The following is a 144,179-nucleotide window of genomic DNA, read 5'->3' as shown; positions in this document are numbered from 1 at the left end:
GTCTCCCTGCCTGCTGCCATGCTCCCCAGTGTGGTGGTCATGAACTCTAACTGGAATTTTGAGCCCCAAATCACACACTCTCCTTATAACTTGTCCCAGTCATGGTGTTTATAACAGAAGTAGAAGAGTAACTAAGATAGACTACATGCAGGGGCCACCCTACTTGGTTTTCTACAATGGTACGAGTCCACCACTGGGCTCCATAATACTATGCAAATACTAGGCCTAGAGAAGCCCATTCATATCCCTACAGATTTTCAACTTCTACTCAGGGAATGTTGCACCAATATTACAGGTCTTCAATACAAATCCTAAATCAAATGAGACCTTGTGAGACATTCTGGTGAGGGACTCCTGGAAGGGAGGAAATGAATCAGTGGATTATATCATCACTGTAAAAGGACTAGGTCTGTTCAGCCATAGAATACATAATCTGGAGGAGACCACGGGGCAGCTGGCGAGCCCTCTGCAGCTCACAACTCTATCTGCTGGGAGTGTGGTGAGGTGTTTCTGCCTGGCTCTGCACATGACTCCTCCTCATCCTGTCCCTGCTGGGTGGGAAATTTTGCTGTGTGGCAGCTTCCCTGAACTGCAACTTCTTCCTGTTCTCATCCTGAAAGAGTCCAGCTCCAACCTCAGAGGAACAGCAGCTTCTGTCCCTAGCCTTGTTTTTCCTTCCTTTTGGGCCACACCTGCCACCAAAGCAACACAGCCAAGAGCTCAGGTGCCGGAGAAACCATGGGGAAGTCTTTCTTTCCATCATAGGCAGCATTCCAGAGGGTCTTTGTGTAACGAGCGCCCCCAAAATCCCTTTTCGCCCGCGAATAAGGACAGGGAGGCAGTAATCGGGTGTACTGCAACGAGGACCTTTTATTACTCCACACGATAAAGCGGAAAGACCGAAGAAACCGAAAGAGGCCCGTTTAAATACATCCTAGAGTGAAGTATTCACTTCTGAATGGCTGTTCGCTCACCACCCAATATTACGCCTCAGGATAGGCCAGTGACTTGGCGCTCTTTCTGCCTAGCAGCTGCGCAGAATAATTGTTTACTGCTGGGGAAACATGAGGCCAGCGCCATCTTGGAAAATGCACGTGTGTAGCCACTGAAACAGAGGCTCACTACATCTCTCCCTGTTTAAATTATTAATATAAAACAGCCTTTCGCCCATTAAACGCAGCACCAACTCAGTGAGGGAAAGCAGAGGCCTGATCCCCTGTGCAAAATGAGATATTGTAATAGGTTTAATTCCCATACCCAATCTCGATGCCTTTTGACGGGGAAAGGAAGTCTCTACCCTGGGGCGCCACCAGGGGAGGTTTTTGGCATCAAACCTTTGTGCAATCAGGCATACTTTCGGGAAATCTATCCACACTCGTGGAACATTTCCTGTAGAGTACCCACTCGCAAACACCTCTAACTGCTCAGGTACAGGTTATTCAGGCAAGGGCTGACTGGACTTAGACCTCTCATCTACCCAGTGCAATGGGACGAACCCCTGGAGTGCATAGACTGAGGGTCGCAGTCATTGGCTACTTTCCAGCCTAGATAGTCAAATTTCAGGGAGGGATGCTTGCTCCAAGGCTGCGAGTGCTTAGGCTTTAAGCTACCTTGTCACGTTTTTGTTGGGCTTTGAGCTTACAAACCAACCATCTATGAATACTAATTCACATCATAGGGCTGTATCAAGCAGGCCTATTCCCGCTCTTTAGAAAGAAAGAAAGAAAGAAAAGGCAGAAGAAATTTAAGAAGTAAAATCTCCACGGGCAGCAGGTTCCATTCGCTGGAAATCCGGATCTGCAATTGCTGCTGTACCTGGTCCAACTTCCCATTTCACTTTCCTTTTAAATAAACAGAAAGATTATGGCTTTAAATAAATGTATCATTCACAAATCTCAGAGGTGAAATACCTGGATGTGGGGTCGCTGAGACACAGCTCATTTGAACCACATCCGCGAGCTGTTTTACATGGGCTTGGAGCGAATTAACTCTCTGATTGACCAACACATCCACTTTCTGTGGGAGGGTCAAAGCCTCAGAGGTTTTTTCTGAAATTTGATTAACAACAGTAGCTGCTGTACCTTGATTAACCATGTCTGAGTCAGCTGTCACAGCGGCAATTGTAGGGATGGTAATAGCAGCGATAAGGGCTGCAGTTATATCAAAATAAAATCAAGTTCTCAGACGTCTGAACGGGGATAGGGATCAGAGTGGTAAACTAGCTATTAGGCCTGCTTATAGAAAAGCAGACCAGCACTGGAATATAAAGCGAGTTACATTGGTACAAGTTAGCAGCAGCGACGCCTTTTAAGAAGGCAAGGGCATAGGTTTTTGAGAAGCAGATAGGTTAACCATCTAAATTCACTGTATATACTAGGAACCCGATTTAGGAGAGTCCAAATGGGAGCTGAGAGCATCTGCAGATGAATCCTTCGGGGGTCTTTTTCAGGAACCGCGAGTCACCGCGTCAGTCGCTCTGGCAGCCAAAATGGATTGTCTTCCCCCTGTGGAAACACACAGACCGCTCCCCAGGATCTTATTAAAATAGGATCCGGGCCTTTCCATAGACCAGTCAAAACATCTTTCCATTTTACCATTTCTTTTGGCCTAGTTGGTTCCAGGCAATGGCGATCAGCCGCTGTGTTGCCCTGACTGTCCAAATTCAGAAAGTTGAGGGTAAAAAGTGCCAGAGAAATAGTAGCTCATGGCACCGTGGGCAGAGCTTCCTCAACTTCTCCTTTTTGTTTTATCAAATAAGTTTTAAGGGTGCGGTGAGCACGCTCAATGATGCCCTGTCCCTGGGGGTTATAAGGAAGACCCGTCAGGTGTGTCACTTCCATATGGCGACAAAATTGTTGAAATTTTTGAGAAGTGTAGGCTGGCCCAATTGTCAGTTTTAAGGATTTTAGGCTTTCCCCAAGAACTCCAAGCTTCGAGGCAATGTTGAATAACATGGGCCGCCTTTTCTCCAGTCAAAGGAGAGGCGAATATAACTCCAGAACAGGTATCAATAGAGACATGCAAATATTGTAATTTACCAAAGGATGGGATGTGGGTAACATCCATTTGCCAGATTTGTAAGGGCCTGATTCCCCGAGGGTTAACTCCTGTATGGGGAACAGGTAGGAATTGACAGCAGTTTTGGCATTGAGTCACAATATCTCTGGCCTCCCTTCTAGAGATGTTAAAACGACATCGTAATGTCTCAGCTGTCACATGAAACCTTTTGTGAAAAGCTTTAGCCAAATCTAACTTTGGCGAAAGGGCAATTGCAATTAACCTTGTGGCTCGATCTGCCAGGTCATTACCATGGGACATAGGTCCCGGTAAGCCTGAGTGAGCCCTAATATGAGTTATAAAGACAGGGGATCTACGCTTAGCCAGGGTAAGCTGAATCTTTTGAAAAACTTCTACAAGTCTGCTAGATGTCTTAATTAACCCAGCAACTTCTAATGCTTTTACTGCATTAACCACATAGAAGGAATCTGAAACAATATTTAAGGGACCTGGAAAGATTTCCAGAACCTCTGACACCACTAAGCATTCCACAATTTGAGGTGAGGTTTCATGATATTGTTTGGATGTAACCTTATCATTAACCACATAGGCACCCACTCCTGTTTTTGACCCATTCGTATAAACTACCATTCCATCTGGGAGCAGCTCCTGAGACACAATATGTGGAAATATGATGGCTTGAGTTAAGGCAAATTGTAAGATGGGATGCTTAGGATAATGATTATCTATTTGACCATTGAAGGAAGTAACCAGCACTGCCCACACATTAGAGGTCACCGTTAATATTTGGACTTGATGGGCAGTATAAGGCACTATCAAAACCTTAGGCTCTCTTCCAAAATGAGTAATGGCCGCTTTTAGCCCATGAAGGGCAAGTTGAGCAACTGCATCTGGATACCTTTCAATGATCTTTGCGGGAGACGCATTAGGATGAACCCATAACAAGGGCCCCTCCTGCCATAATACAGCAGTTGGTAAGTGTCTAGTTTTAAAAACACATAAGTCAAAGGTTTTGGTTTCATCTATGCGTTTCAACTGGGCGTCTTGCAAAGCGTTTCCTACTACTTGCAGAGCACGGCTCGCAGCTGGTGTTAAGGCCCTCGGTGAGGAAATATGAGCATCCCCTTCTAAAATATCAAATAAAAGTTTCAGCTCGGCCGAGGGAATTTTTTAAAACGGTCTTAACCAATTTATATCACCTAATAATTTCTGAAAATCATTTAAAGTATGTAAATGGTCTCTACAAATCTCCAATTTCTGAGGAATTATCTTTTCTGGATAGATAACTGTCCCTAAAAAAGAACCAATCTCTGAAAATTGAACTTTCTCAGTAGCAACATGTAGACCCCACTGTTCTAAGGTTTTTAATAAGGGGTATGAGGTCTGTAAAGTACCTAAATTCTTATGACACATAGGCAAATCAAAAATTTTTAAACTCTCGGTTGAACTATCAACTGTAGCCAATGGAATACTGGCAGTTTAACTATGTTTTTAAGCCTCTTTTTTAATGTTAGAGTATAACCATATTTTTGAAAAACAAAACCAATCTTTAACGATGTAAGCAATCTATTTTCTTTAAAATCAACATCAAGTAAATTACCTTTATGCTATAAAGTTTTGCTGCCAGTTCTTATATATAAATGCACGATAGTGCAGCTTTAAATATCTCACCAAAGAGACACTGTTCTTAAATCTTATCTTTACACATTTGGTTTCTGAATGACTCCAACCCTGAGTCACCAATCTTAAGCCAGCCTTTTTTACCAAGGTTGTAAACCTTTTTTATCATATCCAATAACTTTAGGCCAATAATTTATAAAACCAGTTGGAAACAAAAATGAAATGACAACACATCTTATATATTTAAACCAAACAAAATTTCTCGATTTCTCTAGCTGTAATTTTAAGATAAAAGCACCTTGTCACTTTGATTTTTCTAGGACAAACTCTTAACTTCCTTATTTAATCCAAAAAACATGTTGGTCCCTAGAAAAAGCAGCCTTTCCAGCTGAGCTCAACTCTTTAGCCACTGCTCTGCATATTAAAACTGCCTTTGAAAACCAAGTTAGACTAGACCAAGTGTTGAATCAAGCAATTTTAACAATCTTTTAAACATTAAACATAGAACATAAAACATAGACAACCAATCATTCACACAATGAGATACGTGGACAGAAAACACAATGAGACACATGGACATTGGTGCACCAAGGACAAGACAATAAACAAGGAAAGCAGAACTAAGGATTTCTCTTAGTTTCTCTTATACTAAGACGTCTCCTGAATTTTCTCTTGTTCCTCGGAGAGTTTTAAAACCGCCTTTTCACACCCCCCCCCTTTTTTTTTTTCGGGTGTACTGCGACGAGGACATTTATTACTCCACACGGTAAAGCGGAAAGACCGAAGAAACCAGAAGAGGCCCTTTTAAATACACCCTAGAGTGACGTATTCACTTCTGAATGGCTGTTCGCTCACCACCCAATATTACGCCTCGGGATAGGCCAGTGACTTGGCGCTCTTTCTGCCTAGCAGCTGCGCAGAATAATTGTTTACTGCTGGGGAAACGTGAGGCCAGTGCCATCTTGGAAAATGCACGTGTGTAGCCACTAAAACAGCGGCTCACTACATCTTTGAGCAAATTGCATCATGAGTCTGAACAAGTGACATAACAAGTTCCTGTAGCTCTGAAAAATGTCCCAAGCTCCTGGAAGGCAGAGCTGATCCACAGAGCTGACTCACTCTGGTGGCAAAACCCCAGTTAATGATGTGGCTCCACCCCATTGGTTGGTAATTCTGTGGTTTCATTTTCTCAGTTCCAACCCTCAAAGTTCAGTCTTACTTTCATTTCTCTCTTGGCTCACTAGAGACAGCATAGTTGGCTGAATTCTCTGGACTTAGACTGGCCTGTGTTTGTTCATCTCCACAGATTCTGGGTTGCTTGGTTGATATCTGAAGGTGTCAGTCAATTTTCTACTGCAGAGTTTTGAGGAATTTAGAAGGAAACACCATCTTTGCTCTGGTGAGTTGGAGTTGAGAAGGGGTGGTGGTTGGAAGGGAACTGCTGGCCTCCTGCTTTCTGGGGATGAGGAGCGAGAGAGGGTGGCCTTGAGGAAGACAGGTTTCAAGGTCTCAGGTTCAGTTATTTTTCCAAACGGACATTGGTCTTTTTTCTAATCTTGAATTATGAGTTGTAGCATGAGTCTCCCGCTCTAACACAAACACTGCTCTCCCTCCAAAGAAGTAGTACAACCAGAGTAGTGTTTAAAAACAGAAGTACCTGATTTCTCAGAGGGATAGTGTATTTACCCATAATTTTAAGAGCTCATTCCCTTTCCTCTGTCTCTGTGATTGGAAATCTTGATCTCTCTGCAGCCTCCTAGTAATGTACTTATACTATGAAATAGCCTAAAGTCTGTAGGGAATTCTGAATGTCACTTAAAAGTCATTACCATTGTCTGTCCCTTCTCCTGGGCCTTATGTACTATACCTAAATCAAGATCAGCCCAGGCTACTAATTCTGGCTACAAAGAAAGCTGAAACAGGAAGATCCAGAGTTCAAGAACCTAATAATACTAAGTCTAAATAAGAAAAAATACCAGGGGGTGTAGCTAATTGGAGTGCAATTAGTGGGCTAGAGGAACACTTGCAAGTTTAACCAGACCCTAATTCAATCCCAAGGAAAAAGACAGTGGATGGGGTGAAAGGGCGAGAGAAGGAGAGACAGAGAGAGAGAGAGAGAGAGAGAGAGAGAGAGAGAGAGAGAGAGAGAACACACACTGGAAGAGCACTCTCTAGAAGTTACCGTTTTTCTATTCCTCTCTAGCCCATGATACTAACTTCTCAAGAAATTGTCCTGTGTCAGCCTCCCAAGCTGCTGGGATTACAAGTGACATTACAAGCCCAGGAGAAACAAGCACTCCTAATTTAGTTTAATGACATAAAAGACTGAAAGATGTCTGCTGATAGAAAGATCTAGAGATCCTGAGAACCATGAAAGAAAATTAAAGACTTGTGGCAGAAAATCCAGGTGCACCCAAGCTAATGTAGATACCAGAAGACACATGTCAGCCCTTCCAGTGTCCAGGTAGGCTGGAGGATTGCCAAGAGTCCATTCCTCCCCTTTCCCTTTGCACTATTGCTTTCAATTAGTTGTTGACACCTGTTTTCAGAACAGAGGAATTAACTGTCTTTACCACCTTATAGTATGAGATAGTAAAATGCACACTTTAGGGTTGTCCAACTTTTAAATGTGTCAACGTCTAGGAAGTACACATTAAATTGCTTCAGGTAAAGCTACTAAGTAAATGAAGCCTGGGACAATTTATTTGCCCACCATATTTGAAAAAGGACCATTTTTTAATATGACATCAGTACTTTCAACTTTCATCATAACTAAATAAACAGTTTTACATGTTACAGAGTTCAGCTGCACCAGGCAAAGACCACAGACTAAGATTACAATGTAGTGAATTCATTAAATATTGCTAGTAGCCCAGTAGCCTTAAGACCAAATCAAAGGCTTGTTACACAGAAGAGGCTAGACAGAGTGTATTTAATGGTGGACATGACAATCAACTCATTTGTGTGGGATGTGTAGCTGAGAAACTGCTAGAACTCCCCCCAGCTGTGAGGGAACTGTTTCATTTCCTGGTACTCAGCAATAAATGGGTTCACAAATTCAGCATAACAGTTTTACATTTGGGGAGGAGAGCAAGGAGTCAGAGTTGTAAGGAACTTATCTTTCAGGAATTTCAAATGGGTGCTTAGCACAAAATGGAGCTTCCTTAGCCATTACATACTCCAGTAACAACAGAAACAAGTGCTGTGTGATGATTTGAACAAACCTAGTTATTGTTTCTTAGTGTCTCATTTCTAAAAGATCAATATTGCTGGAATTAAAGGGCATTTGAGGAATTATATGGAAAACTAGCACAATGGAAACTTCCTAAAGTATATGGAGGTGATGTTAATGTGGTTTATGAATAATGGAAGAATCTCAACTGGCAATCTTTGGTTACCAACCAAAGCTTCCAATAGTGGGACTGGATTACACTCAATTGAGTTATTGACCAACAGGATTCCATGGAGATCATTAAACAACCCAGGCTGTCTGGTAAGAAAACATGTTGCTTTATGCAAAATGACAGTGGTGCCTGACTGCAGAAGAAAAACCTACATAATTCATTGAACATAGAGATTTGAGCTAGTGACTATGTGGAGCCTTCACCACTAACTTCTAGTCTCTTTGGTGCAGGAAGGTACTCTGCTAGATACCAAAAGAGAAACATAAACACCAATCCAGCCTCAGAAATCTTATCTCCAATCTACTATACCTACAAAATATGCTAGGGCAATAGTGACATAGAACTTGTGGGAGTAGCCAACCAATGTATGATTTGAATAAAGGTCCCGTCACCAAGAGTGAACCCAAACCTAGCAATGTTTGGGTAATCAAGAATCAAAGAATAATAGTGCAAATACCTACAGTAAAACCAACCATTACTTGTCTAACTAACACACATACACACAGAGAGAATTTTGAGTTGTGTATTTGTGTGTCTGCCTTGTACAAACACATTTGTTAGGAAAGAAAGGCTGTCTGTAGAAGTCAGAGGTGCTGAAGTCTCTGAAGCTAAAGTTACAGGCATCTGGGAGCTGTTTCATGTGGGAGCAATCAACTAAACTTGTATCTTCTGCAAGAGCAACTACTTTTAACCACTGAACCCTCTCTCCAGATGCAGGCAATCAGAGTGTGGGCATTTAACTGATTCATTTATTCATTTATGTGTGTCAGTGTCTTACTAGATATGTGTCTGATCACCACTTGAATGCCCTGAGCCTACGAATGCCAGAGGAGAGTTTTAAGGTACCCTGGAATTGGAATTAGAGACCGTGCTGTATTGCCTTGTGGAAACTAAGAACAGAATAAAGGTTCTCTGGGAGACCAACCAGGGCCCTAAACTCATGAACCACTTGTCTAGTTCCTAATACAGACACCTAAACTACATTCAGATCCATGACTGCAGGTATCCTTATATGTAATTGCACCATCTTCCATTTCATTTAATACTTTAATAGTTTTTGTGGGCAGATATTTCATCTTATGTGCGTGGGTTTTTGCATGCATATCTCTGCCCAATGTATGTGTCATGCTGCTAGAGGCCAGAAGAGTGTGTCAGATCCACAGAAACTGAAGTTACATGTGCTGTGAGAGGTGTGTGGGGGCTGGGAACAAAGCCATGGTTCTCTACAAGAGTAGGCAGGACTCTTGACCACTCAGGGTTACCTACAACCCATTCCCTGAGGATCAATTTAAAGTTTAACATTATTTTGTTAGAGTCACTATTGCCTTCCACTTGACAACCTCCCCCCTTAGCCTCCCAAGAAACTGGATTTAGAGATCTGCACTCCCAAATGATGCTGCTACTGCTGCTGCTTCTCCTTCTCCTTCTCCTTCTCCTTCTCCTTCTCCTTCTCCTTCTCCTGCTCCTCGTCCTCCTCATCCTCCTCATCCTCCTCATCTTCCTCCTTCCTCCTTCTCCTCCTCCTCTTTCTCCTCTCCTCCTCCCCCTCCTTCTTCTTCCTGCTACTGCTCCTGCTTCTTATTAATATTTTTATTTTTCATTTTTGCAGACATTTTTATTGTGAATGTGTATCATGGGTTGCAAAGTTACATATATTAACTATTTTTATGACTTTATTGATTAATTTTTACTTATTAGCTTTCATCCTGCTTATTGTCCTCCTCCTGGTCACGTCCTCTCACAAGCCTTTCCCCTTGCCCCTAATCCTTCTCTTCTGAGTACATGGGGTCCCCATGACCATCCACCAACCCTGGCATATCAAGTCTCTGTTGGTCTGAGAGCATTCTCTCCCACTGAGATCAGACATGGCAGCCCATCTAGAAGAACATATCCCACAGACAGGGAACAGCTTTTGAAGTAGCCCCTCCTTCAGTTCTTCAGTACCCACATTGAAGACCAAACTGCACATATGCTACATATATACAGAGAGGCCTAGGTCCAGCCCATGTACACTCTGGTGGTTCAGTCTCTGAGAGCCCAAGGGTCCAAGTTAGTTAATTCTGTTGGTCTTACTGTGGCATTCCTATCCCCTTTGGGCCCCACAAACCTTCCTCCTATTCTTCCATAAGAATCCCCAAACTCCATATATTGTTTGACTGTGGGTGTCTGCCTGTCTGAATCACCTGTGGGTAGAACCTCTGAGAAGACAGCTACCTCTAGACCCCTGTCTGCAAGCATAAGAGTATCATTAATAGTGTCAGGGTTTGGTGCTTGCCCATGAGTTTGGTCTCAAGTTGGGCCAGTTATTTTGTGGGCATTCCCTCAGGCTCTACTCCAATTCCCCATCTCTGAATATATAATGGCGAGTTATTCAAACTGCTTTGGCTCCCTGCAGGTTGAGCACACCCTGAACCCACCCAAGAGCTCTCTGAATTTTTGAATGGAACACACACACACACACACACACACACACACACACACACACACAAACACACACACACATGCTTAATTTTGACATGACATGACTAGCTCAAAGGTTGGGCAGTTCTTATCCTCCCCCAGCTAGCACAAACTCCCCTCCAGTATTCTTGGCTCAACTTCTTTGTTTGGTTGGTTTTTTGGTTTGTCGAGACAGGGTTTCTCTGTGTAGCCCTGGCTGTCCTGGAACTCATTCTGTAGACCAGGCTGGCCTTGAACTCAGAAATCCGCCTGCCTCTGCCTCCCAAGTGCTGAGATTAAAGGCCTGTGCCACCACTGCTTGGCTCAACTTCTTAAGTGAATATTTTATCTCTGCTACCCCAGATCCAACTACAGGAGTAGCCCCTAAGGCCACTTAAACACATTCTTATTGGGCAGGTTGGCCCTCTCTCCTGCAGCTCTTGTTTCCTCACTCTCTCCAAGTTCCTAACCTGAGCAAATCTAAAGCTTCTGCTCAGTCTCGCTCTGCTCAGCTTTTGGCCTCTGGAATCTTTATTTACCAGTCAAAACAAACTGGAGGCAGGGACTTGAAACATCTTACAAGCAAACGTGAAATTTCCCATGTTACATGGGAATTTCTCAATCAAGTCCCCAATGTACATTTCTTGTAGACAGAATACATTTTGAGTCAGACCTTTGGTGGGTGGGTTGGTGTCCCTATTGCTCCACTGGGGTTTCTGCCTGGCTACAAAAAGTACACTCTAAAGGTTCCACATTTCCAGTGGAGTGATTAACAGCTAAGGGCATTTCCAGTGATTATTGGGCACCTCACTTCTCCCCAGTCTCTGTCTCATCTTGGAGATGCCCCTCCTCCACAACCCTATTAGTTGCACATTTCCATTCATTTTCAGTGCCATCTGCCCATCCCTCCTCTCCCTCCCCACACCTGATCTTGAACCCTCTCATTTCCCTCCCCATCTGCTCTCCTACCCAGTTCCCTCCCTCCATCTACCTATTGTGACTATTTTATTCTCCCTTCTAAGTAAGAATCAAGCATCCTCCCTTGTGCCATCCTACCTGTTTAGCTTCTTTGGGACAGTGGAACATGGCATGGGTATCCTGAGTTTTATGGCTAATATCCATTAATAGTGAGTACATACCATGCATGTCCTTTTGGGACTAGGCTACCTCACTCGGAATGATATTTTCAAGTTCCATCTATTTGCCTACAAAATTCTTATGTCTTTGTTCTTCATAGCTGAATAGAATTTCATTGTGTACATGTAAAACATTTTCTTTATCCATTCTTCAGTTGAGGGACATCTAAATTGTTTCCAGTTTATGGCTATTACATATAAAGCAGCTATAAACATACTTGAACAATTGTCTCTGTGGGATGGTGGACCATCTTTTGGGTATATGCCCAGGAGCAGTATCGCTGGGTCTTCAGGTAGAAGAACTATTCCCAGTTTCAAAAGAAATAGTCAAATTGATTTTTGAAGTGGTTGTACAAGTTTGTATTCCTACCAGCAAAGGAGGAGTATTCCTTTTGCTCCACATTCTCACCAACATGTACTATCTCTTGAATTTTTGATCTTAACCATTCTGGTGGGTGTAAGATGAAACCTCATAGTTGTTTTCATTTGCATTTCCCTAACTAAGGACATGTAACATTTCTTAAAGTACATCTTGGGCCACTCGAGATTCCTCTGTAACGAACTCTCTGTTTAGCTCTGTACCCCATTTTTTAATTGATTTTGGGGGGTTGTTAGTGTTTAATGTCTTGAGTACACTATAAATTTTGGATATGAGCCCTCTGACAGATGTCGGGTTGGTGAAGAACCTTTACCAATTTATAGGCTGCCATTTGTCCTATTGACAGTGTCCTTTACCTTACAGAAGCTTTGAAGTTTCATGAGGTCCCATTTATTTATTTTTTATTTTTTTATTGAATATTTTATTTACACTTCAGATGCCATCCCCATTCCCCATCCCCCTCTTAGGAAACCCCTATCCCATGCCCCCTTTTCCTTTTTGCATTTATACACTTTTAAAAAATGTTAATCAAAGGGTTTATAAGTTTGGTAATGATCAATCAGAGGTGTAACCCACCACCTAACCTAGATATATCAACTATCTTTGACTGGTGGAGACACATGAACATCTGCTTCCCTGTCTCCCCCCTCTTTCTCTCTCTCATCACCTAGCTTCTCTTTTTCTTCTCCTCCTCTCCTTACTCCATCTCTTCCTCTCAGTACTTCTCCCACCTTAGTTCCTCCTACATATCACCCTTCCTGTTAAAATAAAACTTTTCTCTCAAAATACAATTAGAGCATAATTATGCCAATTTGTACCAGTGAGGTACATAGTCCTAATACCCAGTCCATCATTTTGTTGACTAACCAGAACCTCTGTCATCTATCCTAACTAAAACATAGTACTGAACCTGGCTTTTTCCTTGGCTTTAGACTGAATGTCAGCTGAAAACCATCCACTCAAATATTTTCTCTCAAGGTAAATAGCCAGGATTGGCTATGAGACTATAAATTTTCAACCCCGTCAGAAATCCAGGATGACTGAGTTAACTATAATTGTGGGAAGCACAAAGCATAGCTTCGAAACCTTAGCCAATTTATAGAGATGAGGTCCCATTTATAAATTATTGATCTTGGAGGCTGAACCATTGGTGTTTTGTTCAGCAAATTGTCTCTGTTCCACTGTGTTCAAGGCTATTTTCCACTTTCTCTTCTAAGAAATTTAGTGTATTGGGATTTATATTTCGGTCCCTGATCCACTTGGACTTGAGTTTTGTGCACGGTGACAAATATGGATCTATTTGTATTCTTCTATGTGTAGACATCCAGTTAGGCCAGAACCATTTGCTGAAGATGCTTTTCTCTTTTTTTCCCATTGTGTAGCTTTGGATTCTTTAACAAAAATATGTAGGGGAGGATGGCCTTGTCAGGCATAGGTGGGAGAGGAAGCCCTTGGTCCCGTGAATGCTGGACACTCCAGTGTGTGGGAATTCCAGGGTGGGGAGGTGCGAGTGGGTGGGTGGGTTAGTGTACACCTTCATAGAAGCAAGAGGTGGAGGGGATGTGATAGGGGGTTTCTGGGTGGGTGGGGGAAATGGGAAAGGGAATAATATCTGAAATGTAAATAAAATATCCAATAAACAAAAAAAATTAAGTGTACATAGGAATATAGGTTTATTTCTTGGTTTTCTACTTGATTCTGTTGATTAATGTGTCTGTTTCCATACAAATATCATGTGGATTTTATCATTACTACTCTGTAGTACAGCTTGAAGTCAGGGATAATGATTGCACCCGAAGTTCTTTTATCATTCAGGATTGTTTTGGCCATTCTGGTTTTTGTTTGTTTGTTTTGTTTTTGTTTTTCCACATGAAGTTGTGAATTGCTCTTTAAAGGTCTCTAATATATTGTGTTGAAATTTTGGTACAGATTGCATCGAATTTGTAAATGGCTCTTGGTTTTCTCTATGTTAATTCTGCCTATCCATGACCATGAGGGATCTTTCTATCTTCTGATATCTTCTTCAGTTCCTTTTTGGGGGGACTTGAGGTTCTTTTCATACACATCTTTCACTGGTTTGATTAGATTTACACCAAGATATTGAAAAGGGTTTTATTTCCATAATTTCTTTCTCACAGGCTGAGCTTCTTAATTTACTTACTATGTTTTCTCACTACTTTGACATTTATATAGGGAATATTACTTATTGATCTTTAATGAGTCCATTGGATTTTTTTCATGTGTAGAGAGACTCTTACTTATATACCTTTTCTTTTTTCAATTTGCATTTATTCCAAGTATTTGCCCAGCTGTGATGACTAGGGATGACAAAAAAAATATGATTGTTTTATACATGATTTTAAAGAAAAGACTTTCCATTGCTCTAAATGTGTTATGAGATTAGCAGTAGGCTTTTCATGTATGACTTCACAGTAGCAAAATTTATGTCTATTTTATAGACATTTTTAGAAATTTTAATACTGAAAATTTGTCTTTTCAAATATTTCTCAGGCAAAGAATGATAGGAATTTTTTTGAGGTTTGGTGGTATGGTCAATGAGACAAAGTATCTCTGTAGGGGTGCATATACTGGAACTCACTCTGTAGACTAGGCAGGTCATGGACTCACAGATCTGTGTGCCTTAAAGGTATTCACCACAACCTGGCAAACAGAAAATTTTTGTCTTCAGTTTCTTAGTGTGGTACAACTTATCCATTGGTTTTTCATGATGAATTAATATTATATGTTATTGGGAGAAAAATCTGTATTTCTAAAAATAATTTTTGATGCAATCTTAATCTCAGTATTATGGGAGCATACATACAGGGGTCACGCACTAATATTTTTGGCAAATTTCTAGACAAAGATAAAATTTTAACATTTAAAGACACAAGATTCCTCAGAGCCTCCAAGTAACTGGGGACATAATTCCACATACCCTTTCTTCTGGCTACCAGTTGTGTCCTAGTAGCCACCTCTTCTTTCTTTGGTGACCTCTATGGGTTAGAGCAGGCACCTGTGAAGAAGACTCCTCGGGATGATTTTCATACCTTTTCAGTGTACGGAAGACAAATGACGCTCTTAAGTGACCATCTCTATACATCTAGCACAGGGATTAACATAACCATGTGAAAAAAAAAAAAACTCATGCGTGGTATTTTCTTTGATGACAATCAGAGAAATCATTGCATATGTGCATCAGGATCTGGGTGTGTTTACACTCCATGTCAGCATCAGCTCTTTCTGGTAACAAACAGGCAATAAGAGGGTTCAGTGTGAGTCTCACTGACAAGTGATATGATTAGAGGAGTGGCCAGAGGTATGAGAGGTTTGATGTGTTAGACTCTGAAGATGGTGCCTGGGAAAGACAGGAAAGGATAGAAGGGAGGCTACACAAGGCTGTTGACAGTAAATGCTTTCTACTCTTCAGTAAAAGAGGGATAACATTTCTGTACTTGAAGTTTGTCATTTGGGATGACAGTACTTGAAGTATGACAAAGTACTACTTCCTTTGTCACCAAACCTCCTTCCATATTTCTTCCTTTGTTCTTTTAACTTGTCATTGTGGTCCTTCCTTGGCATCTGCACAGGGTTCACTCTGATCCTCCATATCTTACTTGCCTCTTATCCTGATCCATATTACACAGGCACCAGTGCAGAAGTGGGAGGAGTCAGGACAGACAGACACAGAATCAGAGCAACTATGGCCTCATCAGTCCTGGAGATGATAAAGGAGGAGGTGACCTGTCCTATCTGTCTGGAGCTCCTGAAGGAACCTGTGAGTGTTGACTGCAACCATAGCTTCTGCCGAGCCTGTATCACACTGAACTATGAGTCCAACAGAAACAGAAAAGGGGAGGTCAAGTGTCCTGTGTGCCGAGTTCCTTACCCATTTGGGAATCTGAAGCCTAATCGGCAGGTGGCCAACATAGTCGAGAGGCTCCAGGGGTTCAAGTCCATCCCAGAGGAGGAGCAGAAGGTGACTGTCTGTGCACACCATGGAGAGAAACTCCAGCTCTTCTGTAAGGAGGACATGATGGCCATCTGCTGGCTTTGTGAGCGATCTCAAGAGCACCGTGGTCACCAGACAGCTCTCATTGAAGAGGTCAACCATGAATACAAGGTAAGGAGCAGAGGCATACAGGAAACAAAGCAGAAAATAGTAAGAGATGGAAAACCTCCACTTTTTCTGACAGGGTACTCACCTGAGCATTGTAGACTTGGAACTGGATATATCATTCTGTACTCTTTACACTTTGACTCCTCAAAAGACATTGTCATTTGATTTATTCCACTTAAGCATAAGAGAATCTGCCTGGGCTACAATTATTAAGATAAAAAAAAATACTTTGGAACTGCTTCTTTAAATTGAGTTGATGTGCAAGAAACCTAAATCATCAGAAGAACATTTTCTGAGTTATTCTGTGTTTATATCCTTTCAATGTTAATGTCAGATTCATTCAAAGGGCCTAACATGCTGTCTAGTGATTTGTTGGAACCGGCTCCACTCTACCTGGCTTGAGACAAAAGACTTAACAAGCCTGAATAGTTACTATGTTACAGCCTGCTCCTCTCTGCCTGGCTTCAAACTGCCACTCTGGTCTTCGGGTCAGGGTCTAAAGAGAGAGAGAGTGAGGATAAGGAGAAAAGACGCAAGGAATGGAGACAAGACAGAGGTTCTGATCAAGTCTCTTTATTTGAAAGGAAATCTAGGGTATTTATACACTTTTGCCACGCCCCTTGTAGGTGAGTGGATATGACATAAGCCTTGGAGACGTGGCTAGCATGTGGATAGCTGCTTTCTAGCCACTTTCTGCTAAAGGCCGGCTCCCAACAGTGATTTGCAACAATGGGGTTAATAAACATATGACACAGAGCAGTGAAGAGAATGTGCATGTGGCAGCTGAAACATCATGGAGGAGAGGAAGCTGCCCATAATGAGGAACACAGCAGCAAGTTCATCTGTGTTTTCTCTTGTTTGTTCCTGAGACAAAAGATAAACTCACAGAGAGTGTGGCTATATGCACTGGGCCTGAAAGAAGCTGTATCAGATGAGATGCTGGAACAGGAAGGAGAAGTAGACATGTGACCCACCCCTAACCTGGAAGCAATCTGTAACTGATAGTTACTTGAAAAGAAAAATTACTTTTCTCCAAGGGAGTCACACTGGAGAAATAAAGCATTCTGAAGAAAAGTCCCATGTTCAGCAATAGACTGACAGCCAGACAAATTTACTGAGCCATTATTCAGATGTTCTTTCTCTGATAATGTTGTCAGGGCTTTCTTTTTTCTTTTTCGGTTTAGAACCTTAGTTCCTTTGCTATTTTATCACGGCTTATGTTTTTATGAGATTCCCATGTGTTCAAAACATATGCGTCTATATCTACTTCTTGTGATTTTTTTTTTTTTTGCTCTTTTTATTTAGTTTGTTTTGTCATATTCCAATGTGTTTGGGTTTTTTCTTATTATATTTTCTTTTATTGTTATTTCTTACATGCCTCTTTGTTTTCTTTTTTAAACTATTCATTGGTTCATGTGAATTGTACATCACGTACTCCAACCCCACTCATCTCCACCTCCTTTCATACCTGCCCTTCACCCTTGCAATCTCCCCACTAACAGTGAATAAAAGTCATTGTGAAAGCTGTAGTGTGTCACACTGTGTCCTGTGGTATACACTTTAGTCCACAATTGTTTGCTTGCAAAGGTTCATTGCCTTGAGTTATTGGTCTGTTCTGAGGCCTCTGGCTTCTGCTACTTTATCAATACTAGAACCTCATTAGGACTCCGCTCAGATACACTTTTGTTACCCTGTGTCTTGGTGATCCTGTAATTTTGAATCTGTTGGACTGGTCCCTTCTTGTGCTCTAGGAGTTTATTGATGGGATTGGGTAGACATTGCAGTGGGAGCAATTCTAAGCCCTGGGTCTTGGACTGAGCAGTATCTGAGCTGATCAGTCTGCAGGTTCTCTCACACCTTTCAGACAAACTCACCAGCAATCCCAATAACCAGGATAAGCTCTATTCTGCTGCTCTCCCAAGTTTTTCAGCTGCTGAGAGACATGGCCAGATCTCCCACTCTGTTAACCCTGGTGCCAGGTCTCCTGACTGCCATAGATTGCAAAGGATAAGAGGAGAGTGTCTCTCCCTTGTCTGTGCCACTGCCCAGCAGTCAAAAGAAAAGGGCCCTCATGCATTCATAGCTTAGGGCCAGCCAACATGAAGCCCCTACATCCAGGGCCTCCTATATTGTGCTGGCCAGTCATGAAGCAGGACCAGGCCTTCTGAGTGCTGCAGCATTTGAGGAGCAGGACTAGCTCTCCTAATCTCATTACCCAAGGCCAGCTCTCTGCTTGATGTAGGTATCCAGGGGTTCAGGGAGGGGGAGTGCATCTCTTCCTTGCCCAAGCTGTCACACAGCAAACTTGCAGGGCCTTCTCTGCCACACTCACACCCTTAAGGCCTGGTCATTTGTCCCCCCCATCATCAGCATCATGTTTACTATGCTGCCTAAGTGAGGTGCAGGGCCTGCTCGCCCAAGTGCTGCAGCTGATGAGGAGGAGAGCCAGTTCTCCTGTTCTAAAGACCTCTGGGCCAACAATTCTGCCTCCTATAGGTAGCAAGGGGGGTGTATGTGGGGAGTTTAGGTGTTTGGGAGTTAGGGCACAGGATCTACTCTCCCAAGTGCTGCAGAGAGCAGGTGCCTCTTTGTTTTCTAACAGAAGACACAAGGGTGTGTGTGGATCTGGATGGAAGGGGAGAAGATCTGGTGAGAACCAGGAGGAGTAATGAGAGGGAAAAACTTAATCAGAATGTATTGTATGGGGCTAGAGAGATGACTCAGCACTTAAGAAAAAGAGCTGTTCTTGTAGAGGTCCTGAGTTCAATTCCCAGCAACCACATGATGTCTCACCACCATCTGTAATAGGATGTCATGCTTTTTTCTGTTATGCAGGCATACAAGCAAAGAAAGTACTCATATACTTGAATAAATAAATCTTTTTTTAAAGATGCCTTGATAAATAAATAAAAGATTTTTTTAATTATAAAGTTGCATTTAAATATATATTGTGTGAAAAGTCTATTTTCAGTGAACATTTTTAACTACAAAAAAATGCAATTGGAAAGAAAAAAAAAGGAAAAGAAAAAATGATGTTCATGTGGCCAATGTTGTTGTACAACATTTGACACAAGTTTTTCAAAAGAGAAGTCTTAGGCTTCCTGTCTTTCCAGAAGAGTTTCTTGGCCTTTGAATAGGAACAGCGGTCCTACTAATCACACAACTTGACTCTGCTACAATTCCTTTCTCACAGAGGGAGCTGCAGGCAGCTCTGCAGACGCTGATGGAAAATGAGAAAAGATGTGATGAATGGCAGGATGACCTTCAACAGCAGAGAGCTGATTGGGAGGCAAGTGGGGATCCTTCCTAAGGGCATCAGCCTGATATCTGGGAGGGACCTGGGCAAAAAGCTCCTGGGGTCTTTACTTTCCAGCAGTTGATGAGGCCAGGAGGCCTTGATTTCTCCTCCCTACTAGTTCCTCTGGAACTGCAGATACAGTCAGTGGATCACAACTGAGCTGGGCTTTGTGAGGAGCTGGCACCATGGAGAGCCTTTGGTCAGAATGGCTGCTGGGTCCTACTCTGTGGTGCCTTCTGAAACTCCAATTGTTGGAAATGTGCTTGGGAACAGGCCACAGTTCTAGTCTCAGGGTTTAGCTTCTCTTAAGGGTTCAGGGGTGGAATGAGGACTATTGCAGGCAGGAACAAATGTCTTAGACAGCTGTTTAAAAACTGAGCCACATCCAGTCATCCCAATTAGGCTCACATGGCCTTGGTAAAGGTGACCTAAGATCCTTGTTTTGAAAGGTACTGAACAGACATTAGAACGAAACACATGATTTCCTAAGAATCCATACCCTTTCCCAAGCTCAATTCCCTATGAAAGCTTTGAGCAATATTTCTCTATCTCCTGGTCAAATTTCACCAGATTAACTTCCTCTCTCTTTTCTTACCCATGAAGAACCAAATACAGAGCAATATAGAAAATGTTCAGATGGAGTTTAAAGGACTGAGAGATCTCCTGGACTCCAAGGAGAATGAGGAGCTGCAGAAGCTGATGACAGAGAAGGAGGATGTTATGAAAAATCTGGAAGAGTCTGAAAATGAGCTGGTGCAGCAGAGGGAGTTGGTGAGAGACCTCATCTTAGTTGTGAAACATCAGTTGGAACTTTCAGCTATGGAAATGCTGCAGGTAAGACTGGGTCCCAGTGTCTGAGAGTCAGGGGACATGGAAGCCACTGCCTTCCCTCTCTGCTGCTGTGTTCTTCCTGGTGATAGCAGGGAGATCTTCTTGTAGTCTTTCCTGAATCATGTTCAGAAGCTGGGAGAATCACTGAATGCATGAATGTCAAAAGGAAATGGTATTTTATTATTTTATCATTTATAGTACCAAAGCTGAAGCTTGGAGAGAAGAGTTCTTAGATCATGGGTAGTTATTGTTGGGGTTCGGGATTCAAACTGCAGACAACACAAACATAGATCTCAGTTAGACAGGGATAGTTTCTTGAGCATTCACCCAAGGACTAATCAATGAGGACCATAAAATAGAAGTTGATTGTGAGCATGAGTCTGAATTCTACAAGGCTTTTATGCCTGGAATAACAAATAACTGTGACAAGTTATTCCACTAATCAGGATCTGGGATTAGGGGACAGCCTTATGAGCATGACTTTGTTGTGTACTTGTTCTTCTCTCATTGGTTGGGGTATTCAGTTATGGCAGGGGACTTGCTTTCCCTAACATTCAGGTCTTAATTTGCCAACCATGATGTCAGGTACCCATATATATTTTTCTCTCTTCCAATTAGGATGTTAATTACCAGGAAGTTAGTGGGAACCTAAAACTTTACTCGACCCTTATTTAAAATGGAAGTCTTATTCCAAATGGCTTTTTGTATTGGTACAGGTATCCATCTTAGGTTGGAGACCATCCAAGGAGCAGCTTATAAAGGCATACCATAGAACTTATACATACACAGGTACAGGAGGTTCTGCTGGGCAGTAGATTCTGGTCCAAACTTATGTGGCTAACTACACAAAGGAGTTCTAACTGATATCTATTGTGATTGCTTTCCAAGAAAAAAAACCAAAACACAGAACACAATTTTCACTCAACTTGGAAATTAAAAATTTCCATGTAATACCACATGGAAAGTTTTCTTGTAATATTAGTAAAAGCATAAAATGGCTGCCTAGATGGGAAGCAGTTACCCAGGCCTTAACAGTTAATACCCTTTTGTATTTCTAAGCATGTGTGAAGTACATTTTCTTTTTTGTTTGTTTGGTGTTTTTTTAATTGGATATTTTATTTATATACAATACAGATGTCATCCCCTTTCCCTATTTCCCATCCCTAGAACCCTCCTATCCTATATCCCCTCTTCCTTTATGCTTTTATACCATTTTGTGAACTGTCAAATTAGCCACTTCATCACAATTTGAAAGTAGTAGACATTATTTCTCCTTCTGAAGATTTGAAACCTTTACCCGCACTGCCTCTGATTCCAGTGGGACTGGAACTTGTGATGGAGATACGATCCAGGAACTCAGAGAGGTTTCCATACATCTGTCTGCCAGTCTTTGATACAAAAAGTGGCTTCATTATCTATAGAGGCATAAATTTATAGTGTATTTGATCTGTATCACATTTTCAAATAATTTATACCAAAGTCATATTCTCATTGTGAATATCATTGTGGGAATTTTTTCCCATTGGAATTGTCAGTCTTGTAGACCTTGGAGGTTCCAGAAATTTTTCATAACTCCTTTGATTTTTTTTGTTTCCATTGTGTCAATTTAATTACAACTTAAAATATTCATATTAGATAGAATTATGCATTTATGTCTAAAGTGAGCTAGTTCATATACATACTAATGTCAACCAATACACTTCACAATCTTGAAACTTTATCTTTTGACTAATGAATCTGCCCATTTTTCTCTACCTCCAGGCCATGAGGACGCCCAATCTGATCCTTACTGTTGTGAGATCAAATATGTGTACATGATACATATTTGAATAGTATCATTTAGTGGTTTTTTCTGTTCCCAGCTGTCTTAGTATAATATAAATTCTCTGAGTTCAGACAAGTTATGACAAAAGACATTATTTCTTGCTTTTAAATGTCTGATGTTTTAATATATTCTGATCATGTAATCTTTATCCATTCATCTGTTGATTAGTCCTCTGAATGACTCTCTATTTTATCTACTATAATAATGATTCAGGAGACATGAGCATATAGAGTTCTTCAAGAGGACAAATTTGAACATCAGAATTCATCTGTAATTAAAATAATTTGTGCTTTCACAGAATCTACTGGTAGGTTATTTGTCTGCCGATGAAATTAGCAAATCCAAGCCAAATTAGAATATATTGAAGGCAAGTTTATTGGGAAGTTGAAGTGCCTATTTAACATCAAAATGGGTCTGGCCACTCAGGTCCGTCTTCATTAAGCCTATAATAAAGAACCGAATTATATTGGAAAGGAGAAAAAATTTATTAAATGTGGCTACCTAGGAAAATGGACAAAGATTCATAAAATTATGCTATCCTCATTCAGATTCCCTAAGTGAGATCAAAGTTTAAACAGAGAAATAAGAATATGCACAAATGAGTAGTCCAGGTCAAGGTGTGGGCCTGTCCATCAATCTCCCATCATGATCTGGGTCACAGTCAAGGTGGTCAGACAAGTCATTACAACTTTTGGAAATCTTTTAAGGAGACCAGCTCTTTCTCTGGCTAGAGCTGGTTATCTTCTCTCAATATGAGATCCTGGAGAAATGCCCCCTTCTTTGGAATAATAGTTTCAACAGTTTGATAGTCAAATTGAGAGTCACACATATCTCTTTCCATCAGATTCTTTTCTGCTAGGCCAATTGTAGAGAGAGAAGAAAAGCAGAAGGGACAGGGAACAGAAGGTGGTGTTAGCAGAGATCTGGTTAGTTGGTTTTAAGTATTAAACATTCTAAGACTCTGGTCCTATTGGATTCCTCAATATTAATACAGCAAATCATGTTTAAATGATTAAAATAATTTGGAATTCAGCTTCTCATACATATGAGTTTCCAGTAAGGTAATGGATACCTAACATGAAGCATGAGAAAAGTCATGTGTTTATTTGTTAAACAGTATGCACATAAAAACCTATGTAAGCTTTCAAACTACTGCTTCTTCGTCTTTGGTCTCCAATGCCTGGCAGTATAAGGCAGAAAGAATCTATTAATTTACATATGAATCAAATAAAGAGCCATGAACTGTATTTATATTATGTCTTGGGCAACTGTGGCTGAATGATTTGATTCTCTTTTGACTTTTATCTCTTTAGCCAACAAGAATGTAACCAAGATTTGCAAAAACATAAAGAACATGTTATTAACTGTGTTTTCTCCCTTCTCCCTAGGGTGTAAATTATGTACTGAAAAGGTATGTCTGGGCAGATAGGGAAGGATAGTCCTATAGTGTAGTCAGAATTATTTCATATTCAACTAGAATGAATATCTCTGGGGTTTTGCAAAATGTACCCATAACGTTATTCTGAAGTTCTAGAAAGAGGAAAGAGGGGAAGGATAATGGCAGGGTCTGGACATGTTGTAACTATTGAGAGCAGATTAGGTTCTCTATTAGGGGACTGGGTTATGAGAACTATTAAGCTAGATTAAGTGAGATGAAGCATATGGACATATAGGTGCTTTTGGACTCCTAGTGGATACATCATACTGTCTACACTGTGTGCTTTTATATAATTCTGAATCTTCAGGTAACAAGTGCAGATAAGTAGTGTATGTCCACTGTGTCTACAATGTTCACAAAGTAGAGTGGGAAAAATTCCTGAGAATTTTGTGTATTTCTCCTGGCTATAGAGGAGATCCAGATTTACTTTATCTTTGAACTTAGATTTTTTTAAAGAGAGACTTGACTCTGAAGGCACAATATTTTGGCAGTGAAACAATGGCTGCAGGTGGACCACATACATCACAAGACTGTGGAAAGCCTCGCCCTTGCCCTCGCCCTTGTATATAAAGTGTCACATCTCAGCTGTCAGCATCAGGCTCCATCCTAGTATATGGAGCTTATGTCAGCCTAAGTGTGGTTTTCCTGTCCCATTTTCCAAATTTTATCATCTTAACAAGAGAACTTAAAGAAGCAGATGCTGGCTGACGGCATGCTCATTGACAAAAGTGTTTGAAGTCTTGGCTTTCTGAAAATGGCTTTATCACACTCTATGACTATTATACATGGATTTTGAAAACCCACCTTCCTTCCTTTTCTTTCTTTCTTTTATTTTTTCCTATGTTTCTATTTACTCATTTCTGGTTTTGTGTTTTTTTTCAGACAGGATTGCTCTGTGTAGATCTGGCTGTCCTGGAACTCACTATATAAAATAGGTTGCTTTTGAAAGCAGAACTCCCCCTGGCTCTGATTTCTAAGTACATTTCACACCAATCCAAACCCACACATTATTTTTTTGTTGTTTGGTTTGATTTTTTAAAAATTCACTGATACATATTTAAAGAGTTTTAGGAGAGGAGGAAGGGACGTGGAAGAAACATGTGTGAGTGTGACATTAAGTCACCATGCTTTGGAGAATAAGGCTTTCCCAGCATCACACAGCAAGTAAGAGGGCAGGGTCATAAGTATGCCCCATATCTCTACAGTTAATAGTCTACCTTCTCTCTTCCTTCTCAGAATTCTCAGGAGAGTCCAAAGACATCTATGGTTAGAATGACAGGGAGTCAGTGCTGGTCAAAAGTCAAAGGTTTGAGATGTGGAAGTCAATTTTTTGTATTCCTAGGAGCCAGACCTTGACACTGAAAGAGCCCCAAACTGTCTCCCACAAAAGAAGAATGTTCCAAGTTTCAGATCTGAAAAGAGTGCTGCAAGCATTTGGAGGTGAGGACGGCTAAATTCTGTGATTCCATGTATGATTCTAGGTGTGGCTGGACTGCATATAGAAGCAAGTAAGGTTCTGAATATGGGAAGAGAGACAGAGAAAAGCAGATAATGTATCCCTGTGACATCATTGTATTTTGGGGGGGGGGTGATTTTTTCAAGACAGGGTTTCTCTGTGTAGCCCTAACTGTCCTGGCACTCACTCTGTAGACCAGGCTGGCCTTGAACTCAGAAATCTGCCTGCCTCTGCCTCCCAAGTACTGGGATTAAAGGCGTGCACCACCACCACCAGGCTCAGTTTGTACTTATCAATCTTCTCTTTTTTGAGCAGGGTCTCTCTCTGTTGTTGTGTAACAGTGTCCTCTGAGACTAAAAGATTCCTTCCTGCAGGAAAGCTCCTTAAGCAGGAAGGTAACAACTCAAAATCATCATTCATCCCATCTTATATCACAATTTCCAAACCTTCTACTCATCTGGAGAAGAGATGAACTTTAATGGTTTGATTCCTCTGCTTATACTTACTGATATAAACTTTCATCATTTCAGGGCTCATGGATGTCCAGCAATACTGGGGTAAGCAGAAAGCACAGCATCATGAGGCCCTCCCCTCTCAATGTCTTCCAGAGTTTATTTCTCTGTTAAGTCTCATGTTTCATGTTACTTCTCCCACTCTGCACAGAATCTGCCCCTTCTTGACTTTAAACAAGCCTTCTCCACATTTCCTTTCTCTTTCTCCTTATGCTTCTGTTGCTTAAGTTACAAATAAGGCTGTACCTTCTATTTCATCTGACTCAAAACATGTATGTCTCATTTTTCTGCAGTTCATATGACTCTACATGCAAAGAACCATGAAGACATTGCCATTGACAAAAAAAGGGGGAAAATACAATATACAAGTTACAATAGGAAGAATCTTCAAGTTTCTGAAACCTATTATTTGGGTGTCCTGGGATATCCAGCTATTTCCTCAGGAAAGCATTACTGGGAAGTGGATGTGTCTAAAAGTGATGCCTGGCTCCTCGGATTAAATGATGGGAAGTGTGCTCCCCCATGTTACTCAATGGGTGAAATGGCCTACAAACTGCAACATATTTCTAATGTTAAACAAAGTGAAATGTATCAGCCTAAATGTGGCTACTGAGTTATAGGGATGAAGAAAAGGTCAGTATACAATGCCTTTGATGAGTGTTCTATCACTCACAATTCCAGTGTCTTGGCCCTCTCTCTCTGCGTGTTCCTCCTACTCGTGTTGGAGTTTTCCTGGACAGAGAAGCTTGCACTCTCTCATTTTATGATATTTCTAACGATGGATCTCTCATCTATAGGTTCTATGACCCCGCCTTCCCTCTTAAAGTCTATCCATATTTTAATCCTATGGAATGTTCAGACCCAATGACAGTATGCGGGCCACCCTCTTAAACCCTCACCCATATCTGTGCAGTGCCCCCATGTCTGGTGCATCTCATGTGCCAGAATTCCCCTGCATCATTTTAACTTTTTTTTGTCTTGGGTCCTTTATTTTAATAACCTTAACTTCTAACTACAAACTGGTGTGGATTCATTTCCTTCATACAGTTGCCTGTCTGCTGACAAGATGATTACTGTCATTTGTCATTTCCCATATTTCCAAAGAAAATGGCTGTTTCCTTACTAATTGGAATAGAGTCCCTGATAACACCATCTCTGTAAGAACACAGTCAAAAGAATGATGCATGGTGAACAACGGCTTAGGAACCTGTGAGAGACACCCCAGAACAAAAGTCAGAGGGCCTTTTACCATAAGTACATTTTGTTCCCTGGATTACTTTGGATGTAATTTTGTGCCTCCTGCAAAAAGAACATATGCATTCAATTTGTTAAATATGTATGTCTTATTGGCTGTCAGAACATAGCCATAGAACCCATTCCTGTGAAAGAATATACTGAGTGCTGGCCTCAATGTGCACTGTTTCTGAATATGAGATTGTGCCTTGATTTTCTGCTTTCCAAGATACAATCCAAGATAAAATAGTTCCAGAAAACTGTGACTGTATGGTCTGCCCTGAGACAGTAATAGGAACAGTTTGCTCTGTTAATATTTAGTATATTATTACTTGTTTTTATTTACATGTTTCTCTGATTTTGCTTTCTTTTGTACATTCATGTATTTAAAAGCACAGTGAAACTAAAGTAACATCTACAGTGTTAGGCTGTTGTCCCTCCATTCTTTAAGGTCTTCTAATGCCACATCTGACAGACAGAACGATGTAGGCCCACAACAGTAGACAGACCTTCCTTTTGTGGTGCCTGAGATAGAAGCCAAGGCTTCGTTTATGCTCATGAGTTGCTCTACCACTGAGTTATTTGCCTCAGCTCTGTCAGGTCACCACAACCCCATTCTTTCTGTCACTGACAAAAGATGAAAGAAAGTGCTTCTCCAGCTTGTCCAGCAGTTTAGAAAATTATATATAGGAGTCTCTCGTTAAGGAACAGGTCCTCAGCAGAAGATCAGTTTAACCACAATGCTTGTGTTTAATTAAAGAGTTAAGAAGTAAAGCTTTCAAATGATATCCATTAAGACCATGTGTTTAGAGTATCCAGGTTCTAATCCTGACTCTCCACATAGCAGTGCAACCCTGAGTAAGATCCTCTCAAGCCTGTATTTGCTTGGTTTTTTCTTTTGTTTCACTTTTCAGTTTTGATATAAATAGTGCATCTATATTGCAGGTCATTGTAGGAAAATAGATTTGAAATCTTTAGAAGGCTCTGAGGGTAAAAGCCCTTTTCTCTATGAGTGATGAACTAAGTTCATTTACTCAGACCCTCTTGGCTGAAGGAGGCAGCCAGTTCCAACAAATGATCCTCTCACTCCACAAATATGCTACTGAACACCTAAGCTGAAACACATACACAAATTAAAAGGGATTATATAATTTTTGGTAAGAAAAGAAGTTCAATACTTATAATGCATCCTCTGCACAGATGTGCTATACTGATGTTCTATGTAACACTGTGTGACTGGGGAAAGTAAGACATAGCTCTTCTCATGTCTTGATGTTAGGTCCTGGGAACTGCCACCAAGACTACTCTAATATATTGTAGGTATCTATGAATTTTTTTGTTTTCACCTATACTTTTCAGAGGATATTTGTTTAGAATATTCATTATAAAGTAAGTTAAATTCTATGATTTTACATTTTACAATGAATGATAACCATGACAATGATACCCATAAGTGTACCTTCTGTTATGTTGTCAAATATAAACAGTAGAATGTTTCTAGGGATTCATATTGCTTCTAGCATGTAAAAGGCATCCAATATGGTGTATGTTAAGTTTTTCCCCCCTTTGATGTGACCATAATAAAGTATCATTGGAATGACAAACAGATGTCGCCATGATGGTTTTGATACACTCCCGCACTCAGGAGACAGAGACAGGAATATTCCAGTGCATCTGAGGCCAGGCTCAGTCACACAGGATGACCTTGCTTTGGTTTGGTTTGGTTTGGCTTGCTTTGGTTTTATGTTGAGGTTTACAATACACAACAATAGACCAAAACTCAACACCTTTAAAGGAGAATGTTCTAGGTTTTAGATAAGCAAGGAAATTAAAGAGAACACTCTAAAGGATTATTGGGAGAATCAAAGTTTACTTAAATATTCATACTGACATAAACAGAGATCAAGAGAACACAGTATGGGTTGTCTCCCAGGGAAGTTGAGGTCACAGCACCACAGAACACTGAATGGAGGGATCTCTGCAGAGAATGCAAGCAGGCAAGACTCTTCTTCTACCTTTTAACATGACAGTGAGCTCTCAAAAGGAGCTTGCAGCCAGGCAAGAGTCACAGCAGTTAGGTAACACAGGACATGTCAACCTCCCATGGAAACTCACTTAGGTTAGTATGGCTCCTGAAAGGCAGAGGACTCTTAGAGCATCTGTCAATGTGAGAGGAGTAGAGGGAGCACATACAGGGAAGCAAGTGCAAACTACAATTCAGATTCTAGCATCACATGCTGGCAGAGCATGCGGCAGCCCATTCAAAACCGCCATCTTGCTTCAGTCATCAGGGAAATACAAATCAAAACAACCCTGAGATTCCACCTCACACCAATCAGAATGGCTAAGGCCCAGGTGACAGCAGATGTTGACAAGAATGTGGAGAAAGAGGAACACTCCTTCACTGCTGATGGGATTGCAAGTTGGTCAAACCACCTTGGAAATCAATCTGGCAGTTTCTCAGAAAACTGAAAATAGTTCTACCTGAGAAGCCAGCTATACCACTCCTGGGCATATACACAAAAGATGCTCCAACATGTAACAAGGACACATGTTCCACTGTGTTTTTAGCAGACTTATTTATAATAGCCAGAAGCTGGAAACAACCCAGATGTCCTTCAACAGAGGAATGGATACAGAAAATGTGGTACATTTACACAATGGAGTTCAACTCAGCTATTAAAAAAACAATGACTTCATGAAATTTGCAGGCAAATGGATGGAACTAGAAAATAACATCCTGATGAGGTAACCCAAAAGAAAAGAACACACATGGTATGTACTCACTGATAAGTGGATATTAGCCCAAAAGCCCAGAGTACCCATGATACAACCCATAAGCCTTATGGAGTTTAAGAAGAAAAGAAGACCAAAATGTAAATGCTTCAATTCTACATAGAAGGGGAAAGAAAATAATCACAGGGGTAGCAGGAGCAAGGGACCTTGGAGAGATAGAGTACAGGAAGGAGAAAGGGGGTGCAGGCGTCAGGTACTGGAAGAGAAAGAATTAGAAAGGGTCAAGAAATTGAATAGACCTACGTAGCAGTGAGGAATGGGGACCTGGTGGTAGCCACTGAAAAGTTCCCTATGCCAGGGAAACGAAATGCTCCCAGGACCCAACAGGGATAGCTTTAGCAGAAATACCCAACAAAGGGGAGACAGAACGCATTCCCTAGGTACAGTCCCTACTGAAGGATGGGGCCAACTATCCATCTGAAAATTTTTAACCCAGAAATGTTCCTGACCAACGAAAAGACAGGGACAAAAAATGGAACAGAGCATGAAGGAAAGGCCATTCAGACACCACCCCACATAGGGATCCATTCCATCTGCAAACACCAAATTCTCACACTATTGCTGATACCAAGAAGTGCTTGCTGACAAAAGCCTGGTATGGCTGTTCCCTGAGAGGTTATACCAGCACTTGGGAAATACAGATATTCACTGCCAACCATTGGACTGACCCCAGGGACCCCAATGGAAGAGCTAAGAGACGGACTGAAGGAGCTGAAGGGAATTGCAGCCCCATAGGAAGTTCAATGTCATCTAACTGGACCACCCAGATCTACCAGAGACTAAACCACCAACCAAAGAGTATACATGAAGTGATCCATGTCTCCAGATATGTAACAGAGGATGGTCTTATCTGACATCCATGGAAGGTGAGGTTCTTGGTCCTGTGGAGGCTTGATTCCCCATCACAGGGACATGCTAGAGCAGTGAGGCAGGAGTAGATGAGTGGGTGGAGGAGTGCCCTCATAGAGGCAAAGGGGATGGGAGAATGGTATGGGAGTTTGTGGAGAGGTAACCAGGAAGGGGGATATCATTTCAAGTGTAAATGAATAAAATAATTGATTTTTAAAAAAGGAAAAGAAAAAAATAATGGGTTTTTCTACTTACCAGACTTTTTCACTGTTTGATTTCAATCATGCCTGAACTGGCCAAATCTACCCCAGGTACTTAAAAGGGCTCCAAGAAGGCTGTCACCAAGGCACAAAAGAAAGACTGCAAGAAGCACAAGTGCAGCCGCAAGGAGAGCTCCTCCATCTAAGTGTACAAGTCGTAAAGCAGGTGCACCCAGACACTGACATTTCGTCCAAGGCCATGGGCATTATGAACTCGTTTGTCAATGACATCTTCCAGCTTATTGTATGCGAGGCTTCTCGCCTGGCACATTAACAAGTGGTCTACAATCATCGGAAATCCAGATGGCAGTGAGCCTCCTACTGCCAGGAGAACTGGCTAAGCACACAGTGTCTGAGGACAACAAGACTGTCACCAAGTACACCAGCACCAAGTAGAAGCTCCCCTGAATGAGGCTCTCGCTGGCTCTTTTGGACTTTAAAGGCTGTTGCAGTCACCCTCTCAAATCAGGAGGGAGCTTTATTTTACATTTTGTTTTGCATTGGTTTCTAGTCCCTATTCCTTTGACTATTGTGTCAATATTTTCTATGGTATCTTCTGCACCTGAGATTCTTTCTTCTATCTCTTGTATTCTGTTGGTGATGCTTGCATCTATGACTCCTGATCTCTTTCCTAGGTGTTCTATCTCCAGGGTAGTCTCCCTTTGTGATTTCTTTATTGTTTCTACTTCCATTTTTATGTCCTGGATGGTTTTGTTCAATTCCTTCACCTGTTTGGTTGTGTTCTCTTGTAATTCTTTAAGGGATTTTTGTGTTTCCTCTTTAAGGGCTTCTACCTGTTTACCTGTGTTCTCCTCAAATTCTTTGAGAGTGTTATTTATGTCCTCCTTAAAGTCCTCTATCATCATCATTAGAAGTGATTTTAAATCTGAATCTTGCTTTCCTAGTGATATGGGGAATTCAGGACTTTCTAGTGTGGGAGAACTAGGTTCTAATGATGCCAAGTACACTGGGTTGCTGATGCTTATGTTCTTGCATTTGCCTTTCGCCAACTGGATCTCCTTAGTGCTACCTGCCCTGTCTCTGACTGGAGCCTGTCTTTCTATTATCTTGATTTTATCAGAACTGTGTGAGGTGGGTGTTACTACTAGGATTAGAGCTGGGGCCCAAAATCTGCTCAGTGCTCAGGTGCAGACAGGAAAAAAACAGACCTCCAGGCCAGGAGTAACTTCCTTGGTCCTAGTGGGTCCCAGTTACTCCCTGTTTGAGGCGGGCATTGCTGTCTGCTTACCTAAGATACTGCCAGGGTTAGAGCTCCTGGGAGGCCTGTTTCCTCTGGGTTCTTAGAGATTGGGGGCAGAGCTGCCGTCCGGGATCTGCTCAGTGCTCAGGCCCAGACCAGAAGGCTCTAGTCCCTATTCCAAAGTTCTTTTAAGGGACTTGGAAAAGGTACACTTCAGACGTTTTAAGCCTTTGTAGTTTTGAGTTTCCCTGCGGGTACCTGGTTTCAGTTAGCTGTGCCCTACTTAGTTTCTTGGATTTCTTTTTAGACAAGGATAATGGAGGTGAGTCTCTGGGCCACCACTTCCTTGTTCTAGACTGTTGTGTCTGTGTGCCTTTAATTTGCATTAACCACTACAGTGCCAGGTTACCACAAGGATACTGCTTTTTTTTTTTTTTTTTTTTTTCTTCTCTCTGATCCCATGAAGCAATCTTTCTAATCCACAAACTCTGGAATTAGCTTTTTTCTGCCTGTCATGTCTCCACGAGGAGTTGTCTGAGTTCTTTTTGCTTTCTTGTTTACTCTGTTGCTGGTCAAGCTGGCCTGATTGTTTCTGTACCTTTAGAGCCCACCAATGTCTTACCCACAGCAGATGCTACTCTTTTAAATTACTTACTGAATTAATTTCTATGTAAATTCTGGGGCAGCCAGGGCCTTGTCGATTTGATTTATATGAAGACAACACTAAGGAACAGAAATGTTTTGGGGATTCTTTTTCCAAATTTGCTTTATTTATACTTTCTGTGGTACCTGTTCTTGGTTGTCAACCCAACAGCTGGGTATACCTGTGAAGGATTTTTTTTTTCTAAATTCTATAATTTGAAGTGAGAAGAACCACTTTTAATCCAGATCTTTTGAGTTGGGAAGATCAACCTTTTATCTGGTCTACATCTGCTGGCAGCTTCTGTTAAGGACATGGAAGAAAGAAGCTTTTTCTTTGCCTGCTTGCTTGAGATGGCAAATCTATTCCTTAACTGGCATTAGAGCCTACTTATTCATGATTCTGGCATACACTGAAGGCCAGCTGAGACTTCCAGCCTTGTAGACTGAACAATTTCTGGATTACTGGAACTTCCTTTTGTTAGACAGCCATTATTGGACTATCTGGAACCCAGCCCAGGGCTCTGCAAGATAGGCTATGGAGCAAAGAGTGAAGTTAATAGGAGCTAAACGGGTTAATCAACTGGCCAACCCATGGGCCAACACCATCCACTTTTGTCTCCCTACCTGAAGACAACAGCCTTGTTTTTCTTTTGTGGAGTGTAGCATACTGAATTTTTCCATTGAAGTCTTGATTTTGTTGGTGAAGATACTTTTTCAATTCTGGTTTATGGTAAGGGTTCCTGGAGCTGACTGCAGGAGCTTTGTGAATCCAAGAAAGAATTTCAGACATAGTCATAGATCAAATAAATCCTGTTTACTGCATGTGCATTTTCAAGTGTGTAGACACTGTTATTATCATTAATATAGTTACCAATTAGTTTTAAAAAAGAATTAGAACATCTAGAGTATAAACTCAGAGATGGTCCATGGAATCCCTCTCCTCCATTAGAACTGAATGTCTATGCTTATTATACACAGTTACCATTACAAACAGTGTGATGTTCAGTGTGGCCAGTGCTGTGCTCACCTGATCACTTTCATTCTTCTCTCTGAGGTCAGAGGATGGTGGCAGACCTGAAGGACAGTGTCTGATCTTTGGAGAGTTGGGGGTGGAATTCTGTCTGCAGAAAATTTTCATGCAGAACTATGTCATAGTCTGAGTATTTTATGGTTTTAATACCCAAGAAGGACTTAGGAAGAAACAGAGAAGGCCTTGAGTAAAATGTGTAAAAGACAAAGACATAGTGGCTATTGTTTCTCATTTCTAAACTCAGGAGTTTGAGGAAACAATATTCCCAGGAGTTGGAGACCATCCTGAACATGTAGTGAGTTCTAGCCTAGGCTTGAATATAGAGACAATCCCTTCCTCAAAAACAAATTGTAAAGGGTTTTACATAACTATTAACACTTCAGAAGGATGGGCACACCATAACAATATTTGTCAGCAATTGTGTCAACAGCAAGAACAACAGTAGAAGCTCATGACTTCATGAAAATGTGTAGTTTAGACTAGGGTGATAGCTAGTGATAGAGCACTAGCCCAGCATCCACATGGCCCAGGTTCGAATCTCTGAAAGTCAAAGACCAAATTAAACAACATCAGCAAAAGCCCATAATCCCAGCACTGGAGAGGCTGAGGGACCTAGATCAGGCTGGTGTACACTTTGAAAGTATGTCTCAAAGGAAGAAGAGGAGAATGAAGAAGAAAGAACATCAAATATGTAAAATAAATTAAAACTACAGTGTCATGTCTGCTGTCACTCATCGTGCCATATTTCAGTAGACCTGAGAATGTAGGGAAATAATGAGAAAGGCAACAGGAGTGGGGATGAGAGGTGATGGTGAGTGCACAGGCTTCTCTATCGTTCCCTCACTCAAGCAGCTTTCTTTCTTTAATTAATTCTTTCTTTCTTTCTCCTTTTGTTGCTCTTTTTCTTTTCTCTTTGGAAGGTTTCATGTGTTTCCCATGCTGTCCTGATGTCAGTCACCACAGCTGAAGATGACCTTTGAGCTCCTGATCCTCACGCAGCCAGCTGCAAAGCAGTGGGATCCTGAGATGATTTGAATAAGAATGGCCCCAGAGGCTAATATCTTTAAATACTTGGTTCCCAGTTAGCAGGACACTGTTCAGGAAAGATTAGGAATATGACATTATTAGAGAAGCTATGGCAGGGGTGCCGGCTTTCATCACTCAGTAGATTCTAAACACCACCTCCATTCTTTCTCTGCCTCAGGTTTGTGTCAACTTTGTGTCTCAAGTTGTGACTTCTCCCTTCCTGCTCCAGCACCATGTCTTCCTGCCTGCTGCCATGCTCCCCAGTGTGGTGGTCATGAATTCTAACCCACTGGAATTGTGAGCCCCAATCACACACTCTCCTTATAACTTGTCCCAGTCATGGTGTTGATCACAACAATAGAAGAGTAAGGAGACAGATGGCGTGTGTGTGTGTGCACACCTGGTTTTGTACAGTGCTGATGGTGCATCTCGGGGCTCTATAATGCTAGAGAACACTAGGCTCATAGAAACCCATTCATAGCCCTACAGATTTCCAACTTATACTTGGGGATAGTTGCGTAAGTATTACAGGCCTTTAATACAAATCCTAAATCAAATGGGACCTCATGTGACATTTTGGTGAGGGACTCCTGGAAATGAATTGATGGATTATATCATCACTGTAAAAGGACTAAGTCTGTTCAGCCATAGAGTACATAATCTGGAGGAGCCCACGGGGCAGCTGGCGAGCCCTCTGCAGCTCACTACTCTATCTGCTGGGAGTGTGGTGAGGTGTTTCTGCCTGGCTCTGCACATGACTCCTCCCCATCCTGTCCCTGCTGGATGGGAAATTTTGCTGTGTGGCAGCTTCCCTGAACTGCAACTTCCTTCCTGTTATCCTGCAAGAATTCAGTTCCATGAGGGGGTTTGTAGCCCCATTGGGGGAGCAACAGTGTCAACTGGCCAGACCCCCGAGAGTACCTGGGGACTGGACCACCAACCAAAGAGTACACATGGAGGGACCCATGGCTCAGACCACCTATGTGGCAAAGGATGCCCTTGTTGGACATACTGGGAGGAGTGGCCCTGGCGCCTAAGGGTGTTCTATGCCCTAGGGTAGGGGAATGCTAGGGCTAGAAGACCTGAGTGGGTAGCTGGGTGGGGAAGCACCCTCATCAATTCAGGCAGAGGGGGAAAGGGATAGGGGATTTCTGAAGCAGAGACCTGGATGTGTGAAAATATTTGAAATGTAAATTAAAAAATATCCTGTCAGAAGCCAGGACCCTTGCCTTTTACCCTCACCCCCTACTTCTCCCCACCTGCACAATGTCTCCTGCAGCTTCATCTCCCTAGTAACCACAAGGTTCTGTTTGATACTTACAAATAGATTTTTAGATGTAAAGCAGTGTACCGTATCTTTTGAAGTAAGCAGTTAGACCGCCATTGTTTCAAGGCACAGGCCGAGAAGATTCTGTACTTTCCCATCACCTGGATCCAACTTTCCCATTACCTGGATCCCTCTTACCCCTCCCTTTGAAAAATGTATTATAAATAAGCACTTGGTGTCCAAATATATGACTCTTGACAAGCATTTGCTTCCTTGAGTCCATTCTCTCTCTTGCCTGTTCTTCCAGGTTGCAATCCTCCTCGTCCCTCACGAATAACCTAGGGCCCGCAGGTCGGGTCAATATCCAATTAAATTCCCTTAAAAAGAAAAAAAAAAAAAAAAAAACAAAGTTCAGCTCCAACCTCAGAGGAACACTGCAGCTTTTTGTCCCTGGTCTTGTTTTTCCTTCCCTTTGGGCCACACCTGCTACTGAGGCAACACCCAGTCAGGAGCTCAGGTGCAGGAGAAGCCCACAGGGAAGTCTTTCTTTCCATCACTTGCAGATTTCCAGAGGTCGGGAACTTTTTGGTTGATTGTATCATGAGTCTGAACAAGTGACATAACAAGTTCCTGCAGCTCTGAAAAAAATGTCCCAAGCTCTTGGAAGGCAGAGCTGACCCAGCTGGACTGACTCCCTCTGGTGGTAAAACCCCAGTTAATGATGTGGCTCCACCCCATTGGTTGGTAGTTCTGTAGTTTCTATTTCCCAGTTCTAACCCTCAAAATCTTAACTTTCATTTCTCTTCTGGCACACCAGAGGACCAGCATAGTCAGCTGAATTCTCAGGACATAAACTCTGGACTGTGTTTGTTCCTCTCCACAGATTCTGCTGAAAGTGTGAGTCAATTTTCAACTGCAGAGTTTGAAGGAATTTAGAAGAAAACACAGTCTTTGCTCTGGTAAGTTCAAGTTGAAGTTGAGAAGGTGGTGGGGGTTGGAGAGGAACTGATGGCTTCCTGCTGAGTATTGGGGGGAGGGGGGGGAGAAGAGGAGCCAAAGAGAGGGTAGACTTGGGGAAGACAGTCTATGAAATATTGTGTTGGAGTTTTGGTAGGGATTGCATTGAATCTGTGTATTGCTTTTGGTAAGATGGCCATTTTTCACTATTTTATTCCTGCCTATCTACAAGTATAAGAGATCTTTCTATCTTCTGATATCTTCTTCAGTTTGGTTCCTTAGGGACTTGACATTCTTTACATACACATGTTTCCCTGGCTTGATTAGACTTACACCAAGATATTTTATATTATCTATGGCTATTGAAAAGGGTGTTATTTCCATAATTTCTTTCTCACAGGCTGAGCTTCTTAATTTCCTTATCATGTTGTCTCATTATTTTGACTATTCCATATGGAATATTACATATCCATTTTTACTGAGCCCATTGATTTTTTCATATGTAAAGAGACTTACTTGCATGCCTTTTTTTATTTTGTTTTGTCAATTTGCTTTTATTCTAAGTACTTGCCCTGCTTTGATGCATAGGGATGACAAACATTAAGTATGCTTACTTTATACATGATTTTACGGAAAAGACTTTCCATTGCTCTAAATTTGTTATGAGATTAGCAGTAAGCTTTTCATATATGACTTTACAGTAGCAAAATTTATCTATTTTATAGTCAAATTTGGAGACTTTATCCCTGAAAAAAATATTTTTTTTCAAATATTTCTCAAGCAAAGAATGATAAGAGTTTCTTTTGGGATTAGTGGTATGGTCAGTGAGATAAAGTATCTCTGTGGGGGTGGGTGTACTGGAACTCACTCTATAGACAAAGCAAGCCTTGGACTCATGAATCTGCTTGCCTTAAAGGTATTCACCACCACCTGGCCAACAGGAGTTTCTTGTCTTCAGTTTGTCAATGTAGTACGGCTTATCCATTGGTTTGTCATCATGGTGGCATACATACTGAGGGTCACGCATTAATGTTTTTGGCAAATTTCTAGACAAAGATAAAGTGTTAATATTTAAAGACAAAAGATTCCTCAGAGCCCCCAAGTAACTGGGGACATAATTCCACATACCCTTTCTTCTGGCTACCAGTTGTGTCCTAGTAGCCACCTCTTCTTTCTTTGGTGACCTCTATGGGTTAGAGCAGGCACCTGTGAAGAAGACTCCTCGGGATGATTTTCATACCTTTTCAGTGTACGGAAGACAAATGACGCTCTTAAGTGACCATCTATACATCTAGCACAGGGATTAACATAACCATGTGAAAAAAAAAAAACTCATGTGTGGTATTTTCTTTGATGACAATCAGAGAAATCATTGCATATGTGCATCAGGATCTGGGTGTGTTTACACTCCATGTCAGCATCAGCTCTTTCTGGTAACAAACTGGCAATAAGAGGGTTCAGTGTGAGTCTCACTGACAAGTGATATGATTAGAGGAGTGGCCAGAGGTATGAGAGGTTTGATGTGTTAGACTCTGAAGATGGTGCCTGGGAAAGACAGGAAAGGATAGAAGGGAGGCTACACAAGGCTGTTGACAGTAAATGCTTTCTACTCTTCAGTAAAAGAGGGATAACATTTCTGTACTTGAAGGTTGTCATTTGGGATGACAGTACTTGAAGTATGGCAAAGTACTACTTCCTTTGTCACCAAACTTCCTTCCATATTTCTTCCTTTGTTCTTTTAACTTGTCATTGTGGTCCTTCCTTGGCATCTGCACAGGGTTCACTCTGATCCTCCATATCTTACTTGCCTCTTATCCTGATCCATATTACACAGGCACCAGTGCAGAAGTGGGAGGAGTCAGGACAGACAGACACAGAATCAGAGCAACTATGGCCTCATCAGTCCTGGAGATGATAAAGGAGGAGGTGACCTGTCCTATCTGTCTGGAGCTCCTGAAGGAACCTGTGAGTGCTGACTGCAACCATAGCTTCTGCCGAGCCTGCATCACACCGAACTATGAGTCCAACAGAAACCCAGAAGGGGAGGGCAACTGTCCTGTGTGCCGAGTTCCTTACCCATTTGGGAATCTGAAGCCTAATCGGCATGTGGCCAACATAGTTGAGAGGCTCCAGGGGTTCAAGTCCATCCCAGAGGAGGAGCAGAAGGTGACTGTCTGTGCACACCATGGAGAGAAACTCCAGCTCTTCTGTAAGAAGGACATGATGGCCATCTGCTGGCTTTGTGAGCGATCTCAAGAGCACCGTGGTCACCAGACAGCTCTCATTGAAGAGGTCAACCATGAATACAAGGTAAGGAGCAGAGGCATACAGGAAACAAAGCAGAAAACAGTAAGAGATGGGAAACCTCCACTTTTTCTGACAGGGTACTTGCCTGAGTATTATAGACTTAGAACTTGATATATCATTCTATACTTTTTTATATTTTGACTCCTAAAAAGACATGGTGATTTATTCCACTTAAGCGTAAGAGAATCTGCCTGGGCTACAATTACTAAGATACCAAAAAGTAGTTTGGAACTGCTTCTTTAAATTGAGTTGATGTGCAAGAAACCTAAATCATCAGAAGAACATTTTCTGAGTTATTCTGTGTTTATATCCTTTCAATGTTAATGTCAGATTCATTCAAAGGGCCTAACATGCTGTCTGGTGACTTGCAACAATGGGGTTAATAAACACATGACACACAGCAGTGAAGAGGATGTACATGTGGCAGCTGAAACATCAGGGAGGAGAGGAAGCTGTCCATAATGAGAAACACAGCAGCAAGTTCATGCTTGATCTTTGTTTTCTGTTGTTTGTTTCTGAGACCAACAGTAAACTCACAGAGAGTGTGGCTGTATGCACAGGGCCTGAAAGGAGCTATACCAGATGAGATGCTGGAACTGGAAGAAGTGGACATATGACCCACCCCTAACCTGGAAGCAATCTGTAACTGATAGTTACTTGAAATGAAAAATTACTTGTCTCCAAGGGAGTCACACTGGGGAAATGAACCATTCTTAAGGAAAGTCCCATGCTCAGCAGTAGACTGACAGCCAGTACAACTGTATTAAGCCCTTTTAGGAGGTTCTTTCTCTAATAATGTTGTCAGGGCTTTTCTTTTCCTTTTTCAGTTTAGAACCTTAGGTACTTTGCTTTTATATCATGGCTAGAGTTTTTATGAGATTCCCATGTGCATAAAACATATGCTCTATGTCTATATGTACTTGTTGTGATTTTTTTTATTTAGCTCTTTTTATTTAGTTTGTTTTGTCATATTCCAATGTGTTTGCTTCCTATTTTTCTTATTATATTTTCTTTATTCTCTTATTTCTTACATGCCTCTTTGTTTTCTTTTTTAAACTATTCATTGGTTCATGTGAATTGTACATCACGTACTGCAACCCCACTCATCTCCACCTCCTTTCATACCTGCCCTTCACCTTTGCAATTGCCCCACTAACAGTGAAAAAAAAGTCATTGTGAAAGCTGTAGTGTGTCACACTGTGTCCTATGGTATACACTTTAGTCCACAATTGTTTGCTTGCAAATGTTCATTGCCTTGAGTCATTGGTCTGTTCTGAGGCCTCTGGCTTCTGCTACTTTATCAATACTAGAACCTCACTAGGACTCCGCTCAGATATCCTGTTATTGCCTTGTGTCCTGGTGATCCTGTAGTTTTGAATCTGTAGGACTGGTCCCTTCTTGTGCTCTAGCAGTTCATTGATGCGGTAGACATTGCACTGGGGCAATTCTAAGCCCTGGGTCTTAGACTGAGCAGTATCTGAGTTCTCACATACCTGTAGGCTCTCTTACACCTTTGAGGTCCACTCACTCACCAGCAATCCCAGTAACCAGGATCAGCTCTACCCTGCTGAAGGGCCTGCTTTCCCAAATTTCTCAGCTGGTAAAAGACATGACCAGTTCTCACCTTTTCATGTCCCTGGTGCCAATTCACCTAACTAACATAGAAGACAAGGAATAAGAGAAGGAGGGAGTCTATCCTTTGTCTGCACCACTGCCCAGCAGACAAGAGGGAGGGCTCACACCCTTAGGTCCAGATAACCTGCAGCTCCCACAACCAGGGCCAGCTTTACTGTGCTGCCCAGTCAAGGTGCAGGACCAGAACTCCTGAGTGCTGCAGCAGTTGAGGGGCAGGACCAGCTCTCCTGCCTTATATAGGTGTCAAGATTTGAGATTGGGGGTGGGCATCTCTCCATTGTCTATGCTGTCACATAGCAGACAAGTTGCAGAACCTTCTCTGCCACACTCACACCCTTAAGGCCTGCTCACTGGCGCCCCATCATCAGGGTCAGGTCTACTATGCTGCCCAAATGAGGTGCAGGGCTTGATCTTCCAAGTACTGCAGCTGATGAGGAATAGGGCCACCTCTCTTGTTCTGAATAACTCTGGGTCAGCTCTCCTGCCTCCCAAAGATAACAGGCGGTGTGAAATGGGTGTGGGAGTGGCAGGATATCTCTCTCTTGCCTGTGTCACCTCACAGCAGTCAATTGGTAGAGCCAGCTCTCCCAGTTAACACCCATGGGACAGCTCACCCAATCCCCTGCCACCAGGATCTCTGCCATACTGGTTAGGAAAGGTCTACTCTGCCAAGTGCTGCAGAGAGCAGGTGCCTCTTTGTTTTCTAACAGGAGACAGAAGTGTGTGGATCTGGATGCTAGGGGATGGGAGGGGAGGTGCTGAGGAACAAGGAGGAGTGATGAGAGGGGAAAACTTAGTCAGAATGTATTATATGGGACTAGAGAAATGACTCAGCACTTAAGAGCAAGAGCTGTTCTTGCAGAGGTCCTGAGTTCAATTCCCAGTAACCACATGATGTCTCACCACCATCTGTAATAAGATCTGATTCTTTCTTCTGTTATGCAGGCAAACATGCAAAGAGAGTACTCATATACTTGAATAAATAAATCTTTTTTTAAAAGATGCCTTGATAAATAAACGATTAAATTTTTAAAAGTTGCCTTTAAATATATATTGTGTGAAAAGTCTATTTTCAGTGAAAGAAAGATTCTTAACTATAAAAAATGCAATTAGAAAGAAAAAAAAGGAAAAGAAAAATGAATGTTCAAGTGGCCAATGTCATTGCATAGGTTTTAGTCCCAGAGCTCAGGCAGCTGATGCTCCTGGATCTCTGAGTTTTGGAATATACTTGTCCACACAGTAACTACAGGCTGGCCAGACCTACACAACATGACTCAGTTACTAAAAAAAAAAAAAAAAAAAAATGTGCAGGTGTCATATATGCCATTGTAGGGCCTGTGATGTATGCTTATACTTATTATCAGAAAGCTAACAAAAGTTTCCTGGTTCTCTGATGCTGGAAGAAAAGTGTAAAAGGTTTCTACTGAGTGGGATGACTAGCTTAGGGAGATTTCTTTCTTTGTCTGTACGGGGGAGGTGGGTATAAAATAAAAAAAAAAATTAAGAACAAGACTCTTAAGATTTAAGTACTTTATATATATAAATACTGACAAAGGTTTTTTTTTTTTTTTTTTTTAAAAAAGAACAGTCTTGAGCTTCCTGTCTTTCCAGAGAGTTTCTTGGCCTTTGAATAGGAACAGATGTCCTACTAATCACACAACTTGACTCTACTACAATTCCTTTCTCACAGGAGAAGCTACAAGCAGCTCTGCAGAAGCTGACGAAAAAGGAGAAAATATGTGATGAATGGCAGGATGACCTTCAACAGCAGAGAGCTGACTGGGAGGCAAGTGGGGACCCTTCCTAAGGGCATGAGCCTGATACCTGTGAGAGACCTGGGAAAGAAGCTCATGGGTTTTTAACTTCCTGGGAGTTGATGAGGCCAAGAGGCCTTGAATTCTCCTCCCTACTAGTTCCCCTGAAACTGGAGGTACAGAGTCAATGGATCACAACTGAGCTGGGCCTTGTGAAGAGCTGGCACCATGGAGGGTGTTTGGTCAGAATGGCTGCTGGGTCCTACTCTGTGGTGCCTTCTGAAACTCCAATTCTTGGAAATGTGCTTGGGAACAGGCCACAGTTCTATTCTCAGGGTTTAGCTTCTCTTATGGGTTCAGAGGTGGAATGAGGACTATTGCAGGCAGGAACAAATGTCTTAGACAGCTGTTTAAAAACTGAGCCACATCCAGTCATCCCAATTAGGCTCACGTGACCTCAGTAAAGGTGACCTAAGATCTTGGTTTTGAAAGGTACTGAACAGACATTAGAATGAAACACATGCTTCTCTAAGTATCCATTCCCTTTTCCAAGCTCAATTCCCCGTGAGATCTCTATCTCCTGGTCCTATTTGCACAGACTGAATTCCTCTCTCTTTTCTTACTTGTGAAGAACCAAATACAGAAGGATATAGAAAACGTTCAGATGGGGTTTAAAGGACTAACAGACCTCCTGGACTTCAAGGAGAATGAGGAGCTTCAGAAGCTGAAGAAAGAGAAGGAGGATGTTATGAAAAAGCTGGAAGAGTCTGAAAATGAGCTGGAGCAGCAGAGGGAGTTGGTGACAGACCTCATCTCAGATGTGGAACATCAGTTGAAGCTCTCAGCCATGGAAATGCTGCAGGTAAGACTGCAGGAGAATCCAGTGTCTGAGAGTCAGGGGACAGGAAGCCATTGCCCTCCCTCTCTGCTGCTGTGTTCTTCCTGGTGATGACAGGGAGCTCTTCCTGTAGTCTTTGCTGAATCAGTTTCAGAGTCTAGAGGAATTGCTGCATGTATGAATTATCAAGAGGGAATGGTATTTTATTATTTTATCAAGTATAATACCAAACCTGCAACTTGGAGAAAAGAGCTATGGGATCATGGGTAGTTATTGTTGGGGTCCAGGAGTTGAACCACAAACAACACAAACATAGATCTCAATCAGACAGTGATAGTTCTTGAACATTCACCCAAGAACTAATCAATGAGGGCCATAAACCACAATCTGGAGCTGATTGAGACCATGAGTTTGAATCCTAAAAGGCTTTTATGTCTGAAATCTACAAATATTTGTGACAAGTTATTCCACTAATCAGGATTTGGGTTTAGGGGACAATCTTAGGAGCATGTCTTTGTTGTACACTTATACCTCTCTCATTGGTTGGGGTATTCAATTGTGCAGGGGACTTGCCTTCCCTAACATTCAGGTCTTAACTTGTCACCCAGTATGTCAGTTACTCATGTACAGCTCTCTCTCTTCCAAGTAAGATGTCAATTACCAGAAATTATTGGGAACCTAAAACTTTACTCAACCCTCATTTAAAATGGAAGTCTTATTCCAAATGGCTTTTTATATTGGTGCAGGTATCCCTCTTAGGTTGGGGTCTATCCCAGGAGCAGCTTATAAAGGCATACCATAAAACTTATACATACACAGGTACAGGAAGTTCTGCTAACCACAGATTCTGGTCCAAGCTTATTGTGGCTAACTACACAAAGCAGATCTAACTGACTTCTATTGTGATTGTTTTCCAAGAAAAAAACCAAAGCACATAACATAAAATGCACTCAACTTGGAAATGAAAAGTTTCTGTGTAATACCACATGGAAAGTTTCCTTGTCATATTAGTAACAGCATAAAATGGCTGCCTAGATAGGAAGCATTTACCCAGGCCTTAACAGTTAATACACTTTTGTATTTCTAAGCATGTGTGAAGCACATTTTCAACTGTCAAATTAGCCACTTCATCAGAATTTGAAAGTAGTAGATATTATTTCTCCTTCTGAAGATTTGAAACTTTTACCCCCACTGCCTCTGATTCCAGTGGGACTGGAACTTGTGATGAGGATACGATCACTCAGAAAGGTTTCCATACCTATGTTTGTCAGACAGAGTGGTTGATTTGAAAAGTGGCTTCATTATCTATAGACGCATAAACTTTTAGTGTATTTGATCTGTATAACATTTTTAAATAATTTATACCAAAGTCATATTCTCATTGTGAATATCACTGTGGTAATTTGGTTTTTTTTAATTGGAATTGTCAGTCTTGTAGACACTGGAGGTTCTAGAAATTTTTCATAACTTCTTTGATTTTTGTTTCCATTGTGTTAATTTAATTACAACTTAAAATATTCATATTAGATAGAATTATGCACTTATGTCTAAAGTGAGCTAGTTCATATACATACTAATGTCAACCAATACACTTCACAATCTTGAAACTTCATCTCTTGGCTAATGAATCTGCCCATTTTTCTATACCTCTAGGCCCTGAAGACAACCATTCTGATTCTTATTTTTGTGAGATTAAATATGTGTACATGATACATATTTGAATAGTATCATTTAGTGTTTTTTTATTCCCAACTGGTTTAGTATAATATAAATTCTCTTGAGTTCAGACAAGTTATGACAAAAGACAATATTTTTTACTTTTAATATCTAATATTTTAATATATGCTGATCATGTCATTTTTATTAGATATTTTATTTATATTTCAGATGTTATCCCCTTACCCCATTTCCCCCCGCCCAGGAACCCTCTATCCCATCACCCCTCCGCCTGCTTCTATGAGAATGTGCCCCGACCCATCCCTCGACTCCCACCTTCCTGCCCTTGAATTCCCCCACTTCAGCGTTCAGCCTTCATGGGACCAAGGATCTCCTCTCCTGCCTATGCCTGACAAGGCCATCCTCCCCTACATATACAGCTGGAGCCATGGGTCCCACCCTATCTGCTACCATGCTGGTGGTTTAGACATTGGGAGCTCTGGTTGGTTGGTATTGTTGCTCTCCTCATGGGGCCACAAGCACTTTCAGCTCCTTCAGTTTTCTCTCTAACTCTTCCATTGGGAACCCCATGATCAGTTCAATGATTAGCTGTGAGCATCCTGCCTCTGAATATGTCAGACTCTGGCAGACCTCTAAGGAGACAGCTATATCAGGCTCCTGTAAGCATGCTGTTTTCCTTCTCTCAGTGTGAGATCCTGGAGAAATTCCTGTTTCTTTGGAATCATACTTTCAACAGTTTGATAGTCAAATTGAGAGACACACATATCACTTTTGATCAACTTCTTTCCTGGTAGGCCAATTACAGAGTCTGAAGAAAAGCAGAGGATCAGGGAAAGGGAGGTGGTGTTAGCAGAGATCTAGTTAGTTGGTTTTAAGAATTAAACATTCTAAGCCTCTGGTCCTTTTGGATTCCTCAATATTAATATATCAAATCATGTTTAAATGGTTAAATTAATTTGGAATTCAGCTTCTCATACATGTGAGTTTCCAGTAAAGTAATGAATACCTAACATATAGCATTTGAAAAATCATGTGTATATTTGTTAAATAATATGCACATAAAAACCTATGTAAGCATTCAAACTATTGTTTCTTTATCTTTGGTCTCCAATGCTTGGTAGTATAAGACAGGAAGAGTCTATAAATTTACATATAAGTCAAATAAAGAGCCTTGCACTGTGTTTATATCATGTCTTGGGGAACTGTGGGTAACTGATTTGATTCTCTTTTGACTTTTGTCTCTTCAGCCATTAAGAGTGTAGCCAGGATTTCAAGAACATGAAGAATATGTCATTAACTGTGTTTTCCCTTTCCCCCTAGGGTGTAAATGATGTCCTAACAAGGTATGTCTGGGCTGATAGGGAAGGATAGCCCTATTGTGTGGTGAGAATTATTTGATATTCAACTAGAATATCTCTGGGGTTTTGCACAATTAACACATAATGCTATTCTGAAGTTCTAGTAAGAGAAAAGAGAGGGAGGAGAAAGGCAGGGTCTGAGCATTTTGTAGCTATTGAGAACAGATTAGGGTCTCTTTTCAAGGACTAGGTTATGGAGATCTATTGAGGTAGGTCCATAGTGAGAAGAAACAATTGGACCTACAGGTGCTATTGGACTCCTAGTGGATACATCATCTGTTCATGCTGTGGGCTTGTATCTAGCTCTGGATCTGCAAGTAATGAGTGCAGATACGTAGTATATGACCACTGTGTCTGCAATGTTCACAACGTTGTGCAGTGCTACTAATTCCAGATTACTAATTTCTAATTCCTAATAATTAGTAATTTCTCCTGGCTATAGAGGAGATCCAGATTTCCTTTTTGGTTGCACTTAGATTTTTAAAAGAGAGACTTGATGCTTTGGAAAGAAGATTTCAACAGTGGTGACAGCATACATCACAAGACTGCAGAAAGCCTTGCCCTTGTATGTAAAGTGTCACATCACAGCTGTCAGCATCAGACTCCATCCTGCCATATGGAGCTTATGTCAGCCTAAGTGTGGATGTCCTGTCCCCTTATCCAAATGTTGTCATCTTAATGAGAGAACTTGAAAAGTAGATTCTGGCTGACAGTATCCTCATTGAGAAGAGTGTTTGAAGTCTTGACTTTCTTCAGATGGCTTTATCACACTCTATGACTATTATATCTGATTCTTGAAAAAATGAAATAACTTCCTTCCTTTCCTCCCTCCTTCCTTCCTTCACTCCTTTCTTCCACTTTCTTTCTTTCTTTCTTTCTTTCTTTCTTTCTTTCTTTCTTTCTTTCTTTCTTTCTTTCGTGTTTCTATTTATTCACTATGTTTTTTGTTTTTTCAAACAGGGTTTCTCTTGGTAGCTCTGGCTTTCCTGGAACTCACTGTGTAGCACAGATTGCTTATTACATCAGAGATCCCCCTGCCTCTGCCTTCTAAGGACATGTAACACCATTCTCAGCCCACACATTATTTTTCTGTTATTTCAGTTTGATTTTTTAAAAATTCACTAATTCACATTCGAAAGAGTTCTAGGAAAGGAGGAAGGAAAATAGAAGAAGCACATTGTGTGAGTGTGAAGTTAAGGCACTATGCTTCTGAGAATGAGAGTTTTCCAGCATCACACAGCAAGTAAGTGGTCCGGATCAAAACTATGCCCCATATCTCTTCAGTTAATTGTCTACATTCCCTCTTTCTTCTCAGAATTCTCAGGAGAGTTCAAGGACATCTATGGTTAGAATGACAGGAAGTCAGTGCTGGTCAAAAGGTAAGTGTTTGAGATGTGGAATTTTTATCCCTAGGATTCAGAACTTGAAACTAAAACAGCCCCAAACTTTCCCTCCAAAAATGAGAAGAAGGTTTCAAGCTCCAGATCTGAAAGGCATGCTGCAAGTGTATCAAGGTGAGGGCAGCTACATTCTGTGATTTTTTTTGTATGATTCTAGGTGTGTCTGGACTGTATATAGAAGAGAGTTGGGATGCTGAATATGGGTAGAAGGACAGAGAAGAGCAGATAGTGTTTCCCTGTGATGTCATTGTATATAATGGGAATTAATCATTCATCAGGTCCTATGTCTACAATTCCCAAAAATTCTCTTCATCTGGAGAAGACATGGACTTTGATGGTTTGATTCACTCACTTGTACTTACTGCTGTAAACTTTCATCATTTCAGGGCTCATGGATGTCCAGCAATACTGGGGTAAGCAGAAAGCACAGCATCATGAAGCCCTCTCCTCTCAATGTCTTCCAGAGTTTATTTCTCTGTTAAGTCTCATGTTTCATGTTACTTCTCCCACTCTGCACAGAATCTGCCCCTCCTTGACTTTAAACAAGCCTTCTTCATGTTTCTTTTCTCTTTCTCCTTATGCTTCTGTTGCTTAAGTTACAAATAAGGCTGTACCTTCTATTTCATCTGATTCAAAACATGTATGTCTCATTTTTCTGCAGTTCATATGACTTTACATGCAAAGAACCATGAAGTCATTGCCATTAACCAAAAAAAGAGACAAATACATTATATAAGTTATAAGAGGAAGAATCTTCAAGTTTCTGAGACCTATCATTTGGGTGTCCTGGGATATCCAGCTATTTCCTCAGGGAAGCATTACTGGGAAGTAGATGTGTCTAAAAGTGATGCCTGGCTCCTCGGATTAAATGATGGGAAGTGTGCTCAACCCCAACTGCACTCAATGGGTGAAATGGCCTACAAAATGCAACATATTTCTAATGTTAAACTAAGTGAAATGTATCAGCCTAAATGTGGCTACTGGATTATAGGGATGAAGAAAAGGTCGGTATACAATGCCTTTGATGAGTGTTCTATCACTCACAATTCCAGTGTCTTGGCTCTCTCTCTGCGTGTTCCTCCTACTCGTGTTGGAGTTTTCCTAGACCGGAAAGCTTGCACTCTTTCATTTTATGATGTTTCTGACTTTGGAACTCTCATCTATAGGTTCTATGACCCTGCCTTCCCTCTAAAAGTCTATCCATATTTTAATCCTATGGAATGTTCAGAGCCAATGACAGTATGCGGGCCACCCTCTTAAACCCTCACCCATATCTGTGCAGTGCCTCCATGTCTGGTGCATCTCATGTGCCAGAGTTCTCCTGCATCATTTTAACTTTTTTTTGTCTTGGGTCCTTTATTTTAATGACTTTAACTTCTAACTACAAACTGGTGTGAATTCATTTCCTTCATAGAGTTGCCTGTCTGCTGACAAGATGATTACTGTCATTTGTCATTTCCCATATTCCCAAGGAAATTGGCTGTTTTCTCACTAATTGAAAAAGAGCCTCTCCTAACACCATCTCTGTAAGAACACAGTCAAAAGAATGACTCATGGCGAACAAAGTCTTAGGGACCTGTAACAGAGGCCCCAGAAAAAAGTCAGAGAGCATTTTTCTTTCAAGTACATTCTGTTTCCTGGATTGCTTTGGATGTGGCTTTGTGTTTCCTACAAATAGAACATATACATTCAAATGTAAGATATGTTTATCTTGTTAGACATCAGAACATAGGTATGGAACCCATTTCTGTGAAAGGACATACTGAGAGCTGGCCTCAATGTGCAATGATTATAAATATGGGCTTGTGCCTTCATTTCGTGCTTTGTGAGAGATAATCTAAAGCACAGTTCCAGACAACTGTGCTCCTATGGTCTGACCCAAGACAGTTGTAGAAAAGGTCTGCTCTATGGATATTTAGTGTGTTCTCTCTGGTATTTATTTACATGTTTTTCTGATTTTGTTTTCTGAACTCAAACAACCTTCCTGCTTTCTTTTGTACATTCATATATAAAAGCACAGTGGAACTGAACTGATGTTGTCTGCAACATTAGGCTGTTGTTCCCCATTCTTTAAGGTCTCCTAACACCAGGTCTTACAGACAGGACTACCTAGGCCCACAATGGGAAACAGACCTTCCACTTTGTAGTACCAGAGATAGAAGCCAGACCTTCATTTATGCTTATGAGTTGCTCTACCACTGAGTTACTTGCCTCAGCTCTGTCAGGTCACCACAACCCCATTCTTTCTGTCACTGACAAAAGATGAAAGAAAGTTCTTTTTCCAGCTTGTCTAGAAGTTTAGAAAATTATATATAGGAATCTCTTTGTAAGGAATGAGCCACAGCAGGTCAGTTTAACCATGATGCTTGTGTTTAATAAAAGAGCTAAGAAAAAAAAAAACTCTCAAAATGATACCTACTAACACCATGTGTTTAGAGTATCCAGGTTCTAATCCTGACTCTCCACATAGCAGTGCTACCCTGAGTAAGATCCTCTCAAGCCTGTGTTTGCTTGGTTTTTTTCTTTTGTTTCATTTTTCAGATTTGGTATAAATAGTGCATCTATATTGCAGGTCATTGTAGGAAAATAAATTTGAAATCTTTAGAAGGCTCTGAGGGTAGAAGCCCTTTCCTCTATGAGTGATGAACTAAGTTCATTTACTCAGACCCTCTTGGCTGAAGGAGGCAGCCAGTTCCAACAAATGATCCTCTCACTCCACAAATATGCTACTGAACACCTAGGCTGAAACACATCCACAAATTAAAAGGGATTATATAATTTTTGATAAGAGAAGAAGTTCAAAACTTATAATGCATCCTCTGCACATATGTACTATACTGACGTTCTATGTAACACTGTCTGACTGGGGAAAGTAAGACACAGCTCTTCTCGTGTCTTGATGTTAGGTCCTGGGAACTGCCACCAAGACTACTCCAATATGTTGTGGATATCTATAATTTTTTTTTTTTTTTTGTTTTCACCCATACTTTTCAGAGGATATTTGTTTAGAATATTCATTATAAAGTAAGTTAAATTCTGTTATTTTACATTTTATAATGAATGATAACCATGACAATGATACCCATAAGTATACCTTCTGTTATGTTGTCAAATATAAACAGTAGAATGTTTCTAAGGATTCATATTGCTTCTAGCATGTAAAAGGTATCCAATATGGTGTCTGTTAAGTTTTTCCCCCCTTTGATGTGACCATAATAAAGTATCATTGGAATGACAAGCCGATGTTGCCATGATGGTTTTGATACACCCCCGCACTCAGGAGACAGAGACAGGAATATTCCCGTGCATATGAGGCCAGGCTCAGTCACACAGGATGACCTTGCTTTGGTTTGGTTTGGCTTGCTTTGGTTTTATGTTGAGGTTTACAATACACAGCAATAGACCAAAACTCAACACATTTAAAGGAGAAGGTTCTAGGTTTTAGATAAGCAAAGAGACTAGCGATAACACTGTAAAGAATTATTGGAGAATCAGAGTTTATTTAAATATTCATACTGACATAAACAGAGACAAAAGGAACACAGCATGGCTTGTGTTTCCCAAGGAAGTTGATGTCCCAGCATCACAAAAGACTGGATGAGGGATCTCTGCAGAGCATGCAGGCAGGCAAGATTCCTCTTCTACCTTTCAACATGGGGGTGGAGGGGTGTGACATCTCAGCAGGAGACTGGAGCCAGGCATTCTGATGACAGGGCAAAAGTCACAGCAGTCATGTGACAGAGGACATGGCAACCTCCCATGAAAACTCATTTAAGTCAGTATGGTTCCTGGAAGTCAGAAGACCCCTTTAGAGCAGCTGTGTATGTAAGAGGAGTAGAGGGAGCACATACAGGGAAGCAAGTACAATCTACAATCCAGATTCTAGTATCATATGTTGGCAGAGTGTGCAGCAGCCCATTCAAAATCATCACCTTGCTTCAGCCATCAGGGAAATGCAAATCAAAACAACCCTGAGATTTCACCTCACACCAATCAGAATGGCTAAATCAAAGGCCCAGGTAACAGCAGATGGTGACAAGGATGTGGAAAAAGAGGAACACTCCACTGCTGGTGGAATTGCAAGCTGGTCAAACCACCTTGGAAATCAATCTAGTGGTTCCTCAGAAAATTGAAAATAGTTCTACTCAGCTACACCACTCCTTGGCATATACCTAAAATATGCTCCAACATGTAACAAGGACACATGCTCCACTGTGTTCACAGCAGCATTATTTATAATAGCCAGAAGCTAGAAACAACCCAGATGGTCCTCAACAGAGGAATGGATACAAAACATGTGGTACATTTACACAATGGAGTACTACTCAGCTATTAAAAAAAACTACTTCATGAAATTCTCAGACAAATGGATAGAACTAGAACATATCATCCTGAGTGAGATAACCCAGAAGAAAAGAACACACATGGTAAGTGGATATTAGCCCAAAAGTCCAGAGTACCCATGATACAACCCACAAACCATATAGACTTTAAGAAGAAGGAAGACCGAAGTGAGGATGCTTCAATTCTACATAGAAGGGGCAAGAAAATAATTACAGGGGTATAGAGAGGAAGAGACCTGAGAAAGAAAAAGAGTAGAGAAAGGTGGAAGGGGGAAAGAATCAGCTACTGGAAGGGAAAGAAGTAGAGAGGGCCAAGAAATTGAATGTATATGTATACGTATATGTGTACGTATAGGTATGCATATATGATGTATATGTATATATGTATATGTATATGTAGCAATTGGGTATGGGGTCCTGGTGGTAGCCACTAGGAAGTCCCTTATGCCAGGGAAGCGAAAGGCTCCCAGAAACCAACAGAGATGACTTTATCAGAAATACCCAACAAAGGAGAGATAGAACACCTTCAGTAGATAAGCCTAGTCCCCTAGTTTAGGGATGGGACCACCTACTCACCTGAATTTTTTTTTTTCCATGAAAAAGCATGAATCGAACCTGGAGAGAGAGAGCAAAGGGCATGGGCTTGCCCTCTGTAGGGGGCTACCTTAGCCGCTGCGCCACTGCTGGCTTGCTAACCTGAAAATTTTTAAGCCAGAAATATTCCTGTCCATAGGAAAGACAGGGACAAAAAATGGAACAGAGCATGAAGGAAAGGCCATCCAGAGACCACCCCACATAGGGATCCACTCCATCTTCAAATGCCAAATTCTCACACTATTGCTGATACCAATAAGCACTTGCTGATAGGAGTCTGGTATGGCTATTCCCTGGGAGGTTATACCAGTACCTAGGTAATATGGCTACAGATACTCACATCCAACCATTGGACTGAACCAGGGACCCCAATGGAAGAGCTAGGGGAAGGACTGAAGGAGCTGAAGGGAATTGCAGCCTTATAGGAAGATCAATGTCATCTAACTGGATCATCCAGGGCTCCCAGAGACTAAACCACCAACCAAAGAGTATACATGGAGTGATCCATGTCTCCAGATACATATGTAGCAAAGGATGGGCTTATCTCACATCCATGAGAGGTGAGGCTGTTGGTCCTGTGGAGGCTTGATTCCCCATCACAGGGGCATGCTAGAGCCTTGAGGCAAAAGTGGATGGGTGGGTGGAGGAGTACCCTCATAGAGGCAAAAGGAAGGGATACTGTTTTCTATTCTTTGATGTCAATCATGCCTGAACTGTCCAAATCCCTCCCAGCTCCCAAGAAGGGCCTTAAGAAGGCTGTCATCTAGGCACAAAAGAAAGACTGCAAGAAGTGCAAGGGCAGCCAAAAGGAGAGCTCCTCCATCTATGTGTACAAACTGTGAAGCAGGTGCACCCGGACACTGGCATCTCGTCCAAGGCCATGGACATCAGGAACTCATCGGTCAATGACATCTTTGAGCACATTGCTAATGAGACTTCCCATCTGGCACATTACAACAAGCAGTCTACAATCACATCGCCTGAAATCCAGATGGTGGTGAGCCTCCTACTTCCCGGAGAACTGGCTAAGCACACTGTGTCCGAGGGCAACAAGGCTGTCACCAAGTACACCTTCGCCAAGTAGCAGCCCCCCTAAATGAGGCTGGCTCTTTGGGTCTTTAAAGGTCATTGCATACATCTGCTCAGATCAGGAGAGAGTTTTGTTTTACATTGTTTTCTATTTTATTTTGCAATAGTTACTAGTTCCTATTCCAAAGTTACTTTAAGGGTCTTGGAAAAGGTACACTTCAGAAGTTTTAAGCCTTTGTGGTTTTGGGTTTCTCTGTGGGTACCTGGTAATTAGCTGTTCCCTACTTAGTATCTTGGATTTCTTTTTAGACTAGGATAATGGAGGTGGGTCTCTGGGACCTGATTCCTTGTTCTAGACTGTTGTGTCTGAGTGCCTTTTATTTGTCGACCTAAAGTGAGGTGGTTTCCTTACCTTGGCACCTAGAGGGCTCCAGAACACAGCTCAGTCTGTGTCAAAAGATGCTGGGTACCAGCCGACTACAACTGAAACTGCTCTGTCCCTATACTTGATGTGTCCTGGGCACCAGCTTAGAGTGTTATTCCTCTAACTTACTGATTTACAAACTCGAACGTTCTTCGTTGCTGCAGATTTGGAAGAAGTCTGTTGTGATTCTTTATCAGGCTTTAGAATCCCTGCTCCTGGGTTGCTTTAGATGTTTGTTTGTTTGTTTGTTTGTTTTGTTTTTCTTTTTGTTTTTTTTTTCATTTAATACTTTGCATTAACTACTGCAGTGCCAGGTTACCAAAAGGATACTGCTCTTTTTCTCTCTGGGCTCAGGAAGCAATCTTTCTAATCCACACACTCAGGAATTAGCTTTTTCCCTCCTGTCATGTCTCCACGAGAATTTGTCTGAAGTTCACTTTGCTTCCTTGTTTAATCTGTTGTTGGTCAAGCTGGTCAGATATTTTTTTTACCTCTAGAGCTGGCCAATGTCTTATCCACAGCAGATGCTACTCTTTTTATTTTATTTTATTTTATTTTATTTTATTTTATTTTATTAGGTTTTTTGAGACAGGGGTTCTCTGTGTAGCCCTGGCTGTCCTGGAACTTCGAACTCGCTCTGTAGACCGAGCTGGCTTGAACTTAGAAATCGACCTGCCTCTGCCTCCTAAGTGCTGGGATTAAAGGCGTGTGCCACCACTGCCCGGTGATGCTACTCTTTTAAATTACTTACTGAATTAATTTTTATGTAAATTCTGGGGCAGCCAGGGCCTTCTCCATTTGATGTATATGAAGACACTATGGAAAAGAAATGTTTTAAGGATTCTTTCTCCAAATTTGTCTTATCTATAGTTACTGTGGTGGTTGTTTTTGGTTGTCAACCAATGCAGCTTGGTAACCTTCTTCAATATAAGAAGCAGATAAGGAAGAAAAGACAAATATTTGTGAAATAAATTCAAACTACAGGGTCATATCTGCTGTCACTCGTTATCCCATATTTTAGCAGATCTGAGAGTGTAGGAAAACAATGGGAGAGGCAACAGGAGTGGGGATGAGAGGTGATGGTGACTGCACAGGCTTCTCTATCATTCCCTCACTCAACTAACTTTCTTTCTTAAATTAACTATCTTTCTTCATTTCTTTCTTTCTCACTTTCTTTCTCACTTTCTCTCTCTCTTTCTTTCTCACTTTCTTTCTCTTTCTTTCTTTCTTTCTTTCTTTCTTTCTTTCTTTCTTTTTTTGAAAATTTAATGTATTTCCCATTCAGTCCTGATGTCAGTCACTATGGCTGAGGATGGACTTTGAGCTCTGTCCTCATATAGTCAGCTGCAAAACATCCTGTGATGGTTTGAATAAGAATGGCCTCAGAGGCTAATATCTTTGAATACTTGGTTCCCAGTTAGCAGGACACTGTTCCAGACAGATTAGGAATATAACATTATTAGAGAAGCTATGGCAGGGTTGCCAGCTTTCATCACTCAGTAGATTCTGACTACCACCTCCATTCTCTCTCTGCCTCAGGTTTGTGTCAACTTTGTGTCTCAAGTTGTGACTTCTTCTTGCTCCAGTGCCATGTCTCCCTGCCTGCTGCCATGCTCCCCAGTGTAGTGGTCATGAACTCTAACCCACTGGAACTGTGAGCCCCAAATCACACATTTTCCTCATAACTTGTCCCAGTCATGGTGTTTATCACAACAATAGAAGAGTAAGGAGACAGATGATGTGTGTGCGCACCGGGTTTTGTACAGTGCTGATGGTGCATCACAGGGCTCCATAATGCTGGAGAACAATAGGCTCATAGAAGCCCATTGATAGCCCTACAGATTTCCAACTTCTACTCAGGGACTTTTGCATCACTATTACCGGTCTTCAATACAAATCCCAAATCAAATGGTGTTGCAGCCCGAGCTGCCCAATAATTGGGGGCCAAATGTTGACAGCCGCTCTGTCAGTGTTGGAACCCACACTGCCAAAAGCCTTTGGGGCTAAATTGTTAGAGCTAGCACTGCCCTAAGCAGTTCCAGTCTGCAGGTTCAGCAAGAGAGAGAGTGAGGACTGACATGAAGAATGGAGACCAGACAGAGTATGATTCAATCCCGTTTATTCTTCAGTCTCTCTTCTTCTCTTCAAGTCCCAAGTCTTGAATTCCTAGTCCCTAGTTCCTAGTTCCTAGTGCCTCCAAGTTCCAAGTTTCCAGTTCCAAGTTCTCTTCCAAGTTCCTGCTACCTAATGCCTAATAACTAACTCCAAGTTCTCCTCTACTCTTCTGTCTGCCTCTTGCCTTTTATATGTCTTACTTCTAAGCCATGCCTCTAAGTCACGCCTTTAATCATGCCTTTAGGTCTTGTCTTTTAATCTGATCTCTAAGTCATGCCCTTAAGTCACACACCTTTAAGTCTTACACACCCAAGGGAAAATCCTGGGGATCTAAAGCAAGATATTATCAGAGTGTGCTCAGCTGTTATAGGCTATTGTAATCAAATCTCTTATCAGAGCATATGGATCAAGATGGCTCCCCACAAAATGGGACCTCATGAGATATTCTGGTGAGGGACTCCTAGAATGGGGGAAATGAATCAATGAATCAGATCATCACTGTGGACTAGGTCTCTTCAACAATAGAGTACATAATCTGGAGGAGCCCACGGGGCAGCTGGCGAGCCCTCTGCAGCTCACTACTCTATCTGCTGGGAGTGTGGTGAGGTGTTTCTGCCTGGCTCTGCACATGACTCCTCCCCATCCTGTCCCTGCTGGATGGGAAATTTTGCTGTGTGGCAGCTTCCCTGAACTGCAACTTCTTCCTGTTCTCATCCTGAAAGAGTCCAGCTCCAACCTCAGAGGAACACTGCAGCTTTCTGTCCCTAGCCTTGTTTTTTCTTCCCTTTGGGCCACACCTGCCACCAAGGCAACACCCAGCCAGAAGCTCAGGTACAGGAGAAACCATGGAGAAGTCTTTCTTTCCATCACCGGCAGGTTTCCAGAGGGTCAGGAATTTTTGGTTGAGTGTATCATGAGTCTCAACAAGTGACATAACAAGTTCCTGTAGCTCTGAAAAATGTTCCAAGCTCCTGGAAGGCAAAGATGCCCCCCAAAAAACTGACTCCCTCTGTGGTAAAACCCCAGTTAATAATGTGGTACCACCCTGTTGGTTGATAGTTCTGTGGTTTTCTTTTTCTCAGTTTCAACCCTCAAAGTCTTAACTTTAATTTCTCTGCTGGCTCACTAGAGACTGTGACTAAATGCTTAGAACCTTAGTGACTAAATTCTCAGGACACAAATTTTGGCCTGAGTTTACTCCTCTCTACAGATTCTGGGTCAGTTGGTTCCTGTCTGAAGGTGTGAGAACAATATTATACTTCAGAGTTTGGAGGAATTTAGAAGAAAGCACTGTCTCTGCTTTGGTGAGTTCAATTTTAAACTAAAAAGAGGGGGGCAGTGGATAACTGCTGGCTTTCTGCTGAGTGTTATGGGCCCTGGAGTCAGAGGGAAGGGTGGCCTGAGGAAGACAGCTCTCAGGAGCTGGAGAGGTCCAGTTATCTCTCCAAATTCTCTCACTTCTTTTCTAATCTTTGATTTTGAGTTGCACATAAATCTTCAAGAGAGAAACTACTCTCCCCCAAAAGTAAGGCCATGGCAGAATTTTAAACAAAAGTTTAAAATTTCTCTGAGTAACAATGGATTTACCCATGATTCTATGGACTCGTTTTCTATGCTTCTGTCTGTGAGATTAGAAGGTCTGACTTTCCTGCAGCTGCCTATCCATTTACTTATACTGTGAAACAGCCTGAAGTCTGAGTAAGATTCCTAACATTACTTAAGTGTTATTACTCTTGCTTGCTCTTTCTACTGGGCAGTGTCTGCCATACCTAACTCAAGATCAGCCCAGACTACTAATTCCAGCTACAAAGAAAGCTGCAGCAGGAAGATCCAAAGTCCAAGGCCTGCCAAAGGACCTAAAAATACTGTATCTAAAGAAAAGTAGCCAAAGGGTGTAGCCTGCTGCAGTGCATGGAGTGGGGGTAGAGGTGGGACTTTTGAGTTTGCACTAGGCCCAGAATTCATTTCCAAGAAAAACACATTGGAGGAGCTGAAGGGAGAAGAGAGAGAGAGAAAGAGAGAGAGAGAGAGAGAGAGAGAGAGAGAGAGAGAGAGAGAGAGAGAACACTGGAGGAGCACAGATTCTAGAATTGTCAGATTTCTATTCCTTTGGGACATGATGTCCCTATGGAGCATGGAATTGTCCTGTGCCTGCCTCCACAGCACAGCTGCTGGAATTATAGGTAAACATTACTGCCCTCAGGGCTTTTCAAGAAATTAGCTCCTGATTGAGTTTAATGATATGAAATTCTCAAAGATGTCTGTTAATAGAAAGATCTAGAGAAATATGAGAAAAAAAAAAAAAGGACCTGGAGCAATGATTTCAGGCTTCACACAAGCTAATATACGACACTAGATGACACAGTCAGGCCTTCCTGTATCCAGGTTGGCTTTGAAGATTGTCACCAGCCCATCCTCTTTCCCTTTGCTCTCTCCAGCTCTGAGTCAGTTGTGGACATCTGTCTTTTGAACTTAGGAACTACTTCTGTTTACCACTGTGTATAATGAGATATTAAAGTACACATATCAGGGTTGTCAATTTTTAACTTTGAAAATGTCTATGCAGTACACATTAAGCTGCTCCAGATAATACTACTCACTATATCAAGCCTAGAACAATCTATTTGCCAAAACTATTTGAAAAAAGACCATTTCTCACATGAAATCAGCACCTTGAAATTTCATCATCCGGAAAGAAACATTTTTACTTTTTCCAGAGTTCCAATCAACTGGGAAATGACCAAGACTACTTAAATTATAATGAAGTGAATTCCTTAATTAGTGCTGGTAGCTCAACAGTCTTAAAGCCAAATCAAAGGCTTGTCACACAAAGAGGCTGGAGGAAGTGTATTTAAAGGTGAACTGCATAAATGTCTCATCTCATTTATGTGGGATGTGTAGCTGACGAACTGCTTGTACTCCCCCCACACGAGAGGAGCCATTTCACTTCCTGTTACACAGCAATGAATGGGCTCACAAAACCAGAACAAGGACTTAATTATCTCATAGTAGTTCTATAGTTCTGGGGAGGGGAGCAAAGAGTTAGAGTTGCCAGTAGCATTGAGAATGGTTGCCTAGCAGAAAATGGAGTTTTCCTTAGCCATCACATGGCCCAATCATTAAAGAAACAAGTTTTGTCTGTAGACTGTTGTTTTAAATGAACAAAACTACTTATTTACCTTAATGTCTCTTGAAAAAAAGATTAATTTTGTTGAAATTGAGGAACATTTGAGTAATTATATGGAAGCCTAGGGCAATGGATTGTTCCTAAAACATATGAAGGTGATGCTGATGAGATCTATTAATGGTGGGAGATATGGAATCTTGGCTGGCAATCTCTTGTCTCCAAACAAGGTTCCAATAGTAGGACTGAGTTGCATCCAATTGAGTTGTTGGCCAAGAGAGGGTGCATGGAATTCCCCCCAAGCAACCCAAACTGTTGCTAAGACAATAGATTCCTCTCTGCAAAGTGTTAGAAGGACTTTTCTCCCAAGGACAACACCCACAAAATTAATTGAACATGAAGGTTAGAGCTAGTGACTACATGGAACCTTCGCTCATAAGTTCTAGTCTCTTTGGTGCAGGAAGGTACTCTGTTAGATACCAAGAGAGAAACATGAAAACAGGTCCAGCCTCAAAACCTTTTCCTACAATATGTCTGGACTGCAAAATATGTTAGGGTAATGGTGGCATAGAACTTGTGGGAGTAGCTAACCATGTCTGATCTGACTTAAAGTTCACTCCATGAGGGGAAGCTCATGCCTGATACTGCTTGGGTAATGAAAAAATGGAGAGTAGATAGCCTGGAGATGTAGTTGAACAAATTTAAACTTATCCACATCTTGCTTACTAATGAATGAGACTCAGAGGATGGTTATTGTATTTAGCTTTGACAATTACTGGGGGATAACCCCTAGTCTACTTTTCTAACTCCTGGCCTGGCTAGTTCCCCAAACGTGTACTACAAATACTTGCTGTTTCTCCTGACCATATGTTCATGGTCCATCTTTTCTCGTGGCAGCTTCCTCCTCTCTCCATGTACTTTCTTCTCTCTCCTACATCTGTATCCCTCAACCAGGTAACTCAAAACCTGCCTACCTATAATTCCTCCAGTAACTGGTTGCAGCCATGTTTATTTAACCAATAGTTTTTAAATTATGGAATAAAGTTTACACAACAAAAGCTGGTAAATGTGAGAATTCATTGGTAGGCAACTAGACTTTCAGATACAGAATTTAGCATTAAAATATATACCAACAGACCAAACCTGAAATTTTTCCTTTTTTTGTCTAATTAAAAAGCCTTTTTATTTTATAATAATAAACAACTTAAGTAATTCTTAGCTAAGATTTACATTCAAAAAGTCCATTCTGTTTATATTTGGTAACTCGGGAGAAAGTTCAGAGTTCTGTTTCTAAATTAATTTCTATCCTAACTTGCATTATCAATCTAAAAACATCTTCTCAGACCTAGAATGTCTTCTTAAATTCAAAACAACTTAAACTTATTATTGTAAGATTATAACTATCAGGTCTTGAGACTTAAGAAGGAAAAAAATATTATCTAAATATGCAGAAGGTGCAAACAACCACTTCTAAAATTATAGAAAGGACAGACAGTTGGATGCCTAGACAGCTATACCATATTCTAAAACATTAGAGTATCATCTTCAGTCTTCTGGCCTAGAATATCTGACAGATCTTTTGTGAATAATGAATTATGAAAGACTGCTTTACCCCTGTCTTGGCAGAGCTTAGTAGTCAATGTCTCTGAACCCATTTGTCCTTTCTAGACAGCATTCTGTCTAAAGATAAACTTTGGGCATTTTCTTTGCCTGGCGACTATCTTGACACAAATGAAGCAATCTCCAAATCCAAGTCAAATGGAGTGCTTCCAGGACCTGACATGTCTTGATGTCAAAAAAATTAAAAAGCTTTACATTAATAATAAAAAAAGATGTGTCCATGCTATATTCTGTAAGTCTGTGAGGTTTTTGAAGACCAACTATCTATTCATAACATATCTGCCAATATTGCCTGTTATTTATTATCTGTTTAACCCAGGATGTATAGTTCTGTAATAATTCAGACTAGGATCTGGAATGACTATGAAATTGATTGTCTCACCACTAACTTGCATTTCTCAATCATTCCTAACAGTTTGAGATGACAGTTACTGAAAGGACGGGACTCAACCTTGTATTTTTAAATGAGTTGCAGAAACACAATACCTATACAAGAGTTCAGATATACATACACTGTACTGTAACAAAAAACTTTACTTCCTGTAGATAAAGGAGTTTGGTTATACATAGAAAAAGTATGAAATGTCTGTACAATGTCTTTGGCTTATTGCCAAATAATAGAAAAAAATTTTTTGCACCTTTGCTGTTAACATGCTGGTTTTGTTTTGTTTTGTTTTTTAATAAAATTCTGAATCCTGTAGCGTATTTTCTATCAATAGCTGATTGATTTCATTATCACCTTGTGCTAGAGAGACTGGTAGACCTGTATAGTATCTGATATGTATTCAATTTAATTGATGATTTTTATTTCTGATCACTTCTTGTAGTTGAATATACAGGAAATTTGGAATCACCCTAAATAAGTTCAACAGTTTCTATACACAAAACAACTCTTTCTGCAGATTGAGAATTAGTTACTGTATTAAGAGATTCTTGAAAATCTAGTAACACCGTAAGAATTGCATATAACTCTAATATTTTAACTGTTTATAAGGACTCTCAACTACCTGATGTATAGCCTGCCCTTCACAATTTATTTGCATATGTATTAAATATAAGAGCACCAGGAATTGGTGTCCCTTTTGTTATACAGAGGAGAATACAATTAACACTGTCTATAAACTGAAATTGGTTGCCTTTTAGGTACTTGCTGTCAATTTCTCCCAAAAGAAATTACTATACGCTCTCTGCCAATGTTTATTTTCTGCCCATAATGAGACAATCTCAGCAGTAGTGAAGGTACCACAATCTTGAGGGATTTATTCCAGCTAATTGATAAAGTCTCATTTTTTCTATTAGACTCAGTTCAAAAACATTTCTATAAATGTCTTTAATTTTTACTCTCTTTCTGTCATTTGAATATCCATTCCAAGATATAATCTTCTCTCTGCATCAGAATTCTGGTAGAAGAATGACTAGAAGGCAAGACCACTAAAATCCAAGCCCTCTGTTGATCAATGCAGTCCATATGGGCATTTTGTAGTTACTTTTCTATCAGAGCCAATTCGTTTCTCAGCTTTAGCTAATAATCTTCTTGGACTATGTAATTCTTTATCTCCTTGAAAGGTTTGAAATGAATTACTCAGCTCTTGACTCATTTATTCACTTTGTTTTAATGCTATTTTATGTGAATCGGTATCTTAGCTGGATATGTGTCTGTTGGCCACTTGAATGCCTTATGCCCACAGATACCAGTAGGGGTTGTTAGGTACCCTGGAATTGGAGTTACAAACAGTTGCAAATCACCTCCAGGTGCTGAGAAGGGAATCAAGGTATTTTGGGAGAGCAACCAGTGCCCTAAACTGATGATCAATCTCCCTTGATGAGCATATAGACTATTTAACAATGTTTGAACATATAAGTACAAGAATCCTTATATGAAATTGTACCGTATTAGATTTTTTTCAATATTTTTATGGTTTTGTGGGCAGATATTTCATCTTGCAATAATTATTTTTCCTAATACATTTTTTTAAATTTTAATACTTCCATGAATATGATTCCTCATCTTTTTCTTTTACTAAAATTATTTACTCATTTATTTTTTTTCTGTGTGTGTGTGTGTGTGTATGTATGTGTGTGTGTGTGTGTGTGTGTGTATGTGTGTGTGTGTATGCCTGCATGCATGTCTCTGCACCATATGCACAATATGCCAGGAGAGGCCAGAACTGGATGTCAGATCCAGGAAAACTGAAGTTTCAGGGGCTGTGAGAGCTATGTGAGGGTTGGGAATGGAAACAAAAATCTCTGTAAGAGTAAACAATTCTCTTAGTACTTGGAGATCACTCCAGCCTTTTCTTTGTGTTTTAAATGTAACACTGTTTTGCTATAGTATCATAATATCCTTGAATTAGACATTCTCTGCCCTCAGCATCCAAAGAAACTGGTTTTAGAGGCATGAACCACCAGGCTTATCTTAATTTCCTTGTCAGGTCCTTTACTGTTTGAGACATTTCTATACTGAACATCATATCTTGCCTCCTTACTGAGCTCATTGGCTGTTCTATCATTTGTAAAATAGTTCTTATTTGCATGCCTAATATTTTCTTCAGCTTTTCAATCTACATTTCTTCCAAGTACTTGCCTTGCTGTGATGAATAGAAGTGACAAAAAAATCCTTGTTTTCTACACAATTTTGAAAAGAAAAACAAAACAAACTTTCCATTGTCTTAAATTTTTATGAGGTTAGCAGTAGGATTCACATGTATGGATTTAAAATACAAAATTTGATGCCTATTTCTAGACAATTTTAGAAATTTTATTACTAGAAAATGATGTGTATTTTCAAATGCCTCTCATGTAATTTATGATAAGAGTTTCTTTGTGGGGATTGGGGGTAACACAAGGTTTCTATGTCTAGACATAGGAGCCCTGAAACTCACTCTATATACTCCAGGCTGGCCTTGAATTCACAGAGACCCACCTGCCTAACATGCCTGGACAATCAGCCTCATCTGGTAACCATGTAATGTGGCTAGTCTATTGGTTTTTTCATGCTAAACTAATATTACATATTATTGGGGAGAACTCTGTATACTTGGAACTATAATTTTTTATGTGGTTTTGAACTCAGAATCATGCTGGCACACATACCTAGAGTTTCTCATCAATGTTTTTGGCTAATTTCTAGACCAAGATGTAATCTTAACATTGACAAACACAAGGTTCACATAACCCCTAGTAGGGGGGGGCATAATTCCTCACATACATTGTTCTGGCTATCAGTATTTTTCTTGGTTACTTCTATGGATTAGAACTGGCTCATGTAAAGAAAAAGTCTCCAGAGGAATGATTTTCATACATTTTCAATGTATTAAAGACAAATGACCCTTCTGAATGAGCATCTCAATACATCTAGTACAGGGAATAACTTAACCATGTGAACAAATACAAAAGTAGTCTTTTATTAGATGGCAATCAGAGAATTCATTGCATATATGAATCAGGAGATAGGACTATATGCACTGCAGGTAAGCACTTGCTCTTTCTAGTGAGAAACTTGTAAAGAGAGGATCAGAGTGAATAACATCACCTTGTGCTGAGAAAAGTACAGTGACCAGAGACATGAGAGGTTTGCTGCTTTTGACACTGAAAATGGTGCCTGGGAAATGAAAGAAAAGGATAGAAAAGAGGTTACATAAAGTTGTTACACTTTCTCTCTGCTCTACTGAAAGGGAATTAACAATCCTGTGGCAAATTTGTTATTTGGAATGACCAAGGAATAGAGCACCTAGTAGTATAAGAAAATGTTATTTGTTATGTCACTAAATATTCTTCTATATTTCTTCCTTTTTTTTTTTTTTTTTTTTTTCCCTACTCATTTTGGTCCTTCCTGGATCTCTACAAAGTGTGCATTCTGCTTTCCACTTCTTACATGGTCTTTTTCAGCATCCCTATCAAGAAGGAACCTAGACAGACAAAGGATCACAGCAATGATGGCCTCATCAGCTCTGGCAATAATAAAGAAGGAGGTTACTTGTCCTCTCTGTCTGGAGCTCCTGAAGGAACCTGTGAGCACTGGTTGTGACCATAGCTTCTGCCGAGCCTGTATCACACTGAACTATGAGTCCAGCAGAGGCACAAAAATGGAGGGCAGCTGCCCTGTGTGCCAAGTTCATTACGACTTTGGGAATCTGAGGCCTAATCTACGAATGGCCAAGATAGTTGAGAGGCTCCAGGGGTTCAAGTCCATCCCGGAGGAGAAGCAGAAGGTGAATGTCTGTGCACACCATGGAGAGAAACTCCAGCTCTTCTGTAAGGAGGACACGATGGCCATCTGCTGGGTTTGTGAGAGATCTCGGGAGCACCGTGGTCACCAGACAGCTCTCATTGAAGAAGTGGACCATGAGTACAAGGTAAGGAGCAGTAGGATACATTAATCAAAGCAGAAAACAGTAATAAACAGGAAAGCTCCAGTTTGTTTCGCAGGGTATTAATCTGTTCATCATAGAATTAAAATCTGATATGTCATTCCACTCTTTTTTAACACTTTGAGTCCAAAAACATATGGTGATTTATTCCACCAAATCATAAGAGAATCTGCCTGGAATACAATTACTAGGATAGAAAACAAATATTTTGAATTGTTTCTTTAAACTGAGTTAATATCCAAGAAAGCCAAATCAGCAGAACATCTGCTGAGTTATTCTGTGTTTATATCCTTTCAATGTTAATGTCAGATACATTCAAAGGGCCAGTCTTGTCTACAGAGTGAGTTCCAGGACAGCCAGGGCTACACAGAGAAACCCTGTCTTGAAAAACAAAACAAAACAAAACAATTCCTTCAAAGGACCTAACATGCTGTCTAGTGACTTTCAACAATGGTGTTAATAAACACGTGACACACAGCAGTGAAGAGAATGTGCATGTGGCAGCTGAAACATCGGAGAAGAGAGAAAAGATGTCCACAATGAAAAGCAGAGCAGCAAATTATGTGTTAGATGTTTTCTATGTGTTGATGTTTGTTTTTGAGCTGAAGCATTAACTCACAGAGACTTTGGAAGCATGCACAGGGCCTGAAAGAGGCTGCACCAGATGGGGTCCTAGAGCTGGAAGAACAGCTGAACCCATGCCCACATCCTAAACCTACAAGTAATCTGTAACTGAAGGCTACTTGAAACAAAACATTAATTCTTCTCATAGGAGTCAAACTGGGAAATAAACCATTCTAAAGGAAAGTCCCAAGCCCAGCAACCTCATAGGTTCTTTGCTTATATATTTAATGTGTTAAATCTTTGATATATAAAGCACTAGTTTTTCATGAGATTTCCATGAGGTGGGAAATTGTGTATCTCTGTGTCTTTGTGCTCTTCTTGTGTTTTTTATTTAGCACTTTTTATGGTTTCTTCATTTTGTCATATTCTAATGTCTTTAGTCATTTTTATTTTTATTTTTATTTTTCATATGTACTTTTTTTTACTCTGTTATTGTTCCTTACATGCCTCTTGGTTTCCTAACAAGAGAGAGAAAGGATGTGAATTTGGATGGGGGGAGAGGTTTTGGGGAAACAATACTCAGCATATATTGTGTGTGGCTAGAGAGATGGTTCCGCAGTTAAGAGTACTGGCTGCTCTCTCAGAGGTCCAAATTTCAATTCCTAGCGAACACATGGTGGCTCACAACCATCTGTTATGAGATCTGATGCCCTTTTCTGTCATGCAGGCAACCAAGAAAGTAGAGCAGTCATATATGTAAAAAAAAAAAAAAAAAAAAAAAATGTTGTTTAATGATGACTCTGCTACAATTCCTTTCTCACAGAGGGAGCTGCAGGCAGCTCTGCAGACACTGATGGAAAATGAGAAAAGATGTGATGAATGGCAGGATGACCTTCAACAGCAGAGAGCTGACTGGGAGGCAAGTGGGGATCTTTCCTAAGGGCATCAGCCTGATATCTGGGAGGGACCTGGTCAAGAAGCTCCTGGGGTATTATTATCTTCCCAGCAGTTGATGAGGCCAAGAGGCCTTGATTACTCCTCCCTACTGGTTCCCCCAGAGCTGGAGATGCAGAATCAGTGGATCACAACTGAGCTGGGCTTTGTTAGAAGCTGGCACCACAGAGAGTGTTTGGTCAGAATGGCTGCTGGGTCCTACTCCTGCAGTGCCTTCTGAAACTCAGAATTTTGGGAAAGATGCTTAGGAATGGGCCACAGTTCTATTCTTGAGATACAGCTTCCTCAGGGGTTCAGAGGTAGTATGAGGAATATATAGGCAGACCCAAGTATCTTGGGCATCCAAGTAAAAAAAGGGCCACATCCCACTTAGGCTAAGGTGGTTTTGGTAGAGGTGACCTTACATTTTGTTTTTAAATGTTGTGAACAGACATTGAAAGGAGACAAATGCTTCCCTAAGAATCCCTTCCTTTTTCTAAGCCCAAGTCACTGTGAAAGCTCCGCACCCAGAGCAGTATTTCTCTATCTCCTGGTCCCATTTAATCATCCCGAATTTCTCTCTCTTTTCTTACCCCTGAAGAACCAAATACAGAGTGATATAGACAATGTTCAGATGGGGCTTAAAGGACTGAGAGACCTCCTGGACTCCAAGGAGAATGAGGAGCTGCAGGAGCTGATGAAAGAGAGGGAAGAGGTCATGAAAAGGCTGGAAGAGTCTAAAAATAAGCTGGAGCAGCAGAGGCAGTGGGTGAGAGACCTCATCTTAGATGTAAAACATCAGTTGGAGCTCTCAACCATGGAAATGCTGCAGGTAAGACTACATGAGATCTCAGTGTCTGGGAGTCAGGGGACATGGAAGCCATTGCCCTCCCTCTCTGCTGCTGTGTTCTTCCTGGTGATGACAGGGAGCTCTTCTTGTAGTCTTTGCTGAATCAGTTTCAGAGGCAGGAGGAACTGCTGCATGCATGATTGCCAAGGGGAAATTGTATTTTATTGGTTTATCAATAACTTATCAGCACTAAAGCTAACTCTTGGAAAGAAGATCTCTTACATCATGGATATTATTACCTTGCTCTATTGCTGAGTATATGTGAAGCACATTTCAACTGTCAAGTTAATCACTTCACCGGAATTTAAAATTAATAGAGTTTGTTTCTCCCTCTGATGATTTGAGACATTTACCCTCACTGCCTCTGATTCTAGTGGACCAGGACAATGTTGTTTGGGGTACCATCCAAGAACTCGGAAATGTTTCCTGACTCTGTCTCCCAATTACTGATAAGAAAGGAGACTTCTTTACCTATGGAGGTATAAAGTTTGTAGTATTTGATCTCTATCACATTTTTGAATAATTTATTTCAAAGTCATAGTCTGGCGATGAATATCCCTGTAGGAATGTCCCTTTCATCTGAGTTATCATCTTACAGACCTTGCTGGTTCTAGAACTTTTTCATAATCCTTTCATGGCTTCTTTTTCATTGTGTTATTTTAAATTGAAAACATTCATAATAGATATAATTATGCATCTATATCTAAAGTGAGCTAGTTAACATAACAACTCCAGCTAACACACTTCATAATTCTGAAATTTTATCTCTTGAATAATGAAGCTGATCATTTTTCTGTGCCTCCAGCCCCTGATAACCTCAATTCTAATATTTACTGTTGTGAGATGAAATATGTTTACATGACACATATTTCAATAACATCATTTTGTGGGTTTTGTTTTTTTTTTTCTGTTTCCCACTGGGTACATAGAACAAATTTTCTGTGTTCAGAAAAGTTACCAAATGACAATGTTTTTTACTTTTAAATGCCAAATATTTTAACATATATGCTGATCATATCATTTTAACCATTTTTCTGTTGATTGGTTCTCCAATTGACCCATTATTTTATCTATTATACTAATGATTCAGAGGACATGGACATACTGAGTTCTTTATGAGAACAAACCTTTGCACCAGAATTCAGTTCTATCTAGAATAAGTAGTTCTCTCACAAAGAATGGAGATCTTTCTTACTATGGAATCTACTTTTGTTTATTTATGTTATATAAAATAAATCCATATGGGGTAGCCTGTGATCTCAGAACTTCAGAGCCTCTAGTATACAGAAAATTTTAAAAATAGATGAGCAGCCCACAATAATGAAAAGAAAATATAGACTTTCTATCCAAGTTCAAGGTCTGCAAATGCAACTTAATCTTAGGTGGGTTCAAGGCCAGCCTGCTCTACATAGTGAGCTACAGACCAGCTCTGTTACAGAGTGAGATTCACAACTCTCAAGGTAAAAGTTGCAAGAGAATGCAGAATGTCCAGCCCTAAATAGAATATATATATATATACATATTGCACCACTAATTCAAAGGCCCAGGGATCATTGCAGAAGAAAGGACAGAAAGAGTGTAAGAGCCAGATGTGATGGATGACTACAAGGAAAACACTGTCTTCTGGACACAGCTTAGCAGCAGCACATGTGAACTAAGATTGGTTTTGACACCAAACCCAAGAACTGTGCAAGCCAAATTCTAGTATGAAAGTAGACTTGCTTAGGAAGCTCAACCATACTCAAGGAGCTACTGGTAATTCTTAACTTCAGGGAGTAAGAAGGTTATAGTTCTTTAAGAATGTAACTTTACATATATCTACCAATATCCAGTAGAACCCAACCATCTAAGAATTCTCGCATATTGTTATGTTTCAAACCTAGGAAAGTGGTGAATTGCAGTACCTATTTAATATCACAAAGGACTCGGCCAGTCAAGTCTTGATATCTGTCCTCAATAAGCCAATATAAAGAAGCCTAGTTAATATTGGAAAGCACAGGAAGATTTACTAAAGGGGGCCAAATTTTGAAAAGAAGGAAGAGATTTAAAAAATAATCTGTGCATCTTCAGGTTCAATATGTGAGATCAAAGTTTAAATAGAGACCCAGGAATATGTACAGATGTGTAGTCCAAGTCAAGGCATGCTCCTGTCCATCAACTCCCATCATGCTCTAGACCATAGTGTCACACTTTAAGGTGGTCAGACAAGTAATTATTTGTTTGAAATCTTTTGAGGAGAACACCTCTTCCTCTGAATAGAGCTGTTTTTCTTCTCTGAATATGAGATCCTGGAGAAATTCCAATTTCTTGAGAGTCTTTGTTTCAATAGTTTGATAGTAAAATTGAGAAACACACATATCTCTTTAGATCAACTTCTTTCCTGCCAGGCCAGTTGCAGAGAGGAAAGAAAAACAGAAGGGTGGAATGAGGAGGGTAGGGTTTGGAGAGATCTGATTAGTTGGTTTTAAGTATTGAATGTGTTAAACTTTTTGTCTTTTTGGTTTCCTCATTAATAATATATCAAATAATGTTTAAATGAGTAAAATAATTTGGAATTTAGCTTCTCATACATGTGATTTGCCTGTAAGGGACTGGATAGCTAATATGTAGCATGAAAAGAGGCATGAGTTTATGTGTTTAACAGGATGTACATCAAAACCTGTATAAGTTCTCTAACTATTGTTTCTTCATCTTTAGTCTCCAACGCCTGGTAGTATAAGACAGAAAGAGCCTGGTCTACAAAGTGAGTTCCAGGACAGCCAAGGCTATACAGAGAAACACTGTCTTGAAAAACAAAAACAAACAAACGAACAAAAAGAAAGAAAGAATGTATTAATTAATTTACATATAAGACAAATCAAGTGTCATACACTGTATTTATAACATGTCTTGGGGAACTATGGGTGACTGATTTGATTTTCTTCTGATTTGGGCTCTGAGGCCAGTAAGAATGTGACCATGATTTGCAAGAATATGAAGAACATGCTATTAACTGTGACTTCTCCCTCTCCCTAGGATGTGAATTCTGTTGTAAGAAGGTATATCAAGGCAATAGGAAACGATAGCCCTATTGTGTGGTAAGAATTATTTGACAGAGTGATAGCAAATCAGTAGTGGTCAAAGGTCAAAACGTTTGAGATATGAAGGTTAATTCCTTATCCCTAGGAATCAAATCTTGAAACTGAAACAGCCACAAACTATCCCGAAAAAAAGAAGAAAAACATTCCATGTGTTTCAGGATCTGAAAGGCATGCTGGAAACATGTCAAGGTAAAAACAACTAAATTGTGTGATTCATTGTGCAATTCTAGGTGTGGTTGAGGTGCATATGAATGACAGAAAGGATTCTGAATGTGGGTAGAGGGACTCAGGAAAGCAGATAGTGTGTCCCTGTGATGTCATTGTGTATGATGGGAAATCATTACTCATTCCATCCTATATCCCAATTTCCAAACCTTCCACTAATCTGGAGAAGTGATGGACTTTAATGGTTTGATTCCCTCACTTGTATTTACTGCTGTAAACTTTCATCATTTCAGGGTTCATGGATGGCCGGCGATACTGGGGTAAGGCAAAACCACAACACCATAAGCCCCTCTCCTCTCAATGTCTTCCAGAGTTTATTTCTCTGTTAAGTCTCAAGTTTCATGTTGCTTTTCTCACTATGCACAGCACTCTGCCTCTCCTTGACTTTAAGTCCTTCTCCACATTTCCACTTGGCTTCTGTTCCTTAAGTTACAAATAAGCAGTACCCTTTATTTCATCTGACTCAAAACTTCATGTGTCTCATTTTTCTGCAGTTCATGTGACTCTACATGCAAACAACCATGCAGTCATTGCCATTAACAAAGAAACAAAACAAATATAACATACAAGTTACTATAAAAGGAATTTGAAAATTTCTGAAGCCTATAACTTGGGTGTCCTGGGATATCCAGCTATCCACTCAGGAAAACATTACTGGGAAGTAGACGTATCCAGAAAAAATTCCTGGCTCCTGGGATTAAATGATGGACTGTGTGCTCAATCCCGACTTCATTCTATAAATGAAATGGGCTTCAAAGTCAAATATAATTCTAGTGTTAAACAACATGGAAATTATCAGCCTAAATATGGCTACTGGGTTATAGGGATGAAGAATAGGTCTGTATACAATGCCTCTGATGAGTGTTCTGTTACCCACAATTCCAGTGTCTTGGCCCTCTCTCTGCCTGGTCCTCCCAGTCGTGTTGGAGTTTTCCTGGACCGAGAAGCTTGCACTCTCTCATTTTATGATGTTTCTAACTTTGGAGCTCTCATCTATAGGTTCTATGACCCTTTCTTCCCTCATACAGTCTATCCATATTTTAATCCTATGGAATGTTCAGAGCCAATGACAGTATGCGGGCCACCCTCTTGAATCTCTGTAGGAACGCAGTCAAAAGAATGACCCATGGCAAACAATGCCTTGGGACCTGTGAGAAAGACCACAGAAAATAAGTCAGAGAGCCTATTGCCTCAAGGGCATTTTGTTCCTTAGATTATTCTTGGACATGATTTTGTGCCTCCTGGAACAAACATTTGCCTTCAACTTATAAGGCATGTTTACTCTTGTTGGATGTCAGAACATAGCTATAGAATCCATTCCTGGGAAAGGATACACTGAGTGCTGACCTCAGTGTACACTGATTCTAGACATGGCCTTGTGCCTTGCTTTTCTGCTTTCCCAGATATAATATAGAGTATAGTGCAGACCTTCATGTTTAAATTTGTCTGTCCTGAGAAAGTTGTGGGAAAGGGTTGCTCTGTTAATATTTGGTATGTGCTTACTGGAAATTATTTACATGTTATTATGATTATTTTTTTCTGAACTCAAACAACCTTCCTTAAATTGTTGCTTTCTTCTTTACATTCATGTCTAAAAACACAGTGAAAATGAAGTGAAGTTGTCTGCAGCATTAGAGTGTAGTCCACCCCCTCTCATTAATTAAGATCTTCAAATCCCAGTTCTTGCAGAGAGATCTGCCAAGGTGGACAAAGTTCTACACACCTTCCCTTTGTGGTACTAGGGATAGACTCCAAGGCCTCATGCATTCTGAGAAGGTGGTCCACCATAGAGCTTCTTGCCTCAGCTCTGTCAAGTCTCTACAATCCTATTCTTTCTGTCACTGACAAAAGATGAAAGAAAGTTCTACTCCAGCTTGTCCAGCAGTTTAGAAAATTATATATGGGAGTCTCTTGCTAAGGAACAGGTCCGCAGCAGAAGATCAGTTTAACCACAATGCTTGTGTTTAATTAAAGAGTTAAGAAGGAAACCTCTCAAATGATATCCATTAAGACCATGTGTTTAGAGTATCCAGGTTCTAATCCTGACTCTCCACAGAGCAGTGCAACCCTGAAAAACATGCTCTCAAGCCTGTGTTTGCTTGGGTTTGCTTTTTTCATTTGTCTCATTTTGGTTTTTGTGTTACAACTTTGGTGTAAACAGTGTACCTATTTTGTACCTCATTGTAGAAAAATAAATTTGGGATCTTTAGAAGGCTCCAAGGGTAGAAGCCCTTTCCTCCAAGAGTGATGTACTGAGTTCATTTACTCAGTCCTAGAAGTTGGCAGCCAACTCCAATGGAGAATCCTCACCCTCCACACACAAGCTGCAGGACCCATAGTCTGAAACACCTACAAAAATAAAAAATGAATTGTGTGATTTTCAGTAAGTGAAGAAGTACAATGTGCATAATGCATCCACTGCTCACTCAGCAGTTGGTGGTTGTGCTAATTACTGTGGAGACGTGCTGTACTCGTGTTGCATGCAGCAGTGGGCAGCAGGGTGAAGTAAGATTTGGCCCTTCTCATGTGTTGCTGTTAGATTCTGGGAACTGTCATCAAGGCTACTCTAACATGTTATAAATATCTAGTAATATTTGAGGGTTTTATTCTTATTTTCTGAGAGGGTATTTTGTTCAGCTACATTTGCTAACAAGTAAGTTAAATTCAATGATTTTCCATTTTTTTAAATTAAGTACTTTATGTATTTATATTCCAAATGTTGCTTCCCCTCCTGGTTCCACATCCCAGAATGCTTCACACTGTGCCCCTTCTCCTTGCCTTCTGAGGGGGTGCTGCCCAACACTCTCACCTACCCCCATTCCACCAACCCCCACACCCAGTTTAGCCCTTCCCTGGAGCATCAAGTCTCTACAGGATTAGGCACATTCACTTCTACTAAGGCTAGACAAGGCAATCCTCTGCTACATATGTGCCAGGGCCATGGACAAGCACCTGTATGCTCTTTGGTTGGTGGCTTAGTCTCTGGGAAATCTCAGGTGTCTGGGTTAGTTGACACTGTTGGTCTTCCTATGGGTTTGCTATCCCCTTCAGCTCCTTCAATCCTTCCCCTAACTCTTCCATAGAGGTCCTCAACAGGAATGGTTGGCTGTAAGGGTCTGCATGTGTCTCAGTGGGCTGCTGGTAGAATCTCTCAGAGGACAGCGATCCTAGGCTCCTGTCTGCAAGCACAACATAGCATCAGTAATAATGTTATGGTTTATTACCCACCCATGAGATGGATCCCAAGTTGGGCCAGTCACTGGATGGCCCTTTTTTTATGCTTCATTGTTGTCTCTGCATTTCTTTTAGACAGGAGCAATTCTGGGTCAAAATTTTCGAATTTTTGCCCCCCTGGGGATTCAGTCTACCTACTAGAAGTGGTTTCTTCAGGTTTCATCTCCCCAGTGTTAAGCATTTTCAAAATTTCCTTCCTTAGCCATAATATCACACCCATAGAGTCCTAGATGCCTTTCACATTCTAGGTTTTTGGAGCTTTCTAGAGGTTTCCCCCACAGCCTCCACCCACATCGGCTGCATATTTCTATTCATTCTCCTGGCCCTCTGGGCTTCTCTGCTGTTTCTTCCATACCTGATCCTGCACCCCTTTTCCCTCTCCCTCCCCTCTCCCATCCAGGTTCCTCCCTCCCACTGCCTTCTATGATTATTTTGTTCCCCCTTCAAAGTGAGATTGAAGCATACCAATAACTTCAGCCTCGGTTGGGTTGTGAAATGTAAACAATAAAATGTCTTGGAACTTATATTGTTTCTACCATGTAAGTGGTATCTGATATGGTATTTGTTAAGTTTTGTCTCCCTTTTGATGTGGCCATAATAAAGTATCATTCAAATCTGCCATGGTGGTTGTGATACAATCCCAGCACTCATGGAGCAGAGATAGGAAGATTTCTGTGCATCTGAGACCAGCTCAGTTACAGACACTTTGCTTTGCTTTGCTTTGCTTTGCTTTGCTTTGCTTTGCTTTGCTTTGCTTTGCTTTGCTTTGCTTTGCTTTTAAAGAGGAATGTGCTAAGCTTTGAATGAAGTTTGTGGTTCAAGAGGACATAGTAAGAGATTACTGAGGAAAAGGAGTTTATTTAAAGACTCATATTGACATAAACAGACAGACAGGGAGAAGACATAGCATGTATTGTGGTTCACAGCACAAGTGAAAATTGAATGTAGGCATCCTGGCAGGGCACCAGGGGCCCTGTGACAGAAGAGCAAGACTCTTCTGCCTTTTAGCAGGAGCCTGCAGCTAGGCTCTTTGATGTCCAGGAAAGACTCAGAGCAGCCAGGACACAGGACAATGCACCTTCTCATTTCTAAATGGAACCTCATTTAGATTAATGTGGCTCCTGCAAGGCAGCTGCTGAGGACTCAGTCCCCTTAGAGTGCCTGTCTTTGTGAGAGAAGCAAGGGGAGCACATACAGGAAAGCAAGCACAATCCAGATTCTAGCATCACATGCTGGTAAAGCATGCAGCAGCCCATTCAAAACTGTCAACATGATTTGTTTTAAGACTGAGAACACCTAATTATAATGACTACCATTGTAAATTTTAGAACTAACATGAATCCAATGGTATTTGGCATGACACTCAAGATGGCTCCTTCCCCTTAAATTCTGAACCTCCTTCCAATAATTTGAAAAGAATAAAAAGCATCAATCCACTCTTCCAAATGCCTATCTAAATCCTCTTGTATATTCAACATATTAGTAACATTTTTTTGCTAAATGATTAACAAAAGTAGCTGCCTTAAATTTTTGTGTCACAGCAATTGCAGAAGCAGTGGTGCTAGCAATTAATATAATTAAAGCTGTTATACCAGCAATAATCAAACCCACTACCCTCTCACTTCTGCTTAAAGCCTGACTCATTTCTTTCAGTACTTGCAAGCTATTTTTAGAATATCAAGGTTCTGTGATACTCAGGGCACTAAAACAAAAGTTGGTTGATAGACCTCTGTAACTGACATGCCGAATTTCAAAACACAAACAAAACTAGAAGGTGTACAATCAATGCAACTTACACTAAACACTGTAAAATGAAGGCACAGCATACTCAAATTTATGGGGCACAATGAAAGCAGTGCTAAGAGAAAAATTTATGGCCCTATGTGCCCTCATAAAAAAAAAAAATTGGAGAGATCCTACACTAACAATTTAACAGCACACCTGAAAGCTCTAGAACAAAAAGAAGCAAACACACCCAAGAGAAGTAGATGGCAGGAAACCATCAAAGTTAGGGCTGAAATCAACCAATTAGAAACAAAGAGAACTGTGGAAAGAATGAATAAAACTAAGAGCTGGTTCTAACTAAAGGTCACAGAGACAGCATCCAAATTAATAAAATCTGAAGTGAAACTGAGAAAGTCAAAAAAATCATCAGATCCTACTACAAAAGCCTACACTCAGCAAAACTGGAAAATCTAGATGAAATGACCGAATTTCTCGACAGATACTAGGTACCAAAGTTAAATTAGGACCAGACAAAGTATCTAGACAGTCCCAAAATTCCTAAGGAAATAGAAGCAGTCATTAAATTCTCCCAATCAAAAAAAAAAAAAAAATGCCCAAGGCCAGATGGTTTTAAAGCACACCTAATATCAATACTTCACAAACTATTCAACAAAATAGGAACAGAAGGAACACTGCCTAATACATTCTATGAAACTACAATTACACTGATATCTAAAGCACAAAGACCAAACAAAGAAAAATAACTTCAGACCAATCTTGGTTATGAATGTCAATGCAAAAATTCTCTCAAAATTCTCTCAAGAACACATCAAAACCATCATTCACCGAGATCAAGTGGACTTCATCCTAGGGATGGAGGGATGGTTCAATATACAAAAATCCATCAACGTAATCTACTATATAAACACACTCAAAGAAAAAAAATCACATGATCATTTCCTTAGACGCTGAAAAAGCCTGTGAAAAATACAATACTCCTTTATGTTAAAAGCCTTGAAAAGATCAGAAATTCAAGGCACATACCTAAACATAATCAAAGCAATATACAGTAATCCAACTTGGCTATTTAAAACAATGACTTCATGAAATTCGCAGGCAAATGGATGGAACTAGAAACTATCCTGAGTGAGGAAACCCAGACCCAAAAGGACAAACATAGTATGTACTCACTGATAATTGGATACCATATTATGTACTCACTGATAAGTGGATATTAGCACAAAACTCATGATACCCACAATACAACACAAAGACAAGAAGATGCTTAATAAGAAGGAAGGTCAAAGTGTGGGGGGGTACAATCCTACATAAAAGGGGGACAAATGATCACAGGAGGCAGAGGGAAGGAGGGGCTGGGTGGAAGAGGGGAGGGGGGAAAGGAGTGAGACCAGGTATGGGAAGAGACAGGAGAGAAGTCTAGAGGGCCAGGAGAATGAATAGAGATAAGTAGCAGTGGGGGTGGGAAACGGGGAGAAACACAAGAAAGTTCCAGATGCCAGTAATGCCAGAGGCTCTCAGGACCCTGTGGGGATGACATTAGCCGAAATATCCAACACTGGGGAGAATGAAGAGAATGAAGAGACCACCTCCAGTAGATAGACATGTGTCCCACTGGAGAGATGGGGCCACCCACCCATCTCAAAATTTTTAACTCAGAATTGTCCCTGTCTAAAAGAAACATGGGGACAAAAATTGGAGCAGAGACTGAAGGAAAGTCCATCCAGAGACTGCCCCACCTTGGGATCCATCCTATCCACAGACACTATTTCTGATATTCAGATGTGCTTTCAGACAGGAGCCTGGTATGACTATCCTCTGAGAGGCTCTGCCAGCATCTGACTAACATAAATGCAGATACTCACAGCCAACCACTTGACTGAGTCCAGGGACTCCAATGGAAAAGTTAGGGGAAGGACAAGGAGCTGAAGGGACTACAATCCCACAGGAAAAACAACAATATCAACTAACCAGACCCAACAGAGCTCCTAGGGACTAAACCACCACCCAACATGGTGAGGTCCATGGCTCCCACCACATATATAGCAGAGGACTGCCTTATCTGACTTCAGTGGAAAGGGAGATGCTTGGTGCCATGGGTGGAGGAGCACCTTTTCAGAGGCAAAGGGGAGGATGATGGTGAGGGGTGTTTGAGGAGGGGAGACCATGATGGGGACATCTGAAATGTAAATAAATAAAATAATTAATTTAAAAGAAGAATGATAATACCCAAACCCAAATGCAGAGATACATACGTAGTATGTACTCACTTATAAGCACGCATGTGTCATAAAGTACAGGATAACCATATTACAATTCACACACCCAAAGAAACTCATCAAGAAGCAAGGCCTAACAGGATGGAGGAATCTCACTCTGAAGGGAAAACAAAATACTCATCTGAGGTGGATGGAGGGAGGGAACAAACAGGAACAGGGTGTGAGGAGTGGATCTGGGATGGGGATGGGGATCTGGTATGGGGAGAATGGTTGTTGGAGGGGCTTACGAGGGAGAATGCCAATCAATGGGGGAGGCATCTCTGGGAGGAGCTGGACACCTAGGGTAGGGGAGGTTCTGGGGTGACCCTTGCTGAGACTCCTACTAGCTAAGGATGTGGAGACTGAAGTGGTCTCCTCCTGTAGCCAGATGGGATTTCTACTGGAGAGAGGGTGACATCAACCCAACCAAAACACATTCAACCCAAAATCTGTCCTGCATACAAGATGCACAGAGATGAAGAGGAAGCAGAGATTGAGGGAAAAGGCAACTAGTAACTACTCTAACTTGAGACCCATCTGTAGTAGGAATATTTTAATAAATCCTGTGCCTACCCTCCATGCTGTTAGAGACTATGTAATACTGATAACTCCAAAACTAGTACTTACTAATTTCTATGTGCCATCTTGGCTGCTTTTAACTCCAACTAGTCAATCTTCTAGGCCATGTTCTCTTGGCACAGAGCCCAGGGTGCTCTCCTTGCTTCTCTACCCCATGGCTCTTGTCTCTCTCCTGCATACTCTTCTAAGGCACAGAGTCTCTCTCTCTCTCTCTCTCTCTCTCTCTCTCTCTCTCTCTCTCTCTCTCTCCATATATATATATATATATATATATATATATATATATATATATATATAATCTTGTAGACTCTTCTTATGATCCCAAGCCGAGGAAACTTAACCCCTGCCTATGTCTCTTCTCCCAGCTATTGGCTGCTGGCATTTTTACCAATCAGAATTGACTGGGGTCAGGGTCCCTCAGTGTCTTATGTGCAGACTATCTTGTGCAAACAGTTTTGAGGGACCCAAATTAACATTAAAAAATAAGCAGCATTAGGCCAAACCCACTACATTCATCCTCTGTGAAAAAGCCAACCTCTGACACTATTAGTGATACTCTACTATCCTTGTAGAAAGGAGCCCAGCATAACTGTGTCCTGAGAGGCTTCTTCCAGCAGCTGATGGAAAAAGAATCAAAGAACCACAGTCAAACATCAGGCAGTGCTAGGAAAGAGTATTGCCTGGAATTGGAGACCATCCTGAACACTTAGTTACTTGCAGCCCAAGCCTAAATATAGACTAAATCCTGCCTAAAAAACAAATTGTAAAAAAGTTTTACATAATGATTAACAATTCAGAAGGTAGGAACATCCTAACATTGTCAATAGTTGTGTCCAAAGCAAGAACAACAGTAAAAGCTCATGACCTCAACAAGATGTAAAATTTAGGTAGGGGTATGGCTAGGGACGGAGAATTAGCACAGCATCCACAAGGCCTGGGTTTCAATCCCTGAAAGTCAAAGACCAAACTAAACAATAACATCAAAAGTCCATAATCCCAGCACTAGGGAGGCTGAGGGAACTAGATTTCAGTTAGGGTCAGGCTGGTGTACACGTTGAGAGTATATTTCAAAGAAAGAAGAGGAGAAGGAGGAAAAGACAACAGATATGTGAAATAAATTCAAACTACTGGGTCATATCTACTGTCACTCATCGTGTCATACATATTTCAGTAGACCTGAGAATGTAAGGAAATAATGAGAGAGGCAACAGGAGTGGGAATGAGAGGTCATGGTGACTGTACAGGCTTCTCTATCATTCCCTCACTCAACTAAATTTCTTTCTTAACTCCTTCTTTCTTTCTCCCTTTCTTTCTCTCTCTCTTTCTTTCTTTCTTTCTTTCTTCCTTCCTTACTTTCTTTCTCCTTTTCTTTTCACTTTGGAAAGTTTTGTATGTTTTTCAAGCTGTCCTGATGTCAGTCACCACAGCTGAAGTTGGCCTTTGAGCTCCTGATCCTCATGCAGCCAGCTGCAAATCAGTGGGATTCTGTGATGGTTTGAATAAGAATGGCCCCAGAGGCTAACATCTTTAAATACTTGGTTCCCAGTTAGCAGGACACTGTTCAGGAAAGATTAGAAATATGACATTATTAGAGAAGGTATGGCAGGAGTGCCAGCTTTCATCACATAGTAGATTCCGACCACAACCTCCATTCGCTCTCTGCCTCAGGTTTGTGTCAAGTTTGTGTCTCAAGTTGTGACTTCTTTCTTCCTGCTCTAGCACCATGTCTCCCTGCCTGCTGCCATGCTCCCCAGTGTGGTGGTCATGAACTCTAACACACTGGAACTGTGAGCCCCAATCACACACTCTCCTTATAACTTGTCCCAGTGATGGTGTTTATAACAGAAGTAGAAGAGTAACTAAGATAGACTACATGCAGGGGCCACCCTACTTGGTTTTCTACAATGGTAAGAATCCACCACTGGGCTCCATAATACTATGCGAATACTAGGCCTAGAGAAGCCCATTCACAGCCCCACAGATTTTCAACTTCTACTCAGGGAATGTTGCATCAATATTACAGGTCTTTAATACAAATCCTAAATCAAATGAGACCTTGTGAGACATTCTGGTGAGGGACTCCTGGAAGGGAGGCAATGAATCAGTGGATTATATCATCACTGTAAAAAGACTAAGTCTGTTCAACCACAGAGTACATAATCTTGAGGAGCCCACGGGGAAGCTGGAGAGCCCTCTGCAGCTCACAACTCTATCTGCTGGGAGTGTGGTGAGGTGTTTTTACCTGGCTCTACACTTGACTCCTCCCCATCCTGTCCCTGCTGGATGGGAATTCTTGCTTTGTGGCAACTTCCCTGAACTACAACTTCCTTCCTGTTCTTGTCCTGAAAGAGTCCAGCTCTAACCAAAAGGAACTCTGTACCTTTCTGTCCCTAGCCTTGTTTATCCATCCCTTTGGGCCACACCTGCCATAAAGGCAACACTCAGCCAGGAGCTCAGGTGAAGGAGAAACCATGGAGATGTCTTTCTTTCCATCACTTGCAGATTTCCAGAGGGTCAGGAACTTTTTGGTTGAGTGTATCATGAGTCTCAACAAGTGACATAACAAGTTCCTGTAGCTCTGAAAAATGTCCCAAGCTCCTGGAAGACAGACCTGATCCAAGGTGACTGACTCACTCTGGTGATAAAACCCCAGTTAATGATGTGGCTCCACCCCATTGGTTGGTAGTTCTGTGGTTTCATTTTCTCAGGTCCAACCCTCAAAGTTCAAAGTCTTACCTTTCATTTCTCTCTTGGCTCACCAGAGACAACACAGTTGGCTGAATTCTCAGGACTTAGACTGGCCTGTGTCTGTTCATCTCCACAGATTCTGGGTTGCTTGGGTGGTATCTGAAGGTGTCAGTCAATTCTCTACTGCAGACTTTTGAGGAATTTAGAAGGAAACACCATCTTTGCTCTGGTGAGTTGGAGTTGAAAAGGGGTGGGGCTAGGAAGGGAACTGTTGGCTTCCTGCTTTCTGGGGATGAGGAGGCAGAGAGTGGGTGGCCTTGAGGAAGACAGGTTTCAAGGTCTCAGGTTCAGTTATTTTTCCAAACGGACATTGGTCTTTTTTCTAATCTTGAATTATGAGTTATAGCATGAGTCTCCTGCTCCAACACAGATACTGCTCTCCCTCCAAAGAAGTAGTACAACCAGAGTGGTGTTTAAAAACAAAAGTACCTGATTTCTCAGAAGAATAGTGTATTTACCCATAATTTTAAGAGCTCATTCCCTTTCCTCTGTCTCTGTGATTGGAAGTCTTGATCTCTCTGCAGCCTCCTAGTAATGTACTTGTACTATGAAATAGCCTAAAGTCTGTAGGGAATTCCAAATGTCACTTAAAAATCATTACCGTTGTCTGTCCCTTCCCCTGGGCCATATGTACTATACCTAAATCAAGATCACCCCAGGCTACTAATTCTGGCTACAAAGAAAGCTGAAACAGGAAGATCCAGAGTTCAAGAACCTAATAATACTAAGTCTAAATAAGAAAAAATACCCAGGGGGTGTAGCTACTTGGAGTGCAGTTAGTGGGCTAGAGGAACACTTGCAAGTTTAACCAGACCCTAATTCAATCCCAAGGAAAAAGACAATGGATGGGGTGAAAGGATGAGAGAAGGAGAGAGAGAGAGAGAGAGAGAGAGAGAGAGAGAGAGAGAGAGAGAGAGAGAGAACACACTGGAAGACCACTCTCTAGAAGTTACCGTTTTTCTATTCCTCTCTAGCCGATGATACTAATTTCTCAAGGAATTGTCCTGTGTCAGCCTCCCAAGCTGCTGGGATTACAAGTGACATTACAAGCCCAGGAGAAACAAGCACTCCTAATTTAGTTTAATGACATAAAAGACTGAAAGATGTCTGCTGATAGAAAGATCTAGAGATCCTGAGAACCATGAAAGAAAATTAAAGACTTGTGGCAGAAAATCCAGGTGCACCCCAGCTAATGTAAACACCAGAAGACACATGTCAGCCCTTCCTGTGTGCAGGTAGGCTGGAGGATTGCCAAGAGTCCTTTCCTCCCCTTTCCCTTTGCACTATTGCTTTCAATTAGTTGTTGACACCTGTTTTCAGAACAGAGGAATTAACTGTCTTTACCACCTTATATTATGAAATAGTAAAATGCACACTTTAGGGTTGTCCTACTTTTAAATGTGTCAATGTCTAGGAAGTACACATTAAATTGCTTCAGGTAAAGCTACTAAGTAAATGAAGCCTGGGACAATTTATTTGCCCGCCATATTTGGAAAAGGACCATTTTTTAATATGATATCAGTACTTTCAACTTTCATCATAACTAAATAAACAGTTTTACATGTTACAGAGTTCAGCTACACTAGGCAAAGGCCACAGACTAAAATTACAATGTAGTGAATTCATTAAATATTGCTAGTAGCCCAGTAGCCTTAAGACCAAATCAAAGGCTTGTTACACAGAAGAGGCTAGACAGAGTGTATTTAATGGTGGACATGATAATCAACTCATTTGTGTGGGATGTGTAGCTGAGAAACTGCTAGAACTCCCCCCAGCTGTGAGGGAACTGTTTCATTTCCTGGTACTCAGCAATAAATGGGTTCACAAATGCAGCATAACAGTTTTACATTTGGGGAGGAGAGCAAGGAGTCAGAGTTGTGAGGAACTTATCTTTCAGGAATTTCAAATGGGTGCTTAGCACAAAATGGAGCTTCCTTAGCCATTACATACTCCAGTAACAACAGAAACAAGTGCTGTGTGATGATTTCAACAAACCTAGTTATTGTTTCTTAGTGTCTCATTTCTAAAGGATTAATATTGCTGGAATTAAAGAGCATTTGAGGAATTGTATGGAAAACTAGCACAATGGAAACTTCCTAAAGTATATGGAGGTGATGCTAATGTGGTTTATGAATAATGGAAGAATCTCAACTGGCAATCTTTGGTTACCAACCAAAGCTTCCAATAGTGGGACTGGATTACACTCAATTGAGTTATTGACCAACAGGATCCCATGGAGATCCTTAAACAACCCAGGCTGTTTGGTAAGAAAACATGTTGCTTTATGCAAAATGACAGTGGTGCCTGACTGCAGAAGAAAAACCTACATAATTCATTGAACATAGAGATTTGAGCTAGTGACTATGTGGAGCCTTCACCACTAACTTCTAGTCTCTTTGGTGCAGGAAGGTACTATGCTAGATACCAAAAGAGAAACATAAACACCAATCCAGCCTCAGAAATCTTATCTCCAATCTACTATACCTGCAAAATATGCTAGGGCAATAGTGACATAGAACTTGTGGGAGTAGCCAACCAATGTATGATTTGAATAAAGGTCCCATCACCAAGAGTGAACCCATACCTAGCAATGTTTGGGTAATCAAAAATCAAAGAATAATAGTGCAGATACCTACAGTAAAACCAACCATTACTTGTCTAACTAACACACATACACACAGAGAGAATTTTGAGTGGTGTATTTGTGTGTCTGCCTTGTACAAACACATTTGTTAGGGAGGGAAGGCTGTCTGTAGAAGTCAGAGGTGCTAGAGTCTCTGAAGCTAAAGTTACAGGCATCTGGGAGCAGTTTCATGTGGGAGCAATCAACTAAACTTGTGTCTTCTGCAAGAGCAACTACTTTTAACCACTGAACCCTCTCTCCAGATGCAGGCAATCAGAGTGTGGGCATTTAACTGATTCATTTATTCATTTATGTGTGTCAGTGTCTTACTAGATATGTGTCTGATCACCACTTGAATGCCCTGAGCCTACGAATGCCAGAGGAGAGTTTTAAGGTACCCTGGAATTGGAATTAGAGACAGTGCTGTATTGCCGTGCGGGAACTAAGAACAGAATAAAGGTTGTCTGGGATAACAACCAGGGCCCTAAACTCATGAACCACCTGTCTAGTTCCTAATACAGACACCTAAACTACATTCAGATCCATGATGCAGGTATCCTTATATGTAATTGCACCATCTTCCATTTCATTTAATACTTTAATAGTTTTTGTGGGCAGATATTTCATCTTATGTGCGTGGGTTTTTGCATGCATATCTCTGCCCAATATATGTGTCATGCTGCTAGAGGCCAGAAGAGTGTGTCAGATCCACAGAAACTGAAGTTACATGTGCTGTGAGAGGTGTGTGGGGGCTGGGAACAAAGCCATGGTTCTCTACAAGAGTAGGCAGGACTCTTGACCACTCAGGGTTACCTACAACCCATTCCCTGAGGATCAATTTAAACATTATTTAACATTATTTTGTTAGAGTCACTATTGCCTTCCACTTGACAACCTCCCCCCTTAGCCTCCCAAGAAACTGGATTTAGAGATCTGCACTCCCAAATGCAGCTGCTGCTGCTGCTTCTACCTCTCCCTCTCCCTCTCCCTCTCTCTCTTCCTCTCCCTCTCCCTTTCCCCCTCCCCTCCCCCTTCCCCTCCCACTCCCCCTCCCCATCTCCCTCTCCCTCTCGCTCCCCCTCCCTCTCCCCCTCTTCCCCTATCCCTCTCCCCCTCTTCCCCTATCCCTCCCCCTCCCTCTGCCCCTTTCCCTCCCCATCCCCTTCCCTCTCCTACTCCCACTCCAACTCCCCGTCCCCCTATCCTTCTCCCCCTCCCCCTATCCTTTTCCCTCTCCCCCTTCCCCTTCCCCTTCCCCTCCCACTCCCACTCCCCCTCCTTCTCCCCTCCCTTTCCTCCTCCTCTTCCTCCTCCTCCTCCTCCTCCTCCTCTCTTCTTCTTCTTCTTCCTGCTCCTGCTTCTTATTAATATTTTTATTTTTTATTTGTGCAGACATTTTTATTGTGAATGTGTATCATGGGTTGCACAGAGTTACATATATTTACTATTTTTATGACTTTATTGATTAATTTTTACTTATTAGCTTTCATCCTGCTTATTGTCTTCCTCCTGGTCACCTCCTCTCACAAGCCTTTCCCCTTGCCCCTAATCCTTCTCTTCTGAGTACATGGGGTCCCCATGACCATCCACCAACCCTGGCATATCAAGTCTCTGTTGGTCTGAGAGCATTCTCTCCCACTGAGATCAGACATGGCAGCCCATCTAGAAGAACATATCCCACAGACAGGGAACAGCTTTTGAAGTAGCCCCTCCTTCAGTTCTTCAGTACCCACATTGAAGACCAAACTGCACATATGCTACATATATACAGAGAGCCCTAGGTCCAGCCCATGTACACTCTGGTGGTTCAGTCTCTGAGAGCCCAAGGGTCCAAGTTAGTTAATTCTGTTGGTCTTACTGTGGCATTCCTATCCCCTTTGGGCCCCACAAACCTTCCTCCTATTCTTCAATAAGAATCCCCAAACTCCATATATTGTTTGACTGTGGGTGTCTGCCTGTCTGAATCACCTGTGGGTAGAACCTCTGAGAAGACAGCTACCTCTAGACCCCTGTCTGCAAGCATAAGAGTATCATTAATAGTGTCAGGGTTTGGTGCTTGCCCATGAGTTGGGTCTCAAGTTGGTCCAGTTATTGGGTGGGCATTCCCTCAGGCTCTACTCCAATTCCCCATCTCTGAATATATAATGGCGAGTTATTCAAACTGCTTTGGCTCCCTGCAGGTTAAACACACCCTGAACCCACACAAGAGCTCTCTGGATTCTTGAATGAAACACACACACACACATACACACACACACACACACACACACACACACACACACTAGCTTAATTTTGATATGCCATGACTAGCTCAAAGGTTGGGCAGTTCTTATCCTCCCCCAGCTAGCACAAACTCCCCTCCAGTATTCTTGGCTCAACTTCTTTGTTTGGTTGGTTTTTTGGTTTGTGGAGACAGGGTTTCTCTGTGTAGCTCTGGCTGTCCTGGAACTCACTCTGTAGACCAGACTGGCCTCGAACTCAAAAATCTGCCTGCCTCTGCCTCCCAAGTGCTGGGATTAAAGGCCTGTGCCACCACTGCCCGGCTTGGCTCAACTTCTTAAGTGAATATTTTATCTCTGCTACCCCAGATCCAACTACAGGAGTAGCCCCTAAGGCCACTTAAACACATTCTTATTGGGCAAGTTGGCCCTCTCTCCTGCAGCTCTTGTTTCCTCACTCTCTCCAAGTTCCTAACCTGAGCAAATCTAAAGCTTCTGCTCACTGCTTAGTCTCCCTCTGCTCAGCTTTTGGCCTCTGGAATCTTTATTTACCAGTCAAAACAAACTGGAGGCAGGGACTTATAGCATCTTACAAGCAAACATGTAATTTCCCATGTTACATGGGAATCCATTAAATCAAGTCCCCAATGTACATTTCTTGTAGACAGAATACATTTTGAGTCAGACCTTTGGTGGGTGGGTTGGTGTCCCTATTGCTCCACTGGGGTTTCTGCCTGGCTACAAAAGGTACACTCTACAGGTTCCACATTTCCAGTGGAGTGATTAACAGCTAAGGGCATTTCCACTGATTCTTGGGCACCTCACTTCTCCCCAGTCTCTGTCTCATCTTGGAGATGCCCCTCCTCCACAACCCTATTAGTTGCACATTTCCATTCATTTTCAGTGCCATCTGCCCATCCCTCCTCTCCCTCCCCACACCTGATCTTGAACCCTCTCATTTCCCTCCCCATCTGCTCTCCTACCCAGTTCCCTCCCTCCATCTACCTATTGTGACTATTTTATTCTCCCTTCTAAGTAAGAATCAAGCATCCTCCCTTGTGCCATCCTACCTGTTTAGTTTCTTTGGGACAGTGGAACATGGCATGGGTATCCTGAGTTTTATGGGTAATAGCCATTAATAGTGAGTACATACCATGCATGTCCTATTGGGACTGGGTTATCTCACTCGGGATGATATTCTCAAGTTGCATCCATTTGCCTACAAAACTCTTATGTCTTTGTCCTTCATAGCTGAATAGAATTTCATTGTGTACATGTAAAACATTTTCTTTATCCATTTTCAGTTGAGGGACATCTAGGTTGTCTCCAGTTTCTGGCTATTACATATAAAGCATCTATAAACATACTTGAACAATTGTCTCTGTGGGATGGTGGACCATCTTTTGGGTATATGCCCAAGAGCAGTATCACTGGGTCTTCAGGTAGAAGAACTATTCCCAGTTTCAAAAGAAATAGTCAAATTGATTTCTGAAGTGGTTGTACAAGTTTTTATTCCTACCAGCAAAGGAGGAGTATTCCTTTTGCTCCACATTCTCACCAACATGTACTATCTCTTGAATTTTTGATCTTAACCATTCTGGTGGGTGTAAGATGAAACCTCATAATTGTTTTGATTTGCATTTCCCTAACTAAGGACATGTAACATTTCTTAAAGTACATCTTGGGCCACTCGAGATTCCTCTGTAACGAACTCTCTGTTTAGCTCTGTACCCCATTTTTAATTGACTTTGGGAGGTTGTTAGTGTTTAACATCTTGAGTACACTATAAATTTTGGATATGGGCCCTCTGACAGATGTAGGGTTGGTGAAGAACCTTTACCAATTTGTAGGCTTCCATTTGTCCTATTGACAGTGTCCTTTACCTTACAGAAACTTTGAAGTTTCATGAGGTCCCATTTATAAACTATTGATCTTGGAGGCTGAACCATTGGTGTTTTGTTCAGCAAATTGTCTCTGTTCCACTGTGTTCAAGGCTATTCCCCAGTTTCTCTTCTAAGAAATTTAGTGTATTGGGATTTATATTTAGGTCCCTGATCCACTTGGACTTGAGTTTTGTGCACGGTGACAAATATGGATCTATTTGTATTCTTCTATGTGTAGACATCCAGTTAGGCCAGAACCATTTGCTGAAGATGCTTTTCTTTTTTTCCCATTGTGTACCTTTGAATTCTTTAACAAAAATATATAGCGGAGGATGGCCTTGTCAGGCATAGGTGGGAGAGGAAGCCCTTGGTCCCGTGAATGTTGGACACTCCAGTGTGTGGGAATTCCAGTGTGGGGTGGTGCGAGTGGGTGGGTAGGTCAAAATGGGTCACACTAACAAGTGCTGAGAGTAGAGGAGTGGCCAGAGGTATGAGAGGTTTGATGTGTTAGACTCTGAAGATGGTGCCTGGGAAAGACAGGGAAGGATAGAAGGGAGGCTATACAAGGCTGTTGACAGTAAATGCTTTCTACTCTTCAGTAAAAGAGGGATAACATTTCTATACTTGAAGTTTGTCATTTGGGATGACAGTACTTGAAGTATGACAAAGTACTACTTCCTTTGTCACCAAACCTCCTTCCATATTTCTTCCTTTGTTCTTTTAACTTGTCATTGTGGTCCTTCCTTGGCATCTGCACAGGGTTCACGCTGATCCTTCATATCTTACTTGCCTCTTATCCTGATCCATATTACACAGGCACCAGTGCAGAAGTGGGAGGAGTCAGGACAGACAGACTCAGGATTACAGCAACTATGGCCTCATCAGTCCTGGAGATGATAAAGGAGGAGGTGACCTGTCCTATCTGTCTGGAGCTCCTGAAGGAACCTGTGAGTGTTGACTGCAACCATAGCTTCTGCCGAGCCTGTATCACACTGAACTATGAGTCCAACAGAAACCCAGAAGGGGAGGTCAAGTGTCCTGTGTGCCGAGTTCCTTACCCATTTGGGAATCTGAGGCCTAATCGGCAGGTGGCCAACATAGTCGAGAGGCTCCAGGGGTTCAAGTCCATCCCAGAGGAGGAGCAGAAGGTGAATGTCTGTGCACACCATGGAGAGAAACTCAAGCTCTTCTGTAAGAAGGACATGATGGCTATCTGCTGGCTTTGTGAGCGATCTCAAGAGCACCGTGGTCACCAGACAGCTCTCATTGAAGAGGTCAACCATGAATACAAGGTAAGGAGCAGAGGTATACAGGAAACAAAGCAGAAAACAGTAAGAGATGGGAAACCTCCACTTTTTCTGACAGGGTACTCACCTGCGCATTGTAGACTTAGAACTTGATATATCATTCTATACTCTTTACACTTTGACTCCTAAAAACACATGGTGATTTATTCCACTTAAGCATAAGAGAATCTGCCTGGGCTACAATTACTAAGATACAAAAAAATACTTTGGAACGGCTTCTTTAAATTGAGTTGGTGTGCAACAAACCTAAATCATCAAAAGAACATTTGCTGAGTTATTCTGTGTTTATATCCTTTCAATGTTGATGTCAGATTCATTCAAAGGGCCTAACATGCTGTCTGGTGACTTGCAACAATGGGGTTAATAAACACATGACACACAGCAGTGAAGAGAATGTGCATGTGGCAGCTGAAACATCAGGGAGGAGGGGAAGCTGCCCATAATGAGGAACACAGTAGCAAGTTCATCTGTGTTTTCTCTTGTTTGTTCATGAGACAAAAGATAAACTCACAGAGAGTGTGGCTGTATGCACAGGGCCTGAAAGAAGCTGTATCAGATGAAATGCTGGAACTGGAAGGAGAAGTGGGCATATGACTCACCCCTATCCCTGAAGCAATCTGTAACTGATAGTTACTTGAGAAGAAAAATTACTTTTCTCCAAGGTAGTCACACTGGGGAAATAAACCATTCTGAAGAAAAGTACCATGTTCAGCAATAGACTGACAGCCAGACAAATTTACTGAGCCATTATTCAGATGTTCTTTCTCTGATAATGTTGTCAGGGCTTTCTTTTTTCTTTTTCGGTTTAGAACCTTAGGTCCTTTGCTATTTTATCACGGCTTATGTTTTTATGAGATTCCCATGTGTTCAAAACATATGCCTTTATATCCACTTCTTGTGGGGGTTTTTTTTTTTTTTTTTTTGCTCTTTTTCTTTAGTTTGCTTTGTCATATTCCAATGTGTTTGGGTTTTTTCTTATTATATTTTCTTTTATTGCTATTTCTTACATGCCTCTTTGTTTTCTTTTTTAAACTATTCATTGGTTCATGTGAATTGTGCATCACGTACTCCAACCCTACTCACCTCCACCTCCTTTCATACCTGCCCTTCACCCTTGCAATCTCCCCACTAACAGTGAAAAAAAAAGTCATTGTGAAAGCTGTAGTGTGTCACACTGTGTCCTATGGTATACACTTTAGTCCACAATTGTTTGCTTGCAAATGTTCATTGCCTTGAGTCATTGGTCTGTTCTGAGGCCTCTGGCTTCTGCTACTTTAACAATACTAGAACCTCACTAGGACTCCGCTCAGATATCCTGTTGTTTCCCTGTGTCCTGGTGATCCTGTAGTTTTGAATCTGTTGGACTGGTCCCTTCTTGTAGTCTAACAGTTCATTGATGGGGTAGATGTTTCAGTGGGGCAATTCTAAGCAAGTCTTGGACTGAGCAGTATCTGAGCTGATCAGCCTGCAGGTTCTCTCACACCTTTCAGATGCACTCACCAGCAATCCCAGTAACCAGGATAAGCTCTACTCTGCTGCCCATTCGAGGTATAGGGCCTACTCTCCCAAGTTTTTCAGCTGCCAAGAGACATGGACAGATCTCTCACTCTGATAACCCTGGTGCCAGTTCTCCTGACTGCCATAGATTGCAAAGGATAAGAGAAGAGTGTCTCTCCCTTGTCTGTGCCACTGCCCAGCAGTCAAAAGAAAAGGGCCCTCATGCATTCACAGCTTAGGGCCAGCTAACATGAAGCCCCTCCATCCAGGGCCACCTGTATTGTGCTGGCCAGTCATAATGCAGGACCAGGTCTCCTGAGTGCTGTAGCATTTGAGGAGCAGGACCAGCTCTCCTAATCTCATTACCCAAGGTCAGCTCTCTGCTTGATGTAGGTGTCAAGGGTTCAGGGAGGGGGAGTGCATCTCTTCCTTGCCCAAGCTGTCACACAGCAAAGCTGCAGCGCCATCTCTGCCACACTCACACCCTTAAGGCCTGGTCATTTGTCCCCCCCATCATCAGCATCATGTTTACTATGCTGCCTAAGTGAGGTGCAGGGCCTGCTCGCCCAAGTGCTGCAACTGATGAGGAGGAGAGCCAATTCTCCTGTTCTAAAGACCTCTGGGCCAACAATTCTGCCTCCTATAGGTAGCAAGGGGGTGTATGTGGGGGCTTAGGGGTTTGGGGGTTGGGGCACAGGATCTACTTTCCCAAGTGCTGCAGAGAGCAGGTGCCTCTTGTTTTCTAACAGAAGACACAAGGGTGTGGATACTTGAATAAATAGATCTTTTTTTAAAAGTTGCCTTGATAAATAATTAAAAGATTTTTAAATTAAAAAGTTGCCTTTAAATATATATTGTGTGAAAAGTCTATTTTCAGTGATCATTTCTAACTACAAAAAAATGCAATTAGAAAGAAAAAAAGGAAAAGAAAAATTGATGTTCATGTGGCCAATGTTGTACAACATTTGACACAAGTTTTTCAAAAGAGAAGTCTTAGGCTTCCTGTCTTTCCAGAAGAGTTTCTTGGCCTTTGCTTAGGAACAGCAGTCCTACTAATCACACAACTTGACTCTCTTACAATCCCTTTCTCACAGGAGAAGCTGCAGGCAGCTCTGCAGACACTGATGGAAAATGAAAAAAGATGTGATGAGTGGCAGGATGACCTTCAACAGCAGAGAGCTGACTGGGAGGCAAGTGGGGACCCTTCCTAAGGGCATCAGCCTGATATCTGGGATGGACCTGGGCAAGAAACTCATGGGTTTTTAACTTCCTGGGAGTTGATGAGGCCAAGAGGCTTTGATTTCTCCTGCTACTGGTTCCCATGGAACTGCAGATGCAGAATCAGTGGATCACAACTGAGCTGGGCCTTGTGAAGAGCTGGCACCATGGAGGGTGTTTGGTCAGAATGGCTGCTGGGTCCTACTCTGTGGTGCCTTCTGAAACTCCAATTCTTGGAAATGTGCTTGGGAACAGGCCACAGTTCTATTCTCAGGGTTTAGCTTCTCTTATGGGTTCAGAGGTGGAATGAGGACTATTGCAGGCAGGAACAAATGTCTTAGACAGCTGTTTAAAAACCGAGCCACATCCAGTCATCCCAATTAGGCTCACGTGACCTCAGTAAAGGTGACCTAAGATCCTTGTTTTGGACAGTACTGAACAGACATTAGAATGAAACCCATGCTTTCCTAAGAATCCATTCCCTTTTCTAAGCTCAATTCCCTATGAAAGCTGTGAGCAATATCTCTCTATCTCCTGGTCAAATTTCACCAGATTGAATTCCTCTCTTTTCTTACCCATGAAGAACCAAATACAGAGTGATGTAGAGTATGTTCAGACGGAGTTTAAAGGACTGAGAGACTTCCTGAACTCCAAGGAGAATGAGGAGCTGCAGAAGCTGATGACAGAGAAGGAGGATGTTATGAAAAAGCTGAGAGAGTCTGAAAATGAGCTGGAGCAGCAGAGGCAGTGGGTGAGAAACCTCGTCTCATATGTGGAACATCGGTTGGAATTTTCAACTATAGAAATGCTGCAGGTAAGACTGCAGGAGAATCCAGTGTCTGAGAGTCGGGGACAGGAAGCCATTGCCCTCCCTCTCTGCTGCTGTGTTCTTCCTGGTGATGACAGGGAGCTCTTCCTGTAGTCTTTGCTGAATCAGTTTCAGAGTCTAGAGGAATTGCTGCATGTATGAATTATCAAGAGGGAATGGTATTTTATTATTTTATCAAGTATAATACCAAACCTGCAACTTGGAGAAAAGAGCTATGGGATCATGGGTAGTTATTGTTGGGGTCCAGGAGTTGAACCACAAAAAACACGAACATAGATCTCAATCAGACAGTGATAGTTCTTGAACATTCACCCAAGAACTAATCAATGAGGGCCATAAACCACAATCTGGAGCTGATTGAGACCATGAGTTTGAATCCTAAAAGGCTTTTATGTCTGAAATCTACAAATATTTGTGACAAGTTATTCCACTAATCAGGATTTGGGTTTAGGGGACAATCTTAGGAGCATGTCTTTGTTGTACACTTATACCTCTCTCATTGGTTGGGGTATTCAATTGTGCAGGGGACTTGCCTTCCCTAACATTCAGGTCTTAACTTGCCACCCAGTATGTCAGTTACTCATGTACAGCTCTCTCTCTTCCAAGTAAGATGTCAATTACCAGAAATTATTGGGAACCTAAAACTTTACTCAACCCCCATTTAAAATGGAAGTCTTATTCCAAATGGCTTTTTATATTGGTGCAGGTATCCCTCTTAGGTTGGGGTCTATGCCAGGAGCAGCTTATAAAGACATACCATAAAACTTATACATACACAGGTACAGGAAGTTCTGCTAACCACAGATTCTGGTCCAAGCTTATTGTGGCTAACTACACAAAGCAGATCTAACTGACTTCTATTGTGATTGTTTTCCAAGAAGAAAACCAAAGCACATAACATAACATAAAATGCACTCAACTTGGAAATGAAAAGTTTCCATGTAATACCACATGGAAAATTTCCTTGTCATATTAGTAACAGCATAAAATGGCTGCCTAGATAGGAAGCACTTACCCAGGCCTTAACAGTTAACACACTTTTGTATTTCTAAGCATGTGTGAAGCACATTTTTAACTGTCAAATTAGCCACTTCATCAGAATTTGAAAGTAGTAGAGATTATTTCTCCTTCTGAAGATTTGGAACCTTTACCCCCACTGCCTCTGATTCCAGTGGACTGGAACTTGTAATGAGGACAGGATCCAGGAACTCAGGTATGAGATCAGGAGCTCATACCTCTGTCTGCCAGACAGAGTGGTTGATTTGAAAAGTGGCTTCATAATCTATAGACACATAAACTTTTAGTGTATTTGATCTGTATAACATTTTTAAATAATTTATACCAATGTCATATTCTTATTGTGAATATCACTGTGGTAATTTGTTTTTTTTTTAAATTGGAATTGTCAGTCTTGTAGACATTGGAGGTTCTAGAAATTTTTCATAACTTCTTTGATTTTTGTTTCCATTGTGTTAATTTAATTACAACTTAAAATATTCATATTAGATAGAATTATGCACTTATGTCTGAAGTGAGCTAGTTCATATATATACTAATGTCAACCAACACACTTCACAATCTTGAAACTTTACCTCTTGCCTAATGAATCTGCCCATTTTTCTCTACCTCTAGGCCCTGAGGACAACCATTCTGATTCTTATTTTTGTGAGATTAAATATGTGTACATGATACATATTTGAATAGTATCATTTAATGGATTTTATTCCCAACTGGTTTAGTACAATATAAATTCTCTTGAGTTCAGAAAGTTATAACAAAAGGCAATATTTCTTACTTTTAAACATCTAAGATTTTAATATATGCTGATCATGTCATTTTTATTGGATATTTTATTTATATTTCAGATGTTATGCTCCCACCCTCTATCTCATCACCCTTCCTCCTGCTTCTATGAGAGTGTGCCCCCACCCACCCCTCCACTCCCACCTTCCTGCCCTTGAATTCCCCCACTTCAGCGTCCAGCCTTCATGGGACCAAGGATCTCCTCTCCTGCATATGCCTGACAAGGCCATCCTCCCCTACATATACAGCTGGAGCCATGGGTCCCACCCTATGTGCTACCATGCTGGTGATTTAGACATTGGGAGCTCTGGTTGGTTGGTATTGTTGCTCTCCTCATGGGGCCACAAGCCCTTTCAGCTCCTTCAGACTTCTCTCTAACTCCTAAATTGGGAACCCCATGATCAGTTCAAAGGTTAGCTGTGAGCATCCGCCTCTGAATATGTCAGACTCTGACAGTCCTCTAAGGAGACAGCTATATCAGGCTCCTGTCAGCATGCACTGTTGTCAGCAAGCTGTTTTCCTTCTCTCAATGTGAGATCCTAGAGAAATTCCTGTTTCTTTGGAATTATACTTTCAACAGTTTGATAGTCAAATTGAGAGACACATATCACTGTTGATCAACTTCTTTCCTGGTAGGCCAATTACAACGTCTGAAGAAAAGCAGAGGATCAGGGAAAAGGGGTTGGTGTTAGCAGAGATCTAGTTAGTTGGTTTTAAGAATTAAATATTCTAAGCCTCTGGTCTTTTTGGATTCCTCAATATTAATATATCAAATCATGTTTAAATGGTTAAATTAATTTGGAATTCAGCTTCTCATACATGTGAGTTTCCAGTAAAGTAATGAATACCTAACATATAACGTGAGAAAAATCACGTGTTTATTTGTTAAATAATGTGCACATAAAAACTTATGTAAGCATTCAAACTACTGTTTCTTTATCTTTAGTCTCCAATGCTTAGTAGTATAAGACAGGAAGAGTCTATTAATTTACATAATGCACTGTGTTTATATCATGTCTTGGGGAACTGTGGGTAACTGATTTGATTCTCTTTTGACTTTTGTCTCTTCAGCCATTAAGAGTGTAGCCAGGATTTCAAGAACATGAAGAACATGTCATTAACTGTGTTTTCCCTTTCCCCCTAGGGTGTAAATTATGTCCTAACAAGGTATGTCTGGGCTGATAGGGAAAGATAGCCCTGTTGTGTGGTGAGAATTATTTGATATTCAACTAGAATATCTCTGGGGTTTTGCAAAATTAACACATAATGCTATTCTGAAGTTCTAGTAAGAGAAAAGAGAGGGAGGAGAAAGGCGGGGTCTGAGCATTTTGTAGCTATTGAGAACAGATTAGGGTCTCTTTTCAAGGACTAGGTTATGGAGATCTATTGAGGTAGGTCCATAGTGAGAAGAAACAATTGGACCTACAGGTGCTTTTGGACTCCTAGTGGATACATCATCTGTCCATGCTGTGGGCTTGTATCTAGCTCTGGATCTGCAAGTAATGAGTGCAGATATGTAGTGTATGACCTCTGTGTCTGCAATGTTCACAAAGTTGTGCAGTGCTACTAATTCCAGATTACTAATTTCTAATTACTAATAATCACTAATTTCTCCTGGCTATAGAGGAGATCCAGATTTCCTTTTTGGTTGCACATAGATTTTTAAAACAGAGACTTGATGCTTTGGAAAGAAGATTTCAACAGTGGTGACAGAATACATCACAAGACTGTAGAAAGCCTTGCCCTTGTATGTAAAGTGTCATATCGCAGCTGTCAGCATCAGACTCCATCCTGCCATATGGAGCTTATGTCAGCCTAAGTGTGGCTGTCCTGTCCCCTTATCCAAATGTTGTCATCTTAATGAGAGAACTTGAAAAGTAGATTCTGGCTGACAGTATCCTCATTGACAAAAGTGTTTGAAGTTTTGGCTTTCTTCAAATGGATTTATCACACTCTATGACTATTAAATCTGACTCTTGAAAAACTGAAATAACTTCCTTCCTTTCCTCCCTCCTTCCTTCCTTCACTCTTTTCTTTTTTTCTTTCTTTGTTTCTTTGTTTCTTCCTTTCTTCTTTCTTTCTTTCTTTCTTTCTTTCTTTCTTTCTTTCTTTCATGTTTCTATTTATTCACTATGTTTTTTGTTTTTTCAGACAGGGTTTCTCTTGGTAGCTCTGGCTTTCCTGGAACTCACTGTGTAGAACAGATTGCTTTTTACATCAGAGATCCCCCTGCCTCTGCCTTCTAAGGACATGTAACACCATTCTCAGCGCACACATTATTTTTCTGTTATTTCAGTTTGATATTTAAAAATTCACTAATTCACATTCGAAAGAGTTCTAGGAAAGGAGGAAGGAAAATAGAAGAAGCACATTGTGTGAGTGTGAAGTTAAGGCACTATGCTTCTGAGAATGAGAGTTTTCCAGCATCACACAGCAAGTAAGTGGTCCGGATCAAAACTATGCCCCATATCTCTTCAGTTAATAGTCTACATTCCCTCTTTCTTCTCAGAATGCTCAGGAGAGTTCAAGGACATCTATGGTTAGAATGACAGGAAGTCAGTGCTGGTCAAAAGGTAAGTGTTTGAGATGTGGAATTTTTTATCCCTAGGACTCAGAACTTGAAACTGGAACAGCCCCAAACTTTCCCTCCAAAAATGAGAAGAAGGTTTCAAGCCCCAAATTTGAAAGGCATGCTGCAAGTGTATCAAGGTGAGGGCAGCTACATTCTCTGATTTTTTTTGTATGATTCTAGGTGTGTCTGGACTGCATATAGAAGAGAGTTGGGATGCTGAATATGGGTAGAAGGACAGAGAAGAGCAGACAGTGTTTCCCTGTGATGTCATTGTATATAATGGGAATTAATCATTCATCAGGTCCTATGTCTACAATTCCCAAAAATTCTCCTCATCTGGAGAAGACATGGACTTTGATGGTTTGATTCCCTCACTTGTACTTACTGCTGTAAACTTTGATCATTTCAGAGTTCATGGATGTCCAGCAATACTGGGGTAAGCAGAAAGCAGAGCATCATGAGGCCCTCTCCTCTCAATGTCTTCCAGAGTTTATTTCTCTGTTAAGTCTCCTGTTTCATATTGCTTCTCCAACTCTGCACAGAATCTGCCCCTCCTTGACTTTAAACAAGCCTTCTCCATGTTTCCTTTCTTTTTCTCCTTATGCTTCTGTTGCTTAAGTTACAAATAAGGCTGTACCTTCTATTTCATCTGACTCAAAACATGTATGTCTCATTTTTCTGCAGTTCATATGACTCTACATGCAAAGAACCATGAAGTCATTGCCATTAACAAAGAAAAAAGACAAATACAATATACAAATTACAATAGGAAGAATCTTCAAGTTTCTGAGACCTACCATTTGGGTGTCCTGGGATATCCAGCTGTTTCCTCAGGAAAGCATTACTGGGAAGTAGATGTGTCTAAAAGTGATGCCTGGCTCCTTGGATTAAATGATGGGAAGTGTGCTCAACCCCAACTGCACTCAATGGGTGAAATGGCCTACAAAATGCAACATGTTTCTAATGTTAAACAAAATGGAATGTATCAGCCTAAATATGGCTACTGGGTTATAGGGATGAGGAAAAGGTCTGTATACTATGCCTTTGATGAGTGTTATGTCACTCGCAATTCCAGTGTCTTGGCCCTCTCTCTGCGTGTTCCTCCTACTCGTGTTGGAGTTTTCCTAGACCGGAAAGCTTGCACTCTTTCATTTTATGATGTTTCTGACTTTGGAACTCTCATCTATAGGTTCCATGGCCCTGCCTTCCCTCTTAAAGTCTATCCATATTTTAATCCTATGGAATGTTCAGAGCCAATGACAGTATGCGGGCCACCCTCTTAAACCCTCACCCATATCTGTGCAGTGCCCCCATGTCTGGTGTATTTCATGTGCCAGGATTCCCCTGCATCATTTTAACTTTTTTTGTCTTGGGTCCTTTATTTTAACCTTCAAATTACAAACTGGTGTGAATTCATTTCCTTCCTACAGTTGCCTGTCTGCTGACAAGATGATTACTGTCATTTGTCATTTCCCATATTCCCAAAGAAATTGGCTGTTTTCTCACTAATTGAAAAAGAGCCTCTCCTAACACCATCTCTGTAAGAACACAGTCAAAAGAATGACTCATGGAGAACAATGTCTTAGGGACCTGTAACAGAGGCCCCAGAAAAAAGTCAGAGGGCATTTTACTTTCAATTACATTCTCTTTCCTGGATTGCTTTGGATGTGACTTTGTGTTTCCTACAAATAGAACATATGCATTCAAATGTAAGATATGTTTATCTTGTTAGACATCAGAACATAGGTATAGAACCCATTTCTGTGAAAGGACATACTGAGTGCTCACCTCAATGTGCAATGATTATAAATATGGGCATGTGCCTTGATTTCGTGCTTTCTGAGATATAACCTAACGTAAAGGTCCAGAAAACTGTGCTCCTATGGTCTGCCCCAAGATAGTTGTAGAAAAGGTTTGCTTTATGAATATTTAGTGTGTTCTTACTGGTATTTATGTACATGTTTTTCTGATTTTGTTTTCTGAACTCAAACAACCTTCCTGCTTTCTTTTGTACATTCATATATAAAAGCACAGTGGAACTGAACTGATGTTGTCTGCAACACTAGGCTGTTGTTCCCCATTCTTTAAGGTCTCCTAACGCCAGGTCTTACAGACAGAACTACCTAGGCCCACAATGGGAAACAGACCTTCCATTTTGTAGTATCAGAGATAGAAGCCAGACCTTTGTTTATGCTCATGAGTTGCTCTACCACTGAGTTACTTGCCTCAGCTCTGTCAGGTCACCACAACCCCATTCTTTCTGTCACTGACAAAAGATGAAAGAAAGTTCTTTTTCCAGCTTGTCTAGAAGTTTAGAAAATTATATATAGGAGTCTCTCGCTAAGGAATGAGCCTCAGCAGGTCAGTTTAACCATGATGCTTGTGTTTCATTAAAGAGTTCAGAAAAAAAATCTCAAAATGATACCTACTAACACCATGTGTTTAGAGTATCCAGGTCCTAATCCTGACTCTCCACATAGCAGTGCTACCCTGAGTAAGATCCTCTCAAGCCAGTGTTTGCTTGGTTTTTTTCTTTTGTTTCATTTTTCAGATTTGGTATAAATAGTGCATCTATATTGCAGGTCACTGTAGGAAAATAAATTTGAAATCTTTAGAAGGCTCTGAGGGTAAAAGCTCTTTCCTCTATGAGTGATGAACTAAGTTCATTTACTCAGACCCTCTTGGCTAAAGGAGGCAGTCAGTTCCAACAAATGATCCTCTCACTCCACAAATATGCTACTGAACACCTAGGCTGAAACACATCCACAAATTAAAAGGGATTATATAAGTTTTGGTAAGAGAAGAAGTTCAATACTTAAAATGCATCCACTGCACATTCAGCAGGTGGTGATTGTGTTAATTATTGGAAACATGTGCTATACTGATGTTCTATGTAACACTGTGTGACTGGTGAAAGTAAGACACAGCTCTTCTCATGTCTTGATGTTAGGTCCTGGGAACTGCCACCAAGACTACTCCAATATGTTGTGGATATCTATGAATTTTTTTTCACCCATAATTTTGAGAGGATATTTGTTTAGAATATTCACTATAAAGTAAGTTAAATTCTGTGATTTTACATTTTACAATGAATGATAACAATGACAATGATACCCATAAGTGTACCTTCTGTTATGTTGTCAAATATAAACAATAAAATGTTTCAAGCAGCTCATATTGCTTCTAGCATGTAAAAGGTATCCAATATAGTATCTGTTAAGTTTTTCTCTTCTTTGATGTGGACATAATAAAATGCCATTGGAATGACAAGCCAATGTTGCCATGATGGTTTTGATATTCCCCCAGCACTCTGAGGCCAGGCTCATTCACACAGGATGATTTTCCTTTGGTTTGGTTTGGCTTGCTTTGCTTTTATGTTGAGGTTTACAATACATAGCAATAGACCAAAACTCAACACATTTAAAGGAGAAGGTTCTAGGTTTTAGATAAGCAAGGAGATTAAAGAGAACACTGTAAACGATTATTGGAAAATTGGAGTTTATTTAAATATTCATACTGACATAAACAGAGACAGAAAGGACATAGCATGGGTTGTGTTTCCCAGGGAAGTTGATGTCCCAGCATCACAAAAGACTGGATGGAGGGATCTCTGCAGAGCATGCAGGTAGGCAAGATTCCTCTTCTACCTTTTAACATGGGAGGTCAGGGGTGAGATCTCAGCAGGAGACTGGAGCCAGGCACTCTGATGTCAGGGCAAGAGAGACAACAATCATGTGACAGAGGACATGGCAACCTCCCATGGAAACTCACTTAGGTCAGTATGGCTCCTGAAAGGCAGAGAACTCAGTCCACTTACAGCATCTGTCAATGTAAGAGGAGTAGAGGGAGCACGTACAGGGAAGCAGGAACAATCTACAATCCAAATTCTAGCATCACATGCTGGCAGAGTGTGCAGCAGCCCATTCAAAACCGCCATCTTGCTTCAGCCATCAGGAAAATGCAAATCAAAACAACCCTGAGATCCCACCTCACACCAATCAGAATGGCTAAGATCAAAGGCCCAGGTGACAACAGACGTTGACAAGGATGTGGAAAAAGAGGACACTCCTCCACTGCTAGTGGAATTGCAAGCTGGTCAACCCACCTTGGAAATCAATCTAGTGGTTCCTCAGAAAATTGAAAATAGTTCTACTTGAAGACTCAGCTACACCACTCCTTGACATATACCTAAAATATGCTCCAACATATAACAAGGACACATGCTCCACTATGTTCACAGCAGCATTATTTATAATAGCCAGAAGCTAGAAACAACCCAGATGGTCCTCAACAGAGGAATGGACACAAAACATGTGGTACATTTACACAATGGAGTACTACTCAGCTATTAAAAAACTACTTCATGAAATTCTCAGACAAACAGATAGAACTAGAACATATCATCCTGAGTGAGATAACCCAGAAGAAAAGAACACACATGATAAGTGGATATTAGCCCAAAAGTCCAGAGTACCCATGATACAACCCACAAACCATATAGACCTTAAGGAGAAGGAAGACTGAAGTGTGGATGCTTCAATTCTACATAAAAGGGGCAAGAAAATAATTACAGGGGTAGAGAGAGGAAGGGACCTGAGAAAGAGAGAGAGTAGAGAAAGGTGGAAGGGGGAAAGAATCAGCTACTGGAAGGGAAAGAAGTAGAGAGGGCCAAGAAATTGAATGTATATGTATACGTATATGTGTACGTATAGGTATGCATATATGATGTATATGTATATATGTATATGTATATGTAGCAATTGGGTATGGGGACCTGGTGGTAGCCATTAGAAATTCCCCTATGCCAGGGAAGCAAAAGGCTCCCAGAAACCAACAGAGATGACTTTAGCAGAAATACCCAACAAAGGTGTGATAGAACACCTTCAGTAGATAGACCTAGTCCCCTAGTTTAGGGATGGGACCACGTACTCACCTGACAATTTTTAAGCCAGAAATGTTCCTGTCCATAGGAAAGACAGGGACAAAAAATGGAACAGAACATGAACGAAAGGCCATCCAGAGACTGCCCCACATAGGAATCCATTCCATCTGCAAATACCAAATTCCCACACTATTGCTGACACCAATAAGCACTTGCTGATAGGAGTCTGGTATAGCTTTTCCCTGAGAGGTTATACCAGTACCTGGGTAATATGGCTACAGATACTCACATCCAACCATTGGACTGAACCAGGGACCCCAATGGAAGAGCTAGGGGAAGGACTGAGGAGCTGAAGGGAATTGCAGCCTTATAGGAAGATCAATATCATCTAACTGGATCACCCAGAGCTCCCAGAGACTAAACCAGCAACCAAAGAGTATACATGGAGTGATCCATGTCTCCAGATACATATGTAGCAAAGGATGGGCTTATCTCACATCCATGAGAGGTGAGGCTGTTGGTCCTGTGGAGGCTTGATTCCCCATCACAGGGGCATGCTAGAGCCTTGAGGCAAAAGTGGATGAGTGGGTGGAGGAGTACCCTCATAGAGGCAAAAGGAAGGGATACTGTTTTCTATTCTTTGATGTCAATCATGCCTGAACTGTCCAAATCCATCCCAGCTCCCAAGAAGGGCCTTAAGAAGGCTGTCATCTAGGCACAAAAGAAAGACTACAAGAAGTGCAAGGGCAGCCAAAAGGAGAGCTCCTCCATCTATGTGTACAAACTGTGAAGCAGGTGCACCCGGACACTGGCATCTCGTCCAAGGCCATGGACATCAGGAACTCATCTGTCAATGACATCTTTGAGCACATTGCTAATGAGACTTCCCATCTGGCACATTACAACAAGCAGTCTACAGTCACATCACCTGAAATCCAGATGGTGGTGAGCCTCCTACTTCCCGAAGAACTGGCTAAGCACACTGTGTCTGAGGGCAACAAGGCTGACACCAAGGACACCTTCGCCAAGCAGCAGCCCCCCTGAATGACGCTGGCTCTTTGGGTCTTTAAAGGTCGTTGCATACACTGCTCAAATCAGGAGAGAGTTTTGTTTTACATTGTTTTCTATTTTATTTTGCAAGAGTTACTAGTTCCTATTCCAAAGTTACTTTAAGGGTCTTGGAAAAGGTACACTTCAGAAGTTTTAAGCCTTTGTGGTTTGGGGTTTCTCTGTGGGTACCTGGTAATTAGCTATTCCCTACTTAGTATCTTGGATTTCTTTTTAGACTAGGATAATGGAGGTGGGTCTCTGGGACCCGCTTCCTTGTTCCAGACTGTTGTGTCTGAGTGCCTTTTATTTGGCGACCTAAAGTGAGGTGGTTTTCTTACCTTGGCACCTAGAGGGTTCCAGAACACAGCTCAGTCTGTGTCAAAAGATGTTGGATACCAGCCAACTACAACTGAAACTGCTCTGTCCCTATACTTGATGTGTCCTGGGCACCAGCTTAGAGTGGTATTCCTCTAAGTTACTGATTTACAAACACGAACGTTCCTCGTTGCTGCAGATTTGGAAGAAGTCTATTGTGATTCTTTATCAGGCTTTAGAATCCCTGTTCCTGGGTTGCTTGCTTTATATGTTTGTTTGTTTGTTTTGTTTTTCTTTTTGTTTTTTTCCATTTAATACTTTGCATTAACTACTGCAGTGCCAGGTTACCAAAAGGATACTGCTCTTTTTCTCTCTGGGCCCATGAAACAATCTTTCTAATCCACACACTCAGGAATTAGCTTTTTCCCTCCTGTCATGTCTCCATGAGAATTGTCTGAAGTTCACTTTGCTTCCTTGTTTAATCTGTTGTTGGTCAAGCTGCTCTGATATTTTTTTTTACCTCTAGAGCCCACCAATGTCTTAAACACAGCAGATGCTACTCGTTTTTTGTTTGTTTGGTTGGTTGGTTGGTTGGTTTGGTTTTTCGAGACAGGGTTTCTCTGTGTAGCCCTGGCTGTCCTGGAACTTGGAACTCGCTCTGTAGACCAGGCTGGCTCAAACTTAGAAATCCACCTGCCTCTGCCTCCCAAGTACTGCGATTAAAGGTGTTCACCAAAACTGCCCGGTGATGCTACTCTTTTAAATTACTTATTGAATTAATTTTATGTAAATTCTGGGGCATCCTGGGCCTTCTCCATTTGATGTATATAAAGACAGTATGGAAAAGAAATGTTTTGAGGCTTCTTTTTCCAAATTTGTCTTATCTATAGTTACTGTGGTGGTTTTTCTTGGTTGTCAACCAAAGCAGCTGGGTAACCTTCTTCAATATAAGAAAAGGATAAGGAGGAAAAGACAAAAATTTGTGAAATAAATTTACACTACAGGGTCATATCTGCTGTCACTCGTCATCCCATATTTTAGCAGATCTGAGAATGTAGCAAAACAATGGGAGAGGCAACAGGAGTGGGGATGAGAGGTGATGGTGACTGCACAGGCTTCTCTATTGTTCCCTAACTCAACTAACTTTCTTTCTCAAGTTAACTATCTTTCTTTCTTCATTTCTTTCTTTCTCACTTTCTTTCTCTCTTCCTTCCTTTCTTTCTTTCTTTCATTCATTCTTTCTTTCTTTCCTTCTTCTCTCTTTGAAATTTCATGTATTTCCCATTCTGTCCTGATGTCAGTCACTATGGCTGAGGATGGACTTTGAGCTCTGTCCTCATATCGTCAGCTGCAAAACATCCTGTGATGGTTAGAATAAGAATGGCCCCAGAGGCTAACATCTTTGAATACTTGGTTCCCAGTTAGCAGGACACTGTTCAGGAAAGATTAGGAATATGACATAATCAGGGAAGCTATGGCAGGGGTGCCAGCTTTCATCACTCAGTAGATTCTGACCACCACCTCCATTCTCTCTCTGCCTCAGGTTTGTGTCAACTTTGTGTCTCAAGTTGTGGCTTCTTCTTGCTACAGTGCCATGTCTCCCTGCCTGCTGCCATGCTCCCCAGTGTGGTGGTCATGAACTCTAACCCACTGGAACTGTGAGCCCCAAATCACTCCCTTTCCTCATAACTTGTCCCAGTCATGGTGTTGATCACAACAATAGAAGAGTAAGGAGACAGATGACGTGTGTGCGCACCTGGTTTTGTCCAGTGCTGATGGTGCATCGCAGGGCTCCATAATACTGGAGAAGAATAGGCTCATAGAAACCCATTCATAGCCTTACAGATTTTCAACTTCTACTCAGGGACTTTTGCATCACTATTACAGGCCTTTAATACAAATCCTAAATCAAATGGGACCTCATGAGACATTCTGGTCAGGGACTCCTAGAACGGAGGAAATGAATCGATGGATCAGATCATCACCGTGGACTAGGTCTCTTCAGCCATAGAGTACATAATCTGGAGGAGCCCACGGGGCAGCTGGCGAGCCCTCTGCAGCTCACAACTCTATCTGCTGGGAGTGTGGTGAGGTGTTTCTACCTGGCTCTGCACATGACTCCTCCCCATCCTGTCCCTGCTGGGTGAAAAATCTTGCTGTGTGGCAGCTTCCCTGAACTGCAACTTCCTTCCTGTTCTCATCCTGAAAGAGTCCAGCTCCAACTTCAGAGGAACACTGCAGCTTTCTGTCCCTAGCCTTGTTTTTCCTTCCCTTTGGGCCACACCTGCCACCAAGACAACACCGAGCCAGAAAGTTGGGTACAGGAGAAACCATGGAGAAGTCTTTCTTTCCATCACTGGCAGATTTCCAGAGGGTCAGGAATTTTTGGTTGAGTGTATCATGAGTCTCAACAAGTGACATAACAAGTTCCTGTAGCTCTGAAACATGTCCCAAGCTCCTGGAAAGCAGAGATGCCCCCCAAAAACTGACTCCCTCTGTGGTAAAACCCCAGTTAATAATGTGGTTCCACCCTGTTGGTTGATAGTTCTGTGGTTTTCTTTTTCTCAGTTTCAACCTTCAAAGTCTTAACTTTCATTTCTCTGCTGGCTCACTAGAGACAATGGTGTGAGAACAATATTATACTGCAGAGTTTGGAGGAATTTAGAAGAAAGCACTGTCTCTGCTTTGGTGAGTTCAATTTTAAACTAAAAAGAGGGGGGCAGTGGATATCTGCTGGCTTCCTGCTGAGTGTTATGGGCCCTGGAGTCAGAGGGAAGGGTGGCCTGAGAAAGACAGCTCTCAGGAGCTGGAGAGGTTCAGTTATCTCTCCAAATTCACTCACTTTTCTAATCTTTGATTTTGAGTTGCACATAAATCTTCAAGAGAGAAACTACTCTCCCCCAAAAGTAAGGCCATGGCAGAATTTGAAAACGAAAGTTTAAGATTTCTCTGAGTAACAATGGATTTACCTATGATTCTATGGACTCGTTTTCTATGCTTCTGTCTCTGTGATTAGAAGGTCTGACTTTCCTGCAGCTGCCTATCCATTTACTTATACTGTGAAACAGCCTGAAGTCTGAATAAGATTTCTAACATTGCTTAAATGTTATTACTCTTACTTGCTCTTTCTACTGGGCAATGTCTGCCATACCTAACTCAAGATCAGCCCAGACTACTAATTCCAGCTCAAAGAAAGCTGAAGCAAGAAGATCCAAAGTCCAAGGCCTGTCAGAGGACCTAAAATACTATCTCTAAAGAAAAGTAGCCAAAGGGTACAGCCTACTGCAGTGCATGTAGTGGGGGTAGAGGTGGGACTTTCAAGTTCTCACTAGGCCCAGAATTCATTTCCCAGAAAAGCACATTAGAGGAGCAGAGAGAGAGAGAGAGAGAGAGAGAGAGAGAGAGAGAGAGAGAGAGAGAACACTGGAGGAGCACAGATTCTAGAATTGTCAGATTTCTATTTCTTTGGGACATGATGTCCCTATGGAGCATGGAATTGTCCTGTGCCTGCCTCCACAGCATGGCTGCTGGAATTATAGGTAAACATTACTGCCCTCAGGGCTTTTCAAGAAATTAGCTCCTGATTGAGTTTAATGATATGAAATTCTAAAAGATGTCTGTTAATAGAAAGATCTAGAGAAATATGAGGGGAAAAAAAAAAAGGACCTGGAGCAATGATTTCAGGCTTCACACAAGCTAATATAAGACACTAGATGACACAGTCAGGCCTTCCTGTGTCCAGGTTGGCTTTGAAGATTGTCACCAGCCCATCCTCTTTCCCTTTGCTCTCTCCAGCTCTGAGTCAGTTGTGGACACCTGTCTTTTGAACTTAGGAACTACTTCTGTTTACCACTGTGTATAATGAGATATTAAAGTACACATATCAGGGTTGTCAATTTTTAACTTTGAAAATGTCTATGCAGTACACATTAAGCTGCTCCAGATAATACTACTCACTATATGAAACCTACAACAATCTATTTGCCAGAACTATTTGAAAAAAAGATCATTTCTCATATGAAATCAGCACCTTGAAATTTCATCATCCGGAAAGAAACATTTTTACTTTTTCCAGAGTTCCAATCAACTGGGAAATGACCAAGACTACTTAAATTATAATGAAGTGAATTCCTTAATTAGTGCTGGTAGCTCAACAGTCTTAAAGCCAAATCAAAGGCTTGTCACACAAAGAGGCTGGAGGAAGTGTATTTAAAGGTGAACTGCATAAATGTCTCATCTCATTTATGTGGGATGTGTAGCTGACAAACTGCTTGTACTCCCCCCACACGAGAGGAGCCATTTCACTTCCTGTTACACAGCAATGAATGGGCTCACAAAACCAGAACAAGGACTTAATTATCTCATAGTAGTTCTATAGTTCTGGGGAGGGGAGCAAAGAGTTAGAGTTGCCAGTAGCATTGAGAATGGTTGCCTAGCAGAAAATGGAGTTTTCCTTAGCCATCACATGGCCCAATCATTAAAGAAACAAGTTTTGTCTGTAGACTGTTGTTTTAAATGAACAAAACTACTTATTTACCTTAATGTCTCTTGAAAAAAAGATTAATTTTGTTGAAATTGAGGAACATTTGAGTAATTATATGGAAGCCTAGTGCAATGGATTGTTCCTAAAACATATGGAGGTGATGCTGATGAGATCTATTAATGGTGGGAGATATGGAATCTTGGCTGGCAATCTCTTGTCTCCAAACAAGGTTCCAATAGTAGGACTGAGTTGCATCCAATTGAGTTGTTGGCCAAGAGAGGGTGCATGGAATTCCCCCCAAGCAACCCAAACTGTTGCTAAGACAATAGATTCCTCTCTGCAAAGTGTTAGAAGGACTTTTCTCCCAAGGACAACACCCACAAAATTAATTGAACATGAAGGTTAGAGCTAGTGACTACATGGAACCTTCGCTCATAAGTTCTAGTCTCTTTGGTGCAGGAAGGTACTCTGTTAGATACCAAGAGAGAAACATGAAAACAGGTCCAGCCTCAAAACCTTTTCCTACAATATGTCTGGACTGCAAAATATGTTAGGGTAATGGTGGCATAGACCTTGTGGGAGTAGCTAACCATGTCTGATCTGACTTAAAGTTCACTCCATGAGGGGAAGCTCATGCCTGATACTGCTTGGGTAATGAAAAAATGGAGAGTAGATAGCCTGGAGATGTAGTTGAACAAATTTAAACTTATCCACATCTTGCTTACTAATGAATGAGACTCAGAGGATGGTTATTGTATTTAGCTTTGACAATTACTGGGGGATAACCCCTAGTCTACTTTTCTAACTCCTGGCCTGGCTAGTTCCCCAAAGGTGTACTACAAATACTTGCTGTTTCTCCTGACCATATGTTCATGGTCCATCTTTTCTCATGGCAGCTTCCTCCTCTCTCCATGTACTTTCTTCTCTCTCCTACATCTGTATCCCTCAACCAGGTAACTCAAAACCTGCCTACCTATAATTCCTCCAGTAACTGGTTGCAGCCATGTTTATTTAACCAATAGTTTTTAAATTATGGAATAAAGTTTACACAACAAAAGCTGGTAAATGTGAGAATTCATTGGTAGGCAACTAGACTTTCAGATACAGAATTTAGCATTAAAATATATACCAACAGACCAAACCTGAAATTTTTCCTTTTTTTGTCTAATTAAAAAGCCTTTTTATTTTATAATAATAAACAACTTAAGTAATTCTTAGCTAAGATTTACATTCAAAAGGTCCATTCTGTTTATATTTGGTAACTCGGGATAAAGTTCTGAGTTCTGTTTCTAAATTAATTTCTATCCTAACTTGCATTATCAATCTAAAAACATCTTCTCAGACCTAGAATGTCTTCTTACATTCAAAACAACTTAAACTTATTATTGTAAGATTATAACTATCAGGTCTTGAGACTTAAGAAGGAAAAAAATATTATCTAAATATGCAGAAGGTGCAAACAACCACTTCTAAAATTATAGAAAGGACAGACAGTTGGATGCCTAGACAGCTATACCATATTCTAAAACATTAGAGTATCATCTTCAGTCTTCTGGCCTAGAATGTCTGACAGATCTTTTGTGAATAATGAATTATGAAAGACTGCTTTACCCCTGTCTTGGCAGAGCTTAGTAGTCAATGTCTCTGAACCCATTTGTCCTTTCTAGACAGCATTCTGTCTAAAGATAAACTTTGGGCATTTTCTTTGCCTGGCGACTATCTTGACACAAATGAAGCAATCTCCAAATCCAAGTCAAATGGAGTGCTTCCAGGACCTGACATGTCTTGATGTCAAAAAAATTAAAAAGCTTTACATTAATAATAAAAAAAGATGTGTCCATGCTATATTCTGTAAGTCTGTGAGGTTTTTGAAGACCAACTATCTATTCATAACATATCTGCCAATATTGCCTGTTATTTATTATCTGTTTAACCCAGGATGTATAGTTCTGTAATAATCCAGACTAGGATCTGGAATGACTATGAAATTGATTGTCTCACCACTAACTTGCATTTCTCAATCATTCCTAACAGTTTGAGATGACAGTTACTGAAAGGACGGGACTCAACCTTGTATTTTTAAATGAGTTGCAGAAACACAATACCTATACAAGAGTTCAGATATACATACACTGTACTGTAACAAAAAACTTTACTTCCTGTAGATAAAGGAGTTTGGTTATACATAGAAAAAGTATGAAATGTCTGTACAATGTCTTTGGCTTATTGCCAAATAATAGAAAAAAAATTTTTTGCACCTTTGCTGTTAACATGCTGGTTTTGTTTTGTTTTTTAATAAAATTCTGAATCCTGTAGCGTATTTTCTATCAATAGCTGATTGATTTCATTATCACCTTGTGCTAGAGAGACTGGTAGACCTGTATAGTATCTGATATGTATTCAATTTAATTGATGATTTTTATTTCTGATCACTTCTTGTAGTTGAATATACAGGAAATTTGGAATCACCCTAAATAAGTTCAACAGTTTCTATACACAAAACAACTCTTTCTGCAGATTGAGAATTAGTTACTGTATTAAGAGATTCTTGAAAATCTAGTAACACCGTAAGAATTGCATATAACTCTAATATTTTAACTGATTTATAAGGACTCTCAACTACCTGATGTATAGCCTGCCCTTCACAATTTATTTGCATATGTATTAAATATAAGAGCACCAGGAATTGGTGTCCCTTTTGTTATACAGAGGAGAATACAATTAACACTGTCTACAAACTGAAATTGGTTGCCTTTTAGGTACTTGCTGTCAATTTCTCCCAAAAGAAATTACTATAAGCTCTCTGCCAATGTTTATTTTCTGCCCATAATGAGACAATCTCAGCAGTAGTGAAGGTACCACAATCTTGAGGGATTTATTCCAGCTAATTGATAAAGTCTCATTTTTTCTATTAGACTCAGTTCAAAAACATTTCTATAAATGTCTTTAATTTTTACTCTCTTTCTGTCATTTGAATATCCATTCCAAGATATAATCTTCTCTCTGCATCAGAATTCTGGTAGAAGAATGACTAGAAGGCAAGACCACTAAAATCCAAGCCCTCTGTTGATCAATGCAGTCCATATGGGCCTTTTGTAGTTTCTTTTCTATCAGAGCCAATTCGTTTCTCAGCTTTAGCTAATAATCTTCTTGGACTATGTAATTCTTTATCTCCTTGAAAGGTTTGAAATGAATTACTCAGCTCTTGACTCATTTATTCACTTTGTTTTAATGCTATTTTATGTGAATCGGTATCTTAGCTGGATATGTGTCTGTTGGCCACTTGAATGCCCTATGCCCACAGATACCAGTAGGGGTTGTTAGGTACCCTGGAATTGGAGTTACAAACAGTTGCAAATCACCTCCAGGTGCTGAGAAGGGAATCAAGGTATTTTGGGAGAGCAACCAGTGCCCTAAACTGATGATCAATCTCCCTTGATGAGCATATAGACTATTTAACAATGTTTGAACATATAAGTACAAGAATCCTTATATGAAATTGTACCGTATTAGATTTTTTTCAATATTTTTTGGTTTTGTGGGCAGATATTTCATCTTGCAATAATTATTTTTCCTAATACATTTTTTTAAATTTTAATACTTTCCTGAATATGATTCCTCATCTTTTTCTTTTACTAAAATTATTTACTCATTTATTTTTTTTCTGTGTGTGTGTGTGTATGTGTGTGTGTGTGTATGTGTGTGTGTGTGTGTATGTGTGTGTGTGTATGCCTGCATGCATGTCTCTGCACCATATGCACAATATGCCAGGAGAGGCCAGAACTGGATGTCAGATCCAGGAAAACTGAAGTTTCAGCGGCTGTGAGAGCTATGTGAGGGTTGGGAATGGAAACAAAAATCTCTGTAAGAGTAAACAATTCTCTTAGTACTTGGAGATCACTCCAGCCCTTTCTTTGTGTTTTAAATGTAACACTGTTTTGCTATAGTATCATAATATCCTTGAATTAGACATTCTCTGCCCTCAGCATCCAAAGAAACTGGTTTTAGAGGCATGAACCACCAGGCTTATCTTAATTTCCTTGTCAGGTCCTTTACCGTTTGAGACATTTCTATACTGAACATCATATCTTGCCTCCTTACTGAGCTCATTGGCTGTTCTATCATTTGTAAAATAGTTCTTATTTGCATGCCTAATATTTTCTTCAGCTTTTCAATCTACATTTCTTCCAAGTACTTGCCTTGCTGTGATGAATAGAAGTGACAAAAAAAATCCTTGTTTTCTACACAATTTTGAAGAGAAAAACAAAACAAACTTTCCATTGTCTTAAATTTTTATGAGGTTAGCAGTAGGATTCACATGTATGGATTTAAAATACAAAATTTGATGCCTATTTCTAGACAATTTTAGAAATTTTATTACTAGAAAATGATGTGTATTTTCAAATGCCTCTCATGTAATTTATGACAAGAGTTTCTTTGTGGGGATTTGGGGTAACACAAGGGATCTATGTCTAGACATAGGAGCCCTGAAACTCACTCTATATACTCCAGGCTGGCCTTGAATTCACAGAGACCCACCTGCCTAACATGCCTGGACAATCAGCCTCATCTGGTAACCATGTAATGTGGCTAGTCTATTGGTTTTTTCATGCTAAACTAATATTACATATTATTGGGGAGAACTCTGTATACTTGGAACTATAATTTTTTATGTGGTTTTGAACTCAGAATCATGCTGGCACACATACCTAGAGTTTCTCATCAATGTTTTTGGCTAATTTCTAGACCAAGATATAATCTTAACATTGACAAACACAAGGTTCACATAACCCCTAGTAGGGGGGGCATAATTCCTCACATACATTGTTCTGGCTATCAGTTTTTTTCTTGGTTACTTCTATGGATTAGAACTGGCTCATGTAAAAAAAAAGTCTCCAGAGGAATGATTTTCATACATTTTCAATGTATTAAAGACAAATGACCCTTCTGAATGAGCATCTCAATACATCTAGTACAGGGAAAAACTTAACCATGTGAACAAATACAAAAGTAGTCTTTTATTAGATGGCAATCAGAGAATTCATTGCATATATGAATCAGGAGATAGGACTATATGCACTGCAGGTAAGCACTTGCTCTTTCTAGTGAGAAACTTGTAAAGAGAGGATCAGAGTGAATAACATCACCTTGTGCTGAGAAAAGTACAGTGACCAGAGACATGAGAGGTTTGCTGCTTTTGACACTGAAAATGGTGCCTGGGAAATGAAAGAAAAGGATAGAAAAGAGGTTACATAAAGTTGTTACACTTTCTCTCTGCTCTACTGAAAGGGAATTAACAATCCTGTGGCAAATTTGTTATTTGGAATGACCAAGGAATAGAGCACCTAGTAGTATAAGAAAATGTTATTTGTTATGTCACTAAATATTCTTCTATATTTCTTCCTTTTTTTTTTTTTGTTTGTTTGTTTGTTTTTTTTTTTTTTTTTACCTAGTCATTTTGGTCCTTCCTGGATCTCTACAAAGTGTGCATTCTGCTTTCCACTTCTTACATGGTCTTTTTCAGCATCCCTATCAAGAAGGAACCTAGACAGACAAAGGATCACAGCAATGATGGCCTCATCAGCTCTGGCAATAATAAAGAAGGAGGTTACTTGTCCTCTCTGTCTGGAGCTCCTGAAGGAACCTGTGAGCACTGGTTGTGACCATAGCTTCTGCCGAGCCTGTATCACACTGAACTATGAGTCCAGCAGAGGCACAAAAATGGAGGGCAGCTGCCCTGTGTGCCAAGTTCATTACGACTTTGGGAATCTGAGGCCTAATCTACGAATGGCCAAGATAGTTGAGAGGCTCCAGGGGTTCAAGTCCATCCCGGAGGAGAAGCAGAAGGTGAATGTCTGTGCACACCATGGAGAGAAACTCCAGCTCTTCTGTAAGGAGGACACGATGGCCATCTGCTGGGTTTGTGAGAGATCTCGGGAGCACCGTGGTCACCAGACAGCTCTCATTGAAGAAGTGGACCATGAGTACAAGGTAAGGAGCAGTAGGATACATTAATCAAAGCAGAAAACAGTAATAAACAGGAAAGCTCCAGTTTGTTTCGCAGGGTATTAATCTGTTCATCATAGAATTAAAATCTGATATGTCATTCCACTCTTTTTTAACACTTTGAGTCCAAAAACATATGGTGATTTATTCCACCAAATCATAAGAGAATCTGCCTGGAATACAATTACTAGGGTAGAAAACAAATATTTTGAATTGTTTCTTTAAACTGAGTTAATATCCAAGAAAGCCAAATCAGCAGAACATCTGCTGAGTTATTCTGTGTTTATATCCTTTCAATGTTAATGTCAGATACATTCAAAGGGCCAGTCTTGTCTACAGAGTGAGTTCCAGGACAGCCAGGGCTACACAGAGAAACCCTGTCTTGAAAAACAAAACAAAACAAAACAATTCCTTCAAAGGACCTAACATGCTGTCTAGTGACTTTCAACAATGGTGTTAATAAACACGTGACACACAGCAGTGAAGAGAATGTGCATGTGGCAGCTGAAAAATCGGAGAAGAGAGAAAAGATGTCCACAATGAAAAGCACAGCAGCAAATTATGTGTTAGATGTTTTCTATGTGTTGATGTTTGTTTTTGAGCTGAAGCATTAACTCACAGAGACTTTGGAAGCATGCAAAGGGCCTGAAAGAGGCTGCACCAGATGGGGTCCTAGAGCTGGAAGAACAGCTGAACCCATGCCCACATCCTAAACCCACAAGTAATCTGTAACTGAAAGCTACTTGAAACAAAACATTAATTCTTCTCATAGGAGTCAAACTGGGAAATAAACCATTCTAAAGGAAAGTCCCAAGCCCAGCAACCTCATAGGTTCTTTGCTTATATATTTAATGTGTTAAATCTTTGATATATAAAGCACTAGTTTTTCATGAGATTTCCATGAGGTGGGAAATTGTGTATCTCTGTGTCTTTGTGCTCTTCTTGTGTTTTTTATTTAGCACTTTTTATGGTTTCTTCATTTTGTCATATTCTAATGTCTTTAGTCATTTTTATTTTTATTTTTCATATGTACTTTTTTTTACTCTGTTATTGTTCCTTACATGCCTCTTGGTTTCCTAACAAGAGAGAGAAAGGATGTGAATTTGGATGGGGGGAGAGGTTTTGGGGAAACAATACTCAGCATATATTGTGTGTGGCTAGAGAGATGGTTCCGCAGTTAAGAGTACTGGCTGCTCTCTCAGAGGTCCAAATTTCAATTCCTAGCGAACACATGGTGGCTCACAACCATCTGTTATGAGATCTGATGCCCTCTTCTGTCATGCAGGCAACCAAGAAAGTAGAGCAGTCATATACGTTAAAAAAAAAAAAAAAAAAAAAAAAAAAAAAAAAAAAAAATGTTGTTTAATGATGACTCTGCTACAATTCCTTTCTCACAGAGGGAGCTGCAGGCAGCTCTGCAGACACTGATGGAAAATGAGAAAAGATGTGATGAATGGCAGGATGACCTTCAACAGCAGAGAGCTGACTGGGAGGCAAGTGGGGATCTTTCCTAAGGGCATCAGCCTGATATCTGGGAGGGACCTGGTCAAGAAGCTCCTGGGGTATTATTATCTTCCCAGCAGTTGATGAGGCCAAGAGGCCTTGATTACTCCTCCCTACTGGTTCCCCCAGAGCTGGAGATGCAGAATCAGTGGATCACAACTGAGCTGGGCTTTGTTAGAAGCTGGCACCACAGAGAGTGTTTGGTCAGAATGGCTGCTGGGTCCTACTCCTGCAGTGCCTTCTGAAACTCAGAATTTTGGGAAAGATGCTTAGGAATGGGCCACAGTTCTATTCTTGAGATACAGCTTCCTCAGGGGTTCAGAGGTAGTATGAGGAATATACAGGCAGACCCAAGTATCTTGGGCATCCGAGTAAAAAAAGGGCCACATCCCACTTAGGCTCAGGTGGTTTTGGTAGAGGTGACCTTACATTTTGTTTTTAAATGTTGTGAACAGACATTGAAAGGAGACAAATGCTTCCCTAAGAATCCCTTCCTTTTTCTAAGCCCAAGTCACTGTGAAAGCTCCGCACCCAGAGCAGTATTTCTCTATCTCCTGGTCCCATTTAATCATCCCGAATTTCTCTCTCTTTTCTTACCCCTGAAGAACCAAATACAGAGTGATATAGACAATGTTCAGATGGGGCTTAAAGAACTGAGAGACCTCCTGGACTCCAAGGAGAATGAGGAGCTGCAGGAGCTGATGAAAGAGAGGGAAGAGGTCATGAAAAGGCTGGAAGAGTCTAAAAATAAGCTGGAGCAGCAGAGGCAGTGGGTGAGAGACCTCATCTTAGATGTAAAACATCAGTTGGAGCTCTCAACCATGGAAATGCTGCAGGTAAGACTACATGAGATCTCAGTGTCTGGGAGTCAGGGGACATGGAAGCCATTGCCCTCCCTCTCTGCTGCTGTGTTCTTCCTGGTGATGACAGGGAGCTCTTCCTGTAGTCTTTGCTGAATCAGTTTCAGAGGCAGGAGGAACTGCTGCATGCATGATTGCCAAGGGGAAATTGTATTTTATTGGTTTATCAATAACTTATCAGCACTAAAGCTAACTCTTGGAAAGAAGATCTCTTACATCATGGATATTATTACCTTGCTCTATTGCTGAGTATATGTGAAGCACATTTTCAACTGTCAAGTTAATCACTTCACCGGAATTTAAAATTAATAGAGTTTGTTTCTCCCTCTGATGATTTGAGACATTTACCCTCACTGCCTCTGATTCTAGTGGACCAGGACAATGTTGTTTGGGGTACCATCCAAGAACTCGGAAATGTTTCCTGACTCTGTCTCCCAATTACTGATAAGAAAGGAGACTTCTTTACCTATGGAGGTATAAAGTTTGTAGTATTTGATCTCTATCACATTTTTGAATAATTTATTTCAAAGTCATAGTCTGGCGATGAATATCCCTGTAGGAATGTCCCTTTCATCTGAGTTATCATCTTACAGACCTTGCTGGTTCTAGAACTTTTTCATAATCCTTTCATGGCTTCTTTTTCATTGTGTTATTTTAAATTGAAAACATTCATAATAGATATAATTATGCATCTATATCTAAAGTTAGCTAGTTTACATAACAACTCCAGCTAACACACTTCATAATTCTGAAATTTTATCTCTTGAATAATGAAGCTGATCATTTTTCTGTGCCTCCAGCCCCTGATAACCTCAATTCTAATATTTACTGTTGTGAGATGAAATATGTTTACATGACACATATTTCAATAACATCATTTTGTGGGTTTTTTTTTTTTTCTGTTTCCCACTGGGTACATAGAACAAATTTTCTGTGTTCAGAAAAGTTACCAAATGACAATGTTTTTTACTTTTAAATGCCAAATATTTTAACATATATGCTGATCATATCATTTTAACCATTTTTCTGTTGATTGGTTCTCCAATTGACCCATTATTTTATCTATTATACTAATGATTCAGAGGACATGGACATACTGAGTTCTTTATGAGAACAAACCTTTGCACCAGAATTCAGTTCTATCTAGAATAAGTAGTTCTCTCACAAAGAATGGAGATCTTTCTTACTATGGAATCTACTTTTGTTTATTTATGTTATATAAAATAAATGCATGTGGGGTAGCCTGTGATCTCAGAACTTCAAAGCCTCTAGTATACAGAAAATTTTAAAAATAGATGAGCAGCCCACAATAATGAAAAGAAAATATAGACTTTCTATCCAAGTTCAAGGTCTGCAAATGCAACTTAATCTTAGGTGGGTTCAAGGCCAGCCTGCTCTACATAGTGAGCTACAGACCAGCTCCGTTACAGAGTGAGATTCACAACTCTCAAGGTAAAAGTTGCAAGAGAATGCAGAATGTCCAGCCCTAAATAGAATATATATATATACATATTGCACCACTAATTCAAAGGCCCAGGGATCATTGCAGAAGAAAGGACAGAAAGAGTGTAAGAGCCAGATGTGATGGATGACTACAAGGAAAACACTGTCTTCTGGACACAGCTTAGCAGCAGCACATGTGAACTAAGATTGGTTTTGACACCAAACCCAAGAACTGTGCAAGCCAAATTCTAGTATGAAAGTAGACTTGCTTAGGAAGCTCAACCATACTCAAGGAGCTACTGGGAATTCTTAACTTCAGGGAGTAAGAAGGTTATAGTTCTTTAAGAATGTAACTTTACATATATCTACCAATATCCAGTAGAACCCAACCATCTAAGAATTCTCGCATATTGTTATGTTTCAAACCTAGGAAAGTGGTGAATTGCAGTACCTATTTAATATCACAAAGGACTCGGCCAGTCAAGTCTTGATATCTGTCCTCAATAAGCCAATATAAAGAAGCCTAGTTAATATTGGAAAGCACAGGAAGATTTACTAAAGGGGGCCAAATTTTGAAAAGAAGGAAGAGATTTAAAAAAAATCTGTGCATCTTCAGGTTCAATATGTGAGATCAAAGTTTAAATAGAGACCCAGGAATATGTACAGATGTGTAGTCCAAGTCAAGGCATGCTCCTGTCCATCATTCTCCCATCATGCTCTAGGCCATAGTGTCACACTTTAAGGTGGTCAGACAAGTAATTATTTGTTTGAAATCTTTTGAGGAGAACACCTCTTCCTCTGAATAGAGCTGTTTTTCTTCTCTGAATATGAGATCCTGGAGAAATTCCAATTTCTTGAGAGTCTTTGTTTCAATAGTTTGATAGTAAAATTGAGAGACACACATATCTCTTTAGATCAACTTCTTTCCTGCCAGGCCAGTTGCAGAGAGGAAAGAAAAACAGAAGGGTAGAATGAGGAGGGTAGGGTTTGGAGAGATCTGATTAGTTGGTTTTAAGTATTGAATGTGTTAAACTTCTTGTCTTTTTGGTTTCCTCATTAATAATATATCAAATAATGTTTAAATGAGTAAAATAATTTGGAATTTAGCTTCTCATACATGTGATTTGCCTGTAAGGGACTGGATAGCTAATATGTAGCATGAAAAGAGGCATGAGTTTATGTGTTTAACAGGATGTACATCAAAACCTGTATAAGTTCTCTAACTATTGTTTCTTCATCTTTAGTCTCCAACGCCTGGTAGTATAAGACAGAAAGAGCCTGGTCTACAAAGTGAGTTCCAGGACAGCCAAGGCTATACAGAGAAACACTGTCTTGAAAAACAAAAACAAACAAACAAACAAAAAGACAGAAAGAATGTATTAATTTACATATAAGACAAATCACGTGTCATACACTGTATTTATAATATGTCTTGGGGAACTATGGGTGACTGATTTGATTTTCTTCTGATTTGGGCTCTGAGGCCAGTAAGAATGTGACCATGATTTGCAAGAATATGAAGAACATGCTATTAACTGTGACTTCTCCCTCTCCCTAGGATGTGAATTCTGTTGTAAGAAGGTATATCAAGGCAATAGGAAACGATAGCCCTATTGTGTGGTAAGAATTATTTGACAGAGTGATAGCAAATCATTAGTGGTCAAAGTCAAAACGTTTGAGATATGAAGGTTAATTCCTTATCCCTAGGAATCAAATCTTGAAACTGAAACAGCCACAAACTATCCCGAAAAAAAGAAGAAAAACATTCCATGTGTTTCAGGATCTGAAAGGCATGCTGGAAACGTGTCAAGGTAAGGACAACTAAATTGTGTGATTCATTGTGCAATTCTAGGTGTGGTTGAGGTGCATATGAATGACAGAAAGGATTCTTAATGTGGGTAGAGGGACTCAGGAAAGCAGATAGTGTGTCCCTGTGATGTCATTGTGTATGATGGGAAATCATTACTCATTCCATCCTATATCCCAATTTCCAAACCTTCCACTCATCTGGAGAAGTGATGGACTTTAATGGTTTGATTCCCTCACTTGTATTTACTGCTGTAAACTTTCATCATTTCAGGGTTCATGGATGGTCGGCGATACTGGGGTAAGGCAAAACCACAACACCATAAGCCCCTCTCCTCTCAATGTCTTCCAGAGTTTATTTCTCTGTTAAGTCTCAAGTTTCATGTTGCTTCTCTCACTATGCACAGCACTCTGCCTCTCCTTGACTTTAAATCCTTCTCCACATTTCCACTTGGCTTCTGTTCCTTAAGTTACAAATAAGCAGTACCCTTTATTTCATCTGACTCAAAACTTCATGTGTCTCATTTTTCTGCAGTTCATGTGACTCTACATGCAAACAACCATGCAGTCATTGCTATTAACAAAGAAACAAGACAAATACAACATACAAGTTACTATAAAAGGAATTTGAAAATTTCTGAAGCCTATAACTTGGGTGTCCTGGGATATCCAGCTATCCACTCAGGAAAACATTACTGGGAAGTAGACGTGTCCAGAAAAAATTCCTGGCTCCTGGGATTAAATGATGGACTGTGTGCTCAATCCCGACTTCATTCTATAAATGAAATGGGCTTCAAAGTCAAATATAATTCTAGTGTTAAACAACATGGAAATTATCAGCCTAAATATGGCTACTGGGTTATAGGGATGAAGAATAGGTCTGTATACAATGCCTCTGATGAGTGTTCTGTTACCCACAATTCCAGTGTCTTGGCCCTCTCTCTGCCTGGTCCTCCCAGTCGTGTTGGAGTTTTCCTGGACCGAGAAGCTTGCACTCTCTCATTTTATGATGTTTCTAACTTTGGAGCTCTCATCTATAGGTTCTATGACCCTTTCTTCCCTCATACAGTCTATCCATATTTTAATCCTATGGAATGTTCAGAGCCAATGACAGTATGCGGGCCACCCTCTTGAATCTCTGTAGGAACGCAGTCAAAAGAATGACCCATGGCAAACAATGCCTTGGGACCTGTGAGAAAGACCACAGAAAATAAGTCAGAGGGCCTATTGCCTCAAGGGCATTTTGTTCCTTAGATTATTCTTGGACATGATTTTGTGCCTCCTGGAACAAACATTTGCCTTCAACTTATAAGGCATGTTTACTCTTGTTGGATGTCAGAACATAGCTATAGAATCCATTCCTGAGAAAGGATACACTGAGTGCTGGCCTCAGTGTACACTGATTCTAGACATGGCCTTGTGCCTTGCTTTTCTGCTTTCCCAGATATAATATAGAGTATAGTGCAGACCTTCATGTTTAAATTCGTCTGTCCTGAGAAAGTTGTGGGAAAGGGTTGCTCTGTTAATATTTGGTATGTGCTTACTGGAAATTATTTGCATGTTATTATGATTATTTTTTTCTGAACTCAAACAACCTTCCTTAAATTGTTGCTTTCTTCTTTACATTCATGTCTAAAAACACAGTGAAAATGAAGTGAAGTTGTCTGCAGCATTAGAGTGTAGTCCACCCCCTCTCATTAATTAAGATCTTCAAATCCCAGTTCTTGCAGAGAGATCTGCCAAGGTGGACAAAGTTCTACACACCTTCCCTTTGTGGTACTAGGGATAGACTCCAAGGCCTCATGCATTCTGAGAAGGTGGTCCACCATAGAGCTTCAGCTCTGTCAAGTCTCTACAATCCTATTCTTTCTGTCACTGACAAAAGATGAAAGAAAGTTCTACTCCAGCTTGTCCAGCAGTTTAGAAAATTATATATAGGAGTCTCTTGCTAAGGAACGGGTCCGCAGCAGAATGTCAGTTTAACCACAATGCTTGTGTTTAATTAAAGAGTTAAGAAGGAAACCTCTCAAATGATATCCATTAAGACCATGTGTTTAGAGTATCCAGGTTCTAATCCTGACTCTCCACAGAGCAGTGCAACCCTGAATAACATCCTCTCAAGCCTGTGTTTGCTTGGGTTTACTGTTTTAATTTGTCTCATTTTGGTTTTTGTGTTACAACTTTGGTGTAAACAGTGTACCTATTTTGTACCTCATTGTAGAAAAATAAATTTGGGATCTTTAGAAGGCGCCAAGGGTAGAAGCCCTTTCCTCCAAGACTGGTGTACTGAGTTCATTTACTCAGTCCTAGAAGTTGGCAGCCAACTCCAATGGAGAATCCTCACCCTCCACACACAAGCTGCAGGACCCATAGTCTGAAACACCTACAAAAATAAAAAATGAATTGTGTGATTTTCAGTAAGTGAAGAAGTACAATGTGCATAATGCATCCACTGCTCACTCAGCAGTTGGTGGTTGTGCTAATTACTGTGGAGACGTGCTGTACTCGTGTTGCATGCAGCAGTGGGCAGCAGGGTAAAGTAAGATTTGGCCCTTCTCATGTGTTGCTGTTAGATTCTGGGAACTGTCATCAAGGCTACTCTAACATGTTATAAATATCTAGTAATATTTGAGGGTTTTATTCTTATTTTCTGAGAGGGTATTTTGTTCAGCTACATTTGCTAACAAGTAAGTTAAATTCAATGATTTTCCATTTTTTTAAATTAAGTACTTTATGTATTTATATTCCAAATGTTGCTTCCCCTCCTGGTTCCACATCCCAGAATGCTTCACACTGTGCCCCTTCTCCTTGCCTTCTGAGGGGGTGCTGCCCAACACTCTCACCTACCCCCATTCCACCAACCCCCACATCCAGTTTAGCCCTTCCCTGGAGCATCAAGTCTCTACAGGATTAGGCACATTCACTTCTACTAAGGCTAGACAAGGCAATCCTCTGCTACATATGTGCCAGGGCCATGGACAAGCACCTGTATGCTCTTTGGTTGGTGGCTTAGTCTCTGGGAAATCTCAGGTGTCTGGGTTAGTTGACACTGTTGGTCTTCCTATGGGTTTGCCATCCCCTTCAGCTCCTTCAATCCTTCCCCTAACTCTTCCATAGAGGTCCTCAACAGGAATGGTTGGCTGTAAGGGTCTGCATGTGTCTCAGTGGGCTGCTGGTAGAATCTCTCAGAGGACAGCGATCCTAGGCTCCTGTCTGCAAGCACAACATAGCATCAGTAGTAATGTTATGGTTTATTACCCACCCATGAGATGGATCCCAAGTTGGGCCAGTCAGTGGATGGCCCTTTTTTTATGCTTCATTGTTGTCTCTGCATTTCTTTTAGACAGGAGCAATTCTGGGTCAAAATTTTCGAATTTTTGCCCCCCTGGGGATTCAGTCTACCTACTAGAAGTGGTTTCTTCAGGTTTCATCTCCCCAGTGTTAAGCATTTTCAAAATTTCCTTCCTTAGCCATAATATCACACCCATAGAGTCCTAGATGCCTTTCACATTCTAGGTTTTTGGAGCTTTCTAGAGGTTTCCCCCCCAGCCTCCACCCACATCGGCTGCATATTTCTATTCATTCTCCTGGCCCTCTGGGCTTCTCTGCTGTTTCTTCCATACCTGATCCTGCACCCCTTTTCCCTCCCCCTCCCCTCTCCCATCCAGGTTCCTCCCTCCCACTGCCTTCTATGATTATTTTGTTCCCCCTTCAAAGTGAGATTGAAGCATACCAATAACTTCAGCCTCGGTTGGGTTGTGAAATGTAAACAATAAAATGTCTTGGAACTTATATTGTTTCTACCATGTAAGTGGTATCTGATATGGTATTTGTTAAGTTTTGTCTCCCTTTTGATGTGGCCATAATAAAGTATCATTCAAATCTGCCATGGTGGTTGTGATACAATCCCAGCACTCATGGAGCAGAGATAGGAAGATTTCTGTGCATCTGAGACCAGCTCAGTTACAGACACTTTTTTTTTTGTTTTTTGTTTTTTGTTTTTTGTTTTTTGTTTTGTTTTGCTTTGCTTTGCTTTTAAAGAAGAATGTGCTAAGTTTGAAAGAAGTTTGTGGTTCAAGAGGACATAGTAAGAGATTACTGAGGAAAAGGAGTTTATTTAAAGACTCATATTGACATAAACAGACAGACAGGGAGAAGACATAGCATGTATTGTGGTTCACAGCACCAGTGAAGATTGAATGTAGGGATCCTGGCAGGGCACCAGGGGCCCTGTGACAGAAGAGCAAGACTCTTCTGCCTTTTAGCAGGAGCCTGCAGCTAGGCTCTTTGATGTCCAGGAAAGACTCAGAGCAGCCAGGTGACACAGGACAATACACCTTCTCATTTCTAAATGGAAACTCATTTAGATTAATGTGGCTCCTACAAGGCAGCTGCTGAGGACTCAGTCCCCTTAGAGTGCCTGTCTTTGTGAGAGAAGCAAGGGGAGCACATACAGGAAAGCAAGCACAATCCAGATTCTAGCATCACATGCTGGTAAAGCATGCAGCAGCCCATTCAAAACTGTCAACATGATTTGTTTTAAGACTGAGAACACCTAATTATAATGACTACCATTGTAAATTTTAGAACTAACATGAATCCAATGGTATTTGGCATGACACTCAAGATGGCTCTTTCCCCTTAAATTCTGAACCTCCTTCCAATAATTTGAAAAGAATAAAAAGCATCAATCCACTCTTCCAAACGCCTATCTAAATCCTCTTGTATATTCAACATATTAGTAACATTTTTTGCTAAATGATTAACAAAAGTAGCTGCCTTAAATTTTTGTGTCACAGCAATTGCAGAAGCAGTGGTACTAGCAATTAATGTAATTAAAGCTGTTATACCAGCAATAATCAAACCCACTACCCTCTCACTTCTGCTTAAAGCCTGACTCATTTCTTTCAGTACTTGCGAGCTATTTTTAGTATATCAAGGTTCTGTGATACTCAGGGCACTAAAACAAAAGTTGGTTGATAGACTTCCGTAACTGATATGCTGGATTTCAAAACACAAACACAACTAGAAGGTGTACAATCAATGCAACTTACACTAAACACTGTAAAATGAAGGCACAGCATACCCAAATTTATGGGGCACAATGAAAGCAGTGCTAAGAGAAAAATTTATGGCCCTATGTGCCCTCATAAAAAAAAATTGGAGAGATCCTACACTAACAATTTAACAGCACACCTGAAAGCTCTAGAACAAAAAGAAGCAAACACACCCAAGATGAATAGATGGCAGGAAATCCTCAAACTTAGGGCTGAAATCAACCAATTAGAAACAAAGAGAACTGTAGAAAGAATGAACAAAACTAAGAGCTGGTTCTTTGAGAAAATCAACAGGATAAATAAAACCTTAACCAATCTAACTAAAGGTCACAGAGACAGCATCCAAATTAATAAAATCTGAAATGAAACTGAGAAAGTAAAAAAAATCATCAGATCCTACTATAAAAGCCTACACTCAGCAAAACTGGAAAATCTAGATGAAATGACCGAATTTCTCGACAGATACTAGGTACCAAAGTAAAATTAGGATCAGACGAAGTATCTAGACAGTCCCAAAATTCCTAAGGAAATAGAAGCAGTCATTAAATTTTCCCAATCAAAAAAAAAAAAAAAATGCCCAAGGCCAGATGGTATTAAAGCACACCTAATATCAATACTTCACAAACTATTCAACAAAATAGGAACAGAAGGAACACTGCCTAATACGTTCTATGAAACTACAATTACACTGATATCTAAAGCACAAAGACCCAACAAAGAAAAATAACTTCAGACCAATCTTGGTTATGAATGTCAATGCAAAAATTCTCAATAAAATTCTCTCAAACTGCATCCAAGAACACATCAAAACCATCATTCACCGAGATCAAGTAGACTTCATCCTAGGGATGGAGGGATGGTTCAATATACAAAAATCCATCAACGTAATCCACTATATAAACACACTCAAAGAAAAAAAATCACATGATCATTTCCGTAGACGCTGAAAAAGCCTGTGAAAAATACAATACTCCTTTATGTTAAAAGCCTTGAAAAGATCAGAAATTCAAGGCACATACCTAAACATAATCAAAGCAATATACAGTAATCCAACTTGGCTATTTAAAACAATGACTTCATGAAATTCGCAGGCAAATGGATGGAACTAGAAACTATCCTGAGTGAGGAAACCCAGACCCAAAAGGACATAAATAGTATGTACTCACTGATAATTGGATAACATATTATGTACTCACTAATATCAAGTGGATATTAGCACAAAACTCATGATACCCACAATACAACTCAAAGACCAGAAGACACTTAATAAGAAGGAAGGTCAAAGTGTGGAGGGTACAATCCTACATAAAAGGGGGACAAATGATCACAGGAGGCAGAGGGAAGGAGGGGCTGGGTGGAAGAGGGGAGGGAGGGAAGGGAGTGAAACCAGGTATGGGAAGAGACAGGAAAGAAGTCTAGAGGGCCAGGAGAATGAATAGAGATAAGTAGCAGTGGGGGTGGGAAACGGGGAGAAACACAAGAAAGTTCCAGATGCCAGTAATGCCAGAGGCTCTCAGGACCCTGTGGGGATGACATTAGCCAAAATACCCAACACTGGGGAGAATGAAGAGAATGAAGAGACCACCTCCAGTAGATAGACATGGGTCCCACTGGAGAGATGGGGCCACCCACCCATCTCAAAATTTTTAACTCAGAATTGTCCCTGTCTAAAGGAAACACGGGGACAAAAATTGGAGCAGAGACTGAAGGAAAGTCCATCCAGAGACTGCCCCACCTTGGGATCCATCCTATGCACAGACACTATTTCTGATGTTCAGATGTGCTTTCAAACAGGAGCCTGGTATGACTATCCTCTGAGAGGCTCTGCCAGCATCTGACTAGGATAGATGCAGATACTCACAGCCAACCACTTGACTGAGTCTAGGGACTCCAATGGAAAAGTTAGGGGAAGGACAAGGAGCTGAAGAGACTACAATCCCACAGGAAAAACAACAATATCAACTAACCAGACCCAACAAAGCTCCTAGGGACTAAACCACCACCCAACATGGTGAGGTCCATGGCTCCCATTACATATATAGCAGAGGACTGCCTTATCTGACTTCAGTGGGAAGGGAGATGCTTGGTGCCATGGGTGGAGGAGCACCTTTTCAGAGGCAAAGGGGAGGATGATAGTGAGGGGTGTTTGAGGAGGGGAGACCATGATGGGGACATCTGAAATGTAAATAAATAAACTAATTAATTTAAAAGAAGAATGATAATACCCAAACCCAAATGCAGAGATACATACGTAGTATGTACTCACTTATAAGCACGCATGTGTCATAAAGTACAGGATAACCATATTACAATTCACACACCCAAAGAAACTCATCAAGAAGCAAGGCCTAACAGAGGATGGAGGAATCTCACTCTGAAGGGAAAACAAAATACTCATCTGAGGTGGATGGAGGGAGGGAACAAACAGGAACAGGGTGTGAGGAGTGGATCTGGGATGGGGATGGGGATCTGGTATGGGGAGAATGGTTGTTGGAGGGGCTTACGAGGGAGAATGCCAATCAATGGGGGAGGCATCTCTGGGAGGAGCTGGACACCTAGGGTAGGGGAGGTTCTGGGGTGACCCTTGCTGAGACTCCTACTAGCTAAGGATGTGGAGACTGAAGTGGTCTCCTCCTGTAGCCAGATGGGATTTCTACTGGAGAGAGGGTGACATCAACCCAACCAAAACACATTCAACCCAAAATCTGTCCTGCATACAAGATGCACAGAGCTGAAGAGGAAGCAGAGACTGAGGGAAAAGGCAATTAGTGACTACTCTAACTTGAGCCCATCTGTAGTAGGAATATTTTAATAAATCCTGTGCCTACCCTCCATGCTGTTACAGACTATGTAATACTGATAACTCCAAACTACTACTTATTAATTTCTATGTGCCATCTTGGCTGCTTTTAACTCCAACTAGTCAGTCTTCTAGGCCATGTTCTCTTGGCACAGAGCACAGGGTGTTCTCCTTGCTTCTCTACCCCATGGCTCTTGTCTCTCTCCTGTATACTCTTCTAAGGCATGGAGGCTCTCTCTCTATCCTCTCTCTCTCTCTCTCTCTCTCTCTCTCTCTCTCTCTCTCTCTCTCCATATATATATATATATATATATATATATATATATATATATATATGGAGAGATATATAGATAGATAGATAGATAGATATAGATATATATGCACAGGCATATATATATATATATATATATATATATATATATATATATATATATATATATATATATATCTTGTAGACTCTTCTTATGGTCCCAAGCCAAGGAAACCTAACCCCTGCCTATGTCTCTTCTCCCAGCTATTGGCTGCTGGCATTTTTACCAATCAGAATTAACTGGGGTCAGGGTCCCTTAGTGTCTTATGTGCAGACTATCTTGTGCAAACAGTTTTGAGGGACCCAAATTAACATTAAAAAATAAGCAGCATTAGGCCAAACCCACTACATTCATCCTCTGTGAAAAAGCCAACCTCTGACACTATTAGTGATAATCTACTATCCTTGTAGAAAGGAGCCCAGCATAACTGTGTCCTGAGAGGCTTCTTCCAGCAGCTGATGGAAAAAGAATCAAAGAACCACAGTCAAACATCAGGCAGTGCTAGGGTAGTCACAGGATGTCCTTGGAAAAGAGTATTGCCTGGAATTGGAGACCATCCTGAACACTTAGTTACTTGCAGCCCAAGCCTAAATATAGACTAAATCCTGCCTAAAAAACAAATTGTAAAAAAGTTTTACATAATGATTAACAATTCAGAAGGTAGGAACATTCTAACATTGTCAATAGTTGTGTCCAAAGCAAGAACAACAGTAAAAGCTCATGACCTCAACAAGATGTAAAATTTAGGTAGGGGTATGGCTAGGGACGGAGAATTAGCACAGCATCCACAAGGCCTGGGTTTCAATCCCTGAAAGTCAAAGACCAAACTAAACAATAACATCAAAAGTCCATAATCCCAGCACTAGGGAGGCTGAGGGAACTAGATTTCAGTTAGGGTCAGGCTGGTGTACACGTTGAGAGTATATTTCAAAGAAAGAAGAGGAGAAGGAGGAAAAGACAACAGATATGTGAAATAAATTCAAACTACTGGGTCATATCTACTGTCACTCATCGTGTCATACGTATTTCAGTAGACCTGAGAATGTAAGGAAATAATGAGAGAGGCAACAGGAGTGGGGATGAGAGGTCATGGTGACTGCACAGGCTTCTCTATCATTCCCTCACTCAACTAACTTTCTTTCTTAATTCCTTCTTTCTTTCTCCCTTTCTCTCTCTCTCTCTCTCTCTCTCTCTCTCTCTCTCTCTCTCTCTCTCTCTCTCTCTCTGTGTGTGTGTGTGTGTGTGTGTGTGTGTGTGTGTGTGTCTTCCTTACTTTCTTTCTCCTTTTCTTTTCACTTTGGAAAGTTTTGTATGTTTTTCATGCTGTCCTGATGTCAGTCACCACAGCTGAAGATGACCTTTGAGCTCCTGATCCTCATGCAGCCAGCTGCAAAGCAGTAGAATCCTGGGCTGATTTCAAGAAGAATGGCCTCAGAGGCTTATATCTTTAAATACTTGGTTCTCAGTTAGTAGGACACTGTTCAGGAAAGATTAGGAATATGACATTATTAGAGAAGGTATGTCAGGGGTGCTAGCTTTCAGGACTCAATAGATTCTGACCACCACCTCCATTCTTTCTGCCTCAGGTTTGTGTCAAGTTTGTGTCTCAAGTTGTGACTTCTTTCTTTCTGCTCCAGCACCATGTCTCCCTGCCTGCTGCCATGCTCCGCAGTGTGGTGGTTATGAACTCTAACCCACTGGAACTGTGAGCCCCAAATCACATACTCTCCTTATAACTTGTCCCAGTCATGGTGTTTATCACAATAGAGGAGTAAGGAGACAGATGATGATGATGATGATGATATGTGTGTGTGTGTGTGTGTGTGTGTGTGTGTGTGTGTGTGTGTGTGCACCTGGTTTTGTACAGTGCTGAGGGTGCATCACAGGGCTCCATAATGCTGGAGAAAACTAGGCTCATAGAAGCCCATTCATAGCCCTACAGATTTCCAACTTCTACTCAGGGACTTTTGCATCACTATTACAGGTCTTCAATACAAATCCTAAATCAAATGGGATCACGTGAGACATTCTGGTGAGGGACTCTTGGAATGGGGGAAATGAATCAATGCATTAGATCATTTCTGTGAAACAACTAGGTCTCTTCAGCCATAGAGTACATAATCTGGAGGAGCCCACGGGGCAGCTGGCGAGCCCTCTGCAGCTCACTACTCTACCTGCTGGGAGTGTGGTGAGGTGTTTCTGCCTGGCTCTGCACATGACTCCTCCCCATCCTGTCCCTGCTGGGTGGGAAATCTTGCTGTGTGGCAGCTTCCCTGAACTGCAACTTCTTCCTGGTCTCATCCTGAAAGAGTCCAGCTCCAACCTCAGAGGATTACTGCAGTTTTCTGTCCCTAGCCTTGTTTTTTCTTCCCTTTGGGCCACACCTGCCACCAAGGCAACACCCAGCCAGAAGCTCAGGTGCAGGAGAAACCATGGAGAAGTCTTTCTTTCCATCACTGGCAGGTTTCCAGAGGGTCAGGAATTTTTGGTTGACTGTATCATGAGTCTGAACAAGTGACATAACAAGTTCTTGTAGCTCTGAAAAATGTCCTAAGCTCCTGGAAGGCAGAGCTGACCCAAGGAAACTGACTCTCTCTGGTGGTAAAACCCCAGTTAGTGATGGGGTGCCACCCTGTTGGTTAGTAGTTCACTAAAAGTCCCTCTTTTTCAGCTCCAACCTTCAAAGTCTGAACTTTCATTTCCCTCCTGGTTCACCAGAGGACCAGCTTAGTGTCTGAGTTCTCTAGAATTCTTTGGCCTCCGTTTGCTCCTCTCCACAGGTTTTGGGTCTCTAGGTTGGTGTCTGAAGATGTGAGAACAGTTTTAGGGTGCCGAGTTTGGAGGAATTTATAAGAAAACACTGTCCTTGCTCTGGTGAGTTTAAGTTGAAAATGAGAAAGGGCTGGGACCGGGTACTGCTGGCCTCCTGCTGAATGTTCTGGGATTGGAGAGCAAGAGGGAGAAGTAGCCTGAGGAAGACGGCTTTCAAGAACTAGAGAAGTCCTGTTATTTTTCCAGGTGGACTTAATACTCTTCTTTCTCATCTTTAACTTTGAGTTACACCAAAACCTCTTGCTCCAAGACATGCCATGCGCTCTCTCCTCCCTTGGGAGTTAAGCCAGAGTGGTGTTTGGAAACAAGAGCTTAAGGTTTCTTTGTGTAATAGTATATTTACCCATGATTCTATGGGCACATTCCTTTTGTTTCTGTCTCTGTGATTAGAAGTCCCGAGCTTTCTGCAGCTTCCCTCCATTTACTTATACTATGAACCAGCCTCAAGTCTGCTCTGCTCGAAAAATATGCTAGAACAATGGTAGCACAGAACTTGTGGAAGTAGTCAAAAATTAACTAAAGTCCACTCCACAAGAGGGAACCCATACCTAACACTGCTTGGGTAACCAAGAACCCAGAGAGTATATAGTCCATAGATGTATGGAAAAACACTACTGGCCCAGAACATACACACACATGCACACACACACATTTTATTGTGTTTTGAGTTGTGAATGTGTATGTCTGTCTGTGTAAATATACATTTGAAGGGAAGAAGAGCCTGTGGTGACAGAGATGCTGGATTGTCTGAAGCAGAAGTTATAGGTAGATCGGTGTGAGCTGCAGTATGTGGCTGCCAAGAATAGAACTGAATCTTCTGTAGGCGCAATAAGCACTCTTAACCACTGAGCCCTTTCTCCAGCCCTAGGTAGTATTAGTATGTCATTTCTTGATGCATTTATTCATTTTGATTTGATGTTATTTTATGTGTATCAGTGTCTTACTGGACATGTATCTGTTCACTACTTGAATGTCCTGTGTACACAGATGCCGAAAGAGGGTGGCAGATTCCCCTAGGATTGGAGTTACAGAAATTTCTGAGTTATCTTGCAGAACTAGGAACAGAATCAAAGTTTTCTGAGAGAGCAACCAGTGAACTAAACCCATGAACCATCTGCCTAGCCCCCCCATAGACATTGTAACAGTATTCAAAGCCGTGAGATCACGTATCCTCATGTAAATGTACCAACTTCAATTTCTTTCAATACTATCATAGTTTTTTGAGCAGCCATTGCATCTTACAGTGATTATTTCCCTATTTTGTTCATTCTTGGTTTTGATGACTTCATAAATATAATTATTCTTCTTATTTCTTTTCCTAAAATTATTTATTAATTTATTTTCATCTTATATAAATAGGTATTTGTCTGCATGCATACCTCTACACCGTAGGCATGCCATACCTGCAGATGCTGGGAGAGGTTGACAGATCTACTGAAACTGAAGTTAGAGGGGCTGTGAGAGCTATGTGCAGGCTGGGAATGGAGCCCTGGATCTCTACAGGAATAGGCAGTGCTCTTGCCATTCAGGGATCCCTCCAGAACTTTCCCTTTGTTCCCAATTTATCACTGTTTTGATAGAGTCATAATAGCTTTGAGCTCGCCATCCTCTGCCCTCAGCATTCCCATGAAGCTGGATCTAGAGGCCTGTACTACCACGCCCAGCTTCTTCATTTCCTTTCCAAATTACTCACTATTTGTGACTTTGCGATATGTGATACCTTGCATCTTTACTGAGCTCATTGGCTTTTTTCTTTTTTTCATCTGTAAAACAGCTCTTAGTTGCATCCTTTTTATTTTTTCAATTTTTGTTTATTCTAAGTACTTGCTCTGCTATGATGAATAGAGGTGATAAAATAAGTTTGCTTGTTTTATGAATGATTTTAAAGAAAAGGTTTTCTATGGCCCTAATTTTGTTATAGGTTAGCAGTGGGCTTATCATTTTTGGCTTACCAATATGGACATTTACATCTATTTCTAGACAGTTTTAGAAATATTTTTCTTGAAAAAACACAGTATATATTTTCAAATATTTCACAGGCAAAGGATGATAAGAGTTTCTTTTGTGGGGACTGAGTGTTGTATCAATGAGTCAAGGTATCTGTGCAGTGTTAGGTGTCCTGGAAGTCACTCTGTAGACCACGTTGGCCTTGAACTCACAGAGATCCTCCTGCCTTAAAGGCATTCACTAGTACCACCTGGCCAACAAGTGTTTCTTGTCTTCAGTTTGTCAATGTGGTGTGGCTCGTCCACTGGTACTTCATGCTGAACTAATATTACATGTTATTAGGTGCACAAAATGTGTATACTTTGAAGTATAGTTTTTGATATGGTCTTGAACTCAGTATCATGCTGGCATACATACATGGAGTCACCCATCAATGTTTTTTGGCAAATGTTTAGACTATGATAAAATCTTAACATTTATAGATATAAGATTCCTCAGAACCCTAAGTAACTAGGGGCATAATTCCACACAACCTTTGTTCTGGCTGCCAGTTGTCTCCTAGTGGCCACTACTTTTTCCTGTGGTGTTCTCTATGGGTTAGAGCAAGCATCTGAGAAAAAAGACTCCAGAAGGATGATTTTCATCTTTTCAGTTTATTGAGGACAAATGACTCTCCCAAGTGATCATCCCTATACATCTAGTGCAGAGATTAGCTTATCCATGTGAAAAAACACACATGTACTCTTTTATTAAATGGCAATCAGAAAAATCATTGTGTGTGTGCACCAGGACATGGGAATGATTACACGGCAAGTAAGCACTAAATCTTTCTCGTAGTAAGAAACTTGTAAGGAGATGACCAGAGTGAGCCACACTACTAACACTGATAGAAGAACAAGTACAGTGGGCAGAGACATGGTAGTTTGGTATTTGTAACACCAAAGATAGTTCTGGGAAAGACAAGGAAGGAAGACAGGAGGTTACACGGGTTGTTGAAAGGAAACACTTTCTTTTTGCATTTCCATAAAAGGGAAATGACAATCTAGTGCATGAAATTTGTCATTTTGGGTAACCTAAGAGTAGAGCTCATGAGAGTATGACAAATGTCACTAAAGCTTCTTCCAAATTTCTTTCTTTGTTCTTTAACTTACCATTGTGGTCCTTCCTTGACCTCTGCACAGGGTTCATTCAGAAACTCTTATTTCTTACATGGCCCCATTTCCCCATCCCTATCACACAAGCACCTGAGCAGAAGTGCTATGACACAGGATCACAGCAATGATGGCCTCATCAGTCCTCGAGATGATAAAGGAAGAGGCGACCTGTCCTATCTGTCTGGAGCTCCTGAAGAAACCTGTGAGCACTGATTGTGACCACAGCTTCTGCCAAGCCTGCATCACACTCAACTATGAGTCCAGCAGAGGCACAAAAAAGGAGGGCAGCTGCCCTGTGTGCCCAGTTCATGTCCCATTTGGGAATCTGAGAACTAATTGACAAATAGCCAATATAGTCGAGAGGCTCGAGGGGTTCAAGTTCATCCCAGAGGAGAAGCAGAAGGTGACTGTCTGTGCACACCATGGAGAGAAACTCCAGCTCTTCTGTAAGGAGGACATGATGGCCATCTGCTGGGTTTGTGAGCGATCTCAGGAGCACCGTGGTCACCAGACAGCTCTCATTGAAGAGGTTGACCATGAGTACAAGGTAAGGAGCAGGAAGATACAAGAAACAAAACAGAAAACAGTAAGAGATGAGAAAGCTCATCTTTGTGTGACCAGGTACTTACCTGCATATTATAGACTTGAAACTTGCTATGCTATTCCATTCTTTTTATAACTTTTAAGACCTAAAAAGACATGATGATTTATTCCACTGAAGTGTAAGTGAATCTACCTTGACAACAAACACTAGGATAGAAAAAAATATTTTAGAACTGCTTCTTTGAAGTTCAGGTGATGTCCAGGGGCAGAAGAACAGCTCCTGATTTATCCCATGGCTATCTCCTTTCAATGATAATGTCAAATTCAGTAGAAGGACCTAAAATGCAGTCTCGAGACTTTAAATAATGGGATTAGAAACACATAACGCACAGCAGTGAAGAGAATGTGCATGTGGCAGCTGAAACATCAGGGAGGAGAGGAAGTTTTTCATAATGAAATACGTAGAGGCAGGTTCTGTGCTGGAACTTTGTTTTCTGTGGTTATTGTTTGATTTGAAACCCAAATATAAACTCAGAGAGGCTATGCCGCATGCAGAGGGCCTGCAAGGAACTGTGCCAGATGGGATTCTAGAACAAGAAAGAGGAGTAGACACATGTCCCCACTACTAATCTAGAAGCATGTGTAACTGATAGCTACTTGAACTGAAAAATTACTTTTCTCCAAGGGAGTCACACTGGGGAAATACACCATTCTTAAAGAAAGGTCCCCATACCCAGCAATAGACAGATGACCAGCATAAAATGCACAGAGCCCTTATTTGGAGGAGGTTTCTTCTCTCATAATGACAAGTCAGAGCTTCCCCCACCCCCTGCTCCTTCTAGTTCCTTTGCTTTTATATTATGGCCTCAATTTTTATGGGATTCGCATGTTAGGAACTTGTGTGTCTCTCCCTCTATATGCACGTTTTGTGCTCTTTATTTAGCTGTTTTTCTGGTTTCTTTGTTTTATCATATTATAACGTATTTGTTATTTCAATTATTATATTTATTTTTATTCTTTCATTATTCCTCGTATGCCTTTTTATTTTCCCACAAGAGACACAATAGGTGTGAAATTGAATGGGAAGGAAAGTGAGAAGGTACTGGGAAGAGTAATGGGAGGAGAAACCTTAGTCAGAAATATTGCAAGGGTCTGAAATGACAACTTGGCACTTAAGAGCATTGGATGCTCCTCCAGGGGTCTTGAGTTTGGTTCCCAGCAACCACATGATGGCTCAAAGCCAACTATAATGGTATATCATGCCCTCTTCTGTCATGCAGGTATATATGTAAATAGAGCTCATATACATAAATAAAAATCTTTTTAAACAAGATTCCTTTAACATATACTGCATGAAAAAAAAATCTATTTTCAGTGAAGGAAATATATCTTAACTACAAAAAAAAATACACTTAAAAAAAGGAAAAGAAAAAGGAAAGTGAACATGGCCAGTGTGGCGATGCCTGCTTCAGTTCCGCAGCTCTGGCGGCTGACGCTAGTGGATATCTGAATTTCAGAAGTATATTTGTCTAAATAGAAATTCTAGGCCAGCCACAGCTACATAACAAGACCCACTGATAAAAAAGAAAAGAATTTCCAGGTACCAAATAGGACATTGAGAGGGCATATAATATATGTATATACTTACCTGAAAATCAGAAAACTAACAAAAATGTCCTAGTTCTATGATTCTGGAAGAAGAAAAAGGTGTATACTTGGTGGGATGATGGACTAACAGAGATGTCTGTGTCTTTGTTTAAATGGGGGCTATGTATGTATAAACACAAGTGTTAGCCGGGCAGTGGTGGTACACACCTTTAGTCCCAGCACTTGGGAGTCAGAGGTAGGTGGATTTCTGAGTTCGAGGCCAGCCTGGTCTACAGAGTGAGTTCCAGGACAGCCAGGGCTACACAGAGAAACCCTGTCTTGAAAAACCAAAAATATAAATAAATAAATAAATAAATAAATAAATAAATAAATAAATAAATGTATTGATTGAGACCTAGACTTAAGGTTTACATGTTTTATGTACATAAATATTGACAAGAGTTTTTAAAAAGAGAACAGTCTTAGGCTTCCTGTCTTTCCAGAAGTTTCTTGTCCTTTGCTTGGGAACAGCAGTCCTCCTAATCACACAACTTGACTCTGCTACAATTCCTTTCTCACAGGAGAAGCTGCAGGAAACTCTGCAGAAGCTGATGGAAGATGAGAAAAGATGTGATGAATGGCAGGATGACCTTCAACAGCAGAGAGCTGACTGGGAGGCTAGTGAGGATCCTTCCTAAGGGCATCAGTGTGATGCCCAGGAGGGACTTAGACAAGAAGCTCCTGGGGTCTTAGCTTCCTGGGAGATGATGAAGCCAAGAGGTTGCTTACTCCTCCCTAATGGTTCCCCTGGAGCTGGAGAGACAGAATCAGTGGATCACAACTGAGCTGGGCTTTGTGAGGAGCTGGCACCATGGAGAGTGCTTGGTCAGAATGGCTGCTGGCTTCTACTCCCGTGGTGGCTTCTGAAACTCCAATTGTTGGGAATAGGCTTGGGACCAGGCCACAGATGTGTTCCTGAGGCTTGGCTTCCTATGGCGATTCGTAGAAGAAATGAGGATTATTGTAAATGGGAAAAGTGTTTCAGGCACTCTGAGGCAGTAAACTAGTAAATCCACTCTATCCTCCCAGTCTGTACATGCGCACTTCTTGCCACCTGTCCCAGTGTTCTGGACCTCAAGCACCCCGTTGGGGGTAACTTTCCCCTTTACACCTGTATTGCAGCCATCACACACACACACACACACACACACACACACACACACACACCCCTTCCTGCCCTGTCATGGTCGGATCCCCTCTCCCTCTTTCCTCTGGCTTCTTGCCCAGGAATCCTAAAAGTCCTGCCTCTGTCTCCCTGCCCAGCCATTAGCCTCAGGCAACTTTATTTCTCAATCAGAGCCAACAGGGGGCAGGGATCTCAATGCAGACTGCAGTTCCTGTGTGATTTCAGGAACCGAATTAATATAAATAGCATTGGAACCAACCCACAACAGGGCACCTGTATGAAAACTGAGTCTTGCCCAGCCATCCTGCTTTGGATCTGGTGTCCTTGGTAGAGATGGCCTAAGATCTTTGTTTTGCAATGTCCTGAACAGACATTAAAAAGAAGACACATGCTTCCCTAAGAATCCCTTCCCTTTCCCAAGCTCAATTCCCTGTGAAAGCTCCCCACCCAGAGCAGTATTTCTCTATCTCCTGGTCCCATTTGGACAGACTGAATTCCTCTCCCTCTTCTTACCCCTAAAGAACCAAATACAGAGTGATATAGACAATGTTCAGATGGGGCTTAAAGGACTGAGAGACCTCCTGGACTCCAAGGAGAATGAGGAGCTGCAGGAGCTGAAGAAAGAGAAGGAAGATGTCATGAAAAGGCTGGAAGAGTCTGAAAATGAGCTGGAGCAGCAGAGGAAGTTTCTTTTCTGAATCAGTTTCCGAGGCAGGAGGCACTGCTACATGCATAATTGCCGAGAGGAAGTTTGTTTTATCGGTTTATTAATAACTATGCAGTGCAGAAGCTGATCCTTGGAAATCTTTCCATCATAGGTATTTGTTACTCTGCTATATTCCTGAACATGTGTGCAGCACATTTTCAACCATCAAGTTAGTCACTTCACCAGAATTTAAAAGTAGTAGAGGTTGTTTCTCCATGTGATGATTTGAGACTTTTCCCCCCACTGCCTCTGATTACAGTGGAACAGGATGCTGTTGGTGGGGGTTCCATCCAGGAACTCAGAGAGTTTTCTCTGACTCTGTCTTCCAGTTACTGATATGAAAGGTGTCTTCTTTATCTATAGAGGTATAAAGTTTGTAGTGTATTTGATCTCTATCACGATTTTAAATAATTTATACCAAAGTCATATTCTGGTGATGAATATCTCTGTAGGACTTTGTTTCTTTCATCTAAATTGACAATCTTGCTGGTTCTAGACCTTGCTAGTTCTAGAAATTCTTCATATTCCTTTACTTGCTTTATTTCCATTGTGTTGATTTAATTATAACTAAAAATGTTCATATTAGATAGAATTATGAATCTGTCTAAAACAAGCTAGTTTGCAGACCTACTTCATAAGCATGAAATCTTATCTCTTGACTAATGAATCTGCTCATTTCTCTCTGCCTCAAGCCCCTGATGATCCCCCATTGTAATCTTTACTGTTGTCATATCAAATGTGTACATTATACATATTTCAAAAATATCATGTAGTGGGTTTTTTTCTATTTCCAGCTGGGTGAGTATAACAAATTCTTTAAGTTGAAAGAAGTTACCACATATGGCAAGACTTCTTGGTTTTAGATGCCTAATATTTTAATATATATACTGAACATATAATCATTTTTATCTATTCATCTTCTGATTATATCTCTGATTGTCTCACTATTTTATCTACTATAATTATGATTCAGCGTACATAAACATACTGAAGACATTCTTCATCAGGACAATTTTGAGCATCTGAATTCGGCTGTAACTAGAATAATTAGCTCTATTGAAAAATTTCTTTCACTATGGAATGCTGATTTGTGTTATACAAAATAAATCCATGTGTGGTATCCTGTGTTCCCAGGACTTGAGAGGGTCTCAGGTATGGAAACAAACAAACAAACAAACAAACAAACAAAAGAACTATATCTTCCTGATCTAGATACAGATTTGCTGGTTCATCCCCTTAATTCTAGCATTTGGGATGCAAAAGAAAATGAAGCTTATGTGGGTTCAAAGCCAGCCTGGTCTATGTAGTCACTTGCAGAACAGCAGGGGTACAGAGTGAGACCCACAACCAGCAAGGTGAAGAGTTCAAGAGACTGCAGAATGTTCAACCCTAAATAGAACATCTATACTGTACCACTAATTCAAAGGCCCAGGATCATTGCAGAAGAAAGGACAGAAAGAGTGTAAGAGCCAGATGTGATGGATGACTACAAGGAAAACACTGTCTTCTGGACACAGCTTAGCAGCAGCACATGTGAACTAAGATTGGTTTTGACACCAAACCCAAGAACTGTGCAAGCCAAATTCTAGTATGAAAGTAGACTTGCTTAGGAAGCTCAACCATACTCAAGGAGCTACTGGTAATTCTTAACTTCAGGGAGTAAGAAGGTTATAGTTCTTTAAGAATGTAACTTTACATATATCTACCAATATCCAGTGGAACCCAAACATATAAGAATTTTGACATAGGTCTCAACTCCTAAACAAATGGAGAACTGAGATGTCTATTTAACATATTTATCAAAGTGGACCTGCTCAGTCAGGTCTTGATATCTGTTCTCAGTAAGCCAATATGAAAGATCCAAATTAATATTAGAAAAAGCTTTACTAAGTTGAGCCACATTTGGAAGAAGAACAAAGATTTTTAAAACCCCTCTATCTATCTTCAGATTCCCTAAATGAGATCAAAGTTTAAATAGAGAGTCAAGAATATGCACATATGTGTAGTCCAAGTCAAGGTGTGGTCCTGTCCATCATCCTCCCATCATCATCTGTGTCACAGTGTCATACTTTAAGGAGGTCAGACAAGTCATTACAACTGTTTGAAATCTTTTGAGGAGACCAGCTCTTCTTCTGAATAAAGGAATATGAGATCCTGAAGATACCTTCATTTCTCTGGAGTCTTTGTTTCAACAGTTTTATAGACAAATTGAGAGACACACATATCTCTTTAGATCAACTTCTTTCCAACCAGGACAATTCAGAAAGAGAAGGAACATAGAAGTGGAGGGACAAAGCAGATGAGGTTAGGAGAGATCTGGTTAGCTGGTTTTAAGTATTAATGTCCTAAGTTTCTGGTCCTTTTGGCTTCCTCAATATTAATATACCACATCATGTTTAAATGACTACAATAATTTAGAATTCAGCTTCTCATACATATGAATTGGAAGTAAGATAATAGATATCTAATATGTAGCAGGAGAAAGGTCATATGTTTGTTTATGTGTTTATCAGTAAGCACATCAATACCTATGTATGCTTTCAAACTATTGTTTCTTCATCTTCAATCTCCAGCGCCTGGTAGTATAAGACAAAAAAAGAGTCAAACAAAGAACCATGGATCATATTTATTTTATGTTCTCAAGACTGGGTGACTGATGTGATTATCTTTTGACTTTGTCTCTGTGGCCAGGGAGTGTGACCAGGATTAGCAAGAACAAGAACATATTAACTGTGTTTTCTCCTTCTCCCTAGAATGTGAATAATGTCCTGAGAAGGTACATCTGTGCTGATAGGGAAGGATAGCCCGATCGTGTGGTGAGAATTATTTGATATTTAACTAGAATAAATATCTCTGGGGTTTTGCAGAATTTACACATAATACTATTCTGAAGTTCTAGGAAGAGGAAAGAGAGGGAGGAGAAAGGCCGGGTCTGGGCATTTTGTAACTATTGAGAACAGATTAGATTCTGTTTTAGGGGGACTGGGTTATAGGGAGTTATAGAGCTAGAATCAGTAATGGGCTGAAGCAAATGTAGGTAGCTACAGGTGCTTTCAGACTTTTTGTGGATTCATCATTCTGTCCACACCATGGGCTTGTATGTAGCTGTGCACCTACACTTAACAAGTGCTTTATTTGTGGATTCATCCTATGGAGGGTATGTCCTCTGTGTCTGCAACATTCACAGAGTTATATAGTGTGAATAATTCCTGTGTGTTTGTGCATTTCTCCTGGGGATAGAGAAGATTCAGATTTCCTTTGCGGTTGTATTTAGATTTGTTTTAAAAAGAGACTTGACTCTGTGGGCACAATATTTTGGCAGTGAAACAATGGCTGCAGGTGGACCACATACATCACAAGACTTTGGAAAGCCTCACTCTCGTATGTAAAGAGTCACATCCCAGCTGTCAGCACTAGGCTCCATCTTAGTATATGGAGTTAATGTCAGGCTAAGTGTGGTCTTCCTGTCTTCTTTTCCAAATTTTGTCATCTTAACAAGAGAACTTGAAGCAGATGCTGGATGACAGCATTTTCATTGACAAAATGTTTGAAGTCTAGGCTTTCCTCAGATGGCTTTCCCACCCACACTCTGTGACTCTATTACACCATGGTCTTAGAAACCCATCTTTCATTCTTTCCTTTGTGTCTTTGTTTTTTTCCTTTGTTTCTTTGCTTCTGTGTTTCTTTATGCTGTGTCTTTCTTTGCTTATTTATTTATTTAATATTTATTTATTCTGGTTGATTTGTTTTTGTTTGTTTGTTTGTTTGTTTGTTTGTTTTTTGTTTTTCCAGCCAGTGTTTCTCTGTGTAGCCCTGGCTGTCCTGGAACTCACTTTGTAGACTAAGTTGGACTTGAACTCAGAAATCTTTATGTCTCTGTTCCTAAGTACATGTAAAACCATTCCCAGCCCACTATAATTTTTTTTTGCTACTTTAGTTTTATTTGCTTTAAAATTCACTAGTTCATCATTTCAAAAGATTCTAGGAGAGAAAGTGGAAGAAGCACATTATTTGACTGTAAGGTGAGGTTCTTCTGTGTTTCTAAGAATCAAGACTTTCCCAACATCACACAGCAAGTAACTGGGCAGGGTCATGAGTGTGTCATTCTCTGGAGTTAGTAGTCTATCTTCTTTTTCCTTCTCAAAATTCTCAGGACAATTCAAGGATATCTATGGTAAGAATGGCAGGGAGTCAGTGGTGTCAAAGGTCAAAGGTTTGAGATGTGGAGGTCAATTTTTTTTTTTCTCTCTAGGAGTCAGACCTTGAGACTGAAACAGCCCCCAAATGATCCCCAAAAGAACATTCCAAGCTCCAGATCTGAACAGCATGCTACAAGCATTTCATGGTGAGGGCAGATAAATTCTATGATTCATTGTGTGGCTCTAGATGTGGCTGAGCTATATATGGAAGAGAGTAAGGATTTTGAATGTGGGTAGAGGGACTCAGCAGAGCAGATAGTCTGTCCCTGTGATGTCATTGTATATGATGAGAAAGCATCATTCATCCCATCCTATATCAGAGTTTCCAAACCTTCCCCTCATCTGGAGATCAGATGGGCTTTAATCGTTTGATTCTCTCACTTGTATTTACTGCTGTAAACTTTTGTCATTTCAAAGTTCATGGATGTCCAGTAATATTGGGGTAAAAAAAAAAAACCCACAGCACCGTGAGTCCCTCTCCTCTCAATGTCTTCCAGAGTTTATTTCTCTGTTAAGTCTCATGTTTCATGTTGCTTCTCCCACTATGCACAGCACTCTGCCTATCCTTGAGTTGACTTTAAACAAGGCTTCTTCACGTTTTTTTCTCTCTTTCCCATCTGGCTTTGGTTCCTTAAGTTACAAATAAGGCTATGCCTGTCTTTCATGTGACTTTTAACTAATCTGTCTCATTTTTCTGCAGTTCATGTGACTCTATGTGAAAAAAATAAAGGCAAGCATTGCCATTAAAGAGAAAAGACAAATACAACATACAAATTCCTATAGAAGGAATGTGTAAATTTCTGAGATCTGTTGTTTTGGTGCCCTGGGATATCCAACTATTGGCTCAGAGAAGCATTACTGGGAAGTAGACATGTCTAGAAGTGATGCCTAGCTCCTGGAATTAAATGATGGACCACATGCTGCACCCCAACTTTTTTCAATAAATGAAATGTTCTCAAATGTCAAATTTGATTGTGATGATATACAACATGAAACTTATCAGCCTAAATATGGCTACTGGGTTATAGGGATGAAGAATAGGTCTGTATACAATGCCTCTGATAAGTGTTTCATTGCCCACAATTCCAGTATCTTGGCCCTCTCTCTGCCTGGTCTTCCCAGTCATACTGGAGTTTTCCTGGACCGAGAAGCTTACACTCTCTCATTTTATGACGTTTCTAACTTTGGAGCTCTCATCTACAGGTTCTATGACCCTTTCTTCCTTCATACAGTTTATCTATATTTTAATCCTATGGAATGTTCAGCACCAATGACAGTATGCAGGCCACCCTCTTAAACCCTCACCTATATCTCTGCAGTGCCCCCATGTCTGGTGCATCTCATATGCCTGAGCTCCAGTGTCATCTCTACTTTTTCTAGTTTTTTTTTTCTTCCATTTTAATGACCTTCCTTTCTAAATACAAACCAGTATAGATTCATTTCCTTGATCCAGTTCTTTCTCTGTTTACAATGTTATAATACTTCATCATTTCCCATACTCCCAAAGAAACAGCTGTTTCCTTCTTAGGTGAAGTAGTACCTCTGATCTCCCCACCTCTGTTGGAACACAATCAAAAGAATGACACATGATGGTGAACAATGCCTCGGGGACTTGTGACAGAGGTCCCAGAAGGGGAATAAAGGCAGAGGGATTTTTACCTCAAAAGGATTCTGTCCCCTTGATTGTTCTTGGATGTGATTTCATGCCTCCTGGGAGAAACATTTGCATTCAATTGATAAGAGTTGCTTATTCTTGTTGGCTGTCGGAATATAGCTATAGATCCATTCTGGCGAAAGTGTATGCTGAGTATTTTTCACAATGTATCCTGAATCTGGATATGGCCTTGGGTCTTACTTTCATGACTTACCAGACATAACCTATAGTAAATCTCAGTCAATTCTATTTAAATTTTTCTGTCTTGAGAAAGTTCTAGGAAGGGCTGCTCTGTTAATATTTAGTGTATACTTACTAGTGACTATTTACAAGTCTTTCTAAACTCAAACAACCTTTCTTGAATT

The 144,179-nt window shown here is 40.9% G+C and overlaps 4 protein-coding genes and 6 pseudogenes across 6 annotated transcripts; all 10 read left to right on the top strand.

Moving 5' to 3' along the window:
• Nucleotides 1-5,846: 5,846 nt before the first annotated feature.
• Nucleotides 5,847-28,313, top strand: LOC117715734 (tripartite motif-containing protein 30A-like). The gene is given in 9 exon segments (XM_034512602.2): nt 5,847-6,037; nt 15,644-16,119; nt 19,310-19,405; nt 20,018-20,248; nt 23,459-23,481; nt 24,851-24,948; nt 25,495-25,521; nt 25,770-25,825; nt 25,827-28,313. Coding segments are annotated over 8 exon segments (1,101 nt in total). The 5' UTR covers nt 5,847-6,037; nt 15,644-15,699; the 3' UTR covers nt 25,977-28,313.
• A 2,324-nt stretch (nt 28,314-30,637) lies between these two features.
• Nucleotides 30,638-31,010, top strand: LOC117715745 (histone H2B type 1-L-like; annotated as a pseudogene).
• A 5,513-nt stretch (nt 31,011-36,523) lies between these two features.
• On the top strand, nt 36,524-50,944 carry LOC117719872 (tripartite motif-containing protein 30A-like). The gene is made up of 8 exons (XM_076939817.1): nt 36,524-36,739; nt 38,572-39,047; nt 42,370-42,465; nt 43,065-43,295; nt 46,269-46,291; nt 47,720-47,820; nt 48,093-48,119; nt 48,368-50,944. The coding sequence occupies exons 2-8, from the start codon at nt 38,628-38,630 to the stop codon at nt 48,964-48,966; spliced, it is 1,497 nt and encodes a 498-aa protein (XP_076795932.1). The 5' UTR covers nt 36,524-36,739; nt 38,572-38,627; the 3' UTR covers nt 48,967-50,944.
• A 2,403-nt stretch (nt 50,945-53,347) lies between these two features.
• Nucleotides 53,348-53,727, top strand: LOC117715618 (histone H2B type 2-E-like; annotated as a pseudogene).
• An 11,160-nt stretch (nt 53,728-64,887) lies between these two features.
• LOC117724471 (tripartite motif-containing protein 30A-like) lies at nt 64,888-73,028 on the top strand (annotated as a pseudogene). Its single transcript, XR_013104575.1, has 7 exons — nt 64,888-65,310; nt 66,713-66,808; nt 67,424-67,654; nt 70,688-70,749; nt 70,838-70,941; nt 71,211-71,237; nt 71,472-73,028. The product of XR_013104575.1 is annotated as a tripartite motif-containing protein 30A-like (transcript).
• An 8,516-nt stretch (nt 73,029-81,544) lies between these two features.
• Nucleotides 81,545-100,738, top strand: LOC117723022 (tripartite motif-containing protein 30A-like). Its single transcript, XM_034522392.2, has 8 exons — nt 81,545-81,708; nt 89,081-89,556; nt 92,163-92,258; nt 92,870-93,100; nt 96,063-96,085; nt 97,527-97,627; nt 97,900-97,926; nt 98,175-100,738. Exons 2-8 carry the CDS (start codon nt 89,137-89,139, stop codon nt 98,771-98,773), a joined length of 1,497 nt encoding a protein of 498 aa, XP_034378283.1. The 5' UTR covers nt 81,545-81,708; nt 89,081-89,136; the 3' UTR covers nt 98,774-100,738.
• Nucleotides 100,739-103,024: 2,286 nt separating this feature from the next.
• On the top strand, nt 103,025-103,416 carry LOC117717649 (histone H2B type 2-E-like; annotated as a pseudogene).
• A 2,932-nt stretch (nt 103,417-106,348) lies between these two features.
• On the top strand, nt 106,349-123,725 carry LOC117723807 (tripartite motif-containing protein 30A-like). Its single transcript, XM_076939802.1, has 7 exons — nt 106,349-106,425; nt 113,705-114,211; nt 115,624-115,719; nt 116,335-116,565; nt 119,591-119,652; nt 119,740-119,843; nt 120,113-123,725. The coding sequence occupies exons 2-7, from the start codon at nt 113,789-113,791 to the stop codon at nt 120,316-120,318; spliced, it is 1,122 nt and encodes a 373-aa protein (XP_076795917.1). The 5' UTR covers nt 106,349-106,425; nt 113,705-113,788; the 3' UTR covers nt 120,319-123,725.
• Nucleotides 120,343-120,972, top strand: LOC143434465 (tripartite motif-containing protein 30A pseudogene; annotated as a pseudogene). The gene has a single exon (XR_013104016.1). The product of XR_013104016.1 is annotated as a tripartite motif-containing protein 30A pseudogene (transcript).
• Nucleotides 123,726-134,035: 10,310 nt separating the features above from the next.
• LOC117723112 (tripartite motif-containing protein 30A-like) lies at nt 134,036-143,457 on the top strand (annotated as a pseudogene).
• Nucleotides 143,458-144,179: the final 722 nt, after the last annotated feature.

The sequence above is a fragment of the Arvicanthis niloticus genome, chromosome 1 (assembly GCF_011762505.2).
Source record: "Arvicanthis niloticus isolate mArvNil1 chromosome 1, mArvNil1.pat.X, whole genome shotgun sequence".
Lineage (NCBI taxonomy): Eukaryota > Metazoa > Chordata > Mammalia > Rodentia > Muridae > Arvicanthis > Arvicanthis niloticus.
Note: the sequence above shows the minus strand (reverse complement) of the source record. Positions and strands in the feature narration are given on the sequence as shown.

Coding starts and splice junctions, on each gene's coding strand:
- LOC117723807 (XM_076939802.1), top strand. CDS start 113,789: ATGATGGCCTCATCAGCTCTGGCAATAATAAAGAAGGAGGTTACTTGT. Junction 119,653..119,739: donor AACGATAGCCCTATTGTGTG/GTAAGAATTATT, acceptor CCTTATCCCTAG/GAATCAAATCTTGAAACTGA. Junction 119,844..120,112: donor CATGCTGGAAACGTGTCAAG/GTAAGGACAACT, acceptor TCATCATTTCAG/GGTTCATGGATGGTCGGCGA.
- LOC117723022 (XM_034522392.2), top strand. CDS start 89,137: ATGGCCTCATCAGTCCTGGAGATGATAAAGGAGGAGGTGACCTGTCCT. Junction 93,101..96,062: donor CAACTATAGAAATGCTGCAG/GTAAGACTGCAG, acceptor CTTTCCCCCTAG/GGTGTAAATTATGTCCTAAC. Junction 96,086..97,526: donor GTAAATTATGTCCTAACAAG/GTATGTCTGGGC, acceptor TTTTATCCCTAG/GACTCAGAACTTGAAACTGG.
- LOC117719872 (XM_076939817.1), top strand. CDS start 38,628: ATGGCCTCATCAGTCCTGGAGATGATAAAGGAGGAGGTGACCTGTCCT. Junction 43,296..46,268: donor CAGCCATGGAAATGCTGCAG/GTAAGACTGCAG, acceptor CTTTCCCCCTAG/GGTGTAAATGATGTCCTAAC. Junction 47,821..48,092: donor CATGCTGCAAGTGTATCAAG/GTGAGGGCAGCT, acceptor TCATCATTTCAG/GGCTCATGGATGTCCAGCAA.